At 36.8% G+C, this 135,517-nt stretch overlaps 4 protein-coding genes and 1 non-coding gene across 6 annotated transcripts; 3 read left to right on the plus strand and 2 right to left on the minus strand.

Annotated features, from left to right (window-relative positions):
- Positions 1-8,574: 8,574 nt before the first annotated feature.
- LOC149085734 (uncharacterized) lies at positions 8,575-66,872 on the plus strand. Its single transcript, XM_089232127.1, has 17 exons — positions 8,575-8,983; positions 14,406-14,478; positions 17,591-17,728; positions 24,875-25,043; positions 26,264-26,365; positions 27,589-27,657; positions 33,639-33,811; positions 35,112-35,204; positions 42,236-42,372; positions 44,570-44,628; positions 47,119-47,291; positions 48,523-48,811; positions 49,568-49,673; positions 51,587-51,957; positions 56,971-57,035; positions 60,024-60,135; positions 64,212-66,872. The coding sequence occupies exons 1-17, from the start codon at positions 8,781-8,783 to the stop codon at positions 64,523-64,525; spliced, it is 2,646 nt and encodes an 881-aa protein (XP_089088253.1). The 5' UTR covers positions 8,575-8,780; the 3' UTR covers positions 64,526-66,872.
- A 238-nt stretch (positions 66,873-67,110) lies between these two features.
- On the plus strand, positions 67,111-67,183 carry TRNAA-AGC (transfer RNA alanine (anticodon AGC)). The gene has a single exon. It is a non-coding gene; the product is annotated as a tRNA-Ala (tRNA).
- Positions 67,184-76,534: 9,351 nt separating this feature from the next.
- On the minus strand, positions 76,535-89,335 carry LOC149085736 (sulfotransferase 1B1-like). 2 transcript variants are annotated; one of them, XM_089232128.1, is made up of 7 exons: positions 89,054-89,335; positions 81,156-81,436; positions 79,088-79,305; positions 78,875-79,004; positions 78,010-78,110; positions 77,081-77,264; positions 76,535-76,991 (listed from the first exon to the last, which is right to left on the minus strand). In XM_089232128.1, the coding sequence occupies exons 2-7, from the start codon at positions 81,430-81,432 to the stop codon at positions 76,660-76,662; spliced, it is 1,242 nt and encodes a 413-aa protein (XP_089088254.1). In that variant the 5' UTR covers positions 81,433-81,436; positions 89,054-89,335; the 3' UTR covers positions 76,535-76,659. The 2 variants fall into 2 exon arrangements, with proteins under 2 accessions (XP_089088254.1, XP_089088255.1); XM_089232129.1 differs by having other exon boundaries at positions 81,156-81,432; positions 89,054-89,161.
- Positions 89,336-94,175: 4,840 nt separating this feature from the next.
- On the plus strand, positions 94,176-112,141 carry Gnpnat (glucosamine 6-phosphate N-acetyltransferase). Its single transcript, XM_089232130.1, has 6 exons — positions 94,176-94,392; positions 97,433-97,589; positions 99,255-99,317; positions 103,125-103,255; positions 107,835-107,896; positions 111,835-112,141. The coding sequence occupies exons 1-6, from the start codon at positions 94,366-94,368 to the stop codon at positions 111,986-111,988; spliced, it is 594 nt and encodes a 197-aa protein (XP_089088256.1). The 5' UTR covers positions 94,176-94,365; the 3' UTR covers positions 111,989-112,141.
- Positions 112,142-119,810: 7,669 nt separating this feature from the next.
- Positions 119,811-129,562, minus strand: CIA30 (complex I intermediate-associated protein 30). Its single transcript, XM_089232131.1, has 4 exons — positions 129,023-129,562; positions 124,511-124,693; positions 120,877-121,062; positions 119,811-120,067 (listed from the first exon to the last, which is right to left on the minus strand). The coding sequence occupies exons 1-4, from the start codon at positions 129,362-129,364 to the stop codon at positions 119,846-119,848; spliced, it is 933 nt and encodes a 310-aa protein (XP_089088257.1). The 5' UTR covers positions 129,365-129,562; the 3' UTR covers positions 119,811-119,845.
- Between the last annotated feature and the right edge of the window lie 5,955 nt (positions 129,563-135,517).

Genomic DNA, 135,517 nt, shown 5'->3' on the forward strand with positions numbered 1-135,517 from the left:
TTTGTTCAAACACCATTATTGCGATCAATATTGTTTAAAAACATTGTTGCTCAGATATATTGCTGAAACACCATTACAGTGATAAATATTTTTGAAGCTACATTATTGCGAGAAATGTTATGGAAAACCCAAAACCGCGAGAAATATTATTGTGAGAAATATAGTTGGCACACGTTTATTAGCAGAAATATTGTTCAAACACAGTTGCAGTGAAAAATATTGTTGGAGCACCATTACTACGAAAATATTGTTGAAACACATTAACTGCGTGAAATATCTCTGAAGAATTCATTGTTGAAACATTGAGAAACATATTTGAAATATTCATTATTGTGAGAAATATTATTGAAAAACCATTATATCGCAAAATATTGTTGAAAAACCATTGTATCGCAAAATATTGTTGAAAAACCATTATATCGCAAAATATTGTTGAAAATCCATTAGTAGAAGAAATTTGTTGAAACACCATTATTGCTTGAAATATTGTTGAAAATTTGTTACTGCAAGAAACATTGTTGAAAATTTGTTACTGCAAGAAACATTGTTGCAATTCATTATTTCGATGACTATTGTTGAAAACCATTGTTGCAAGATATATTGTTGAAACATCATTACAGTGATAAATATTGTCGAAACACAATTACAGTGAGAAATATTGTCGAAACAACATTAGAGTGAGAGATGTTTTTTAAACAGTATCACAGTGAGAAATATATATATAGTTGAAACACCTTTGTGTGTTGCAAGAAGTATTGTTGAAACACATTTACTGGGAGAAATATTTCGGAAAAATCTGCTATTGGTGAAACATTTTTGAAAAATCAGTTATTGCGAGAATTATTTTTGGACGATTCATTATAGCGAGAAAATTTGTTGAAAAACAATTATTTTTGTAAATCTTTTATTAGCATTAATATCGTTGAACACCATTATGAGAGGAAATATTGTTAAAACACAATTATTACGAGAAATATTGTTGAAAATCCATTACTACGAGATTGTTGAAATTCATTATTGTGAGATTTTTGTTGAAATTCGTTATTGAGATCAAGATTGTTGAAATTCGTTATTGCAGTCAATACTGTTGAAAACCATTGTTGCAAGAAATATTGTCGAAACACCTGTATAAATACACCATTACAGTGAGTAAATTCAGAGGTATTGTTTAAGTCACTTTCATTTTGCCCTGGGGCCGTGGTGCTTTCTGTTGAGACGCAGTAGGGACAGAGTTTTGGATGAATGTTCAAAAATTTGTTTGAGTTCTGTAGAACCGCCTAATTATCGGCAAGAGTTCCGTGGCACAGCCACGTTAACTAGAGCCCGGATTATATGGAACTAGCGTCCAGAGTCCACGAACGGACTGTGTTCCAATATGCGCATCTTCTCGCTACGCGCGGGGCGTGTTGACGACATCGCGCTCGGGCCCCGCCCACTAGCGAACGCTGCACGCGATTCAATTTGAGCTTAGCCTGTGTGTGTGTGTGTACGCGCGCGGCAGAGGTGAGCAAATGCCCGAAATGGGCGGAAAACTGACGGGAAACAGTGGCTCTTGGGCCTCAACAATGGCTTATGGAATGTTTACTTTGGTTACACACGTGGTTTCCAAACAATCCGTTTCGGATATGTTTACTCCTTCACAAAAGCCTGGGCAGCGCCGGGTATTAGAGCTATCAGTTAATAACATAGGCATAGGTGGAGATGGACGTGAAAGTCTGTGGGGGGGGGGGGGGCACGATAATGATTGCTGGGGGGGGGGGGTATGCATGATGATGATGTCAATTCATATATATGCATATATACATTCGATCAGTAAGCTCCACTTTTGACGCTGGAGGGCAACGTGCCCCCCCCCTCCTGCCACCCCGTATCTTCGCCCATCATGCGTTTATCTTTTCTAAAAGCTCATGTAGTTTTCCTGTTATCTAATCTGTTTCTTTTTTTGTGACGTGTTTTTCCCGTCATTGTCGCAGCCAATGAAAAATGTCTTTTGTGTGTGTGCACGATAGCAGCAGATAACTTTGGTGCCACCGTATCTGACGTAGAGATTTCAGAGTCCATTTTCGAGGCTACGTCACTCTTTAGGGCTTTCACTATTCTTATCATTATATTCCGGGGGAAAAAAAGGAAGTCATTGTTCCAAAAATAAAATTTTTGGTGTTGGAGCATCTTTTGGAAGAAAAAAAAATTTACTTTGTTTGGGGAAAATAATGTGGCACAAAATGTGTTTTATAATCAACTAGCTATAATTACCCGTCTATATCCACGTTAAATAGACAGAAAATCAGTATGACGTCATATATGCACCGCCATTATGTATGACTGCTGTAGAAACACCAGCCATAGCAGATACCTGCTGTAGGTGGTGTTGGCTGGGTAAAGATTATATATTACCGAGAATTTTAAGAAAATATCTGCAAAGAAAAACACCCAAAACATCTGTAACTAGCTCTAAATACCCGGAGCTGCCCTTCAATTACTGAAAAGAATTGAAAAAGAGTGATAAACCATTATAAAATAATAAACTATTATATATAGCCCTATACTCTGGCAACATTAAAGAAGTGACAAACCATTGTAAAGGCATGAATGTCTGAAATGCATTGATAGGGAACCACGGAAACCAAAGTAAACATTCGAAAGAAAGTAAACATTCAACGAAGTGATTGTTGAGGCCCCAGGAAACATTGTTGCCCAACAGTTCTTTGCCTATTTTGGACATTTGCCCTGCTCTGAGAAACTTTTAAAGTAGCCTATCGTTCAATCGTGGCTATGTTTGGTACATATGCAAAATTTGGCGACGATATCAGTCTATAAAATACTAATATTTGTATGTGGAACCTACAGACACACACACACACAGGCAGAAAATAAATTTATTATACAGTGAATCCCACTTATAACGTTTCCCATCAAATCACCATGAAGAAACGTTGTAAGCGGGTAAACGCTTTAAACGGAAAATCTTAATAAGAATTACTTAGAGTTGAGATCCTCCCAAAAAAAAAAAAAAATACGTCACACTAAGCAGAAAAACGTTATAAGTGAGAACGTTATAACCGGGATCGACTGTATTGGGGGGGGGGATTATGAAAGAGTAGTTACTGGAGCGTACGCAGGATCAACCTTTGTGAGGTGGAGAGGTGCTCGTCTGTATCTAAAACGTTCGTAAAGCTTCAGCCGGCGATTCGCGGCTGAGGAAGAATCACTTCGCAGTGTAGTGTTTCATCTACCAATGTCAACATCACGATGAAAACTTTATGTAAGCGTCAATACCAGGAAATGAGCTGTTAATCGTGCCCCCTTCATTTTATAGGACTTCGATTTGAATATTTACGGCGAGTAGGTTTGAATATTACCTTCAGCGTGTGTGCATATTACCTTCGTGCAGCGCCCTCTACCGACGAAAATTTTAACCAATTTTTTTTTCTGTACCAAAAAATCTCCCAATTCCTTCAATTTTTATGAACTTTTAACTACCTACGAACTTATGGGACACCCTGTACATAAAACATTCATATACTAACACGCGTCCCTGATTTGAGTTCAGCTAGCCTAAGCACGTGCCGAACCTTACGTTATGCCACTACTACTATTAAACTGCACACCTATATGTAAATGACCTAAAAAGGGATTAAGTCAGGTCGACGATAAGAGCGACCCGAATAGCGTGCACACATGTTATTGACCTGAAGAGTCAGTAAACACGTGAGCGACCAAAAGAGGGATTAAGTCGGTGAGTGACATCAAGAGTGTGCATGCATTAAACTGCTCAAATAGCCTCGGCTCCCAGCTTTGCTCTCATTTGGAATCTTATGGTGCCCGACCTGTTCACGTCACGGCATCTTTAACAGGTCAGATCTTAGGGTGCGAACATAGTGCACGCGCTGGTTTCTGATTCTGCAAGTCGGCGCCGTTGCGAATTGGGTAAAGAACTTGGAATTCGAGTCTTTAACCAATCCTCAATGATTCCAATTACATAATCGGAAACCAGCGAGCACTATGTTTGTACCCTTACAGTGACTGGGGAGTTTTCCCGCACATCTTCCGCGGAAGTCGTGGAATGCCATTCACCGTCAAATGATTATATCGACTAAATACAGGGTGATTATAATTAAAGTTCCCTTACTCTGACTTACTCTTACCTTCCGAATACAGTTTAATTTCTAGAATGTCTTAATGAGAACATGGGGGGGGGGGGAGGGAACATGGGGATCTATGAAACAAAAAAAGTTCAATTTTCGACCACCAGGTGAAAAAGTGGAGCTTTTTTTATTGCATTTTCCTTTTTCCCCCATGGTCTATATAGCGTATATCAAGTTTCAATGCAATACGTCCTCCAGAACGGGCGCTACATAGGCCTGAGTAGTGTCAGTATATTGACAGAAGCTGCATTCGTCTGCATAGTTTCCCTATGTAACGCCCATTCTGGTAGACGTATTCCATTGAAACTTGGTACATATATACATTATATGGACCATGGGGGAAATGTAAAATGTAATAAAAATCGCCACTTTTTCAACTGGTGGTCGAAAATTGAACTTTTTTTTAATTTCATAAATCTCCTTTCCATGGTCTCATTAATATATTCTAAAAATTTGCCTGTATTCGGAGAGTTTTTAGCAGAGTTTTCGAGAAAAACTACACACAGAGTAAGCGGGAAACTTCAATTATAATCACCCTGTAATTCTAAGTATTCGAATCATCGAACCATGCAGTGATCATTCGATAACAATAAGAGACAAATTCCGTTGTTTTCCCTGATTGGGTTTGTCCGACTTTTGAAGTCACCAAATTAAATCACGAGGAGATCATTGAGATGGACGCGCAGCAGGAAAATCCTCAAGAAAATGAAAAGTAATCAGGGAAAACTCATAATTATGGAAATGAATCATATCTAAACATAGACGCGAAGCGATTATGAAGACGAGACCACGTGACCACAACAACAACCTTCATCACCATCTGTTCTCGTTTTCGGTGATGAAAGGGATGAATCACTTCGTCCTGCGATTATATCAAGTATCTGTTTCTCCTTGTGTTTGTGTGTGTTATGATTCACTCATAATCTCTGGGGGTTTCTAGAAGCAATCATAATCGAGAAATCCCCGAGTATGTACTGGTATAAATACACAAACATTATACGTGATAAAGGGAGAAGGAAAAAACAAAAAACGATCACGCCATGTCGTATGTCGATCGCTTATCCTCAGATTATTGCCTCTTTTTTAGGTTCATGTGTCTGATTGGATGGATTACGAAACTGTGTGTGTGTGTGGCTTTCTCTCTCTTCCACAACACGTGTGTTGATTGGCGCTGATCAAACACGAAGTTGTCGTTGGGACAGCTGCCTTTTTTGCGAGTGTGTATTCGTCTTATGTCTCGACAGGGATGTGATGGTTGGTTCTTGTATTGGGGTGTTGTGAAGTCATCAAATATTTCGTCATGTCTCGTTTTATTTAAGCCTTTTTACGTGTGGTTTAGAAACTCTCTTCTTTGAAAAAAGTCTATTATCATTACGCGGTATTCATACTCGTAGTAGTAGCAGTAATAACCGTTGTGGTGGTCGAGTGGTCGTAGTCACGGACCCGGGTTCGAACCCCAACTGCGCCACAGTGGTGGTCGGCGGAAGTTGGTTTTCCCGAAGTTTGGGCCCCACGAACGTGAAGCGATCTCCCCGTCGAAAAGCTCGCCATGGAGAGCAACGGACAAATATCCAATCGCTAGCTGTGCCACCCGCGCGGTTTCGCTCGCTTCAAATTGGTGATCCGAAAATTCTTGAGCTCCTTTAGGGAGAAATCCCTTCTTAACGAGTCTTTGGATCATAAAATGAAGATATGATCAAATTTATAGTTTTAGCGGTTTTTATTCGGCAGGATTTCTCTACATAGCATTTGGACCCCCGCCTTAAGGATCGAATTTTGAAAACCTTCTTAGAGACAGTCTTTATGTCATGAAATAAAACAACGGACCAAATATCATAAATTTGGTCCGTTCAGTGGTTTTGGCTCGGTGTGATTTCTCTGTATAATCTTTGAACCCTCCTTATGACCCCTTTGGTGATCTGTAACGGCCGTATTCACCAACACAGTTCCAACTGCAGTCGCAGGTTAAACGATCAGCGATCGGCACGGATTGGTTAAAATCCTTCATTTAACCAATCCGTTTTGATCTTCAATCCTTTCACTTGCGATTGCAGTTGAAACTCTGTTGGTGAATACGGCCGTAAATGTTCCGCTGATCCTTCAAGTGATTTGGAAATGTGTTCGGGCCGCTTAAGTGCTCTAAAACTGTGTGACGTGTCACTCAAGGGATCTTTTAATGTGCCACGGTTCGCTTAAGTGTTCTGGAACTGTGTGGCGGGTCAATTAAGTGATCTGTGAATGTGACACGGGCCTACTTGAGTGATCTGAAAATGAGCTACGGGCCGCTTGAAAACTCTGGAATTATGCTACGGGTCACTTAAGCAATCCGTAAATGAGCAGCTTAGTTCATTTTTACAAAATTAGGTTTGAGGTTGTAGGACACATCAGATAACCCCAGCCCACATTTGGTCCGCGGGCAAAGGGTTTACCTATATGGTTTAGACGAGGGTGTGTCGTAATGAATTCCATAAAAAGAAATTTTTAGTTCGTAGCCTTCAAATTAACAGAAATTGATTATTATAACGTGTAAATGTATTTTCTTCCGAAAAATAAATTTTTGATCGTCGGGAGGGGGGGGGGTAGGCAGGCGCGATCCCCTCTAGGCCCTCTCTTTCCATGTATGACTCTGATCCTGAATATACGTTATGGGAGATAGGGGGGCAGAGCTATATAATAATTAATATATTATTATATATTATTACATAATATATTAATTCACGGCCCGGTTGGACCGATGCCAGGGCCGGGAAGCTGGGCCGCATTTTGGCGGTTGAGAAACACTGGTCTATAGGAAGACGGAATACGGCGGTAAAAGGTCGTTTTGGCTGCCACATATTATGTAGACCATAGTTTCCCAACCTTTTTTGTCTCATTGGCCCACTTCTTCAGAAATTTTTTCTCCCACAGCCCCACAACGCAATCTAACCCATAGGATCCTATGTATATCCTACCCATAGCTTCTGCCGCCTCCCTGGAACTTTCCATCACTTCCAAGGGGGACGTTAACGCCCACGTTGGGATGAATCACTGATGTAGACAAACGATCCTAAACCTTTCACAAAGGCATTTCGGGGCCACAAAGTCATATACCGCGGCATTCTCGGTTACTAAGCCGAGTTCTTGCAAATTTGTTGAAAAAACACTTTTATTTTTACTCTGAATTTACTTCTTTCACTAAATTTGGCCTTTTACTCATTTTTAAATAACTTTTCCTTTGTTTATTTTTTAATGAATTACTTCTTTCATTAAATCGAAATTTGCCACGATAACCCTGAAATTATTTCTTCAATGACTTTAAATTTTCTCTCATTAATTATTAAATAATTTCTTTCAAAAATTCTTAATTTTTTCATGAATTATTACTTTTGACAAATCTGAAATTACTCTTGACAGTTCTGGAATTGTTCTTGACAGTTCTGGAATTACTTCCTTCAGTAATTCTGTAAATTAACTATTTTTCATTGATTATAAATTTCCATCAATTATGAAATTATTTTTCCAATAACTCTAAAATTATTTCTTCCATTAAGGTGCTTTTAGCATTGCTGCAAATTTTTAAATTATGTACGTGTATCTTTGGGATGCCGAATTTGGCCTCTGGACATTTGTAGCTTGTATGAAATCATAGGCCTCAAAAACTGTTTTGGCTCGGGAATGTCTTACACGGAAGTACTGGCCCGGTTCGCCCAGGGGTAAAATCCGTCTTTGATCCATTGTAATTTGCAATAGCGCTTCATTTTCCACCATTGACGGTTTTTCAGTGATTTCAGCAATGTTTGACAATTTTGCTCACGGTTGGCGTCATTTCCGGCAGTAATTGGGAATGTTCCTTATTTTCACGTATTTAGAATACCGATTTCCCGTATTTTTCTCGAAGAAATATGGCCAGTCTACGCATGGCCCCACAAAGGCGGGGGCTGACAGGGCTCTAGCCCTGGGGCCCGGGACAGTTCTCATCATTTTTTGATTTTTCACGGTATAAATTAACTACAGAAGGGGCCCCGTTAAAAGTCTGAACAGGCGCATGTGGGGGTCATGAGTCTACGTATTCTCTTCATTCCAACGTCCCATTATTATTTTTTTCAACAAAATATGGTCAACATATATATAGTCATGTGCTCAATTTATATGTCCATTATCCATCCTAATCGGAGCTCGTGCTGCCATCTAGTGATATGATTGTGAAACTCCAGTGTGTGAATCTGCTGCTAGGGGGAAAAGCATTTTCACCCTTTGCAAAGTTTTGATTTTTCATCACTAGAAAGCAGCAGCATCGGATTCAGGATTTTGATCACAGACGACCACTGTGCTATAAGTAAGCTCAGTGCAGACGACAAAAATAAACTTGTGTTTCTATGCGATTTAATTTTCAAAAAAGTTGTGGCAACATACAAACTTTCACGGTTACGGCCGTTCGACCTCGCTTTTTGAACGAAAACAGTTGCGATTGATTTGGTCCCAACGCTACGGGTTGGGAAGGAATTTACAACCAAATTCCTTCGAGATTTTAATAAATTCGAAGCGTTTTCAAATCAATTAAAAAATCAAAGTCTCGATGAAGGAGCTGAGTGTCATTTCAAACTAGTTTTTCTTTGAACTTCGCTTTCGTTTACGTGTGTATATGTTTATATTAGGATGGCGACTGTGAACCCTCTCTGTGTCAAGAACCCTCTATCCATCTCGATGCCTTGCCATTTCGTGCGCGATGCGAAAAGGTTGCTCGAAGAGGCCTCCGAAAAGAAAACTTTCATCAAAGAGGGACTCAATGGCGTTTCGGCTGACCATTCTCGTCGAACGGCCGAGTATTACGACCTCATAGATGCGACCGTTCAAGACCAGTATGTTCATCATTTTTTCGGAAAATTCAGTGGCTAAAGCCGGGTTGGAACAGCTTTGGTACAAGGGGCAACTTGGCTAAATATGTCCGACGACCCGACTAAAAGTAGCAAAGACTTTAGACATTACGGGTGCCGGTAAAAAATAAAGCGCCCACATAGAAAACAATAGTAAAAACCCATTCAAATATGAAAAATATCACGAAACACAAGAGAAATATATAATAGTATAAACATATGAGGCTGTGGGACGCTATTGATTCCCAAGTAAACATAACAATGCTAAAACCAACAAGCGTAATTATAATAATAAAAATATCACTGTCTAAGACTAAACATCAAAGCAACATAAGGTATCCACTCTTTTAAATAAATAACGGTCCCGCATGTTGTATAAGTAAATATATTCTATGTATTAAAAAGAATAAAACCGGGACTCTCTTTCTGGGTATCCAGATTCTTATAAGGGGCCGTTCAAGTATTACAAATACCACGCCACAACAGGCAAATTGCCCAACGAGGTGGCTGACTTAAGAACATCATGGATCCCCGAGCCATTTTTTGGAGGCCCTACCTACTACTGCTACACCACACATGCCCCCCCCCCCCCCGCGGAACCCCCAACGAATTGGTACATGCAGGAATGTGAGTGTACGTGTAGTGAAACCTGACGTGAAGTTTTTTTGTTTCTCTGTAATGCTTGTTATGTGTAGTGCTGCCATCTGCCACCAGTTTTTCTAACTATGAGTGAAGTGTTATGATTGAATGATTTATCGTTGTAGGACTGTTGCTCTCTGTGGCGAGACTTTTTAACGGGGAGATCGGCTCGCATTTGCGCCTTGAAGTTGGGAACCACAGAAAACCAACTTCAGCCGACCACCACTGTGGGGTTCGAACCCGGATCCTCGCATCGCGAGTCCGTCACCATAACCACTCGACCACCACAGCGGAAAAATTTTGCCCCTCTGAATCCTAACTCATATTTTCATAAAGGGTGGTTGATGACGTAAGCATTATCTAAACCCCCCTCCCCCCTTATCAGCAAATCGGAAACCATCCCCCCCCCCATCAATGATGATGTAATACTTGAACGGCCCCTAAATAACATAAGAAAAATAAAAAGAATACAACCTTAATGGCAGAGGAAAATGTAATCCTAATGCTCAGAATGAAAAAGACAAAATTTCTGTTCAAAAGTTTGAAAAACACTCCACAAACAACAACTACCGCCACCATACCATTGGAGAAACATACTGGAAAGACGTCAACCCAGCAGAACAGCCACAAACCTGAGGGCCGCCTTTGGCAACTTATCTCCAAAACAAACCCACCAACTTGCCGTGTTCTTATACTGAAGCTGTTCTGCCAGGTTTCCTATGCGTATTTTTTTTATTTCGCGCCACATTAACCAAATCTGACTATTTTGCGTCAGCAGAAACGTGTTACGTAATCATGCTACTCACTTGTGTTTTCCTCGTGGCGCATCAGCTCAGGGCAGCTATATAGTATATGGTCCTGGCGCCATCAACTATTTTGTTGTCTACATGCTCTGGTTTGAAGAGAAGGGAAAGAAAACAAAGTGGACAGACGATCTACGAAACGTGCGGCACACGATGCATTTGAATCCTCCAGAAACAGTCGGCCAATCATGCCTAATGTAAAGCATTGACGAGGCTTATTGCTCTCTGTAGGAAAACAGTAGTATAATCTTACCCACTAAAGATCCCAGCCTAAGAACAATGCTATAGGCACTCGCAGGCTTGCACTCACTGTAGGTCACTTTTGGTTCTTAACTAACCTAGTCCCTCACTCACCAGGTCACTCTTTTGGTCATTCACATACAGGGTCATTATAATTAAAGTTCCACTTTGAAATGGCCATAAAAGGAAAACTACTGGACAAAATGTTATCAAACTTGGTAATAGTTTACACAAGGTCATGAAATAATCCGTTGTTGAAAAGAAACAAATGCATAACATTTCTTTGGAGAAACAAGGAAAAACACGTACAGTGTGCCTCCGCCATTGCGTTTGTTTTACATTCAACATCTTTACACGTCAGATCAAAACCCTCTAAATACGGAAGAAAAAATATATAAATATTTATGATCGTTATCAAGTTTTATGATTCAGGTTACAAAAATGAAGAGAGGATAGAAAAAGAAACAAGTTTTTTTTATATTGCATTGATGAACAAAATTAAGAACTTTTCTCAACCCATACGTATTTGATTTTAATAGAAGATTGAGTGAATAAAAATGTGTTTCATCTGACGTGTATCATCATGAATAAACACTTCAATGAGCAGAATTTAATGTGCAGTAAGTCTGTTTCAACGAGAACAGCTTATAACGAGAATATTGCTATAAAGATCTATTTCAAGTTGCCAAATGGCTTATGCAAGATTGTGAAGTAGCTAATGTTGAAGATACAACAAATATTGGGTTGTAGCGAGTTGAAAATTAGGAATCATTCGCTATAACATAAAAATAATTCTCAAAAAATAAGAGTTATCCTTCCCTATCTTCAAAAATTGAACATAATGACCCTTTGAAATGGCCATAAAAGGAAAACTACTGGACAAAATGTTATCAAACTTGGTAATGGTTTACACAAGGTCATGGGATTCAATTTTCCGCAAAAAAAAAAAATTAAAAAACTCGCTACCAGTGGGAAATGGCACTGTATGCAGTATTGTTAAACGAAATAAGACCTGAAGACATTGGTTTAAAATGTTTTTAATCATTTATAAAACGAAACAGTTTGTGGGGTTATGCAAAATAAAGAAATGGCTACATGGCTTACAGCATGTCAGTAACATTCCTTCTGATACGCTAAGAGCTACTGTTGGGAACACAGTAATGCAATTTAATTTTCTTTCAAAAAATCACATTCAACATGCTTTGTAACACGTTTTAGAAATGATTAAAAACATTTTAAACTGATGTCTTCATGTTTTATTTTGTTTAACAAAATTACATACATTACCATTCCCTCTGGTGGTGAGTTTTTGAACTTTTTTTTGAGGGAAAAATTAATTCCATGACTTCCTGTGAACTACTACTACCTAGTTTGATAACATTTTGTCCAGTAGTTTTCATTTTGTGGCCATTTCAAAGAGGAACTTTAATTATAAAGACCCTATAGTCCCACACTGTAGGTCACTCTTTTGATCAATCCCATGCTTCCAAACTTACTTGGTCAACTGTTTCGCCACTCACTGACGTAGTCCCTCTATCTTTCTAGACAGAAATGGATTTAAGGTTTTACTGCCTGCGGTCTATACAAATTTACCACCCGCTCCCATGCTACTAATTTTCTTGACCACTCGTTTCTCAAATATGTAGACTTCGCCTAGCCCAGTGGTCTGCAAATCGCGGCTTGCAAGTCACATGTGGCTCTTCCACAAAATCCCATGTGCGGACGCACAAAAATTCCAGATTTTTGCAACATTGTGTTTAGACATGCATTTTGGCCATTTTGTTCTTGCTTCCTTCCCTCCCAATTGAGTCATTTTTTTCACAGGTTTTTGCCGAAAAAAAAGAGTGAAAGCCTGATGCTGCTGTCACGTGACACTTCTGCGACCAATCAAAACTGGATTTTGCGTGGAAACTGGGACATTCAGAAAAAAGTCGAAAACGAGACTTTTTTTCCTCAGATAGAGAGGATGAACGAAAGGGGATAGATGAAACAAGTATACAAGACGAGTGTGGATGGGAGAGTTGGAAAGAGTCTATCTCAGCGAACGTACCTCAATCAGATCGAGAACGTTTTTAGCGAAGTCCAGCTGAGGAGTACCTTAATTAAGTTAATAACAATGTACCTACCTATATAGTTTAAGTTTGAAAAATTTGGCTCTCAATAAATTTCAATCGTTGTACTGTTGATATTTGGCTCTGTTGACTAATGAGTTTGTCGACCACTGGTCTAGCCCATCAGTCCCTTCCCCCCCCCCCCCCCCCGTAAATATGCAACTGCTAAAACAGAACCAAGAAATAGAAGGCTGTTTTCAAACGATGCACAGAAAACAAAGGATGGTTGAGGTTAGTGCACCTATAGTCTGCTTGACCAAAGCTTGATGTCAAAGGAAAACTGATTCGAAAGTTTCAGTTTATGGAAAGAGTATGCAAACTAAGGATGGTTGCATTACTGCACTACCTGTTTCACAGATAGAAGAAAAGAAAGCTCTAGAAAGAAAGAGGAAACGCCAACTCAGCGCCAAGAAGAGGACTGGAGAAAGGAACGCCAACCTTCTATTAAAAAATAGCTCCATTTGTGGATGGAGATATACTATATATAGCCAAGACTGCATTCACAGCTGGTGATGTCTAGCTCCACTTCATTCACAGCCAAAGAGATGCCTGTCTCTGCTTCATTTACCACTGAAGATATCCACCTCTGTTTCATTTGTAGCTGGAGATATTACCTCAGCTTTTTATTTGAACTGATGGCATCTGCTTTGGCTCCATTAGTAGCTGAAAATATCTGTCTAGGATTTATTTGCAGCTGAAGATGTCTGCCTTGGCTCATATGTAGATCCAGAGGAGGCAGTGGGGGCAATCCCCACTCCTAAGAGCCAAAAATGAGGGACAATTTTTTGTCTCGTAAAATGTGGGATGATTCAACAAACCTAAACAGTAAATCACCCCTCCCAACACATCGCCCTAGATCCATGCCTGACCCCGATGTTGCATCGAAGCCACTTATTACCACACAAAAGCTTTAAGTGAACAAATTTTCCATTTCTATGCCTGTCACATGTTAAACCATGATTTAATATAACGCCAAACTTGTCATAGCACCAGAATTCTTCAAAACAAATTGGAGTTCAAGTGTATATATATATATAAAAATACTAAAATACATGCGAATGCACAAATGTATCACAGTGTAATAGTGTGATTTTATTCACTATCGTGTTCATTTATTGTGTCTGACGCATATTTTGTTTTGCATTGGGCTTAAGATTCTTAACGCTTAAGAAGTACTGGACATAAGAATCATCTCTTCTCACTAATTATCCAACAGTAGTCAGCCAGTATCAATGTTGACCATCTTCCCCTCACTCCCACCAATAACACTTGTTAAGCATTATTCAACTATTAATAGGGTGATATCTCAAAAACGAGTGCCAATAAAACTTTTTCATGGGGGGGGGGGGGATATTCGTGTTCAACGGGTCCAAATATTTCAGAATCGTATACTTTTGTGTCTGACACAAAGTTTCATTGCTGTCGAGTGATACTGCTCGTAAAGCACTTTTTTAACATTTAACGTAATATTTTGTAAACAAGAACCAATAAAACTTTTTCCTGGTGATATTTGTGTTAAGCAGATTAAAGGCATTCAGAATTGCATATTTTCATATCAGACGCAATTTCGTTGTTGTCCAGTGTAATTGCTATCGACTTATTTTCTTATTTTAGGGATAAGCTGGACATTCTCCGGTTACGAAGTTTACTAATTGAAAATCTCAAAATTGCAGATGAAGAAGCAAAAGTGAGATTTTTATTTGCTTTTAACGTCAATGAGTATTGAACAGGGCTTGAGAATGAAACAAAAACTTAAGCACTTGTGAAATTTCTTCCGAGTTTGTTTTTATTTTTTGTTTTTTTACTGAGCAAAATTGTCCAAAATAATGTCTGAATTCTTTGAAAAATGAACTTTTTTTGGAACTTGATGGCTGCACTGATGGGTTAATTTTACATAAGCATGAGCAGCGCCAACATGGTGACTTTTTTTTCACGCCAAAATTGGCAACCTTGTTAGCCGATACAGGGTTTGCTAGTTTTAGCAACCCTTTATCAATTAATTAACCGCATATTTCGTTAATTCAATTTTTCGTGTATACCGTATATACTTGTGTATAAGCCGACTCGTATATAAGCTAAACTCTCCACTTCAGGACCACCAAAACCGCAATAAATTGAAAACCCGTGTATAAGCGACCCAATAAAATCCACGAATTTGAGAGAAAAAAATTCTTATATTTTCATGCAAAATGAATAGCTTGCAGAAATTTACAATAGAAAACGATTCAAACTTATTAATCTGTTTCTTCTGAGTCTGCAAGCTCATCGTAATCCATCAGATGATCATAGGGGGTGCAGCATCTTCGTTTTTGTCCTCATCTGGGCTGTCATCGCCACTGTCACTTTCAAAGAGGATATCATCTTCAGTTCCATCCATCACATTGCTGATGCAACACTTTTTGAAGGATCGAATGATAATTTCGGCGGAAACAGAATTCCACGCCTCATGTACCCATTGGCACACTAGGCCAATGTCAGGTTTCTTCAAGGCACCACTTTTTGTTGTTTCTTTATCATCAGAACTCATCCATTTGATCCATAAAATCCTAAAATAGTCTTTGAGAGGCTTGTTGATCTGCAAATCTAAAGGCTGTACAATCGATGTTAGCCCACCTGGTATCAAAGCCAATGATGTTTTCGATTTCTTTGCCTCAGCTTTGACATTATCGGTTCTGTGGGGTTTGAACATATCCCATACCAATAATGCCGGTTTCTCGAATTCTGCTACAAAAATGACTACTGATTTCTGGGGTCAATATTTTTTCATCGAAAACCTGACCCGAGTATAAGCCGACCCCCTCTACTTGAGGAACGAATTTTTCCACAAAAAAACTCAGCTTATACACAAGTATATATGGTAATTTCTTTGTAGTTTTCTGTATTTCTCACTTATCTTGATGCATTATCACACATTACCACATAATAGATTGATTTCATGTACTAAAGTGAATGTTTTGAGCAATTGTATGTGATCTTTGTCAGCCATCTTGAATTGATTGCCTCAATTGCTTGGCACAAGAAAAACGTCACCACACTTATGAAAAACTAACCCACTGATAAAAATTTCTTAAATTTTATTTTTTCCTCTGATGCCAATTTTTTGATCACACATAGAAAATATTTAGCATCAATACCACTTTGTTTTCAACTGCCCTAATATTTAATATACAGTAAACTCTGGATTATATCCAGCCTAATGTGGCAGAAAGGCGGGCCAGATAACAAAAGCTGGGTAGGCCAGAGTTCTATAAACACAGATATCGTTCTATATCATCAAAAACATCTTTTTATACCAAAATCCGCTTTTATTTGTATTTTCTGACCTCGAAATACAGGTGAGTACTTAATAAATATTTGTTAGTACTTAATAAATATTTGTTAGTACTTAATAAATATTTGTTATTCACTTCTGTGCATGTGAAACCGTTCTACTTCAAAAATTTACTATACAGAAAAAGAAAGTCTGAGAATAAAAATATCTCACATATTTCAAGATAAACTTTATAATGTCGAACTTAATTGCAGGAAACATAAAATCATAGACCGCATAGCTGTGTTTTTCAATGGACCCCCCCCCCCCCTGGGTTTGTAGAATCATTTTCATTTACTATTATTACATGAAGGACACATTTAATGTTGTGAAATTGTAATTTGCTACTTTAATTTTTTATGTTGTAGAAATTATAAAAAACAACACATTTTGTATATCATTGGCGGGCAGCATGAAATTGACCTTTGCTACAAGAAGTATGTGGTGCCTTGACCCAGAGGCACTGACATGAAGAAAACATTGAGGGGGCTGAAAGTGGCTGGTCGTCCTGTATATACGGGACTCAAGCATGTATGCAGAAGAAGGAAGGTGCATTGCATTGTTTTTAAGAATTTATTTGGGGGGGGGGCCCCGCAGTGCCCCATTACAAAATTTATTGGGGGCGCGTATGCCTTTTGACCTTTACTAAAGGGAGTCGCTATATCAAAAGGTTAGGTAACATTGCCATACAGCACAAATACACACACTTTCAGAATCAACAAAACGTAAACGTAGAAACATGGGCTAAGTTCTTGCAAAAATTATTTAAGCCTTTTTTTCTGTTCATTGATAAATGTGAAAAGGTAATACTTGTAATTCATTAATGTATCATTGTTCTTAAACCAGGCCGGATAGCACAGGCTGAATTCAGTAGTCTACTGAGAGTCTATTGCAGACATCTTCAACCCATTGCTTGCAAGCACCAAGGTGCTGCCTGAAGTCCCCAGAGTGCTTGATGCTCATGTCAAATTTTGTACTCATGAGCACTTGATCAATGTTCCAATTAAATACTTTGTATAAATTGCATTCAAGGATTGAAATCATCTTGATTTCACGCATTCATATGTCAAGCTTGCTGTGAGAGTGCTCTTCTTTTGATGATAGGTGCAGACAGTGCTTGCGACAGGAAAAAGATTGAAGACCTCTGGTCTACTGTATTAAGTATATTCTCTGGGTTCTTTTTAACCATTTTCATATTTCGGGTTAGCTGCCTTACACCGAATCGATATTACAAAAGCTTGCATGAAGACTACATCATGTCACAGAATTTTGTTACATTCAATTTAAAAAAAGAAAATTATGCTGTCTAACAATAGTGGAGGTAAGCCACTGTGTGTTCATAGCAAAGTTCCATGGTCATAGTGTTTAGCAATCCCTGCCCTCTATCTTGAGGAAATGTGATTGAATGGAGAATGTTTTTAATTTATTTAAATCAAAGACTTATCAACATTGTTTACTAAATTTTCTTTGCTGTATATTCCAAAAAAAGAGTTTTAGGACAGCTATTTCCAAAGAAGATGCAAATGAAGGAGATGATGCGGCTGATAAAATCCTGCCAAATCTGAAGTCTGCGGATGCTGTTTCCAGGGCAAGGAACATTTCCAGGGGTGATGTGAAAGCTAAAAAAGTGAGTTCTTTTTCATTTCTTCGGATGATCCAGATTTTGTTCTTTGCATTAACATGCAAAACAAAATCTGATACAACTACAGCTCACTATTGTGCAAAAAAATTATCATAATGGACTGGAAATCGTTATAAGAAAATTTAGATTTTTTGCTCTGTCAATTGTAAAAAATTCCTAATACAATTTTATCATAAAAAACCTTTTACATCCTGCATTATAAGATTCCCAGTACCATGCACACACAGTGGGAACCTCTTTGCTTCTATTATTTGGTTAAATCAAGGATCCACTATAGGGCCTATAATTGATTCTACCACAAATCAGGCTTGACAAATCCCAAGTGACTAAAATATTAGTATTAGCACCTAAAATTTTCTATATTTGATGGGCGATGACTGAATCAGAGGCTGAAGATGACACGAATTATTCTTACTTCGTAATTATGTCTCTTCCAACATGGAAAGGGGTCATCGAGTCCCATAAAAGATGAAAAACGTTATTTAGGATTATTTTTCTTGGGTTAACCATGTTTGGCTCCTCAGAAAAATTTGACTGCCACCTAATTTTCTTTTCAATTCGTCAAACCCTACCCCAAGTATACTTAACCTTCTATCTTTCATGTGACAACTAACCGGGAAAAAAGGTTTGCTGTCTGAAACTTTTTTTTTCTGAGTTCACCTCGGCACTGATACCCAGAAAAGTCACTTTCGTTAATGTAGTGTGGGTTGGGAAAAATCATCTGTCCTCAGAAGAAATGGTCTAGTAATTGACTGAAATAGGGACCCAAATCTACTTGATCGATTGCGATTGAAAGGCACACTGATGCTAGTGTTGGCCCTAGTTTACAAATGTTCTGCGTTGTATATACATTTTTATTGTTTTAAGTATTTAATATGAATATTTCTTTTCTCAATGCCCAAAAATCTGGTCCATTGTCACTGAGACATTTCAGTGCTTTTACTCCACAAAAAGTGGATCCACATTGGAATATGACTGTATTTACCATCTATTTAACACCAGGAAGACGGGTCAGTTGACTATACCGCAGGGGTCTGCGTGACTCCATAGTCTTTTTAATTTTTGAAAAAATATTCTTGTTTTTGATCATTTAAATAAGCTTATTCTTATAAAGAGGAATTCTCTGGTTGGACAGATGTCACAAGTGGAGTTCCTCAAGGAAGTGTCCTTGGTCCCATACTTTTTTCACTTTTTATTGATAAACTCAATCAGGGTATCGATGGGATTACTAGCAAATTCGCAGATGATGTGAAGCTAATGGGGGTAATCGGGAATGAAAGCGATAGGGAGTTGCTCCAGACCAACCTAAACAGGATTTCAGCATGGGCAAATGAATGGAGCATGACGTTTATCGTTGATAAGTGTATGGTTGCTCATTTTGGTTTGAACAACCCACGGTTCTCTTACGAGTTGAATGGTGTTACTATCCCGGATGCAACTAGGGTCACCAATTTGGGAATTCTCATTGATGAGTGGCTTAGGTTTTCTGAACATTGTTCAGCGGTGGTCAAAAAATCGAATAGAATGCTTGGTCTCATTTTCAAAAAGGTCTCTTCGCGTTCTCGTAAAGTCATTCTTCCGCTTGTTCGAGGCTTAGTTCATCCTGGACTGGAGTATGCTGTAAGGTTTTGGAGACCATACCTACAGAGGGACATAGACTTGGTTGAAGGGGTGCAGAAAAGAGCTGCTACGCGTGTCCTTATTGGCACACGGGGCTTGAGTTATGAAGAGAGACTTCATTTTTTGAATATGTTTACATTGGATGAACGTAGGTGTCGAGGAAATATGATCAAAATGTGTTCAAAATTTTCAATGGGATGGATAGGATGGTCGATGGACCACGAACTTTTAGTACACCACCAATCGACTGCTTTTACAAGGGGACACCAGTATCGATTGGTAAGGGACAATGCAAGGCTATGGTGTCGTGGGGAATTTTTTTCTAATAGGGTTGTTAATAAATGGAACAGCTTACCCCCCGGAGGTAGTAAATTGTAACACAATTGACATGTTTAAAAAGAAATACGATAAACATGTTGCGGTAAATCGAGGAGCTATCCATACTTAGAATAAGACAACCGTAAGTATTCTTTATGGGCATTGTATAATATTTTATCATGTGTATATATTGTTTACAATTTTTGTTAATTGCATTTTTAATTGGGTTGCTCTATTTTTGAAATATATGACATCCATATTTTTATGGGCATCTTTTTCTCAGCCACCTCGTTGGGCGTTTTGCCTATTGTGGCGTTGTATTTGCATTAAAGCATGGTAGAAAATTTTTAAAGACAGAATAGAGTTATAATGCAAAGAATCAAGGGTGAAAAGATTGATCACACAATTTATCTTTTATTATTATTATTTAGTTTTTAAAACATTCTGTGCAAAGGACCTCTCTTGACGTGTGTCAATATGAGGGGACTCTGGACTGGAAAATGTTTATTTCTCCCTGATAGAATTTCAGTGTTACATCTCTTCTAGATTTTGAATCAACGAGTGTAATCTTGCTTTATATTTTTCTCAGTTGGAAGCACCTACTGATGATCTTTCCAAAGAGTTTCAGCCAAGCTTGTCGATTTTGATTTGAAAAAATTCACATAATTCCACTTTCGCAAAATAAGTATCTGCAAGCAATGAGTTTTTCGTAAAATCTTTTGTGATCCTTTGACGTACTATTGATGAAGAAGTACTACCACAAATATTCCAGACACTTCCATCTGCAGCAGTTTCTTCTCAACCAATAGAGAGGACATTATTGAGATCTCCGGTATTTATGGCAATCAGTTGACGTTTGGGTGTGGGTCTAGGCTGTTTTTGTGGTTTTAGTGTGGTTTGCATTTATTGTTTCCAACATCATTTTATTCTGCATAAGCTGAATCCCCGTTGAAGGTATAATTTTATTCCTATTCACACTTCCATCATCAATACTGTTGCTTGCTTCACAAATCTTTTGACTGCGGTAGTTTTCATTCTTCTCTGAATTCTCATCATTACCACTGCTTCTGAGTTTTTCTCACTTTTGCCAACTTCTGAAAAATTTCCTGTTCACTGAATCTGCATCTTCTTACTATTTCTACAGCAATTATAAGTACATAGGTATCTCTACTTTGCGCAACAAACAATTGATCCGAAAAAATTACAAAAGTATCTGCCAACAAAAGCTGAGACACCTGCTGCTTAATATCTGCAGATAAGAATGAATGTAAAAATAGTTTCAGAATGAGGGGATTACACCATATTAGATGAACAAAGAGACTATATTAATAATTTTGACCAAAAAAATCAACTGTGACAATGTTAGTGGTATTATAAGATGAATGTGTTCTAAAATACGTGGGAGGGTCAGTGTGCCCTCCCATCTTTCTAAGTATATTGGTTTGTATCTCCGTTGTAAAAGAAAATAATTGATAAAGCTTTTGGTGTACAATAAGAACATGACAATTCAGGGAAAGTCTAGAAACTTTTAACTGTTTGGTTCATTTGTACTTGAGATATGGGAGCAGAGAAAGAGCGTGGAAGGTCACACATACTCTGTCCACCTTTCCAGGGTGAATTTTTTTTTTTTTTTTTCATTTTCCTGATCCGCATGATAACTGGCATAGTAGAAATCAAAAAAGGAAGGAAAAGGAAAAACATTCTCTCTTTCTTTCTGTTATCAGACTTTTAATAAAAGCTGACTCCACCCATTGGCAGTTTATTGACAAGTTGGGGGATGGAAAACATGTTTGACTGTAAAAACAACTTATACACAGTAGCTGTGCTCGAAATTGCTGAAATATGATTTAAGAACCCAAGATATTTCAAGATTGTCGAAATAAAACAGATCATGCTATACAAGATATCTTGTCATTGTCACTGTAAGAGTTACTTTTTTTCAAAGTTATATTTTAAAATGTTTTTGTTTAGTTTCCTAACCTCCCCAAAGCGGAATATTTTGTATTGTTCGGCAACGAGCCCTCGGCTGACTGGAAATGTTCTGCAGTAAAATACAAATACAATGCCACAACAGGCAAAATGCCCAACGAGGTGGCTGAGAAAAAAATTCCCATAAAAATATGGATGTCAAATATTTAAAAATACAGCAACCCAATTAAAAATACAATTAAAAAAAATTATAAACAATATATGCACATGATAAAATATTATACAATGCCCATAAAGAATACTTATGGTTGTCTTATACCTGCTATTCAACCAACCATAGAGCTCACATGCCATCAAATTCAGATGAAAGAAGAAGAGTATGGCGTGGTTCTAAATTTTTAGACAAAAGAAACCCCCCCCCCCGCACAACTCAAATGTACTAAATGTTCATAAAAACCAGTTTTTTCTGCAACACAACTAGACACAAATGATTTTCATCATCACTGTTCAGATGACTCAGGGACTAATTCTGGTCTGACGTTGTTCAGAAATGTGCCATATATAATAGTGTTTCTTCACTACACTTTCCTTAAGATTGTTCTGCAGTGGCACTGATTGTTCTGCGACGTATGTCACAGATTTCGGCATATTCTGCTTTGGGGCCTAACCTTTTGATGGAAATGCGAATTTATATTCCCAGGGAAAGGGGCAGGAAGGAAAACATTGTTACTGTGTAATAGTATGCTCTACTTTCAAATGAGACAGTACTCGTTTCACATTTTTAGGATTTACAAAGTATTGGAGTAAAATTGACCCCTGGGCAACAAAAATAATCAGATATTCATGGTACAGTCAACATTTACTTTTACAAACACAGACTTGAGAGAGAGAGAGAACAATCAGTTTGGAAATGGGAGAAGACATTGTTTTAATTTGAAAATGACACGTTGTTCAGGACCAGAGGACTAGTTTGTAAAATTGAGTGGAGACTGTGTAGTTATTGGGGTTTGGTGAATCCAAACGCCAGGTCACCATGGAAATTTGAAAATTTACATTGATGCCCAAAATTTTGTGTATGTAATTGTTAAATTGGAGTCTAAAGCCCAGTTTATGTGGGAAATAACCAAAGCTGGTACCAGGCAATTTTACCAGCCAATAGAGGAAAAATTGCAGAGGATCAGAAGATTATGTGGGAAGGTTAGCATGAAAATAGAGATGGGATGAATATTCTACTGCTATTTGGTATTCAGCCCGAATTTTTGTTGAATATTCAGCTCGGCTGAATAATGCTTAGGTATTCGGCCGAATATCCTTGTAAATCTAAGAACAAAAAACTAATTTTAAAAATTATATTAATTGAAATTTTTTGCATAAATTTATACTGATTATATTTTATTGTGCAATTTATATCTATCCTTTTCTGTGAAAGAGGTTAGGGGCCATTCAAGTATTACTTAAGCAGATTTTTAGCCATTTTTGACCCCCCCCCCCCCCTTGTCAGCAAAATTTCGTCAGCAGCTTAAAATATTTCATATCTTCAAAAAGGGTGGTTGATGACGTAAGCAACCTTCAAACCCCCCCCCCCTCGATGCTGATGTAATACTTGAATGATCCCTTATGTCAGGGTGAATTTCTAGGATAAGGAAAACATGAAACTGAAAATAGAATTTTACTGCAATAATGTGGAAGTGAGCATGAATTACGCAAGTTCACTAACTGTAGGATGTATCTAGACAAGAAACGTATTGGTCTACTCAAAGGGGACAAAGAACATCTAGAGCGAAAAAATAAGTCATAAATTTTTAAGATGCAATTATACTTTAGAGTAAATAATGATTGACATTTTTTTAATCAGATGTAAAATTGCAACAAGTGTTTGAAAAAAAGATTCTGTAAGAAGGAGTGACACCTCCATCAAGAGATTCTGTAAGCTGAAGATATTGCAGCTTAAGAATTTTTCGGCTAACGAAGATTTTTTCATGATTTTTAAGCTTTGGCTAATGAATATGGATTTGGCTAATGAACATTTTCAATGATATTAATGCATGCAATTACATAATATAGAATCGTCATGTGCTGAATTTTCGCACCAATCAGCATTAGTGTCAATAGAGCTCGGTTAACCAATATCCACCTCGGAAACTTTTTTCAAATGTACCTACACTTCTCTTCCTGAAATTCTTTGAACCATTTCATTTAAAATGAAAGATTTAGCTAATAGAAAATGTATTGTAAGAAAAGTAGCCTATGTTTTCAGAGCATGCGTTCTTTCAATACAAGACTCTTATTATCTTTTTACATTATCTTTTCCATCCGCATATATTAGACACAGAAATCAGCTGATCAAATCACAAATGTATTGGGACACTTATGAACTAGATTGGGTTGTGTTAACACAAGCTTTATAGTAGACTAAAGCTGGTATTGGTTGTGTACATAGTGAAAAATAAAAATATTTTCAGTATATATCTCTCATATTCCTGTAGACTTAAGATAGTAGATAGTCCAATTTTGAAGTGGTTCATTTTAACCGTTAGTCAGTTTTTGTCTTTTTATTTATATCATTCCATGGTGTTTTAAAAAACGTATCTTTACATTTTGGGCAGAAGCTGGAACGAATCAAACAATTTTCCATAGAAACCTATGGGAAATTTCGGCTAACAAATATGATTCAGGAGTGAATCTTCACTAGCCGAGGTATCATTGTAATATTAAAATACAACATATCGTAATATTAAATTGTCAGTATCATGGCAATAAAAATCTTTCAGTTACCAGTTTTTCAATATTTATTCAAATAGTAAATTGCATTATTAAAATTCAATATCAATCATTTAAAAAATTGCCAATAATTTTATTTTCAATTAAAAACACCAATTTTAATTATAATTGTGATCAATGAAAATTGATATTCGGCTGCTGAATATTTGGTATTCGGCTAAATCACTATTCGTCCCTTCCCTACAGGAATCCATCAAAGAGGTGAACCAATCTTTACATCACCTTTTTTTAACCTTTATGAGTTGATAAACTTGCCAATCAGGTTTATATTCATCGAAGAAACCGGCATTCAACTCAATCTTGCCTATTTAAACGGGGCTTTTAATGACAAAATTTTCTGGTTTCACGAGGGATCATGACAACAGAGTATCAATATGCTATACCTGACACATTCTCATTCCATTCTTTATTCACATATTTGCTATAAATAGACCTATATGTATTCTTCAGCAAACTTTACTGTGTTTTCAATTTTCAAAATAGAATGTTGGAAACAGCACAACTAATAAGAGTTCAGTTTTCACAAGATTATCTGCAGCAAAAAATCGAGCCATGGCCATGAAGAATAGTTCATCTCAAACAAGTCCAAAGGGAGTTCTGCCTGACAAGCAAGTGCAGGCATGTGACACCCAGAAAGATGATCCATTATCAGGTATTTTCTGCAATAATTACAGTTACAGAACAGTATGAAACAGAGCTAGAACTAGAGGTGGGGGGGGGGGCGCAACTGCTACTGTGGCAAATTTTAGGAGAAAACGAAAATTTTCATATAAAACCATTGAACATTAAATTGGGGGAGTGACCAAATCATTTTTGCCCCCCCCCCCACATACACACACAAATCCTAGTTATGGCTCTAGTATGACATAAAAAAAGTTAGTGGAATGCAGCGACATAGGCCAATTGATTCCCCAGCTTCTAGGTGCGAATACGAGGCGATCTCCCTGTTAAAAAGTCTTGCCACAGAAAGCAACAGGCCTACAATGATACAATTACTCAATCATTATGCTTTACTCACAGTTCCAAAAATTGATGTCAGCATTACACAACAAACTTTACTTTAGGTTCACAACACATACATGTACCAATTCGTTAGAAATTCCGCAGAGGAATACGGGCGAGGTGCATATGTGGTTTAGTAGTGGCATAATTGAACTAATTGAACATTTTACAACCAGTTTTAAAAATGTTACAAAAATTTTCAAACTGTCATTTCCCACATGAAACAGGGTATATGGTTATGTTCTCTTCCTGGGTTTGTTTGTTTATAGTTATCAATTGTTTATTGTTATGAACCCTCCCTCGAGTCCGATCAGTGTTATTCAAACATATAATTTTGAAGAGTAACTTCGTTCTTCTCCAAAATTTTAAGGAGTATTTTTGTTCAGAAAAAAAAAAGTATTTTTTTTATCAGTGAGAAATACCTATTAAAAAATTACAAAAAAATTTTAAGGAGTATTTTCACTCCTCAACAAAATTTGGAAGAGTAAAATTGAATTTTTATGTGTATTGGCAAACACTGGTCGCGATGCGGCATGTATTGCATTTTCAATGTTTTGGCTTTCTACTTCTTTTTTCTGGTAGCATATTAATTAAAGAAAATAAATAAAACCCAGTGCGATTTTATTTTCTACTTGGCTGTAAATGAAAAAAAAAAGTAATCATAATCTCATCTGGGGATAAGGAAGCTTTTACACCAGTGCAAATAAGAAATTTGACACCTAATGTAATTTGTTTAGTCATCACGGGGATCAGAATTTTCCTGTCCCTAGCCCCTTGAGCATAAGCGATTTAGAATGTCATTCATTTTTTATCAACATTTTAAAATTTCATTTAATTAGTTGTTTTTTTTTATGTTTATTTTTTGTGCAGGTTCGATCGTTTTCAGTAAGGAATTCATTAAAAGAACGGAAGAAATGTGTCCTCCCATTTCTTCAAAAATGCAACAGGCCTATCATGAGAAATTATTCAGTGGTATGAATAAGTAGTTTTGTTCACTTTCCCATACATTTTTGCCATTATATTATGTATTGTAATCCAGGGAGGAGGGCTATCATCTCCTGATTATTATAAAGAATAATCTGAGAGACACAAAAATCCATGCTTTACAAGGAGAAAAGGGAAATTTTTGTATCGGCTCAAAGCTTGATGCTTGAACAAGTATTTTTTATGCTCTGTGTGACAAGGAGTGGGGAGAACCACTCACTGAGATTTGTATTACAATATTATACATTCACGATGGCATTGTGCTTGTGAGAAATAAATTTTTTTATATTTATTTTTGAAAAATAATCGGAGTACAATCCCAAAAACACGTTTTGGCTTGCCAAATAAGGAACTCATTCAGCATTTCACGATTGATCAAACTCCATTTTAAATTAGCATATTGAAATGCATTCACATGAAATAAGTTTTAAATTTGTTACAGATGGTTGTGTGTAATACAGGTGTTACATCAGAAGGAAAATGTGAATGTGATGAGGTGCAATTTGTTCTCAAAATCAATTGATTTGTTCTTGTTCAATCACAGTTGGTGATTGAGCAACATCGTTCCCGAAAACAGAACAATTTTAACTGACCACTGCAAAAATTATATGTATATGGGGATAATCAAAGCCATAGGGAAATAAACATAATTTAAATTATCCCACACTTTTAAAGGAATCAAGGTATGTTTACGTACTTTCATTGCTGAAATATCAGGAATGATAAAATTTGTGATTAAATATACACATTTAACTACAAAATTTATGTAAAAATAAACCCTTGCTCGTTTACATGCGTAAACTTTATCCCACTCAAGTACATTACGACAAATAATAGTAATAAAAACAAGGAAAATGATGCCATCACCACCAAGAAGAAGAAAAAAATCTTAAATTCTGGTATATCTGTGACTGGTCAAGTGAAATTTTTTCCTTGATGTCACGTGATCTTAATCATTTCTCAAAGATTGGTGCAGGGTTCCCTTTTCAGCAAAATATGTTGAACAATTGTTGAGAACCGATCTGTATCTCTCTGAGTTTTTTTTATAAGCATTAAAAAATGGGAGGCCTCCAGTTTCTTTCAATGTCATACTTTTGTTTTCACTTCTTATAGCAAGTGTCATTTTCATTGTATGAAGTGTAATATGTTATATCAGGCTTTGAACTATTCGTTTATTGATGCTGTCTCATTTCAATTTTCATTCTCCATAGGCGTATTGAATACAAAAAGGCAAAAAGTTGAGTGTCTCAACGCAGCTGATGAATTTTGTGAACCTAGAGGTAAATATTGCAAATCAGGTGAATTTTGAATTACCTTTATTGTGTACACCAATTGTTGTCAAACCATGAGGTGTGTCTTCCTGGGAAATCTCTTAATCACACAAGGGACCCAAGAAGTTTTGCAGTCTTTTAAACTATTCAGAAATATATTTTTTTTAATTTTAAAAGCACTATCATGATAGGCATAGAAAGGTACATGTATTTCGGAATTCCTGACACGCAAAAGGACAGTATGTGATGCTTCATATTCATTTCACAAACATTTGCAAAAGATAGAGCATATCCAGACAAATTTGTGCATCAACCCAAATCACCACCGTACAATGAGGGTTCACAACCAGGGCCACAACTAGGGGGAAGCAAGTGGGTCTTGTGTCAGACCAGACGGGGGGGTTACAAATTTTGCCCTTCAACCTCAAGCGGCTGTTCAAGCGAAAATGTGCGATAGCCCCGGCATGTAGTTGCGGCTCTGCTCACAAGTAGCATCTTTCTCAAGTGTTGTCATCTGGGGTTTATTTGCTGAAGTTAAAAAGAAGCTGCAATGTCTTCACTCAGCGCATCTTGCTACTATACATGTTTATTCGATAAAGAGAAGTGTGTCTCCTGTGTATAGGTAGTGCACTTGCCTGATATATAAGACAACCTCACACACACATACACACACACTCAAAGAACACATTTCGGCATGTACCAATTTGTTGGAAATTCCTTAGAAGAATGTGTGCAAGGTGCATGTTTGGTTAAGTAAGTAATAGTATGTACACTACCCAGTTGGATCCCCATCCGTTTGTGATTTGGTCAGCTCATTTCTGTGTGCATGCAGATGTAAAATATAAGCTCTTGGAACCGGGTTGAACAAGTGTCAGGTTGCCATGGTTACTAGAAAATCTGTATTGGTGCCTAAAATTTTATGTTCATAATTGCTCGACTGAAGTGTAAGTATGTGTGGTGACAGCATTCACCGCCAGATGGCGCTGTCTGCATAATAGGAAGCACGTGCACGATGGAGGAACTTGACTTGAGGTTTTGAATGAAGCAGTTAAAGGCAACACGTCCTTTGAAATTTTAAGATAATTAAACATTGATTATACAACTAATGTGACCGAATCTGCAAGAACATATCGATACAAACGGACCGCGTCACTGTCTGGTTTGAACGGCAAAGCATCAGTCAAGTTTCTCCATCATGCAGGCGCGCTCTTTTCCTATTATGTGGACAGCGCCATCCAGTGGTGGACGCTGTCCCCACATGTTACACAATTTTTTTTATCATAATAATGTGTCTTCCAACTTAAGAAGGGCTAATAAAATCCTAGAAAAGTAAAAAAAAATATTCAGGACTGTTTTTCTTGGGGAGAAAATATGCTTGGCTCGTTGAAGAAATTTGGCTGGCATGTAAATTTTTTTTTTTTTTTTTATCCAGCTCTGTCCTAGAAATTCCAGACCATTTGGTTTGATGGTGAGAGTCTTGCATTAAAAACATTCGAGTCTAGGCTCTTTTGTTTTTTCCAATACATTTTCTCTTAGCTTAATCTCTTATTTTATATGAAATGGTTCCAAAACTTTCTGAAAAATAAGTGCCAATACATCTGGAAAGTAACCTTAAGGGGTCATAAATTAATGAGGACATTACTAATCCAACCAGTAACAGTAATTCTGATGATGAGATTAGCATAAAAATTCAACTCACAATTTGGTTGTGTTTGGTTAGCTTATGCATACATATCAAAGAAGAAGTTTGTTAACCTAATCTACACTGCTCAAAACAATTAGGGGAGCAAGCAAAAAAGTAAAGAAAGCCGTGCGAGACAGCCACGTATTGGCATACAATGGATAGTACATGCGTATCAATGCGCAATACAGAAAAAAGACGTAAAAAAATTTGGAATTAAGCTTTAATTCTTTGAAAATATGGAAAAAACATGAAAAGATGATTTAGGGCAACAATTTGGTTACATGTAAACGATAAAAAAAAGTACTGTTTAGACATGATTCATGAGTTTTAATAGGGCGTGTGGTCTCCTCGAACAGCTAAGACTGCTGCACACCTGTTTGCCATGGATGCGATGAGGTTATCGATCAGACTTTGGGGAATTCTGTTCCACTCCTCAAGAAGTGCAATCTCATAGCTGCCAAGTCTCCCGAATTTTTCGGGAATCTCCCGAATTTTTACGAAAATAACAAAAATCCCTAATTGTCCCTAAAAATTCCCTACTTCATTAAAAAAAATCCCCGCTTATGAAAACAATCCCTAAGGAATTTCTTGTGGGGCATGAAGCCTCTTTTTTTTCCCTTTCGAAGTGACGTCACACGTCGTAAATGGGGAAATTCCCTTTTTAAGGAAGTTTTACAAACCCTCTGATGGTAACAAGAAAGTTGTTTGTCTTATCGTGCAGGGAAATGGCTTAGCAACCAATAGTCCTGGATAATAATTGAAGATTCTAGTGACGCGCATATGGTCAAAATTTCTTTTGTTGAAGTTACGTACGTGTAGGGTGACCATACATCCCGTATTTCCCGGGACCGTGCCGGTATTTCCTGTTTTTTTGGCCGTCCCGACTTTTTGGCAAAAGTGTCCCGGTTTTTCCCGTATTTTACACGAAGCCTACTTGAATTTTTATTCTTTATTGAAGTCAAAGATTGACATTATTTTTCAACTCATAAATTATTTTATGATAATTACAACTATATATGAGAATATTAATCTCCCACATTTGCCTTGGTGAAAGTTTTTTTTTTCGTGGAATACATTTTGATCCACTGCAATTCACAGTAATGCATCATTTCCCGTAATTTTCGCAATTTTTGGCAACTTTGTTTGATTTTGGCGTCGTGTTTGGCGATAATTGGCAATGTCCCGTATTTTCCCGTATTTGGAATCCCAATGTCCCGTATTTATCTCGAAGAAATATGGTCAGCCTACGTACGTGCGATATAGCTAAGCATGAATAATGATAAGCAAAAACACATTTAATAAATTTTAAAGATACTTATTCCGATGAATTTCCTTTCATCAACGTTCCAGAAGAGGGCCGACTTTTCCTTTTTGTACAAGTTGTGTTACGGACATAAACATCGGTCATGGAAAGACTGCCATCATCACTCGTGAAATGAAAAAAAAAATCAAGCAAGTGTCACAAAAAGTCAGTGTTCTTCAAAAATTGACTGTGTTTTCCTTCATCTTCCGATGATTTTGGGGTCATTCGCGCCGAATGTTTGTTCGCAGTGTTTCTGATTGAACACAATATTTATTTTTACATCATTGAAGTTTTGGCCTCCAATTTCACTTGTTTTTTGCGTAGGAATTTTATTCCCAAGGGTTTAACTTCCATGTGTGTAAAATCCCTATTTTAATTTGACTTCAGTAGGGATTTTATTCCCTACACTTTAACTTTTATGTTTGGAAAATCCCTATTTTATTTGGAAAAATCCCTATTGTATTTATTAGGGAGTGGTTTTAGCATAAAATAAGGGTTTGCGCGAAAATCTCCCGAATTTTCATTTTCAAAAGTTGGCAGCTATGCAATCTGCAAGTCTCGGACAGTAACAGGCGGTCTTGGTCGCGCAGCAATGCGTCGTCCGAGCATGTCCCAAACATGCTCGATTGGATTCAGGTCAGGAGAGCACGCTGGCCATTCCATACGCTGTATTGTTTCAGCTTCAAGCATGTTCTCCACCAGACGAGCTCTATGCGGTCGGGCATTATCAGTCTGGAAAACAAAGGAATCTCCAATGGCTCCAGCGTAAGGGATGACATGAGGTTGCAGTATCTCGTCTGCATACCTTCGGGCCGTCAAAGTGCCATTCCGAATGATATGCAGGTCCGTACGTCCGCCTATGCTGATTCCACCCCATACCATCCAACCAGCTCATCTGTATTGTGACCTTTCACGAACGAATGCGGGGCTATTTCGAGTGCCCCTGTCCCTCCATACCAGAACACATCGGGTGTCACACTCCAGACTGAATCGGGACTCGTCTGTAAACAGCACTTGGCTCAATCATGTTGCTCCCAATCTCGATGTTCAGCAGCCCATCTTCTTCGGGCCGCACGGTGGCATGGGGTCAACGGAATGCAGACCATTGGTCTACGTGCATAGAGCCCTCCCTCATGAAGCCGATTACGTACTGTTTGGCTGGACACCCTTCATCCTGTTGCCAAGAGCAACCGTCTTTGCAGCTGCGTAGCATTCTCTGTTCTGTTTCGACGGGCTGTTAACCGTATATACTGGTCATCAGTTGCTATAGTGGCGCGTGGCCGACCTTGCCCTGGTCGACGTCTAACATTTCCTGTTTCTTGGAATCGATTCCACAGCCTTGCAACAACACTTCTGGCGACTCCAACAGCGTCCACGACACTACGTTGTGTTTGCCCGGATTCCAGTCTGCCTATAACACGCCATGCCATGGATTCCAATAAATCACATTGTTGAGACATCCTCAAGTCTCCTTGTCTCAAAAAAAATTACTGCGCAATCGAATTTCACAGTTACGGCAGTAAAACAGACGTTTCTGCAACATCCCGATTTCTGCCCTTATCTCCTTTTTCTGGTTTTTGACGTCATGAACTTTGATTTGCATATGAAGTTTTCTTCTTCCGTTTCCTGCTAGGCTTTAAATTATGGATGATTCATTTTATGTTACTTATCGGTATACATCTTTGCGTAATTTTGTTAAAACCATGTGCTCCCCTAATTGTTTTGAGCAGTGGATATTTGTTAGATGAGGCTAAAAGTTTTTGTTAGTTGAAAAAATCTTAAGCCCAGTTATCATGGTACAAATAAAAACTCAAAGGTCATAAAAAGCAAATTATTCAACAAGGTAGCGAAAAATAATAATAATGCTCATGAGGTATAATTATTGAGTATCATTTTCTAATAAAAGAGTGTGGGTAACTTTCTATTTCCTTCCTGAGTATCTTATGAGTACAGGAAGTTCTGGCAAAATGTCATAAAGGCCTTTTTTTGAACTTTTTGTAAAAATTTTTTTAATTTTTTTTCCCGTAAATGCCTATTTTGACATCATTGTTTTATGTTTGACCTTGAATCTTAATGGCTATATTCTGTAAAACTCGAATATTTTAGGTTTCAAGAGCCTCAAAGAAATTTTTGTGGAAAAAATTCGGTTTTTACTATCAATTTTCATACGAGGCCCCAGTCCAATTTAAACACAAATAGAAGTTAATGTCTGAGAGAATGTTAAGGCATCTGACTAAACTTAGTATTGCCAGGCATAAAATAGACGAAGACATTTCATCTCTGCTATACATAGTTTTCAGATAGATAGAAATCAACATTGTATCAAATTCACATCAAGATTGTAAGAACAGATTTCTATTAAAACATAATATAATTATTGAATAATTATTGTTAGTTAATTTTTTAGCTAATATTATTTTGCATGTAAGCTAATTATGTATCTATTTGAATACAATTGCCTCTGACCTATGCTTGAAGGATCACAATAACTTCTTTTTTCCATGATAATATGAATTTCGTTAGGCTAATAATGCAGTTAATATAAACTAATATGTGTGGAAACACAGGCAGAATAAATTTTTCAGCCATTTTATTCATTTTTTGAACCCTTAATATCTTAATTTTTACTTTTCTTTTTTTTTACATCAATTATGAATGCCTTTTTTTTAGTGCCTTTTTTTACAATTTTTAGTACCTAAACTTCTGGTCTCTACTTATAAGGTTTAATTTTTGGATAAATGAAATTCTAATGTTTATAAAGCTAAATTTCATGAAACAGACGTTAGCGTGAAAAATACCAGAATGTTTTTTCCTCCTTCAACCTTACCATTAAAATGTGTACTTCTCAGTCTTGGTGTAATCGCATAATTCATTTCCTTTTTCTCTGCCTAAAAGAGAGGTTTCATGTATATATAGTTAAAAGAAATATTCCTTTTTTTTCAAATCTCATATTAAAATAATGAAAAATTTTCATTATTTCTAACTTTGATAAAATACTTTTAGCTATTCCATTAGCTCCACCAAACAGGCAAAAATGGGCAGAGCCTGATTCTGAAATGGTCAACAACAGAACCACCTTTGTTCTGCAAACCAACCCCGATGTGATGACTCATCAAAATGTGGTGCTCATTGAAACATGCCAAGAACGGAAAACACCAAAGAAACTTGTGATTCAGGTAAACAGCATATAAATATTTATTGTAAATAATTCTGTTGCACAAAATTCCTGATTGTGTTGGCAAAGACTGAAAAAAGGCAATGAAAATAAACAAATAATAAGTTTAAAAATACATGTTCCAGCACGCATGGGTACCATTTTCAAAGTGAAAGCAAAAAGCTTTTGTACTTAGCAAAAAAAAAACCACTGAAATAGGAAATGGTAAAAAAATGGTTAAAATGAGTGTCTAGGGTCAGAGTTGTTTGCTTCAGTTCAGTATTTTATTGTAATTTGGGACGTCAGAGTTGCTGCTATCTGTTGTTAGTGATGTCATGTGATTAACTTATCTCCGAAGAATATCATTCTAGTATTTCTTCAAAATAAAATTGTGTTAAGACAATGGAATGGAAGATATTAATTTGGTGTCATGTGTCCACCCTTCACAAAGACTTGGCTATCAAAGATAAAGCCGTCATACGTTTTGACCCATTTTTCTCTATGAAACTAAAACATATTTCCCCTCATTTTCAAATCCATGTCATCGACTTACTTCCCGATAACTTTCCACCAAGTGTCCCAAAGAATGCCATCTAACTAAGCAGTGGGCCTAAGTTGGTATTCCCAAACTTTTTAACCCACTGCGCCCCTTTTCTCTATTCAATGCTTATCTGCCAGCTCCGTGGGCTCCCCAGAGCTGTTTAACAAAGGCTATTTTCAAAGAACTTTTGTCAGGGGTGCCATGGAGCGGTGGCCCTGAAAATATAGTAGGCACAGAAGAGCACCATGACCCATAGTTTGAGAACCCCTGGTTTAAGCTATATTGTTTGTCTAGATTGTCACCAAAACTAGTTCAGTTAAACCAAATGAGATCTGAAATGTAGACCAAGTGAACACCAAAGGTATGTTCAAAATCAGGAGTTCTATAACTCCACAATAGCTTTACATTGCTGGAGTTAAGACCACAAAATAAATTTTTCAGAGACGAGACTAAGGTGAGTGAAAACGTTTGATCCCCATTTCTTTGACGTCACCTATATGAAGGCTTTTCAACAATATTTAGTAAATGGCGCTAAATCAATGCCCTCCATTCAATGTGCTGTATCATGATCCTGTTTACATTGTCATATTCTTCAGCTTGGATTGTCAAAACTGTTGGTATGGATAGAGTGATTATTTAAGAGGGTGATGGTATAAAGAAGTTGCATACTACATTTGTGTAAAATATATGTAAAAATTATTCATTACTAATACATGAGGTTTGACTTTCTTTAAAAAATATATCTTTTTCGTATTCATGCAACATTTTTTCTGTATTGTAGAAGTTGCCCTGCATCAATATTATGCCCTCGGTTATGAGAATTAATAACAACAAGATGATGACATACAAGGTGTCTTCATTGTTGAAGGAAGAGGTAATCATTTGCTGTATATAATGAAATTTTTTTATTATAAATTGTAAGAAATTTTTACTTCTTATTTAGTTTTATTTTTTCCAATGACAGGATTCTGATATTGGAATAATTTTGCTCTTGGTATCTTCCCTAATGAGCGTGAGGCGATCACCGATAGATGGCACCTTCATTTCCAGCCCAACTTGTTGATGGCAGTAAATTTTGATATAGCGATAAGGCGTAGTTGGTGTAGTAGTAGAACTCTCGGTTTTATCCAATATACCATTGAGACTGAGCTTAATAAGTAAATCAAAGTTTGCACATAATCAACTATGAATTTGTTTCAAGGGCCAGTATCATTTGCACTTATTACACTTGAATGTACATTATAGCAGATATATAGAAAATTTGGCATTTCTTTGCTTAGCTCAGTGATTCGTAACCTTTTTTTTGCCATGCCCCACCTAAGTATCTTATAAAACCCTGATGCCACCCTTTTAGAAGACAACTGGGGAAGGAGATATGAGGTCCATGCAGCTCCTTCCCCAAGATGTTTGGAAATTATGTAAAATTTGCAAAAAAATTAAAATATATTGAAAAAAAAACTTAAATGTTTTTTCCATCACTTTCTGTGAATTTAAACTGCTTTTTGAAGGTCAAAAGAAATTTTCTGGTATACCAGGAGCCTCAAGCTACAGATTCTGGAAAATTCTTAACCATTTGGACTATGAGAATTGATTGAATTGGCTGATTTGAATCTTGTCTGTTCTCTGCATTTCAGAATTCTTTCTGTTTTTCGAACTATGTTGGAGATAGCTTGCATTTCACATTTGCTTTTGTTATCAGTTCTTAGTTTATTGCAAATGTTGGATACTAAGTATATTTGTTTTTGTACATTAGATGAGCTAACTGGAATGGGATGGCAACACGCCGTCAATGTTTACAAACAGATAGTTACCGAGCTCCGAAAAATACATATAAATTAAGTGTTTTATCAGTAGATTAAGCGAAAACAACAGCACTGGAAGCTGCAGGACTGTGGGAACGGTAATTATGTTCAAATAATATAACAATATGATACTTAAAAAGTAATGAAAATAAATGAACAAAGTACAGCGACATAACTAGACAACAAAGAAATAAGGAATCGGAGTCGCCATCTATGAAAACAATTTTAAACTAAGAAGTTAGAATATACGATTTCTTCATTGGGGAAAACAATCAGAGATGGATGGATCACGATGTAAGAAGTGTAACGATAAAGTGATAGACGCGAACGAATTTTTCTTGTGTACAGTGTGTAAACAATATATACATCCCGTTTGTGCTGGATACAACGAATCTGCATTTAGAAGGATGGCAAAAGACAAAAGAAGCAAATTCACATGTAAAATCTGTGAAAATGAACAAGATGAAGGAGCCACAGCGGTGAATGATACACAGCAAGACAATTTTGACAGGATAGAAAAAATCATAGGTGATTTCAAACTGGAAGTAAAGGAAACCATCCAACAAGTCACAGAAAAAATCATACATAAACAAGAAGCAATGGAAAATGAAATGAAGGAGGTTATAAAGTCTATAGAATACAACTCAAAATGCATGGAAGATTTTTCAAAGCAGGTAGAAAACTTGAAAGAAATGGTTCAACAAATAAGTAGAGAAAATCAAGAACTCAAGATGGAAAATAAAAACATGAAAGCAGAAATAGGAAATTTGAAATATCATATGAATGAGTTAGAAACCAAAATGAGACGAAATAACATTGAGATAAATGGAATACCAGAAAGCCCAAATGAGAATATACAAGAAATAATTCAAGCAGTAAAAACACAACTACAAATACCTGAAAAAACTAAAATTGAATGTGCTCACAGAGTCCCAACAAGAAATGAGAATATACCCAAACCAATCATAGTAAGATTCAATAGTGAAACATCAAAAAACATCTGGATTCAAAAGGCTAAGCGACAAAATACCCTTACAGCAGATAAAATAAACCCGATCTTTCAAGATGTCCGAATATATGTGAACGAACATCTAACAATTGAAAACAAGAAGTTATTTCACCTGGCTAGACAAACGAAAAACAAACTGGATTTCAAGTTCGCGTGGGCGAAAGAAGGGAAAATATTTCTCCGGAGGGATGAAACTTCAAGAGTAATCAGAATAACAAACCAAGAACATTTGCAAAAGTTAGAATCAAGCCACAGTACAAATGATCACAGAGAACTTTCTCGAAATGCAGGACCAACGACCTCTGGAGGACATTAGTGAAGCAAAAAAATTTATGAACTGCCCCAGTGAACCAAACTCAACATTGACGTTTCTTACATTGAATATCCAAAGTATAAGAGCAAATTTTGACAGTCTGGTGGTATTTCTTAGAACTTTAAATGAATTAATAGATATTATATGCCTAAGTGAAATATGGATTGAAAGTGAAGAATTATTTAATTACTATATTGACAATCTTGAGGGAATAATAGATTACTATTGCTATATAAACAGTAGAACATACAATAGAGCCGGGGGAGTAATAATGTATATAAATAAAAATATTAAATCAATACAAAAGAAAAATGTTAAATTTTTAACTGCTGAAGAATTATGTATATACCTCCCTGATTATGACATTGATTTATTACTCTTATACCGTTCGCATTCTTTCTCCATCTCACAATTTAATGATGAATTAGAACAAAATTTACAGAAATTGAAGCAAAATACTTTAATAGTGGGTGATATTAATATAAATTTACATGGAGATGATAACGAAACTTCTCAATATCTTAACATAATGGCAATAAATGGACTGGTCCCCCTTCACAAAAATATAACAAGAGAAACAAATAATAATAAAACATGTTTAGACCATGTATTCTATAGATCAAAAATAAATTCAATAGAAAAATTCACAGTGTATAAAACTCAGATAACAGATCACTATCCAGTATTAGGATACATAAACTTTTTACAAAAGAAAATAGAAGAAAATGAAAAAAACAAACATATAAAAATAATAAATTATGATAAATTTGAAAAATTCATTGAAAATATAAATTTCGTTAGTGTCATAGAAGAAAGATGCATACAAAATAAATACAAACGATTCGTGGATATCATACAATCAAACTCTAATTTATGGACGAAACAAGTCAAGATGAAACCCAAAAAAAGTAAAAAAAACTGGATCACAAAAGAAATAGTAAATAAAATAAATTATAAGGAAAAATTATACAAAAAATACAAAAAGTACCCAAATATTATGTCATACGAGCAAGACTACAAAGAATACAATAAGGAACTGAAAAAGTATATTAGAAAAATAAAACAGGAATATATCAGAGATACTTTTACGAAATGCGAGAATAACAAAAAAATGCAATGGAAATGTATAAATCAGAATATACTTAATAAAAGTGCAAAGCAAAATATACTCCCAATCTGTGATAACCATAACATTTTAGCGAAGAAATTTAACGAAGACTTTGTTACAAGAAACTTGGAAGAAATAGAAATAAACACAGTCTGTAATTGTGAAGATGACCAAACAATGACTAATTCTAACAATTCTATGTACTTCTTTGAAATTAACGATTATGATATTGATAAGGTTATGTCAGAATTGAAGACTAATAAAGCAAGTGGAATTGACCAAATTACCCCTAAGATGATGAAAATAATTGCCCATTATCACGTGGATGTAATAAAAAACCTAATTAACTCATCTATAACGGAAGGAGTCTTTTATAGTGATTTAAAGTATGGCATAGTACACCCCATTTATAAATCAGGAGAGACAAATAACTTACTGAACTATAGACCCATATCAATTCTTCCAATATTTTCAAAAGTAATAGAAAAGTGCATAAAAAAACAGCTCGTGGATTTTCTTAATTATCAGCATTATTTAGCTCCTAACCAATACGGGTTTCAGAAAAGTAAGAATACAGAAATGGCCATCTTAGAGCTGTGCAATTATTTAAATACCGGGTTCAACTGCAATAAATTTTCTATAACGATATTTCTGGATTTAAAAAGAGCCTTTGACTACGTAGATTTAGAGATACTGACAGGAAAATTGTCAACAGCTGGTATACGTGGAAACATATTGAGCTGGTTTAAATCATACTATTCTAATAGGAAACAATCAGTTAAAATAGGTGAAGAAATGAGTACATTCATAGAAGTAAAAAAAGGAGTCCCCCAGGGATCTGTGCTTGGCCCGATATTGTTTCTCATTTACATAAATGATATATTCAAACTCAACATAAATGGTAAATTAATCTCATTCGCGGACGATACAGTACTGTATGTTGAAGACACTGAAATTACAAATTTAATAAAAAAAGTTGAAGAGGACCTATTTAAAATCAGTAACTGGCTGAAGAAAAATAAACTAAAACTAAACATACAGAAAACTAAATACATATGCTTAAAAACAAGAAACATAAATAGTTTGGCAAATTTAAGTATAAAAATTCATGATCATTGTCCGTGTCAACATATATTACAATGTAACTGTCAAGAAATTGAAAGAGTACATGAATACAACTACCTAGGGATAATAATACAAGATGATTTAAAATGGAAATCACAGTGTGAAAAAATAATAAAAAAATTAAGAATATATGCAGCAATTCTTTATAGACTAAGAGACACAATAGACAATAACTTTCTAAAAGATTTATTTTATGCTTGGATATATTCAACAGTAATATATGGAATTACTGCTTGGGGAGGTGCATATCAAACAGATATACAAAAACTAGATAATATATATAACAAGATAAGATCCCAAATAACAAGCACCACAATAAACACCAACAAAACAGAATGCCATAAGCTAACTATAAGACAAAACTATGTTTATAGACTAATAAAATTTTCATTCTTAAATAATAATTGGTTAGAAATGAAACAAAATAGAACGTCGTCTAGATTAAATAACATATATAAAGTGCCAAAAACAAATAAAACGTTATTTCAAAAGAGTTATAGATACACCGCTCCAAAAATAATGAATCTATACCATACAATCAATCATACAAATAATTACATAAGATCTAATAACAATATATTCACGTTTTCTATGAATACCAGTCTAGAATCTATATTACAACAATAATACAACCACATGATACAATCCATCTGTATGTAAAATTTCTTTGTAACATAAATACAAAAAAAAAAAACAAAAAAAAAACTGTATATTGAACAATTATAAACCGACCTAAACCATAATAGGCTGTTGCTAAGAAAAATAATCTACGGAGAAACCCTGTAGACCTACTGGAAGGACAAGCATGTCCCTTGAGGTCAAAAGTGTATGTTTAATGTGTTTTTGTATATGCTTGTATATATGTTTGTATGTTATTAAAAAAAAAAAAAAAAAAAAAATTAGTAAACCTGAATTATTTTTTTGATATTATGCCGAGGTGAACTCGGAAAGAAAAGTTATCTAGTCTCCACAGGACTCTAACCCAGACCCTTGTGCAAACTAGGCAAGTATGCTACCATCTACACCACTGGAGACACAACCCTGCCTTCCTTATTTCATGCACTGTGGCTTGAGGTGCTGAAGTAGAGGCATCAGTAACCTCTCTTAACTTAAGCAAATGGTTCCCAGGTGGGACGATAGAGAGATATATATATGGCTTTTTTCTCAGCTCACAATATCAAGGAAACAGATATTTTCTGTATATTACAATATAATAACTGTCTCACCTGGATATTACATAATATAATATAATAACCTTCCCACCTGGATATTATGTCATAATATTACATTATAATATCTAGAAAATATTTATTTCCTTGATATCTTGAGCTGAGAAATAAGCCGTCTATGTCTCTATTTTCATATTATTTGATCAAGTCTTTATGATTAGAATAAACAAAGCAAAAAAAAGTTAAGAATTTATTGAATTAATTGCTCTGCAAAATGTAATGTTCTAATAGAAAAGCGACATCATATTTCTTCATTCTCTGAACATGCAGAAAAAAAAACATGCAAAACACAGTATCTATTTTTTACAAGGCTGGCAGTAATCAGGTTAAAGCAAAAGTAAAAGCTTAATTTTCAGTATTGTTATCAAATTTCTAAGCAAAACACATTTGCTTCAGTGAAAACTATCACTTTATTCCAATTCGTGCGTGTTTACCATTTTCAGATTCAATATCGATTGATATCAGTTTTTTCTGAATGCCGCTGTGGTGGTCGAGTGGTTGTAGTGACGGACTCGCGATGCGAGGATCCGGGTTCGAACCCCACAGTGGTGGTCGGCTGAAGTTGATTTACTGTGGTTCCCAACTTCAAAGCGCAAATGCGAGCCGATCTCCCCGTTAAAAAGTCTCGCCACAGAGAGCAACAGTCCTACAACGATAAATTATTCAATCATAACACTTCACTCATAGTTAGAAAAAACTGGTGGCAGATGGCAGCACTACACATAACAAGCATTACAGAGAAACAAAAAAAACTTCACGTCAGGTTTCACTACACGTACACGCACATTCCCGCATGTACCGATTCGTTGGGGGTTCCACGGGGGGGGGGGGCGGTTGTGTGGGCGGGGTGCATGTGTGGTGTAGCAGTAGTAGGTAGGGCCTCCAAAAAATGGCTCGGGGATCCATGATGTTCTTAAGTCAGCCACCTCGTTGAGCAATTTGCCTGTTGTGGCGTTGTATTTGTATTTGTATCAAGTGATTTTTATTGAACCTAACTTTTCCCAACATGCCAGGAATGGACCAGACTCCCACATTTGTGTCCCCTGATTTTTACTAAAGCATGCTTTCTAATGCAGGGGAATACAGAGCATCTTTTTTTTACTTACTTTATGTCTTAAAAAGAATTACCGACATAAGTTGATATATCACTGTATTCCTGATTTTTTTTTCTAATACTTTGAAATACTAAAATAAATGATGTATCACATGGCATGATATTTGATGTTAGGCAATTTCAGAGCACTGCATTCTCTACTGTGTAATGTATAGCATATGTATCAATACTGGATGTTTTACGTCTCTCTGTGTGTTGTGTGTAGATTCCTTTGCAAAAAACTAATGAGAAGCTGCATTTTGGTATAGACATGGTGTCGCCTCCTTTGTCACAGTCATCATTGCCATCAGCTGATAACAACAATAGTGATACACAAAATGAACAGATTGAAGTGGATGCCAGGTAAATAGAAACAAATATTCAAAAAAGTTATTAATTTTAACTATTAACTATGGATCCTGCAAAGAAGTTAAATAGCCTTGTGAACACAATCTCATATTCTATGGTTGCATCCTATCGGCAGCAATGATTGACTGGCCAGGTCAGGATTGTGCTCCCCGGTAAATGGATATAGAGCTGCTTTAAGCCTTAGGTCCTAGTCTGGTATATGTTGGAATGCATAAAATGACTGCAGTGCTACAAAATTATTAAGCCGGTTTTAATTCTGAGAAAAATATGAATGAATTTTATTTGGTATCTGCCTTCCCCCCCCCCCAATTTTGACAAAGTAAAAAAAACTGTATTGCTATTGTCAATGGTGGAATTTAAATCTTAACCTTAAATTTTTGCAGGATTTTCTAATTTCTTATGAAAACATTCAATCAAAACAAGTTGTTTTATTGTAATAAACAAAATACAGTCAAACTTAGTTATAAAAACATCCATGATTCTTTGAAATTTTGCCATTACAACTGAGGTTGACATTTTCCAAGACATCTTAAGTGTGAAAAATATATGCAATATGCAATCAAAAATGAAGTTATTTTTCTCAATGATCATATTTTATTGAGAAAAACACGAGAAATCAAGATCTTAAACACATAGGACATTAAATTTTCTTGCCAACTGTCAGCAAAATTGTCAATTATTGTCTATAAATAACTCCTGCCTGGAAATAAAATGCTAAAGCAAATGTGCAAAGAATTAAAAATTTCTGGGGAAAAAAAGTTATATATGGCATATATACGAAATTATTTTGAGACGTAATTCATTTTTCTTTTAACAGTTTAGTACTTCTAGATTGCATTTCTGGACTTAAGTCAGAATTGTTGAAAATTGACTGACACCACTATGACTTTATTACACACCTCAATTAATACTGTAAGTTTTTGCTGAATGAGATTATCTATGGCCTTGCATGAAAAATTTGAAAGAGGTGACCAAAATCAGTAAGTTTTGGGTATGTAACACATCTGTATTCAAGAAAGTTGAATTTTTGTAAAAGATGTCCCATCTTTCTGAAAGGAGCTATACTAGTGGAAACGTTTAACTGCATATGGCCCTGGTTCTGATTCAAAGAATCGGCACAAAAGTACACAGTAAGAGAGAAATAAATTCCATAGAGATTTTAAGTTTAACAAAATTAGTTTATTAACAATTTTAAACAAATTATTGAGATAACAATTAAAAAAATAACGTAAAAATCAAAAAGGCTTCTCATACTGACTGCAACAGTCCACTTGTTAGTCTTGATGGTCATTATTACACACTGGCTTAGCAATAGTTGAAGAATGACTATACTTGGATCACATGAGGTGTGATGTCATCAACTGGATGAGAGCGAGCAAAAGCCACACGATCTCACAACGTGGCTCAGCATGACAGGTGGCTGTGGCAAAACAGGAAACCAGTAGGCCTGACAGCAGGAGCCGGGATGATGATCAGCAACAAGTAGGTCAGTGGGTGATTAGAACCATGGCATGAAGAGTATGAGAAGACATGACGATTCGGAACCAGCCACCGATGTGTGCCTAGTACAAGTGAAGATTGGTTGTTTACTTTTTAATCTGCATTTTACCAGGCATGAAGCTTTCCAAAAGCCGATCAGCAAATCATGTTAGTAGTAGAGGACGAATGAATGCAGGTATTTATACCTGAAATAACAAGTACAGCACAATCCATTTCTAGGGACCGACGATCTTAGAAAAAGCATATTAAAATATGACTGATAGGAAACCAGTAAAACTAATTTGCATTTTCAAACAATTATATTGAGTTTTATTGAAATTTCACAAAACTAAAATAACAACAACAACAATCAAAATGGTGACGTGATCAAGATCCCATACTGCTAATTTTCACTCTATACGTAGTGAGATTATAACTGCTTGCAACAGTGCGTGCGGTGTAATAAAAGGTAAGAGGACATATATGACAAATTCTATTATGAAAATACACAAATGCAAATACATAATATGTTCAAAAAATTAAAGGATAGGGGGATTTGACAAATTCCACAGAGGTTCCCAAGTATTGTTACATAGTACCGATACTATGGCTCACAATCTTTTCTTTTAAAACTTTTGTGTGATTTTTTTTTATAAATCTGTACACTCATGTTTGTTAGATGAATGGTTTTTGATTCTGATACATATTTCAGTACAAAGACATTGCTATCTCGTCTTGCAGTTGCATTGAAAAAATGCAAAGAAAAACTGGGTGAGTTTATTTGAATGATTTAAAGTGTTTCTCTCATGTACGTGAACAAAGAAAATTAATATAATTCTCTTGAGTTATATTAAGCCATAATTCAAGACTTGGAATGAAACCAGATGTTTTGCCTGTGATAGATAGTATAGTAAAACCAAATTTTAGTAAAACCAATTTAAAAGTTTCTTTACGGTCACCTCTCAGATGTGGTGAACCACTTTTTTAGGCCAAATAAAAGTCTCGGCAAAATGCCTATTTAAATAACATATTTTGAACCCCCTGTGAACAAAGAAAATTAATATAATTCTCTTGAGTTATATTAAGCCATAATTCAAGACTTGGAATGAAACCAGATGTTTTGCCTGTGATAGATAGTATAGTAAAACCAAATTTTAGTAAAACCAATTTAAAAGTTTCTTTACGGTCACCTCTCAGATGTGGTGAACCACTTTTTTAGGCCAAATAAAAGTCTCGGCAAAATGCCTATTTAAATAACATATTTTGAACCCCCTGTTTAACAGTCACCCTCAGATACGGTGACACACACCATTTTCATCATTCGTTGCATTAGACAAAGACCCCTGTACGAACACTGATAGTTGAAATTTTGTTTCGAATTATGCTCACTAGATGGCAGCAAAAGTTTAATTACTTGATCAACTTTTTTATATTTGACTACTTTTGAATGAAATTTTGGCTGGAAGTTTGTTAATGTTTGTCACCTGTGATATCTGTTTAGAATCTGAAATCATGTGTTGCTGATTGTTCTTCTATATTTTACATTATTCCCCGCTGTTTAATATGACCAGCTCTAGTATACTCTCTATCACTAAGTGAAAAAAAATGATGTCTCAAATACAGTGAAAAACGTAAAATTGAGTTTGTGCTCTTGCAAATGAATTCAATGCATTGATTAAATACATTTTCCTGTAAACGTAATGACGGGAAGGCATTGGATTTGGTCTTTCAACTTAACATACATTTTTAGTGTTGAAATACTCAGCAAAACCCACCACAATGTGATTGATCAGTTTTTCTAAAAGATGTTAATTCATTTTGTAAACTTTGTATAATATTTCTTTTGTAATTTTAATTTCGTATCTATGCAATAATTGTGTATATTCATGACTTTAAACGCATCTCATATTGTCAGAATTTCATTCATATTCAAATAAAGAACCATGTCAGTTATTGCTAATACTAAAAAATACAATTAATACAGGACCCTTCCCCCCTCTGATATGGTCACCCCTCTTTTACGGCCGAATTTTTCTGTCCTGCGAGTGTCCGCAAAAGAGGGGTTTTACTGTAGTAAATCAGCAAAGGTAAGAAAGGAATTTTTTTCTTTCAATTGGAGTTTTGGTGTTTCTCTCTTTGAACTTATGCAATGTAAGAATGACTGCACGGAAATAAAAAAGACAGTCATCTTATCTTAAAAGAAAAGCAAATCACATGTTTCATAACAGTATAAGCTTCAAAAAATAAGTCAGCCAAATGCACCAAGACTATTGAACATTCTACAGCCATCTACTACTACTAAACCAGACATGCACCTCGTCCATATTCCTCTGCGGAACCTCTAACGAATTGGTACATGTTGGAATGTGGGTGTATGTATAGTGAACCTTCCGTGAAGTTTGTTTCTATGTAATGCTTGTTATGTGTAGTGCTGCCATCTGCAATTTTTTTTAAACTATGAGTTTTTTTCCTCAACTCATAGAGCGTGAAGTGTAATGAATGAATAATTATAACATTATAGGCCTGTTGCTCTCTGCGGCGAGACTTTTTAACGGGGAGATCGGCTCACATTTGCACCCCAAAGTTGGGAACCGCAGAAAACCAATTTTAGCCGATCACCACTGCGACGGTGGGGTTCCTGTCACTTCAGATGCAAGTCTGTCACTATGACCACTCAACCACCACAGCGGCTTCTACAGCCATCTGGAATTAATGGAATAATTTTCAGAATTATATGAAATTATTCATTTTTCCTTATTGTTCGTAAAAGTATCAATTTATCTGTGGCATAGGCGGAGATAGACTTGGAAGTCTTGGGGGGGGCACGGTCATTATTGCTGGGGGGGCAAGATGATGACGATGTCATGCCCCCCTCCCCGGTATCTACGCCCATGATCTGTGGTGTTTCAGATCAATGGGACATTCAAAATTTTCAGAAGAAATCCATGCCTTTTAGTTTATTTTGCATATGAAAAATGGAGCTGCCTATTTTTCATATAAATGGGGCATATGGTCATCTTAATAGCATCTGCAATTTTTTTTACTTATCAGTTGGCTTATCAGAATCCCTGGGTCCCGATGATTAAAACGTGTGCACTACATCTTAAAATCTTTGAGTTTTTTTATTAGCTTAAGTGAAAATGTTCAAAACTTTCTATGGAAATTAATATAAACTTTATTTGATTGGAAATGAATAATTAACTTGTAATGTCATCAGTGCATAGTCTATACAATGTCCACTTTCATGTCTTGGCATTTTAGGTGGAGATGTGTCTTCTGAATCTTCTAGAAAGTCTTTCGTATTTTCACCTGTTCAAGAATGTTCTGCTGATGTTCATGATACCAATTGGAATGAAAGTATCTACAAAGAACAACCAGAAAAACTCCATGAAAACGAAGCAAAATTGACTGCTGCTGCTGCTCCTGTAGAAAAGGTAAGGATTTCATAAGGTTACATTTACTGTATTATATTGCATGCTAATGATGAAGCCAGAAATTATTCTATTACAGTAGACTCTTGATAATCTGGCCCATCCAGTATTTTTAGGCGGGTTTTCTTTAAGCTTAGAAGAGGAAAACATGTTACTTCATGACTGTACGCAGAAGTTTATGTTCTTTAAGTGGTCTTTTTCAATTAATTTCCGCTAATCCAACAATTTCGCTAATCCAGCACACCCGGGTCTGCTATGTGCCAGATTAGCTAGAGTCTACTGTATTACACATAGAAAATACTGTAGCATGTATATTTTGTTGTTGTACAGTGGTTAATCTGGTATTAGAACAAAATGTAATTTGTATGTGTTAATCGATGACTCCAAAATACCCTTTTTAATGCTTCTGAAAGGCAAAAGGGAATCTCTCAAGCGTTAAATTATTACAGCTAATGAAAAGTTGAATGCAAACTAATATTATTTGTTTGTAATTTGAGTAATTCAAACTTGTTTTGAGTAGACAGCAGTTGTCTCCAATAGCTAAAAAGAATGAGGCCAAAAAAAAAAAACAAGAAACAATGATTGTTTGTAGGAAGCATAAATTTTGTTGCATTACTTGTAGTCAAGACCTCTATTGAAGAGGACTTGGAATTCCCTCCATCACCCACCTATATAATGTTGAAGGATAAGTTCTCTGCCCTTCACTCTGGTCCTATGCTTGGAACACCGAATCTGCCTGCTTACCACCTCCTCTTCCTAGTTGTGGGCCTTTACTCTGTAAACCAGTTTGTCATGACACACTGGTGGTTTTACTGTCCCTAATTTTTTAAATGATTTGTAAAAAGTGAATACTTTGGATCACCTGAAGCTCAGTTAATCGAGGCTCGGATAATCAGGGCCCTACTGTAAATCTATATCTTTTTATAAATTCATTCATTTTTTATTTTGAATGATGTACAGTAAAACCTCTTTTGCGAACACCGGTGGGACAAAAAAACCATCTGTAAAAGAGGGGTGACCATTAATCAGAGGGTTGAAAAGCATACTTTTATCATACAAGGGAAAATTATTATTTGACCATAAAAGAGGGGGTGGCACATCTGAGGGGTGTCTATTAAGTTATAATGATGGCTCAGTTCATGTGACTAGAGAAGCGCTGAACTTCTTACATTTTTCTGATTTGCATGGTACTTTCTCGGCTGTTTAAAAAAACTGAATAATTTTCATTTCATAGGTAGATGCTATGATCCAAGTCCAAGAAGAAACTTTAAACAAAGAAATGCAAGATGTAGGTGTATCTGTCAAGTTATGTGACACAGGTGCGACTGCAAATACTCATGAAGCAAGTCTGTCATTAAATTATGCTGATATGTCTGTTCAGACAGATTTGATGGGATTGTTGTCTTGTGATATTGTGGTCAGAGAATCTTCTTTGCATTCACCAAATTGTTCTTGCGCTCATTGTTTGCCACCTTCTGGAATTCGAAGTTCGACTCCATTTGATGCTGTCAGAGCTGAAGAAGGTGATAACCTTGTTTTTATCTTTCTTTCTATTAGCATTATTTTTGTAAACCTTAGATGACACTTTTAAAATAGTTTCTGTAATTTTGATGTTTTTTATCATTATTATTGGCAGGGTCTGAGCTATGAATAAAATCCATAATTACATCTTATAATAAAATCTATGCAAAAAGGGGCAAATTGCTTCATACTGCATGATTGAATGTACCTTACTGTGTGATCCGGATTTGAATTCTTTCTTGAAAATATATTTCTTTGGGTGAAAACATCCAGCATGGGGTTGAAAAAATGCATGCCTAGTCAAAATTTTTACATGCCTTTGGCTTGTTGGGCAATAGATTTCTCTAGCCCTGGTGAAAAGAGACATTCAACTTTTTCTTTATAATGTAAACAGACTTTTCTTTCTGAATTTGCTTTGGCATGATGTTCAAAAAAAAAAGTATTTTCTTTATACATTGGTCTTATAAAAAATTAAAATCGTGTCACACTCCCGCTACTGCCGCTACCTGGAGGCCATTTGCTGAAGTTAGGGGAGGCTATTGAATATCTACTTTATTGTGCCATGGCGCAGTGTGTAAATAAGGAAGAAATGGTCGTGTCTTGTGTGGTGTATGCGGATGGCACACTAGCCCAGTTTGCGAGGTTCAATTTCCTGTAGACTTTTCTGTCCAAGTTCCCCGTGGCATGATGTCTAGAGAAAAGCCTTCCTTCATAAACAGTATAATAGCTTTCTAAAATTATGTTTTTCTTATATTTAGATCATGAGAAAATTGCAGAATTTACTGTCGAGAGGAATGTGGACTATATCCACAAAGTTGATGTTAGTGTGGAAACAGTTGGCTGCAATATGGCTGATTTACAAGGGTAATTACTTTCTACAAATGTGATAATTATTTTCATGAACACAAAAAAAAATATACAGATCTGTTTGCTTAGCATATTATTTATACAAGAATACATTCAGTTTTTTGAACTTCTTTTCAATATCCTTCCTCAAGACTAGAACAGGGGTTCTTAACCTTTTTCAGCTGCAAACCAAAATCACCAACATTACCAACTTTGCGACCTATGGCTCTATTTTGGATATAAAAATTCTTGATAAACATTACTTATTAATTTATTTCTTTTAAACAAAATGTTTGGTTTGATATAAGACCCATCTCCGAAGCCCTTTGTACCCAAGTAGTTACAACCCATAGGTTAAGAACCTCTGGATTAGAGAAACATATTGTTATAGATTGAATATACATGGTGTTCTGCTAATGAACCGACAAACTCAGAGGGTTGTTAGTAGACGTCAAGAGAAACAAAAATTGCAATGGAACGTGGTGTTGCAAACCACATTGAGAGGGTGAAAATAGCAAAGAACACATACAGGCTCTGAATCCAGAGGAGACGAAAGGTGGACGTCAGTTGATCACTGAATGTATGGGTTTACTCGCCATATCTGACGTAAACAGCATCATGAAACTCATGCACTGGGGTAGGATCATAGGCTGCAGACGACGAAACGGTCATCCAAAACATACCTGGTATCTTCTAGCACGTCCGGAAATCATTTTTACGTCATTGCACAGTCTTCAATGTGATCATTTATTACAAAATGAGCAGAGTAAGAAATTGAGCATGTCATGCTATCAGATATTTTTCAACATGATCAGTCATTTACTTGGAGAATTGAGAGAGAGAGTTTTTCACATGAAACCACTAATCGTTTTCTTTACTATAGTTTGTCATCAGAAATTGTTTGTGAATCTTGTCACAACTTTATCTCTCAAAATGCTCTATCTCTTTGAAATTTCAGGAATCGTGAATTTAAACTGTCACTTTTTTGTGGAAATTTTCCACCATATGGTTTAGTAAAGACCTTGCTCCAGCTGTATGTGTGTGTGTATATATATTATATATATATACACATATATATATATATATATATTTTTTTTTTTTTTTTTTTTTTTGTTTTGGGTCTCTTATTCGTGTTGTAAAGCATATAAATTCTTTACATTCATTTTTTTAGTCAACTACAGTAACACTCAAATGCTGCATTAGCATTTCTATGGATGTAAAGGTTTGTATTTTTTTCCATCTGCCTTGTATTCATTTTTTTTCAAATGCAGTAATTTTCCTTGATTATACAAGGTGCTTTTCATAAATTGATTTCCAAAATTATTAGCAGTAAAATGATGTGAAACAATTTTCATTGCAACAAACTGGTTCGCAGAATACTTACACTAGCATTTCAAAAATAGTTGGTATTATGCCTCAGGGAAACTTACTGGTGGTAGCTACAGATATGGCATAATATCCTATGGGTTGACTTGTTGTTAGAAGAAGGAGGAGAAATCAGGCAAATATGTTTAAATTTGTATGAGACAATATTGAACCAGTTACTCACAAGCATCACAGTGCTCCCCTGAAGCATTTAAGAGCGCTGGATGACGGAAGACACTGAAAGCCTATTTTTAAAAGCACTGTTAATCAATCTAATCCATAATAAATCTCCATTCTAATCTCCTTACATTAACAATAAATTGTATAGTAAGACTTTGTTATAATGTTCATCACATTTAACATCTTTATCCCGACAATGTCAGTTTTTAAAAGTCCTTTCTAGCATAATTAACAAGTTGCACACTTACTCGTTATTAAATCACCTTGCTTATAAAGTCATTTTTATTCTTTCCTCATGGGTGGCATATCGAGGTCTGACTGTAATACAGTATTAATTTTAATGCATATTTTTGGTGCATTCATTGAAATATGTACATATTCATCAGGTTTGTTTGTGAAATAGCTGATAAAGGGACTCAAGTAGATCCACAAATTCTCCAGCCAGAGCTCCAAAGTATTTCAAATGAAAAAGAAGAAAATATTAAGACTTCCCGTTCTACAATGACAGTGGCTGCTCAAAAGTGTGAAATTGGTGTACAGAGTGAGCTTATAATATGTGTTGAAACAGAGGAACATATTAATAAATCACATGAAAAAATGGATGTTGGGATTCAGTCTGATCCTGTCAAAGCAAGCACAAGCAGCATCAACACAAGCTTAAGCCAATCAAGTAAAATCATCGAGAAAGAGTTTCCTGAATGTATGTCTGATGGAGAAATCAATTTGCCCTTGAACTTGAAGCTTTTGTTTTTGATTGGTATGTATGTCCCCTATTAATACTGAGAAAAAGAAAAATGTTTTGTTCAGAAAATATAGACATTTGTTTTATACTTTCAAGTTCTTCAGTTTACCTTTAGATGGACAGAGCCTGGGTTTCTCACGGTTTCTCCAGTTTACCTTTAGATGAACTTCTTTGCCTGACTGTAAAGCAATTTTCTGGTCCATGGAGCAAGGTTAGAATACTAGGGTATTTGGCCTCAAAACTGCATTCAAAATCCATCTGTAAACTATAAGTTTTACTCTCTTTAATTAGCCTTTGTATGCATGGAATGGACAAAGTGAAGTGAAATAAGATGAAACTTAATAAGGATAATTAGTGAATGGTTTGACATGCACACTCTCCAATCTAATCTTCAAAAAAACCTAAAACAAATTGGCTTTTGGTTATCTAAGAAGTACACTATCTACCAATAAGTATTTGGACACCTGTGATAGAAAAGAAAAACTAACTTTATTCAAAATCAATAGTTGGTAGAGCCAAGGGCGTAGCGAGGGGGGGGGGGGATTTGGGGGTATGGTCCCCCACCCCCCTCGAAATGTGAGAAAATGACAGAAAAAAGGGAAAAAGATGGCCAAATCCATTGTTCTGTCACTTTGGTCCCCCCCCCCCCCCCGAACGAAATTTCTGGCTACGCCCCTGGGTAGAGCCTCCACAAGAGGCAATTACAGCGTGAACCCTCCGGGGCATACTTTCCACAAGTCCTTGTGTGATGGCTAGTGGTATTTTCTTCCACTCGGCTTGGAGAAGACATGTCAGTTCCTTCACCGATTTTGGACGGGTAGGGCACCCCTTAATTCGGCGATCTAACTCGTCCCAGAGGTTCTCGATAGGGTTCAGGTCTGGGCTCTGGGCAGGCCAGTCCATTCGATGAACCCGATTGGCACCATACCAAGCCTTGGTTAACCTCGCAGTATGGCAGCTGGCATTGTCGTCCTGGAAGTAACAGGGGTCCACCCCGTAAAACTGCCACAACGTAGGAAGCTCATTGTCATCCAAAATAGTGCAGTAGGAATCGGCATTGATCTTACCATGAATGGGGACCAAGGGTCCCAGTCCATACCAGGAGAAACACCCCCAGACCATAATTCCACCTCCGCCGAACTTGACTGTTGGCACAATGCATTCTGGCAGGAGACGTTCTCCAGGCAGATGCCAGACCCTGCCATCCGAACGGTAGAGGGTGAACCTTGATTCGTCGCTCCAAAGAACCCTTTTCCACTGATCTACGGTCCAATTTCGATGTGCTTTGCACCACATTAACCGAGCAATGCGGTTGGACTTTGTGATCAAAGGCTTATGGGCAGCAGCACGACCATGAAAACCAATCAGATGTGCTTCCTTACGGATGGTATTCATTGAAACAATACTCCCGGATACCTGTTGAAACTCCTCGCGGATGAGGGCCATCGGTTGGGTGCGGCTCTTCCGAATTTCTCTGGACAGCACCCGTCGGTCTCTATCTCCCAGTTTCGTTGGTCTGCCGACTCGGGGCAAATTCCGACAATCACAGCTCACCTTCCACTTCATAATCACATAGGCCACTGTCGATTTTGGGTACTTCAGCTCGCTAGATATGTCCCTTAAGGATCGGTCATTTTTGTGATACCTGATAATTATACCTTTCTCGAAATCAGAGAGCTACAAACTACGCGGCATCTTGCATGCGACTAATGCCGATGTTGTTTCCTACACTATATATACCGGCGGAGGGCGTGACGTATCTCAGGACCACAGATATCGTCATTTGCATAGGTGTCCAAATACTTACTGGTAGATAGTGTAAACGTTGTTTTGCAAATATGTGCGATAAATATTCATATTACAGTGAAACCTTTCTGCAATGATAAATCCCTCTACAACAAAATTTTTCGAGATTTTGAAACTGCTGCAATGATATTTTTGCTCAAAATCATCTTCAATATATTTTCAGATTGCTTACCTTTATTTTCCCCCCACCTTCTTTTTGTTCTTTCGAGGATGATTGATAACATGGGCATTTTGCACAATCTACCCTCCGAAAGTATTAATGAAGTTGCTGTGAAGCTGTTTTCTGTGTAGTACACAAACCTGTTGCGTGGTAAACTACTTTATTGGGTGAAACAACTAAATTTTATTAATCAACAAATCAATTGCAATTTTTTGCTGCGAATAAACATTCACAAATGCATTTTATAGTGGTGTTAGCAATGCCAATTCAGAAGAGTTGCCACCAACAGCATAAATTCTGTAGCGCCTGATGAGATAATGCTAACTTGATATAACTCCTCTACAACAATATTTTTTCTGCGTCCTCAGAGTATAGTTATATGAAGGTTTCACTGTAACTATAATCTTAGTTATCATGAGTTACAAAAATAATCTTAATCCCTGATTTCAGTGAAGAATGAAACTAAATAGGCTTCATTCAAAATATGTACGGGAAAAAACAAAACATTTTTATACAAAAAGTCAGGATGGCCAAAATTAGGGGGGAAGACTGGAATGTCCCATTAATTATGGATCCAGTACACGACCTATACGTACTGGTTTCTGGACCACAAAAGGTAGCAGTATCACATATCTGGTCTGTGGACTGAAAAGGTTGTGCACCCCTGGTGTAAGACTTTTGCTTGTGTCATGTGGTTAAACTTACCATTACAGTGTATTTTACCCCCCCCCCCCACGTAGTCTAATCTGTACCCCTCCCCAAAAAGGTTTGATCTATATTAAGTTAGTATGCTGAGATAAGTTTGTGAACCTGACTTCCATGGATGATGTTTAGTGGACGAGAAAAAAAATATGTGAGACCAGGAGTAATAGTGTATAAAGGAATTTCTATTGGTAGACAAAAATGATCATAGTTGGTGAAAGTTTTCTATTAAAATTAGAAAAAAAATTGTGAAAAATGAATAAATTTTCAATTGTAGTGTAACGCTACAAACCCGTGGGTGGCTGGTGGAGAGGGACCAGCCCATTTAAATAAGTGCTTTAAAGTAAATTTTAATTATTAATTGAATACTCACCTAGTAAATATCAGAAGTCAGGTCATTTGGTGCTGGTCTAAGGTTATTGGATGTCGCTGTGCACGTCAATTCAGTGCTGTCTGTAAACACTCCCAAGACACTCAGCTGACCGTATGTGATGAAATGACGCCATCCCCCACTCAGAGGCGCCGACATGAAGAAAACATTTGGGGGTTTGAAAGTTGCTGGCTGCCCCATGTATATGGGACTCAAACACATACGCAGGAAAGAGAAGGTGTGCATTGCATTGTTATTTCAGACATTATTGGAGGGGGGGGGCTCAAATGATCTCAGCGCCCTAGGTTATGACGCCTATGTCCCCGTTGCTATTTCATCACGATTCCACAGCGATGAAAGAAATCTGGAATATATGCAAATCAGTAATGCAAGCGATGGTGATTGATCACCTCTTCAGTGTAAAAAACAGCGATAATGTTGTCTCTTCGCACTCTCTTGTAATTCACAAATTTTTGTGACGTTTACCACTTGTCGCAACTGGATCAAAAATAAGCATCACCAGCTAACACAACAAGAGTCGAAAATTAGAGCTCATAATAATTTAGATTTAATTTACATAAAAATTTTATTTAGTAATTTTACAAATTAAAAAAAAACCTTGATATTACCAAGTCGTTGGTCCATATATATTCAATGGGAGTCAGAGTTTAGCTGGATATTGAAATCAACTCGTCAGGAGCATGGAGGACTCCAGAGACATTCCAAACTATGACATCCTAACTCCCCAGGTGGAATTAACCAGTGAGTGGTGAAGTATGGCTGAATAAAAGTGCAAAGAGAAAGTGTTGTCGCTGTCTTTTTTACTGAAGAAGTAACCAATTTCGACCACCATCGATCACATCACTGATTTGCATATATTCCAGATTTCTTTCATCACCATGGAATTTCAATGTGGCAGCAGGGGGGCCCCGAGTGGCGCCATGGTAAGATGCTTGATTTCCACTATGAAGATTACCATCAAGGTCCATGGGTTCGAATCTGGGCATAGAATGTTAGAAGCAAGTTCTTTGCCTACTGAGCCTGGAGCGACCACCGATGGATGGAGCCTTGGTGTGCGGTAAAGTAGTGGGGATGACGTCATTTCACCTTAAACAGTCCATTGAGTATCTCGGGAGTGATGTTTACAGCTGCACCTTATCAATGTGTACCAACAACCTTAGGTTTACACCAAATGACCTGACTTGTGATATTTAGGTGAGAATTATTCAATTAATAACAAAAACTTATTTTAAAGCACTTATTGATAATGATGATGAGAATAATGATCAAGATGATGATGGTAATAAAGGAAATGAGGAACGTCTTGTGCAGGCAGATTATTGGGTTGGTCAAGATATTGAAAAAATACTAAATGCCGGGCCGCTGTGGTGGTCGAGTGGTTATAGTGACGGACTCGCGATGCGAGGATCCGGGTTCGAACCCCACAGTGGTGGTCGGCTGAAGTTGGTTTTCTGTGGTTCCCAACTTCAAGGCGCAAATGCGAGCCGATCTCCCCGTTAAAAAGTCTCGCCACAGAGAGCAACAGTCCTACAACGAAAAATCATTCAATCATAACACTTCACTCATAGTTTGAAAAACTGGTGGCAGATGGCAGCACTACACATAACAAGCATTACAGAGAAACAAAAAAAACTTCACGTCAGGTTTCACTACACGTACACGCACATTCCCGCATGTACCGATTCGTTGGGGGTTCCGCGGGGGGTTGTGGGCGGGGTGGATGTGTGGTGTAGCAGTAGTAGGTAGGGGAAAAAAGGGTTCGGGGATCCATGATGTTCTCAAGTCAGCCACCTCGTTGGGCAATTTGCCTGTTGTGGCGTTGTATTTGTATTTGTATTATTTAATTGCGCTTAACCTTCCACAAGTTTGTACCATTACAGAAGACAATAATAACATTGGTCATATTTGAAAAGACATTTTGCTTTATAGTTTGATTGAATTGAGCTTTTAAATTTTGTTGCATTTGCAGAAAATCATCTTCGTACTCGTGGCACTACATCGTCATCATCTGATTCTAATGAGAATATTGAAAGTGTAAGTTTTTTTTTTTTTTTTTTTTTTGTTCACTATTAGAGTCTTTATTGTAAAATACTGAAAAATACAGCAAAATCTCTTTATACTCTCATTCTTAGGGGGACCTTGAAAACTTAACAGTGTAAGTGGAGTGATGGTAAATGAATAAAGACTAATGCAGAAATCGCGAAAATCAGAAAAAAAAATATTGTTGTTTAAGGATGAAAAAAATTCAACAATTTTTGAGGCGATTTCTCCCAAGGTATTTTTTGGAAAGTAGCATATTTTGAGTCCTCACGAGTTTCAGCGAAATAAAAAGAGTTTTTTCTACCTGCTCACGTGATGAAGCTATTTTCTTTTTTCCACTTCCGATGCGTGACGGAGCATTTTGATGATCTAGTGAAGTGATGAGCAAACTATGGCCTGCCGGTTAGATGCAGCCCACTTAGAGGTTCTATCTGTCAGACAGACATGATCCAGGCTCTGTCCCTTCCGAGATATAAAGAGGTTCTATCTGGCCCACTGCAGATATAAAAAAAAAAGGGGGGGTAATTCATTTTTTGCAGATGGAAAATATAGTTGGGAAAATTTTTTAAATAGAAACTGAATTAAAAACTGTTGCATAAATTTAAATATGTCCTAATAAATATGCATAAAATTATTAAAATGTACTCAGGGCTCCCACTCGTCCTACTTTTTCTACTTTTTGGTAAAATGTCCTACTTTTGTTCTACTTTCTCGGTTTTGTCCTACTTTTTTACCAAATCCTATCGACAAAATTTGTGTAATTGATTTTAATTGAGCAGGAAACTATTTAGGACCCTTTCACACGGAGCGGATGCGGGTCCGGAAGAAGTTTTAACAATTGGAATATACTGCGCCTTTCAGACGAGCCGAAAAATCTCTGCGCCTAGGAAATGTTCATGCGGGTCCGGACGTCGTCCGCATGTGTCAAAACCTAAGTGCGGGCTCCGCATCCGCACATAGAAGTTTTGACAATAGGTTTATTCGGAGCTATTCACACGATGCGGATGCGGAGCGAATTCGTCCGCATCTTTGGCTACTTTTTGAAGGTGATTTTTCACAGAATTTTTTTAATTATTTGCCATAAATACCCTTAAAAACACCATATGATGGTTCCTGCTCATTAATACAATGTACCTACATACGTGTATCCCTTCGTTTCCTTCTGAGATTGAGATATAGCAACTTTAACTGCCTTTTGTCCATATTTCACAATTTTATATAATAAAACCTGCCAACAACGGCCACTGACGGGACCAAAATTATAAGCCGTTCTGTTCATTACGAATATTTAATTGACTACATACTTTAATAACTTTTAAATTTAATTTAAAAATTTCAATTTTTTTCTTTTTAAATTTTTAAAATTGTTTAAAAATATGAATATCTGAAATATTATTTTAAATATTTGTTATTTTTTTAAATTTTTAATCTGTTAATTTTTTTAAACTTTAAAAAAAATACTTTTATTAAACAACGTTATCCACGTACGGTGTTAACTCAGGGCCGGATTAAGACGTTTGAAGACTCTAGCGCTTGAATATTATTGGTGGTTCCCCGATACCTACAAGTTTATTTTACTCGATATTCAGTCTATAAACTTAAAAAAATTAAATTTTATATTTCAGAAGTGACTACCAACCCCTCCCTTTTTTTATACTTGCAAATTCTTTGATATTTGCTGAATTTTTTTTTTTTTTTTTTGGAACATCGAATGTTTTGGATGTTTTTGGATTGGATTTTTCGAACATTGGATGTGTTTTTGGAATTTTCTTTCATATTTTTCCGAAAAGACATATTTTTTCAAAATTTTTTGAAAATATTTCAAGATATTTTCTCCCATCGACTACTTGTGAGGATCAGAATGGAGGCATCTTTAGGCTCAATGATAAAAACCACCAAAGAATGCCTCTAGGCTGCCTATGGCCACTGAATCAGGGGTGAAGGAGAAAAATAATTACAAAAATTGCGAAAAAACAGTTTTTATGCACGAATTTTGAACTAAAGATGCGGGCGATTCGTCCGCATCTTCAGTGCTCGTTTGAAAGGGTATGCGGACCCGCATCCGCTCCGTGTGAAAGGGGCCTTATATATTGCCAAATATTACAAATGTTGGAGAATGCAATTAATAATTCTGCCAAAGCAGAAATTGTATCATTTTTAAGGTAATTTGGAGGGGGGGGGGGTGTATGTGGACCATTTGATTGATTAATATTTCATTTGCTTAGTTTGAGGGTTCAACAGTTCAACAAGTAGAGAAGTAATTAAACACTTTTACCTGGTTGAAAAATAATAATTTTGTATTTGCTACATCATAGTCTTGGACAGTAACTAACATTCATCACTCAAAATTATGGTGCACATTTTCTGTATAGGTCAAACAACAGTTTGCATAACAAAGCAGTTGGGTACATAGGCCTATTCTAGGTTTTGTGACTCTGATGAGACCCAATAGCATTCAATTGTATTTTTAGGGCATGCAGAGGCATAAACATTATTTACAATGCTCAGCAAAGAGCTAGAAATGAAAGTGCTTCATTTTCAAAAATGATTACACTGGCATTGAACACTAAAATTTGAACAAATCCTTTTAAAAAAGGGATGGACAACACACTAAAAGCATCTGGTCCACCTTAAGTTATTTATATCAGACCTTGTAATTTACAAATTTTGCACTGTACTTTTGGAAGTTGTCTCGAAAGAGTATGATTCTAAAAAAACATGTATCTTTATAATTCGCTGTGTGCATTGTCAAAGAGATTTGAATTCTCATCCAAAAATTTGTTATGTAGAAACAACTTTCAATATGTAGAGCAGAAGAGAAAAAAAGGAAGCTTTTTCTGAAGAATATTTTTTGCACTTCCCACTTTCTAAAATTATTATATATATTTCTCTGTGAGAAATGCAATTTATGGTACCAAGTAATATGTGTATGAGTGATGTAAATTTTCACGAAACTGTAATTTTCTAAAATTATTTACACAGGGAAATGAGAATATGCTGAGCGAAGGAGAAATTCCACCTTCATCGATACAGACTACAGAGATGGTGATGGTTAATCGCCCGCCAATCAATGAATTCTTTGTGCATGCGACTGGTCAGTAGAATACTTCACCAGCATATTATTTGGAATGATAATATTATTTTATTGTTGAATCTTAAATATGTCTTCGATAGTTTCCAGCCATCATTGTATTTTATATTGTTTTGAAATCTTATAGAAGGATAAATCAGATCAACCAGATAGATGACTACTAAAAAAAATAACCCGGTTTTTATCAGCTTCCTTCACTTTTCCATCCTTCCTGCAATTAAAAAAGGGCAGTCAGGTCTGAAATGTGCTATCATACTCTCTGCTTATTTAAAGGATCTTGTATGCAGAGGAAATCTTCTGATAAAATTTCAATCTCATTCAGAAATTAAATTTAAGTTCTATTTACACAAGGCATTTGCTGTCAAACTCTGTTATAACATCATGACATCAAAACTTTTTGTGGTGTTCAGAGGCTCGTTCTAAGTCAAGTTTGTTTGTAGTTGCCTGTAACAGTTATGATGACATATTACTTCATTGCTACATTATTGAGATGGGTTATCCTTCACCACTCTTCTGTTTTATGGATTGAATATTCAACTAATTAATTCAGTTTCATTGAATTTCTTGTCAACTATCTTCTAGTGCCACAACTAGGGAGTAGCAGGCATATCTAGTGCCTTGGGCGCCGGGCGCAAATTTCACCCTCTAATGCAGGGGTGTCAAAGAGGACCCATCATTTCAACTTTTTCCAGGGGGAGCAAAGAGCATATACTTAGTGTGTGTATACATATAGTAGGAACAAAAATCAAGAGATATGAAGATAAAGAATGAAAAAAAAAAAATAGCAGGGCGCGGTAGCCCGGTCGATAAGATTCTCGCCTAAAGTACCAAAGGATGTTTAGAGGTGTCGCGAGTTCGATACCCAGTTCGTCCTTGTCAGAAAACTTTCCTGACACAGGGGTACAACAAAAAACGGCGACTTGACCGCAGCAAAAATTGCTACCGCAGGGAGTCCCCCATCGAGGGGTTAGCGCACCAACCCCTCGACGAGTATAAAAAACAAGCCTGCCGTTCGAAATCGGCAATAAATTGTAGGTCCCGGTCTAATTAGCCCTCGTGTGCAGAAAATGACCGTGGTGTGACAAAAATGATCAAATGAAAAAAATAGCAAAACTATCTTTTCGAATGACAAAAGCACTAGTGCTGCTCACTTGTTCATTCGAAAATATATACTAAAAAGAGGTAATTATTTGAAAAAAATAAATGCAAGATGGAATTTTATGAGAGTGAAATAGAACCTATGCAATGGGTCATCATCAGGGGGAACCCCACGCAAGGTTTGAAAAGAGTAGGCGTTTCTGAAGGGTGGCTATGACTGATTGCATTAAAAATGCCAACCCTTGTTGCAATCAGGAATAGCCACCCTTCAGAAATGTCTATTATTTTCAAACCTTGCATGGGGTCCCCCCTGATGATGACCCATTGCATAGGTTCTATTTCACTCTCATAAAATTCTATCTTGCATTCATTTTTTTTCAAATAATTACCTTTTTAGTATATATTTTTGAATGAACAAGTGAGCAGTAATAGTGCTTTTGTCATTCGAAAAGATAGTTTTGCTATTTTTTCATTCTATAGCTTCATATCTCTTTATTTTTGTTCCTACTATATATATACATGCACTAAGTATATGTTCTTTGCTCTCCTCCCCCCCCCCCCTTAAAAAGTTGAGAAGTCACTCAAGGAAGTGTTCTTGGACCCATACTCTTTTAAATTTTTATCGATAAACTAGGTCAAGGCATTGTTAGTGAATTTGCGGATGACGTTAAATTCACGGGTGTGGTTGGGAATCAAAGTGATAGGGAGCTGCTCCAGGTCCACTTAAATAGGATTGCAACATGGGCAAATGAATGGATCATGACTTTCAGCATTGACAAGTGCATGATCGCTCATTTTGGTTTGAACAATTCACATTTCACTTACGGGCTAAATGGGAAACTATTTCGGATGCAACTAAGCTCACTGATTCAGTAATTCTCATTGATGAAGGGCTTAGGTTTTCTGAACATTGTTCCATGATGGTTAAAAAAAAAGCAAATAGAATGCTTGGTTTGATTCTTAAAAAGGTCTCTTCACATTCTCCCAAAGTCATTCGTCCACTTTTCCGAGACTTAGTTTGTTCTGGCTTGTAGTGTGCCATACGATTTTGGAGACCTTCCATTCAAAAAGATATACACTTGGTTGAAGGGGTGCATGAAAGAAGCCACTGGAGCACTTGCAGGTATGCAAGGCTTGAGGTATGAAGAAAGACTAGATTCATTGAATATGTTTTCTTTGGAACAACGTAGGTGTTGTGGAGATATGATTGAAGTATTTAAGATTTTCAAGGGGATCGATATGATTTATCATGAAATATTGTAAGCCGGTAGGGGGAAGGACATATGAAAATGAAAGAACTTTTTCCTGTCCCACATAACTGGTGCCATGTTCAATTGTTCCATTTTTTAAAATTATTTTAAAATGGGACTTCTTTTTTTCTCTTTAAGCTAAAATCCTGCTTTTCTTTACATTCAACCATTGTGAGGTGTTAGAATGAAACTCTCTCTCATGTGCATTACGCGAATTATGATCCTTTTCTAAATGGCAATACATTTCATATATCTTTGAGAAAGTTCCAAATGGTGCTCAACCTGGGAATTACCCCTCAATTTCTCAAAAACTGTTTTTATGAAAATTACCCGTAAAAGAATCCCCCATGACTTCCCCTATTCTATAAACGACTCTTTGATTTCTGAAGTTTCCCATTACAAATACCTGGGCATTATAATCTCTTCCGATCTCCGCTGGAACCTTCACATTGATTATATCTTTAATAAATGTCTCCAAAAACTCTTTTTTCCTTCACCGTAACCTAAAATACTCCACCCGTCATGTTCTTTACTTGTGCTACCAAACATATATTCTCCCTGCCCTCTCCTATGCCTGTGAAGCCTGGGATCTCCACACCCAAACCAACATAGACAAATTAGAATCTATCCTAAATAAGTCCACTCTTTTCATTTCTAACTGTTGGTGGTCTTCTGTCTCCATAACAGAACTCAAGCGACATCCAACCGCAATATCCAACCGCTCTCCTCTCTTCGACTTATCTCTCATTTAACTTTTCTTTACAAAATCCTCCATGGGTTTTTTAATATTGACACCTCCAATATTCTAATCAAACCTTCACATTTCTCTGTTAGACTCAATCATTCCCAAAAATTACAGCCCATCTTTGCCTCTTCAGATTGTCACAAATTTAGCTTCTTCCCAAGAACTATTATCGACTGGAACAACCTACCATTAAATATTGTAGATTGCACCACGATTTCCGAATTTTCTTTCGTACCATCAATCATCACTTTCGCCGTATATAAATTCTGCATCCTCTTGTATAGGCCTCTGCCAATCAATATTGAATAAATAAATAAATAAGTCTTTCAGAAAAGGAAATTTGAATGTAGTCAATTGAAAGAAACTGATCAAGAAAGTATTTTTTTGTCATACATTTGCCTTCATTACAGGAAAAGCTAGAGCAACTCCACATGTACATGGATCACAGCGAATACCACGGCTTTCCGATTATGACATAAAGTATGGAAAGGTTTGTCAACAACGGAGGAGGGAGGGGAGAACACCTTCTACCCTCCCACAGGGTCTTGCAGCCTGATAACAATAACTTAAAGGGAGAAAAATAAGTTTGGTTAGACCTAAACTTCAAAATGTGAAGAAAAAACTGTGGAAGGAAAAAAATTATAACATTACTGACGTAAACCAAAGCCCAGATAATTATAAACAAATTTTTTCTCATGTTATGATATCAGTCTATTCTGTTCTTTGTGAAAGTGATAGCGGTACTCGAATGATAACATTATCCATGATTGTAATGAGCGGCATATATTGTGCATGGATATAAAATGTAGCTAAATGAAACTATGCTGCCACTGTATTAACAGTCATTCAAACACTGCACAGATATAAAATTTGAATTTGGGACTATATATTAATGAAATAATACGTGGTCCCAAATTCAAATGAAATTCTGCATTTGGTATCTTGAACTTTTGTTTTTTTATCATGATTCTTATTTCTTCATTCAGATTCGTCGCTTGATTTCATTCCTGAGAAGCTCTCGTCTGATTCGTCATCTCCCGGTGCAGTTTTTGGAAGGACTGTTGCCTCTCCCATTATCAACCCTTCAATTTTAAAATCAAGCAGCGAGTTGTCTTCTTCCAGTTTCAGTGGTGGACAGATGTTGTCAGAAGGTGAGGTTGTCATCCCTTCTGGTGTGAGCAGCTCATCGATACAAAGTATCCATCAGCCACAGTCCACACTCAACTTGGAAAACTTTCATTGTAGCGAAGAGAATGTCATAAAAACTGCTCACTCCATGGAGGAAATCCAGGATTTGTAATACTGATGTGTCATTTGGCAATCATGTGACATATTGTGTGTGTGTGTGTGTGTGTGTGTATATGGTACAAAGTTTGTAATTGCCGGGAAATTTTACAGCTGCTTTTTGTTACTTGAGTTATAAATTACATTACCGCTTTGATTCAGATGCCAAGCTGAGTAATTTGGCAATTATCTCATCCGAAATAATAAACTACTATTGTGATATCACCTACAAAATTATAAACTACTGATTTATCATAATAAGTTTTATTATGGTGTGTATTATTATTGTAATATAAGAGTATTAGCCAAGCATGTGTGTAAATATTATAACTATCATGTTACAGTGAAACCTGCCTATAACGATATTGTAGGGACCTAGAAAAAATTGTTATACACAGGTTGTTGCAGACATTTTGCACATCCAGTGTTTATGTACGTATAATGTACGCATATTCTATGTAATAATATTTAGTACCAACTCATTTTATTGCTGTTATTGATTCATCTTACAAATACTTGCTTATATAAAAAAAATATTTAATAAAAAATAACTTGAAATTACTTAAATTTTTTTTAAGAGTTTCAAAATGAAAATTTGAGTTAAAATTTTGAAATTATTTTTAGCTTTTCTTCAAATGCCAATGTTTTCCGCTGTGTCATCATAGATTCAATTCTTGAACACATGAAAAATAAACTAAAAAGAAATGATATAAAGATACAAAAACAAATTAATTTAGCTCTTAAAACATCCTTTTTGATAAATTAAGAATCTGATAAAATGTAAGATGAAATGAGAAGACAAAAAACCATCAACAGCAAAACTCACGTGACTGGCAAGAGTAAAAAAAGGTAATTGCAGAAGCCACAAAAAAAATGTTGACAATTGTAGTTCTAACCCCCCTACCGCTTCAGCCATTTTGGCATGCAAGTTTACAACCAGTTTCCTCCATAGACAGTGACAATGCTTTACCTTTCAACCAGCTTTGGGTTTGACAGTGCCAACACCGCCTATAGATAGATATCTTATCTATAGAAGGTGTTGACTGACAGTGCCCATTCAAAGACAGAAGGCAAACCACCACCCCCTCCCCCACTTCCCCGATCCCTCTACAATCATTTCTTATTATTCATGTGCTGCAATTTATGTTATCTCACATTCTGGACTATGGGGTGTCGTTTTCCAAGATTTATAAAAAAGGGGGGGATATAATGTACTACCAGCTTTCTGAAGAGGTAAAATTATCGTTGTAGACAGGTACACATCTAAAAAGTAATCACCGCTATAGACAGGTTCAAAACACATTGAGTTAATAGGAATTCCACCAACACCAAAGAAAATACAGACAGTATCATTATACACAGGTTTCCACTGTAGTTATCAAAGTTATCTAAGAAGATAATCATATATTTTTATTCCCAACAAAAGTTTCCTAAAATAGCAAACTTTTTATGGTTGTTTTATTAAAGTTTTATTTTTCAAGAGCCTAACAGTATCAAATACAGTCATTTTTGATAAGCTTGTTGAAGTCCATAAAATTGTTTAAATTACACTCTCTTAGAACGTCCTCACACAGGGATACTGAAGTCTGACGACTGATAGAAAATTGTATCTAGGCGATCCAACTTGCTTATGTCTATGGTGCTCCTCACACGAGGATATTGGCGATGATATATCCTATGTGATTGAATCACTGATGACTTGCCATACTAATCACCCGCCACATCAGTAGCGCAGTCGACTAGCATGGCAAGTACTAATGGGAATTAGTTCTACATATTTTTATCTGTCGAGGTTGAGCAGTGAACATTTTCTTTAGAAATGCTCCCTTATGCACCCTCCATAAAATCTCTTGTGACTGGAATGCACATAATGTAAGTATAGGTCACGTGTGTGGGAGTGTATATGGGGAAAATAAACCACACTCTTCCAAGATAAACACGGTTTATTTTCATGTCTCGAACTGTGATAATAACAGCTCTGATCTGCCCAATTCCTCTAAATGATGGGTGACTACATGAATTTTTCTTACCTCAAGGTTATTTATAGTTACTCATAAAGGCTCAAACATTCTCTCATTACAGTGTCTCTATAATGTATGTTATTATTAATTCCATGTAATTCTGTTCTCATTCGGCATCAAGAATCAACTAATAGCTCGTGAATGACAAAGGCCAACCAGATGGCCATATGCATATAGAAACGTCCTCTCCACTTTTATGAATCTTGTATTGAGAAGTGGAGAGTACCGTACATGGTGGTGCATATGCATGGCCAACCAGATGGCCATATGCATATAGAAACGTCCTCTCCAGTTGTATGAATCTTGTATTGAGAAGTGGGGAAGGCACCGTACATGGACGGCGTCAACAATCAACTAATAGCTCATGAATGACAAAGGCCAACCATATGGCCATATGCATATAGAAACGCCCTCTCCACTTGTATGAATCTTGTATTGAGAAGTGGGGAGGACGTTTCTATATGCATATGGCCATCTGGTTGGCCTTTGTCATTCACGAGCTATTAGTTGATTGTTGACGCCGTCCATGTACGGTGCCTTTCAACATATATATACGCTCCAAGGTTGAAATATTCTATCTGCTTCCATAGCTTAGATGGTAGAGCACTCGTCCAGCAAGCGAGAGACCGGGGTTCGAGTCCCCGTGGGGGGCAGTCAAATTTTCTTCCTTGTAATCTTCATCTCCACAAATAACCAGTCTTTCGATGAATCTTGTATTGACAAGTGGAGAGGCTTTCTATATGTATAATATAAGATAATTTATAATATAATATAAGATAATTTATAATATAATATAAGATAATTTATAATATAATATAAGATAATTTATAATATAATATAAGATAATTTATAATATAATATAAGATAATTTATAATATAATATAAGATAATAATTTATAATATAATATAAGATAATAATTTATAGTATAATAAAATATATTCTCTCATTGGTGTCAGAATCGCTGAACATTTTATTTATTTTTATCCTGATTCATGAGCATGGCCCTTAGACTGGGATCTTTGACGGACCCCCGAACCAAATTTTTCATGGGCCCTTCTATAGTGAATTTATAGCATGAAAAATAAAAAAAAATGATGGTAATTGTACCGGGCCCTGTCAGCCATGTTCATAAGGTGTAGGAAGATAAGGAAATAACTAAAGACTGTGTCGCTTTTACTTAGTTTCCCAGGCTTTGAGTTTTTTTTAGTCACATCTTGTGAGGAAGAACAAGCAACTCAACTTGATCTAATCAACTCGACTCTCAAGTTGAGGTTACTCAAGATTTATTTGAGTATCTTCATGTGAGGAGGGCCTTATGTTTGTGAGAAACACCATCTGAATTATAGTGAATATTGAAAAATTATGTATCTAAAAGTGTTTCTTCATTTTGCTTACATGATGCTAATGTAAATTGTGTGTTAAATGCTAATTTTGTTTTGCAAAAATTTGAATTGTTAATGTAAAAAAATGATTGCATTTATTGCGTTCCTGTTTAAAATTCTGCTTGGTATGTTATAGTATTCTGCTATGTGAGCCAAGTAAGTTTGATAAAATTTGATGTTACTATTATTTCAAAGGAATCTACTGTTCAAAAAGATGTGTTTATCTAAGTGGTCATTGAAATATTTAATATTTTTCCTACACAGGATTTACATGTATTCTGCATATCATGTTGGTTGTATACATAGCTGATGATTGAGATGCATATCATTTTCCCATGATAACATTTGGTACATAAGTTGATGTATTTTCGCACAATAAAACTGCAGTATTATTTAGTATATAGTTGTGTACACTGTATTTTACGATATGATATTGTTTTAATTGTTTAGAATCGAGTGTATTAGTTTCTACTGGTGGGGGGGGGGGGGGATCTAGTTGAGTTATACCGATTCAGAACCCTCTAGAGAGAGAACCAATGGAAGCACCAAACTTGGGTGGTATAAGTGTTATCCGAAAAATAATTATGATGGGTAGTTTCGCACTCCTTTCCAAAATTTTAAGGGTAGTTTTGTAAAAAGAGGTATATTTTTTTATGAATAATAGAAACATTTCTCTATTAAAAATATTACCTAAAATTTGGTGAAGTATTTTCACTCCTCAATGAAATTCGGGGGGGGGGGAGTAAATTTGAATTTTGATGCCTGAATCAAGCATCTAGATGCACATTGACGAACACTGGGTGAAATGCAATTTAGACCATGAGAATTTTTAAATTTTAAAAAACTTACTTCCAAAAATGACTGATTGGCATGATCGTGGATCTGCATATGTAAATTTAGTGCATAAACTAGTCGTTCTGCCACCCTCAGCTCCCTTGTCATAATAATTTTTTTATCTGCAGCTCCCCAGAATAATCTCAAGACATCAACACGTTTACAGCTTAGCGTTCCATGGCACCCTTAGAAACTACGTGCACTTTTAGGAAATACCACTATTACTGTTTTATTATATATGCACTCCATACACATTCTTTTTCGGAATTTCCAATGAATCGGTAAAATGTGTGTTCTGAGTGTATGTGTGGCTCTTAATGTATTTATATTTGTCCGAGTTGTGCTTGATTTGTGTTCTTGCTGTAGCTGTTATCCGTCTCCCATACTTTGGACTCAAGATGGTTAATGCTTGAATTTCCATGTTAGGTAAGTATCCCTTTAAGAAACACTGGCATATACAGATGAAATCCATATGAATTTGAAGTTGAAAATTCTCAACATAAAAGCCATCAGAAAATGGTTAAATTGCAAGAAAGATGAAAACTTGTTTTCATTTCCAGATTGCAATAAGGAAATTTGCATTCCGTCGTTCATGATTAATATTTCATCGCCATTTGTTATGTACCATTTTGAAACTATACTTTTTGCTTTGCTATATTAGCCATCATCTGTCGCATTTTGCACCAAATTTGTCTTTGCAAAAATTGTTTTCTTACTATCAGAAATGCATTTTACTTGTGTTCAGTGTTTCTCATTCACTGGCTCCTCTCACCAAAGGGCTTTGTTTAAGGATACTTTAAATATTACAACCCATTACAATTAATATTTACCATATTAAATAAAAATTTAAAGTTTTCGAGATTTCTGGCTGACGTGATATAAAGCTTTGTCTTTCGACGTTTCATTTGCATGGGTGGTGAATATTTTCAAGAATTACGTAACAGCGAGCAAAAGGCTACTACTTATGCCTTTTCCTTGCTTTGTTAGGATTGGTCCGTTGAGCCAGAATTTCCCCATTGGAGAAAGTTTTGCGAATAAATGAATTTTTATTTTTTCCAGTGATAAATAAGAATTTTCTGAAAGATGCAGATCACACCCATTGCTGTCTGACTTTCAGTAAACAGTTTTGCTTGAGAAGTCATCGAAACAATGTGATTATGCTGTAAAGCAAAATTACCGCAGTTCTTTTAAGGTTTCGACAGCGCATCTCTGTATAAAACTTTTTTTTTTTTTTTCATTTTATTTTAATTAAATAACAGTTACATTCTCAAAAAAATTACACTACCCAAGAGGCAAGTGGCTGCCAATACTGGGGCTATAATCATGAAAAAAAAAATCAAAAACTGATACAAACTTTTCATGGGAAAAAAAATATATATATAAATTCAAACGCACAAATAATCATGAATACAAAACAAGTCAATTAGTAGTACAAGTATCCTGAAATTAAATAGTAAATCATTATGTTAAAATAAAAAGGAGGGAGGGGGGAGAAATGTATATACATGTACATATTGTGGCTGGCTTTCGGAGTGCTACTTCTATTAGACATTAAAAGTTAGATTAATAAAAAAAGTTTTGCAGTTACTGGACTATGTGAAAATAAATTTCAATATCATTTATTGAGTGAACATATTCTTTAAGCTTTTTTTTGAAATGAGACAGATTAGTAATTGTTTGCATTTCATATGGTATTGAATTGAAAAACCTTGGCGCTATGAAAATCAAGTGTTTTTGCAAAATATCTTTGTGTGCATGTGGTGTAGAAAAAATACTATTTGGTCTGCGTGGATTTACTGTAGTGCGCATGGGCAAATGGTATTGTTTTTTGTACTGAGTAATTGCAACTTTAAGTAAGTACAACTGGCGAACAGTTAAAACATTAGCATTACGTAAAAGAATATTAGACTGGGTGTTATAATCATTATATATTAGTTGAATTACTTTCTTTTGTAGATTAATTATAAGACGAATATTACTATTTTAATCTCCACCATATATAAAAAGACTGTAATATATGTGTGACTGAAACCATGAAAAATACAAATTTCTGATGAATACTTTGTTAACATGACTTTTGAGATGAAACAATTTTAAAGTCATGTACCTCAATTTATTACGCAGAAAGTTTACGTGTGATTTCCATTTTAAATTATTATCGAAATAGGGACCAAGATATTTAATACTTTTGACAGCTTCAAGAAAATTACATGAACATGAAGTGAGATTAGTATGGTATATCAATTGAATAGGGTCAGGAGGATTATCTCTTAAGGAAAATTTCATGTATTTGCTCTTTTCGATGTTAATTTCCAGATTATTAATAAGAAACCAATTCCAAATTTTTAAAAGATCATCATTTATTTTTTGTTGTTTAAAAGTTATTGTTGTTGTTCAAAGTTGTTTTTAAATGCTGTGGATAATTCTTAGGTTTCAATCTCATCTTTTTTAAGACGGGAAACCAAGTACTGTTGATTTTCATCCTCTCTTCCTTTCTGTTGAAGCATTTCTTGTCTTGTGCTTTTGAATCTCAATTGCTTCTCTAAAAATGCATGGAAAGTATCTGATGTCTTTGGATAGTACTTGGGTATTTGCAAAGAGAATTGTATAATCGTTGGTAAGGCAGTAATAGCCTTTTGACCACGTTACGTAATTCTTGAAAATGTTTGTCACCCATGCGAAGGAAATGTCGAAAGACCGAAACTTCTCATCACGTCGGCCAAAAATCCTGAAAACTTTTAATTTACATGATGGCCATGAAAGCCTGTTTTGTTTCATTTACCATATTACCTTGGATAAGTGCCACAGTTAGAAAATATATATATATAAATAATATTTGTGAGCTTAAAAGCAAAAGCTGAAATGGAATTTGAGATGCAGTCACTTATGTTACAAGGATGACGTCACTCTCTCCTACCACATGAAGGTTTTTTCAACAACTGACTGTTGCGAAGATATATTTTGGAAAGAGAGAAAATTCAACTGCCCCTGTGCGGGGAATCGAACCCACGTCCTTTCACTTTCCGGGTGAACGCCCTAGACTTCAGAGGCACAGAATCTCTCAATCTTTCCTTGGGGCTCGTGTACACTGAAAGGGATTTCTAGATCTTCAAGTTCAGTTTTTTAAATGTTACTTCAGGTAAACAATCTTCTGATTAGGGGCATTCAAGTATCACGTCAGCAGATTTTTAGTCATTTTTGCCCCCCGATGCTGACGTAATATTCGAATAACCCCTTAGCAAAAATATCTGTGGGAATTAATTGATTTTTAAAGTCTAGAAAAACTGCCTAAAATTTTTCTATGCTGTTTTGACTGCCAACATAATTTGTGAATTATTTTCGGCAAAAAAAAAGGTAATTCTATATATTGTAATTGATCCTCATTAGGCCTAAATTTGTGCCATCTCAATAACATCATCCAGTATACGACTGAATTAATTGGTTTTTCTAGTTTTCTCTCTTTTGATGTAAATAATTTTTTTGATTGTATTAATTTTACTTTCTTATTTCTGACTTAAATGAACCTAAAATTATTTCTTCTCAGATTAAAGACATTGTATAATGCACCACTAATTTCTATGTTTTATATGTAATACTTTCTAAGTTATATTATTAAGCATTATTGCAATGGTATCATTGATTTTTACCATTCTTTCACATAATTATAGGAGGAGGAGGTCTTTTCCAGAGTTAAAATACTTTGTGTGGAATTGAGAAATGTGGAAACAATTTTTGTTCCTCCTGGTAAGTTCATGTATGCGTTTCGAAATACTTCATTGTAGTGGGGTACTTCACAATTCGGCACTAAACCTGTCCCTAAAACTGATGTTGGATTATGATATGGTATTTTCCATGTTTTTCTATGGAATAAGTTGATTCATTGTTAGGCACCTCTATATCATTACCTTTAACAGAGAAAAGAGAGAGATTTACCATAACTTAGTGGAATTTCCCCTTAATCGTTACCTTCCCTTTTTTGTAGTCAAATAAAATTTGAATGACTTCAGTTTCTTTTTTGACTTTTCCTCACAAAGTCAAAGAATTTTCAATAGAGATTAATATCTAGTATACAGTAAACTGTTTTTGATTTATGTTTGGTTGAATTCACTTCGCCATTTTAAATTCTTGCTTGATTAAGATTTGATTTGTTAAAACCTCATTTTCAAAAAAGTAAGTGTAACATCTGATGATATGGTGATATTGAAAAGACTGGAGAATGTATTGTAGATATATATTGATACAGTTGTTGCTCGTTATAACCCCCCCCCCCCCACACACACACACACACACATTGTTCCATCAAAAATTAACGTTACATTGGATGGTCGTTGTATCAAAAGGAAAAACAAATAAATTATTTGTTATATAAAAACATTTGGGACTGATCTTACCAGTCATTGTAACATAAGGTCGCTATATGAGCTTCGACTGTATTATGAAAATGCATCAGGGACCAGAGAATAATGTTGTTATAGAGTATATCAGTGTGTAAGATTTTCAATGTAGTAGAGAATGTTGCAAAAAAAATGTCAATACCAAGAATCCTTTCATGGAAAGAGCTTTTATTTATAAACATGATATAAAATATAAAGTTTATAAAATGCACATACAAAAATTGGTCTTGCCAAGTGAATTTCACATAGTCATTACCCAACACTAGTACAATATTACAAATAACTGAGCAAATAAAAGATGTTATAAATTTAATAACATTTTAAAACAAAGGTAGACTAATAAAAAAAACCTTACAAAAATTTTTATCGGTTTTAATATATGACTATTTACATTAAACTCAGATATATATCCTAGTTTTCTTAAGCTGTTTGAATTTAGTGAGTCTTTTCATAGAATACACTAAGGCTAATTATAAACTGTGTCCAAACGCTTTGAACTACTGTGTAAGAACTTCCTACTGTGGCAGTTTGCTACATGACAGTCTTCGTGCCATCTATCTCTCTTCCACAAGAACTATTTTTGTCCCCCATATTCAATGTAAGCCAAAATAATAGGAAAACTTTGTGATTCTACGCAGATTACATTAAAACATAACACACTCTTAAAATGAATTTCAAGAAATAAGTGAAAATGCTATGTTCTTTAGTGCTATAGCCAACAAAAATGTCAAATAAATGTTTAAAATCCGGTTATGTACATTTCTGTGCAAAATAGGTATTGCCAAAGGAAGGAATGCATTATTAACAGTAATTCAAGTCTATTATGATATAGAATCCTCTGGCCTTGGTGGCAAAAAAGATGATTGTATAGATTGGTGGCTCAAATAAGCTTCAAACTCACAAGACCTCTGAACAATTTTTGGAGCAGAAGGCAAATGCCTTGTTAATCTGGGCTATCACGACTCAACATCAGACATTGATTCTTCATAGTATCAAACATAGCTTATTAGTGGTAAACTGAGTTATTGAATATAGAATTATCGAACTTGACATTTGTCTTCTGAATTAATCAATTTTTTTCCTTTTTTAAAATTTATGTCAGATTTAGTCTTATCATTTCGACTTTAGTGTCCGATTTGATGCTGTCATTCTGTCTGGTGGAACAACCTCTGACGAAGTATTAGGCTATAGGGTTCCAGAGGATTCCATGTCATAATGTTGATTGTTAATAATCTATTCCTTCCTTTGGCAATACCTATTTTGCATGGGCAAGGCCGCCATTACCAGACATGCGGCTAGATGCATCTCAACAATTTTGGGAGGCCCAACTAATATTATACACCACTTTATGGGATTTCTTTTGCTCCAATTTCATATATTTTTTGAGGAGGGGAATCAGCATGTATTATTTCGGAATATAGAGGAATGCTGAGAAATGCCTATACAAAAGCATTTTTAACATACAATTAATTGTAAATTAACAGAAAAATAGATGAAAATTCAAAACTGAAGAAATTTTAAACAGAGGAACAGTTTCTGACACAAATGAAAATTTTGGACTTGAATTAAAAATACAGTAAAACCTGTCTTCAACGTAACCCATATTAAGCGGAAACCTGCCTTTAATGGAAAAAAGTCATGGTCCCATGATTTAAATGCCAAAATACACGTTGAAAAACCTGAATTAAATGGAACCTGTCTAATGCGGAAATGGAAAGAAAAATTTGACCCTTTAATGGAAAATTCCACACAAACACTTTGACGGTTTTCAACCCAATTGACCAAAGGATTATACAAAATATTAGTGCATTAAAAATTTTGATAGAAAAACTGACTTCTTGCCAATGCGAGTACTTTACCCACCCTTAGATTTGTAAAAACTGTTACTGTATTTGATGCTGTGGTTTGAAAAGCCACTTGTAGTGAAACAGTTGCTTTCAGAAATTGTAACAAAATTTTTCACTAAAGTAGGCTTTTCTATGGGAGAAATCGGTGTAATGGTTAGATTTCCAAATGATATACAATGGCTTTCAAAATTGTATGCAAGCTGCTTTCCATGATCACAAGTGTTGAGCAGGGTTGGAATTAGAGTGAAGCAATGGGGGAAGGGCAATTGCTTGGGCGGCAAAATTTAGGAGGTGGTAAATTTTTTTGTAGGAAAATCACAGAATTTTATAGTGGTCGGGGCAATGAAATCATGTTCCCCATGAAAATCCTAGTTGCGGGCCCTGGTGCACATAAATATAGAGGATAATGTACAATCTGAGCCTGACACGACAGATATCGACACCCTCATTGAAAATTTCACGTAGAAAGTATAAAAAGAAACTTAAATGTAGTCATTTTTCAAATGAAGAACAGTGTGTGGTGAAGTTTCATACAGATGCTGTGCAAACCTAAATATTTAGTAATTATAGAGTATATAAATTTATATGTAACATGATCATGTATTGCCAAGAGATCTTTGCGATCTGTTCAAAGAATTCGTTAGTGTGTTAGTACACATCCATGTCCGAACCGGGATTCGAACCCACACCCGCACAGTCAGAAGCTAGCTCCCTAACCACTGGACTGCCAGTAAGTAATGTACATTGCTTTATTTTATGTATATTTAAATTAATTAGTTTATTTTTGAGTGATTTATTTTTATTATGCTGTACTTCAATTACATATGAGATCGTTACATAATTTTACACATAATGTTAATTAAACCTTTATTAAGCAGAAACTTGCGTTCAACAGGATTGCCATTCCGTTGAAGACAGGTTTTACTGTAATTAAAAGAAATAATTCCAGCATCAATGAAAATTCTGGCTTAATAGAAGAAGTAATTCCGGAATTGATGTAAATAACAGAATTAATGGTATAAAAAAATTCAAGAATTGATGAAAATTCAGAATCAATGCAAGAAATAATTTCAGAATTTGCAAAAGACACTTATAATTAAACGGTAAGTGTGGGGTCCGTTGCGACTGCACCTATTGCACACTCCTAAGGGCGACTCTGTGTGTAGGAACGTATGTAACAGGATTTTAAACTTCTATTTCCCATTTCTGTTTGTTATAGCACTAAAGAACATGGAATTTTTTTCTCTCTTGAAGCTCATTTTAAGAGTGCAGGGACAGTGCAGTCTGTCCAGACATTTTTTGTAGGGTTCTGTTTGTGTGAAAATTTTCCAATGTTTTGTGGAAAGTAAATAATTTTGTGGAGAGCAAAATAGTAAGTTTAATTTATCAGAAAAGAAATGAAATGCCAGATTTACGGTTTTGTTAATTTTTACTTTTTGAAAGGTCGATTTTTTAGACCGAATTTCGGCTGGGCAGACCCCTGGAGTGTGTTCTGTTTTTATGTAATCCGTATAAAATGACAAATTTTTCTATCATGAAAGGCGGGAGAGACATAATAAAGAGCACACCTAATTCAAACTGTTTAAGATGAAATATTCATTAAAACTATTTACAAAGATTGCTTTGTTGATAACCAATATTCAAATATGCAAAAAAGTCTTTCAGAAGGTTTCAGTACACAAAGTCAAATAACAAATGATCAGGTGTAATATTAACATGTGTAGGCGGTTTTGCATACAGCCAAGCAGTTAAACTGTTCTCTTCTGCAGCGTCTTCATCCTTGGAAACTTTGGACTTTTTCAAGATTTCAGTACATATCTCGTCTTTCATTGTTGGCATTGGATGGTTGTATATGATTCGACCGAACGAGCTCATTCTCTCATAAGCTTCTTCTGGTTCAAACGGAACATGCAGAGTACTTTGTGCCATTTTCGATTTGTAATGCATGTCAAAAGCTTGGGATTGCTCTTGGGTAAAATAGTTTTTCCAATCTCCTATAATTCCTGTAAAAGCAAAAGGAAAATTATCAAAAGGAAATTGTAGCGTGTAAAAAGAACTGTTAATTTATGTAGTTAATACCCATCGCACCTACCTTTCCTCATAAATTTCGATTTTGACATGTCAAACAAATCTGGTATCGGAAGTTTCTCTCTGTTCACCATCTGGTTTGTCTTCATTTCTTCAAAACTGCAATGCTTGGAAATTGTCTCTAATGACTTCTCTGACAAGGGTCGCTCCAAGAATTTGCTCATGGCTTGCACCATATTTTTCAGATCCTTGGGAGGAAAGTGTTTATTCATTTCTTAATTATGCATTTTTATATGTGTCTGTAATACATAGTTATGTGTGAAATGTGTAATAAAAAATATAAGGATTTTCTATAAGGAATTAGGGTGTCTATAAGTTCTGAGCAGCCTATGGCTTTAACTGCCCATCTGACAGTTACAAAATTTTGGGAATATCTTACCGAAAGAATGGGAAAAAAATTGAGAGCAAAACAAAAAAAAATCAGTTTTGAATTCACCACCAGAGGACGTTTTAATTCTTGTACACATGCTAATTTTTTGCAAACACATGACTAAACTGCTCGAACTTAATGGCAGGGAACAGGATGTGACATCAAGGCCGTCTTAAGACTCTCATGGGCCCCCTGGGCCAATTGATTTTTCTGAGGCCCTACCAAACAAATTCTGGAAAATTTCAACCAGATCTTATTTTTGTGAGGCCCCTCTTTGCTTGAGGTCCCCGGGCCGTGCCCGGGTGGGCCCATGCCTTAAGACGGCACTGTGTGATATTCATCCTTTAACTGCTTCTACATGCAAGGAGCGCCAAAATTCCAGCTTGCCCCGGGTGAAAAAGCATCTAGTTGTCTACTTGCCTTGGATGGATATGGTACATTGACATTCTGATCACAGATAAAAAGTCCACATTTATGAAATAAAAACTGAGGGGAAAGGTGGTCACAGGGCAATTATTTTCTTTGCATCTTGTGTCTTTTTTGACATTTTCATTTTTACTCACCAGTTTGAGCTCTTCATATGAGATAAAAAACACTTTTTCGGGATGTTCGTGACAAAACTGCCAGTATCCAAGAACATGATCAAACCAAGAGCCGTACACTACTGAAATATACAAATAAAGGTAGGATCTTACAATCATGATTTTATCAGTAGAAAATTCAGTGAAACTAACTCTAAATTAAGCAAATAACTTCTTTTTTCCAGGTTATTTCCTAGAAAGTAGAAGGGGAAAAATGCCACTCTCCACATTTAGCACGGTATAAGGAGGCCAAAATCTGTCTGAAATACAGTCTGAAAAACCCCGGTTTTGAGGACACTGGTGGGATAAAAAAATTTCTTCTGTAAAAGAGGGGATGACTATAAATAAAGGATTTGCGAGGCATACTTTTATTATGCAAGGAAAATTATCATTTGGCTGTTTATGACCACATCTGAAGAGTTTTACTGTATATATCTGTCTCACTCATTTGAGACGGCCCGTTCATTACATGAAGAGTTGTCGATACCTTACCTATTCTTTTACCTAATACTTTTAAGCATTGTTTTGAATGTATAAGTCGGCTTCAAAATTTAGGGCATGGATTTAGGTGATGGATAGGCCTAGATTAATATGAATGCCTCTGATATTGAAGTGGGTCTTGATAGAAAGACTGTCAACATGAATTTTTTTTGTGTGAGGAGCAACTGGTTTCTTTGTGCTATTTCTTCAAGAGTTCAACATCATCTCTAATATTATTTTCCATTTACAGAAAGTATTTTTTTTTTCAGAGAACATTGTGCAAATATATTTAATCTCATCGTTTAAAAAATTATCATAAGATTATTTATATCACTTCTACATAATGTGTAATGAACTAAAATTTTACCATGTCCTGCCATGAAGTGAGCAAGAAATTCTTCCCATGTTCCTGAATAGTTCCCGAGAAACTTGCTCATTTTATGATGATGATAATATGATACAGCTGTGTCTTTAGGATTTCTTATGACATAAATCACCTTTAAGAGATTGGGGGAAAAATTAATAATCGAGAAAACTTTTAATACATTTCAAAAAATATATAAGCAAATTCCAGACCTACCTTACACTTAGCTTCCCTGAGCTGTTTTGGTATGATGGGATATGGTAGGTGGGTCGCCATCAGCCTGGGAGACTTCAGACCCCTTAGGAACCTCAAATGTCCTAGGGGTCTCCCTACTTCTAGGTGCAGCACTCGATCTATGAGAAGCTTGTTCTGGACTCTGCTCTCGTCGCCTCCACTGTAGATCATGGAAACTATCTCTTCAGTCCAAGTGGTACCTAAGTATGATTGGAAATATTGTATGTCATTATAGCCAAATGTGATCATAGTTCAAACGGTTCAGGAATCTCTGAATGATATAATTTCTGTTAAAATTGAACCCCTGGGTTCAAGGAGGTGATTTATGGGTAAAGAAGGAAAATATATCAAGTGATCCGAGACCCTTGGAAGTCAATTCTCTTGACATACCTTCAATAACTAGACACAAGCAAAATGTAATCTTCCTTCAAGATAACGTGTAACGCAAGTCAAGCAAATAACCCTGTTCCTTTTTTCCTATCAAAAAGAATTCCTATGGAATTCTTCTGAAAAAGAATTCTTTACAATGGTAAGGCCCGGTGAAAAGGGGTGATAAAAAATTCTGACAGCTATTTTTTTTCTTCAGATGACGAATGCAACGAGCAATGATATCTTGAAAATTTTCTATACTTGTTAAATTACAAAAAATCTTAGGTGAAAATTTGCAATACTTTTTCAGTAATTTTTTTTTTCTAGTTATTGTTGTAATGCAGATGGAAAAACTATAGGCCACTCTCATTTTTTCGTGTCACTAGCCTTATTTTCATATCTTTATAACTAGGCATCATTTCTGCATTTCTGAAAGCTTCTCGAACTGCTATGATAGCGTGTTTCGTAAAGATGTCAATTGAGAGAGGTCAAAATCCTCTAAGTGGGGTTTGATGCCCAACCACAGAGCTCTTCACCTTACATCCCTAACAGGATGATCCTAGCCTTGCCTAATTTTATAGAGGAAGCTTCTCAAATGATTCATAGCCTTGCTTGATTCCTAAAAATTGGAAAAGGCAAAAGGCCATCTCCTACAGAAAAGGGTAGGATCCTAGTTTTAAAAAAGTGTAGATTAATTTCTCGAGATTTTGTATGTAATGTTAATATGTCTAAGACACTGGTTAACAATTTCTTGAAGGCCAGACCATATTATCCTGAGTATAAAGGTATGGTTATGTCGTCTTCTTCAACAGGTCAGCAGAGGATAATAGCAATAATTCGAGATGTGAACAAAAAAAAAGTATCCAGAGAAAATTACGAGCTATTTGAAGAACTCTTATACCTGCAGAATTGTCCCGAAAATGAGATTAGGGGGTCTGCATACAGTGTGTTCGAAAGTAAAGGCTACCCTGATCACTCTTTACGAACATACACAGTGATGAGATTGGAGTTTGCTAAAAAGTACTTAATTGTAAAAGGGATGAACGGTAAAATGTAACCTTTTCAAATTATAATTCATTTAAAGACTGAATTTTCATACGTTTATCCCATTGCTGCTATTCCCCATTGTATTCAAAGTCCACATAACAAGCATTCCTTGGAAACAAACTTCACTGTAGGTACAGAACACAAAAACGGCACATTCAGATATGCTCCAATGTGTTAAGTGTTCCTCAGAGGAATATTTACGAGGTGTATGTGAGGTTTAGTATTTGTAGTCCACCTTCATAAACCGCACGCTAACGATCTTCATCGATGACCAATGCTTCAGCTGTCAACATTCAAGCCATTGTAAGACATTTCAACGTGTTATTGAGAACAAACATCTTTAAATATTGACCGCGATGTTGATAATGCTTTTTCCGTGTTCCCAGGAAACAACGTCTTCTTGCCAAATTCCGTAAGGATATGCACTGGACCAGTTATACTTTACTCTCTGGATTTTGCATCATCAGAAAAGTCTTGGACGCCAAGACAGATTCTGTTAAGGAGTCCGAATTGGGTGCTGACCATCAAACTATAGACTCTCATTGATAGAGTGCGATGGCGATTTAAACCAAATTCCCATCGAAGACAACGTTAATCCCTTTGAAATTAGACGCGTTTCAAACTGGATACGTACCTGATTTAGGGTAGGTGATGATGAAGACGTCGTCGGGCCTGATTTCCATTTCTTCCAATCCAGAAAGGATGTCCGGTGGCACGAGGTAGCCCTGGAGCAGGACTCCTTTGAAGATCTGCGCCTGCGGTATGGACAGGACGTAACTGGCTCGGAAAGGGTCATTCTCCAAGGTCTTGTCCTCCTCTGCGGACACGACGAGGTTCCCGACGCTTTTCCTTATTAGTTTCGTGATGAAATGTCCCAGAGGACTCTCGTGAAGAATCCTCACGGACAACATCTTCCTTACGAACAGAGAATTCTCATATTAAAACATAAAGACAAAAACTAAACACCATTATTTTGAGAATGAACAATTCAACTTCGAGTTATTACGTTAATTGTAAGTTTTTCCGAAACTGAAGAATAATTTGGAAAAATTATTGTTGGTCATGCTTTATTTGGCAATTTTAAAACCGCAACTAGATAATTGGGCACGCATGCATTTTGGCGCCTTCTAGTAATGTTGAAGGAGAGGTTAAAGGTTGAAATTTGTGGCCTCTTTGGTCCGGAGCACCAGACCCGCTTGTATTCCCCCGATTTTCAGTCTCTAAGTTCTTGTCATTATTATTTATGAAATCTCTTTTCTGATGTTTTCGTTCCTACTTAATTAGGTGCATCAATTTATGATGTATGAGTTATCTATAAAGCAAGTCGATATGAAAAGGACAGTTTCTTTTGAACTACTCTAGAACAAACGAAACTGTCCTTTTCATTAGATTAGAAGATTATATCATTCGTAGAAAGATTAAAATTGGGACCCTCAAAGCCTCAATAAAGACACGGTACTTCTTGTTTATACGTACATACCGTATTCCCTGCCTTAGATGGCATGCCGGGAACAGCGAGGGAGACGAGAATGCCGGGGAATACGTTAACAAAAAACTATGATTAATTAGATACGCATTTACAGTGACCCAGCCCTAGGGCCGCAAATTTCAGTAATTGGTGGTCAATAACATCTAATTAGAATGGGAGAAGGGCGACAAAACAATTTTATCTTTAAATGCATGATTTTTTTTTTTCATGACACGTATAGAAAGCCGATGTACAAAGCCTCAGAAACATCGCATATAAAATAAATGCATTCAAGTAATATTACTTTCAAAGTATGTTTATAGCTGCTGCCTTTGTGATTCAAATTGTACTTAGTAAGAAAAGCAATTCGGGTTGCAAATTTCAAGGTAAAAAAAGAAATAAAAAAACATTTTATGACATGAATGTCGTTCTCCACTAGTTCATACAAGATATACGGAAGACTGGATGTTGTGAAGATATTTATTATTTGAGATGTTAATTTTTTTTTAAGGAAGAAAAAACTCATCTCTGCCTCTATCGGGGGAGTCGAACCCGGGTCCCTCGATTGCCGGACGAGTGCTCTGACCACTAAGCTACAGAGGAGATAGAGATTTTCTTTCGCTAGAGCGTATATATGTGCCGAACGGAACCGTGCAATGGACGGTGAACCGATCAGCCAATAGCTCATGGACGACGAGCCACAGATGGCTATATATATGACATGAATGTCGCTCTCCACTTGTTATTGCACGGTTCCGTTCGGCACATATATACGCTCTAGCGAAGGAAAATCTCTATCTCCTCTGTAGCTTAGTAGTCAGAGCACTCGTCCGGCAATCGAGGGACCCGGGTTCGACTCCCGGTAGAGGCAGAAATGAGTTTTTTCTTCCTTAAAAAAAAATTAACATCTCAAATAATAAATATCTTCGCAACATCCAGTCTTCCGTATATCTTGCAAAACATTTTAACAAATTAGATAAATCACAGCCACACATACTCTGCAATAAACAAAGAGTTGTCATCAATTAAAACATACTTCAAATTCAAACTATACTTTTCACCTTATGCAAAGACGATTCTGAATTTTTATCTTCAAAGTGGCCACAGTAATGAACGTTTAAAGTACTCATTGCATGTAAGCAAAGCTATGTATTTAAGAGTGAATCCGCCTCTGTTTCCATCCAGTTACGGGGGGTGGGGGGGAGAGAATAGTAACAGGCGGGTGTCATGCCCCGGGTGCCAAACGAATGGGGCACCGAGTTGCTTCCCTTTGACCACTCGTGCAACATGCTGTCCCGTGTCTAGTTGCGGTATTAGCAGTATGCGTGGGCCCACCTGAGCATGGCTCCGGGCCCTGGAGTGCATATAGGGTCTCATTGTAATGAGATCTGGTATGTACTTTGATTTTCGAAAGTATGTAAATTGGTAGGCAAGTACTTCCAGTCAGAGGCGTACGCAGGGAAGAGGGGCACAGGGAGCCCGTGCCCCAAAAATTATAAAAAAATAATATTTCGGTAAAAAATTAATGTATCGAAATAAAATACCTCTTTGACAGAAAATACTATTTTAACCAATTTCTATCAATTTGAATGCTTTTTGAAAGGTAACAACTCAAAATTTCTCTGGAAGAAAATTGTTGTACCCCCTCCAAAGATCGATCCTGCGTGTCCTCGCTTCCAATTATTTAGGGAGTGGGGGGCGTGCCTTGTTTTCAATCAGTTTCCATTTTGTAATCAATATCTTTCGAGGCAGTTCATCTCCTTCAAAAGGGGCTAGAGCTTACATTGCTCATAAGTGATGTCGACTAGAAATGCTCTCGGTACGTGAGGGTCCAAGTGACAAAAACTTGATTAAATCGAAATATTTGAACATTCGACTTGACAAACGATTTTTACGTATTCGTCCCTCATATCAACACGTGGATATATTTTGCACACTTTCCTTTGGGTGCAGATATTGCCACATTTATCTGTTTTACATGTTTGAGTAGGCTTTTAATCATCGCGTGAGTGAGACAGCAGTTCTTTATCCCACGCCCCTTGAAATGATACAATTCCTGCAAATGTAATTGTTTTATTCTCGCGAATAATTCCTCTCTCTCTTATCATTTACGTAATGTTTTACTTCAGTAACAGAAGGTAATGTTGTGATTCGCATTAGCGAATCGTCGACGATTTGTCCTTAACTCTATTACGTTCTCTAATCGGGCATGATTCACTCTCCTCCTTTGAATGATTGGACGTTTATTGCGAAAATGTGCCGATATTTTTTTTCAGTGCAACGATACCTTTTCCTTTTTTCCCCTTGAAGTTTTTGCGTGTGTCATTATTGTTGTTGACCCACGTGTGTGTGAATTATTAGTCTCATTTTATCATGGTGATGAGAAACGTCCAACTGTCAGGACACGTGGAGATATGAAGTCGGGAAAAATTAAATGAACGCAGTTCAGATGACAGTAGGCTGTTCCTAAAAACCATCATAAACGAAATAATGAAAAAGTTATTCAGGAGATAACTGATGTTTTTGCAAAAAAAAGTTTTTGTTACATCTATTGGCAGCAAAGTAATTATGCCATTGCTGGTAGAATTTTTTTTTTTTTTCTTTGCCAGTCTTTGTGTTTGAGGAGAGCAGGAGTGTAATTTTTTCCACATTAAATTGTACCCTGTACGTAGAAGTAATGTGATGAACACGCAAATGTGCCCAATAAATCTCAACGGTTACTGTCCACATTTATTTGCTGAAAATGGCAATTCCATAATCAATCTTCCTTCCGTGGTTTTTTTTTTTACGTGCATGGTACGACAATACATGCAAGGAGTTGCTACCTTTTTCTAACATTTACACCAATAGTTGTACTTAAAAATCTTGTGGGCACTATACCACTTTTGAAAGAACATTGTTCGCGTTGTTAAAACATGACAATTAGATGTGAAGGGAACTTTTTTTCTGGATGTTTTTTTTTTCTGAGTTCATCTCGGTCTACTGGTCCCCGCCGGGAATCAAACCGCGGTCCTCTTGTAATCCCGGGAAGTGCCTTTAGGGGTCATTCAAGTATTACGTCAGCATCGGGGGGGGGGGTTTCGGATTTGATGACGGGGGTTTGAAGGTTGCTTACGTCATCAACCACCCCTTTTTGACGACATGAAATATTCGGGGGGGGGGGGCTCAGTGTTTTGCTGACAAGGGGGAGGGAGGGGGTCAGAAATGGCTGAAAATCTGCTTACGTAATACTTGAATGACCCCTTATCTGTATACACCACGGGGAGACACGACCTTGCTTTCCTTATTTCGCGCGTGCCCGGAGTGCAAAAAGACCGGGCTGCTTATAAACAATCCTTACATTTCTAGCTACATTGTAGAAATTAGGCGCATCGTGATTAGCCGAAATGAGTGATGAACCATTACGTCACTCATGGTGAAATTTTTACTAATAGATACATATAATTGTTCTTGAATCCGACATCCACCGTTGGAGTAATAGTTACAGTACGAGACTCGCGTACCAAAGGTTGTGTGTTCGATTCGGTCTGAAACTCATCCAAATTCTTTTCCCCCCATCTTTCCATCTTTGATGTCATTTACTGATTTACTAAAAAATGTTTCCATTTTGTTTCTGATTTAATCAAATGGGGTTCACGTGCATCGAGAAGACAATAATAAATGTTCGCGATCGACATCCACGATCGCCCAGCTATCATTTGCTGATTCAATAAAAAATGCTTTCATTTTTCGTTAATGAACTTTGAAATTCAGTTTCACCGCCGAAAACTCCGCCTCTCGTGACGTTTTGCTAGCTTTTTTTTTTTTTTTTTTTTTTTTTTTTGCTCGCAGTAACCAATCACCGGCGTGCTAATGCTTCCTATGTTACTAAGAAAGTAGGGATTGCAATTACGCGATCGGGCTTCGATTCCCGGCGGGGGACCAGATGACTTTTCTTTTCGAGATCACCTCGGAATAATACTGTATCTTGGTAAAGTCTCTATTCTTCATGTAATTTGACTGAGAAAACTATCTCGTTGTAACAATTTGATGTTTTTTCTGGACCGCCAGGAGTGTGACCCGAGACCGCAACTACATACAAAAACCAACTTAGTCGCCCGGAAGTGGATATCCATTTTGGCGCCCTGTGTGATCCAGGGTCCGGAGCACCAGACCCCACTCCCACCCTTCCCTAGTTGCGGCCCTCGGTATTCCGTTGGCACCGGATCTGAAGCTAGAACAATTGATGTAAAAAAAATTTCTCTCATTGACAACATTTTCCAACATTTTTCAATATTTTTCTGAATTTCCGTCAATTCTGAAATTATTTCTTTCATTCATTCTGAGTTTTTATCAATTTGTTCCGGAGTTATTTCTTTAATTTATTCCAAAATTATTTCTTTAATTTATTCTAGAATTATTTTTTCATCAACTCCGAAATTATTTCTTTCATATTTTTATATTTTTTATATTATTTCTTCCATATTTTTATGGGCATCTTTTTATCAGCTACCTCGTTGGGCATTTTGCCTGTTGTGGCGTTGTATTTGTATTTACTCTAAAATTAATCGTTTTTCAATATTTTTGAAAATGATCGGTGGGCCAAACGTGACCCGCGGGGCCGTTCGTTGAAGACCCCCCCCCCCCCCCTGCCAGGGCCGCAACTAGATGCTTGGTCACCCGGGGCAAGCGCGCATTTTGACGCCCCTTTGTAATGTTGAAGGAGAGGTTTCAGAATGAAATTTGCGCCTCCTTGGGTCTGGCGCCCGGGGCACAAGATCCGCCTGCCCCCCCCCCCAGTTGCGGCCCTGCCTCCTGCTGTAGGATATATCCATAGGATATTGTACCTGCAGGTAGCTTTTCTCTTACCCTCCCAAAGGAGGATGGGGGGAAACGTTAAGTGTAAAGTAACACCGGTCTCCTAGGGAACCCTTGAAACAACATAAAGGACTGAATCTGAAACTAAATAAATGTGCTACTTGGCCGTTTCAAAAGCATCATGGGGCCCCAGGGCAAATTGATTTTTCCCCAGCCTTCGTTCTTCCGCCATGAACTTGACGGATACTAAGATCATAATTTTTTTTTGTTTAGTGCTGCAGTCGTCCATCGCGTTATCGTTGTCGAATATTCATTGATGCATTGCACTGTAACCGAAGTCAATGTCTCCGTTAAGTCATTCGATTAGTCTCATCCGAATGACCATCGCGGTTGATCACTAATCGTTGTGGATCAATATAATCCAAATTTTTAAAAAAACAACTTATTCTTTTTTTTACAACTGGAACATCCAGAGGTGCTATTTATAATTCATTGGAAATGTCGTGACAGAAAAAAAAAACTGACGTCTGCATTATTTGCTTACCATTATTACGAAATTATGCGTTAGTATTTTAATGATTATTCAGGCATTATTATGATCACACATCTAGATCGAGCTCAGATATATCCGAGGGGCATTATGCCACAGTAGGAAATATCCTACTGTGGCATAATGTATGCTTGCCCGGCTGAAAGAGTATCTAGTTGAGGCCCTGGGTAAATGATCGCTTCTCTAGCCCTGGAAATCCCCCAACCTTTAAATGCCTGGGGGTACTCTTGCAGTTTTTTCGACTGGATACTCCAGAGCCATACCAGCTTCTCTTTTGTGAGAACCTTATGACTGATTTAATGGTCATCGTTTACATCTGTAACAATTTCAATACTGACTCTCGTCATCTACAGCAGTGGTTTTCAGCCTGTGCTCCATGACCCTGTGGGATCATTTTTTAAAATTTACTACATTGCATGAATGACACATTTTGTGCTGCGAAATTGTAATGTATTCAATTTTTTATGATTTGTAAATTATATAAAACAATATATTTTGGATTTTATGGGAGGGGGGGGGTGTCCGCGGATCATTGATCGACACCACACGGAGTCCGTTGGTGCATTATTGACCTTCACTTGACGGAGGTTCGAGCGATGCCGTCTTAAATGCATGGGCCCACCCGGGCACCTCACAAAAAATGAGATTTAGTTCAGATTCAAGAGTATGCATGTAAATTTGTCTGGAAGGGCCTGAGAAAAATCATTTGACCTGGGGGAGGGGAAACGCTCTTAAGACGGCCCTGGGACCAAGACAGGTCTACAGGGAGTGAAGAGGATTTTTAGTTTGATATTTATATTAGTACAACCTTGCCATGAAAAAAAAATTCCCTACGGATAATCTGCACAAGAGAATTTTGCTACGTTTGGGAAAAATGCCTAAAAATCCACTTATGCGAATTTTATTCACTAATTCTTAGACAGCAAGGGACCAGATCAGTGAACGTCCAAAAGAGTGATCTAAAATGTGTGCAAGGATGTGAATGACGAGAAGAGTGTGGAATCATATCAGTGAATGACTTAGAGAGCGAGAACTGGGTCAGTGAGTGAAGGAAAGAGTAACTTTAAGTGAGCGACGAAAATAGTGAGCTGGGATAATATAAAATAGAATAATGAAAATATATATAGAGAGCGCTGGGGACAGATCAATGAGTTACCTAAAAAGCAAGGGACCGGGTCAGTGAGTGACCTAGAGCTTGTGCGATCATGTAAGTGACAAAAAACTGTATGCAACGATATAAATTACTAAAAAGTGACCTAGAGAATGAGAACCGGATCAGTGTGTGACGAGAAGAGTGACCTAGAGAATGGGTGACCAGATAAATGTGCGACCAAACGAGTGACCTAGATAACCAGATCAATGAGTGACTTAGAGGCAGAAGCGTATTCATAAAGGCGGGGGCTGAGCGGGCTATAGCCCAGGGCGGAAAATTTGAGGAATGAGTAGTCAAAAAAATTAAACCTGAATGCGACAAAACTAATATAAATCCGGCTTTGTGTCCGCCTAGTATATATGTCGAATGATGCCGAAAGTGTTGGGGGCACACCGGGTGGGAATCTGTTTTCTATTTCTCAAATGATTCCTTTCGAGAGCTTAGCAGTTTAACAAAAAAAAAAAATCCAATTCAACGTTTTGACTCATCTTTGAAACTAGCCTTAATGGAAATCTTTTTCTGGTTCGCAGATGATAATAATAAGAGTGTCGAGACACCACTTACTTGTATCAGCTGTTGTCGCTTCTCGATCGGTTGTCGCCTTGTCTTTTGAGCATTTGAGTGAAGAGAAAATAGATGATAAGCTGTGGAAAAATCTCGGTCAGCAGCAGAAATGAGTGCTCATCTCGAATATGTAATATGGATTCAATTCCCCCCTTTTTTTTTCAAGATTTCTCTGAAAGAAAAAATGCTACGCACGAACGGTTCATTCCAAGATTTTGTGTTATTGCCGTTTTTGAACGCATGACTAAATAAAAAAGGTGCTCTTATGGATGGGGTATGATCAGAACGTCACGCCTTGTAATAACGTTTTTTATCAGTTTTTTTTTTCTTCTTCTTTTTGCTTGTTATTGATAAGAGACGCGTATTTACCTTTCTCGTTTTTGTTGTTGTTAGTGTGATTGTGTTCAACGCGTTCATTAGAGGGGTCGGATGATGTAATGAGTTCGAAAAGAAAAACTAATAACGTGTGTCATCCGGATTTGTGCGAAACATTCCCTGCGACTCTCGACCCCGAAAAAGAACGGCGCACAATGGTCGGAATCTCGAAATTAACTGGAAAAAAAAAATAATTTCGTTTCGGGGGAAGGGAGAAACCATATGTCTGGTGCATCTTCAAATGTTATTTATTTCGTAAAATTTGTTTACATCGGGAAGTGTCGGTCAGAAGGGACAAAGTAGGGCGATGACTCAGTCAAACGGGACTTTCGCAGAAATGTGATGTAAAAATTTGTTACCTTAGTGCGTTTGAGTGAAACGATCGAGCTACTGGGGAAAATATACCTGGAAGGAGCATGACGCCAGTGGTCTCCGCAGCGCTAAGAATGGTGTCCTAAACATCATTCGACGGCAGATCACGTGCAGTATTTAATGTATGTGCAATCTCCATTATTTTTTTATGGCATCCATAGCAGTTCTTAAAGAAGTTTAAAACAATAAGTAAAAGGAACAATTTCAGCATCGGTGAGATAACTGCAGAATTAATCTGTAAGGTTCAGGAGAAAAGAAGTGGAGGAAGGCTGAGGGGAAAAAAGAAAAAGAAAGATCGATAGATGAGGAGGCATTCAGAAAAAGGGAGGGGTTTTATTCTGAACTTTGAACCTGAAGAAACTTTGGTATTTCGAGAATAAAATGAAGTGTTTGTGTTCTTGAAGCCGCGAACCTAGTTATTTCGCCCTGAAATCGCATTTAGTATAACAGAGGACCTACATTCGATGAGAAGGGGAAAGTTTTACTGACTCAGTCCGCAGAGTAGAGTCTTCAACGACACACGACGAGTTGAATTAGAAGAGCGTCCTAGACACGGTGGAACCACCTCGGTTCATATGGAAGGATAATAGCAACGTCGAACTTCCACTTTTTTTTTTGTGAAGTCAACCCGACTCCAATGTGAAGAGAAGCAAGAAATCGTGCGGCGGTGTCAACCTAATAACAAAGACGGCATATTCTGCGAAAGGGAACAAGGCAGACCTGTAAACAATGGCCGGCAACTTGGGGGTAGCAATTCGACCAGAGTTCAATGTAATGCAACTAGTGAATGTGCCATACAGAAAAGCGAAATATACAACGAAGCGACATGCGGAGATATGCTGAAAAAGATCATAAGCAATAGGAGAGAAAGAAGAGACCGAGGACGACGTAGAGAAAGAGAAATGGAGCATGAACTAGAAAGACAGAATCGAGACAGGAGATAGAAGAGACGAGTATAATCAGGCAGGGTGCGTGAGCCATAGCCGGGACTTCCAGAACATAATTCAAAAATTTGCGATGGAAGGAGACATAAGTTTATACCTGGCATTACGTACGCTAAAGGAGGGTTTTTGGGATTCTAACCCCCCCCCCCCCCCAAGCCGAGATTATAGTGTTATTTTGCAGGAAAAAACGTAAAAACCCCTCCTTGAGAAGAAAAAAAAATTTGAAACCTTCCCCCCCCCCCCCAGAAAAATTCTGCGTATGCCTATGATACCTGGTGCTGTTCGAGCGACAAGTTTGTTGCATAGCCCTGGCACGGAAAGACTGGTTGACTGAGCGTTTGGGGCTTCTTCCCTATGATAAGTACCAATTAATTGCCCACCAAGTCGGAAGAGAAAGTACAGGACTATAATCAAATTAAGGGATTATTATTGAGAAAATTGAAGCTTCCCCCCCCCCCCCCCCATAGAAGTAGTTTCGGTAGATGTTTTCTGCGTATTACAAAAATCAAGAGGTCACCTGGAGAGACTTTTATCACGACTTGAGTATCTATTTCCGTGGGTGGACGGCGGCTTTGGGGGTCACGACGTTTGAGCAACTGAGAGACTTAATCGTCGCTGATCAAATGAAAAAACGCGTCCCAGCAGATTTTAAGGAACACTATACAGATGCAACGCCACAACAGGCAAAATGTCCAGCGAGGTGGCTGAGAAAAAGATGCCCATAAAAATATGGATGTCATATATTTAAAAAAAAACAGCAACCCAATTAAAAATGCAATTAACAAAAATTGTAAACAATATATACACATGATAAAATATTATGCAATGCCCATAATGAATATTATGGTTGCCTTATTCTAAGTATGGACAGAGCTTCTCGATTTACCCCAACATGTTTATCGTATTTCTTTTTAAACGTGTCAATTGTGTTACAATTTACTACCTCCGGGGGTAAGCTATTCCATTTATTAACAACCCTATCAGAGAAAAATTCCCTGCGACACCATAACCTTGCATTGTCACTCACCAATCGATACTGGTGTCCCCTTGTAAAAGCAGTCGATTGGCGGTGTACTAAAAGTTCATGGTCCATCCTATCCTTCCCGTTGAAAATTTTGAACACTTTGATCATATCTCCTCGACACCTGCGTTCATCCAATGTAAACATATTCAAAAAATGAAGTCTCAAGCCCTGTGTGCCAATAAGGACACGCATAGCTCTTCTCTGCACCCCTTCAACCAAGTCTATGTCCCTCTGTAGGTATGGTCTCCAAAACCTTACAGCATACTCCAGTCCAGGACGAACTAAGCCTCGAAAAAGCGGAAGAATGACTTTAGGAGATTCTGGACGAATGGTGTGATATTGGTTTCCCTAAGTGAGCTATCGGAAAAACTAGATAGGTTGTTCGACGATGTAAAGAGGACTGTGGAAGCACCCTTCCATAGTGACATAACGAGAACCCCAATACCTGTTCTTCAAAGTCTGAGATGAAAAACCAGTGGAAACCGGAGACTTCAGGGTGAAACCTACCCGCCTAAGGCGACAAGGGATTCAAATACCAGTGAGGGGGGGGGGCGCTGTCACTTGTTCTGCGTGTGGAGTAAAAGGTTCACATAGCAAGACTGACATCAAAACGCCAGCAACTTGAATTATTTTGCTACTATCATATGTTTATGCCCTTTTTATGAATTTATAAGTCTTTATCGAGTATTGTTTAGAATTATTAGTGAAATATACAAGGGATGGCCTTTTAGTTGCGTAAAGCCTTGTATAAACTAAAAAGAAGACAGTAGCTTGAAGGATTACTACTACTAAACCACACATGTACCTCGTCTATATTCCTCTGAGGAACTTCTAACGAATTGGTACATGTTGGGATGCGCATGTCTGTGTTGTGAAGCTTGTTTCTGTGTAATGCTTGTTATAGTGCTGCCATCTACCTCATGTTTTTTGAACTATGAGTGACGTGTAATGTTTGAAAATTTTATCGTTGTAGGCCTGTTGCTCTCTGCGGCGAGACTTTTTAAGTGGCTTGAAGACCAAAAATCCTGAACATCGTCTTTTTAGCACAACATGAGCGAGTTTTGCTATGCAGTACAATCTAATTTCAGATCATCAGGTTAACGTACGATGATAAATTTTAAAAGCAGAAAATCGTTGCTGGCGGATTTTTTTTTGCAAATTTTAAAATTTTCAGTAAAATTTACAAAAAGCAAATTAATTAGAAGAATCAAATAGTGTGTATATTTTTCAGGTGTTTAAAGCATGGGGGGGGGGGGCGGTATACATTTGCATTTTTTAAATCGGTTTTTTCCTTTTTTTTCGAAATATATTGAGCACATTTCCTTTATCACCGCTGCCCGCCCCAGGGATAAAGTTGAAATGACGGACCCAGGGGCTCTGCCACCGGACTTATCCCGTTGCCGAGATCTCTTCCAGCCCAGCTTCGTGGCAGAGTCTGGAACAAAGTGATTGCACCTAACAGTCTGAGTGTGTAGCTAGTGTTGTGCTTGATATTTCAGTGCTGCCATCTATACTTCAATTTGTAAATGAAGTGTAATGATTGAATATTTGTTACGTTAACGTAACCATTGTAGGCCTGTTGCTCTCTGTGGCGAGACTTTTTAACGGGGAGATCGGCTCGCATCCGCGCCTTGAAGTTGGAAACCACAGAAAACCAACTTCAACCGACCGCCGATGTGGTTCGAACCCGGATCCTCGCGATGCGAGTCCGTCACTATGACCACTCGACCACCACAGCGGTCGGGCCCATTGGCTGCATTTTGTTTTTACCAAAGGGCTTTTACAAAACTTTTATAGTGTAATCCCGGCCGTGGACAAGCACACTTTTTCAGGACATCTGAATTTGGGAGCACATTTCTGATGGCGATAGGCGGGCATGGTAGCCCAGGTGTGGAAAATACTCGCCTAAAGTACCGAAGGATGTTTAGAGGTGTCGCGAGTTCGATACCCGGTTCGTCCTTGTCAGAAAAATTTCCTGACACAGGGGGATACAACAAAAAACGACGACCACAGGAAAAAATTGCTACCGCAGGGAGTCCCACATCAAGGAGTTAGACCACCAACCCTTCGATGAGTATAAAAAACAAGCCTGCCGTTCGGAATCGGCAATACATTGTAGGTAGGTCCCGGTCTAATTAGCCCTCGTGTGCGGAGAATGACAGTGGTGCGACAAAAACGATCAAAATGATGGCGATAGGCCGAAATTTCACTCAGTTTGAAGGGGGGGGGGAAAGAAAGATCGTACCTCACTTCTCTGTATGTAAAAATCGAAACATTTTAACCTATGAATTCTTTATCCGAAAGGAAAAACTATTCGTTTCATTATGACTTCTGCCACTAGATGTCACTCAAATACTACCGCATTTCTCTGGGCATTAGCTGTCGTTCCTTCTTTCTGCCGCTAACCGAGCTGGCCGTGAACAGCTGATCCGGCGACAGCTCCACACATGATCTGGTTTTTTTTTTCCTCCTTCCATCTGCTCTGCACTCACCTGGAGCTATGTTACCGTAATTTATTTATCAAGCTGAAATAGGTCAAGGAAAACAAAAGTCTCAAGCTCTTGGGTGGAGCATTTCGAAGAAGAAATCGGCGAACAATGGACAACAAAAACGGACATGTTCTTGTGAGTAATCTATTTAAAACCCAACCTCTATGTAAACAACCCACCGCAAGAGATTAGCCGCTGTCAGACTTTAATACCCATTTGTATTATAAGAACCCTAACTTTAATTATTATGTTTACGGTAAAATGAAGTACACTTTGTTAATATGTCCATATGTTTATGATGACTTCGAATGTACCGACCGTGAAATCTCAGCATTAGCTTAACTAGGACCGATGCTTTGAGATTGCACGTGACATGGACCCCAGAAGGATGGGGGAAGGGGGTTGACAGGGTACCAGCCCCGGGACGATTTTTGTTTTTTTGTTGCTCTATAAATTCACTACTAAACCATACATGCACCTCGTCCATATTCCTCTGCAGTTCTAATGAATGGGTACTGTGTGTTGTGAAGCTTGTTTCTGTGTAATGTTTGTTGTAGTGCTGCCATCTGCGTCCGATTTTTTTAACTATGAAGTGTAATGATTGAAGATTTTACTGTTGTAGAGCTGTTGCTATAAATTCACTATAGAGCAGGGGTACACACCACAAGTAGATTTATAGTTTTTGCTTGCTGTGAGCAACACAAATTTGGCAACCTTCCAGGCCCATTTGGGGTCATTCGAGTATTACATCAGCATCGGGGGGGGGGGGGGTTTGTTTCAGATTTGCTCACTTTTGATGACGAGGGGGGGAGGGGGGTTTGAAGGTTGCTTATGTCATCAACCACCCATTTTTGAAGATATTAAATATTCTAAGCTGCTGACGGGGGTCAATGTTTTGCTGACTTTTGCTCACAAGGGAGAGGGGGGGGGGCAAAAATGGCTGAAAATCTGCTTACGTAATATTTGAATGGCCCCTTTGCACACTCTAAGTGATTGAGCGGTTGACTAAAATTTTAAGTTGTCAAGTACTTTAAAATGTATGCAGATGATGAGGGCCGTTTACATGTGTCACGTTAGTAAGTGACACACTCAAGAGAAGGGTCTATTAAGTAATTTAGTGAAATAAAGATACTATTTTTTCTATTGAGTATACCTATGCACTAGTGGGCATGGCCTGCCACTCTTAGAGGGATCTTTTCGCTCTCTCGGAAGGTGGGGGGGGGGTTATTTTGATCCTAAGCGTGAACCTGTTTTTGGTCCATTGTCTCATTCGGTTTAGCTAGAATTCTTTTCAAATATGGGATGAGAAAGTGGCAGGACGCAACCTTCAAGTTTGTGTAAGACTATACCATGAATGTTTGTTGACCTACAGAAAAAACTACCTTAAAAAACGAGCTGAGAATCAATCGATGTTGGAAATAGTGGAAGCTATGAAGTATTTCATTGACGTGCTCCCAGGAGTTGAAAAAAAATTGAAAATTCAAAAATATTGGGCTCTAGTGTGGCGAATTCATTATATGTGTATTTAAAATTACACGGGTTTGGAATTTGTCCCTCATCCAAAACTAATTTGCTGCCATCTATTGGTAAAATTATGTAATCAAGTATATTTAACGTTATGAAAAACATTTAAATTAAATTTATAAGTTAAAATTTCAAATTTTTGTTTAATGAACCCTTAGAATTTCCTACAAACGCCAAGAACTTTCCCACGTTGACTGATTTTTCCCACGAATGTGTGAAATTTTCATGAATTAGCTACATTACTGGTAGATCAACTACCCTTCTCTTTGAGCATGCTTTATGCTCATGTGCCAGTTGCTCTTGGCCTCCATAAAAATTATCCAATGGGCATTTACTTAGGCCCGTTTACACGCGTTAAGGGATTTTCTCCTATTGTAGCCTGGCCTGATTGTCTTCTCTGTAGTTTTGAAATTAGTTATGTTTGTTACTAGCACTTGAAGAATTGGGGAAAACAAATAGGCAGCAGCCAAATTTCCTAGGAGCGTAGCCTATTTTTTCCTTAAGAAAAATAGCTAAAATTTTTTTTTTTCTGAACCGTAGGATTTGCAAAACTCTATTGATTTTCTCCATTTCTGGCTTCTTATCCAATGTCCCTTTCTTTCACACTCGGCACAACTCCAGTACTATCACCATGGGTAATTTACTACTGGGTGAGTAGTGCTAGAAGTGTCTGTGCCTAATAGTCTTAGCAAGCATGGATCGAGGGGAGCGATGGTAAAGAGGCGAATATTTTTGGGATTAATTTGTCTGTTCCGTAAAATACAGAATGATCCCATGCACCTACACTATAAGTCGTTCTTTTGCCACATCAACCTGGATCTGCCTGCTGTCGCTCCATTTACAGCTGAAGATGTGTGTCTGCTTCATTCGCAGCTGAAGATATTTGCCTTCTGGTTCAAGTGCGGATCCATTGAGAGGAAAGGATAGGAACAACCGGCCCTCCAAGGAACTGAATAATATGGGAAATTTTGTGTCCCCCATAAATTATGGGATGATTCAAAATGCTTACACAATTTGCCCCTCCCGAACGCATTGTCCTGGATTCGAGTCTGATTGCGTATTGAGTGTTGTCAGATTTTTTAGTGCTGCCATCTAAAGTGTAATGATTAAATATATTTGTACTATTGTAGGTCTGTTGCTGTCTGTGGCAAGACTTTTTTTAATAAAGAGATCGGCTCGCATTCGCATCTGGAAGTTGAGAACTACAGAAAACCAACTTCAACCAATTATCACTGTGGCATTGGTGAGATTTGAACCTGTCACTATCACCACAGTAGCTATCTAATGTCTTTGCAGAGGTTTAACTCATTTAAATACTATGATAAACTCATTATTATAGCATTAACTCATTTTTATTTTTTGGACTGTGTGCTGTGATCGGTTCCCATATAATAATGTTTTGAGCACATCACAAACTTTTGAGATAGAACTAAGCTCGTTGAGGTTATGTAAGAGCCAATAGTGAGTCTTTTCCACAGGCTCCACTAGGACATCCGCTTTGCACTCCTTAAAAAAAATCTTTGTTTTTAGCATTATTTTTTTCTCATAAATTAATAATTGAATTCTGTATTTTTATTATAATATGTAACGAGAACCATGAAGATTTCTATACATCATATTTCCAATGTTTTTTTCACAATACTTTCCACAGACGCAGGGAGAAGAGGATGAGTATCTTTATCCGGAGGAGATTTTGTCCAAGCTGAATTTCAAGAAGTGTCATCTGAATTTTGATCCACCTGTTTCGATTGATAATCCTGGTGATAACCTATTGGTTCGTCCATTGAGGATATCGGATTACCATAGAGGTATTTTTTTTTAAATTTTCAAATAAGAGTCATCAAAGGCACGTTTATGGTTTTGCCGCCTGTGGGGGCTACACAAATTCTTCAGTGTTTCTCCCATTCTTGATTAATTTTCTTGACCCTGCAAGTACACCGGTCTCTCTAAAGTTACTCTTTTAGTCATTCACATGCTTGCACACTGTTTTGGTCACTCCCATGCTCATAGTTTAAAAATTGATGGCAGGACTATAACAAGCATTACACAGAAACAAGTTTCACGTTAGGTTCACAACACATACACACATTTCTAAACATGACCCAAGTCTTCAACCACCAGCTAAAATCTCTTCATTGAGAGATAGTGGCCAGCTATGATCTGATTAGGAGGAGGATGTCGCTCACATGCTTGTTCACTGTTTTGTTACTTGCATGCCTACACACTTTTTTGGTCACTCGTATGCCTGCACACTGTTTCGGTCATTCACATGCTTGCACACTGTTTTGGTTATATAAATTTTGCCTCCTTTTTCCCATTCTACTAATTTTCTTGGTCACTCACATGATTGCACACTATTTTGGGTACTCCCATGCATGCACACACTTTAGCTCACTCACTGACCTGATCCCTCGCTCTGTTGGTCACTTGTTTGGTCATTCGCACGCTTGCTCATGCTTTAAGTCATTCTTTTGTTCACTAAAGGCTTGTAAACTCTCTAGGTTGCTCACTTAAATAGTCCTTGCTGTCTGGGCAGAGGCGGAATTATTGAGGGTTATACAAATTTTGCCACAGTTTCCATTCTATTAATTTTCTTGGTCACTCATACCTCAAATTTGCTACCCTTGGCTATAGCCCGCCACTAAGCCTTCCTCTAAATACACCACTCTGCATCATCCAGTTTCTCATGAATCTGATATTATGGATGTGTCTTTCAATAAATCTACCATATCCCCTCTGTGCAGATCTCAGTATGCAATACGTCACAGGTGGTGTAGTGTTTTACTGCCTGATTATTTTTTTAAATAGTCACAGTATAATTAATCTTTATCACATAGAGTAGACATTTTACTGTAATATAACTTTTTTTACAATTTTAGAATTAAAATTGAAAGATATAAATTATTTTCAGCTGAGCTGCAGAAAAATTTGATTCCTCAGCCCTCGTCAATTCAGCTTTTCTACATCTGAAATTAATGAAATTACCTGTATCTGCTTTGACTCTGTGTCCCGTTTCGAGCTTGATATGGAGATTTTTTTTTGCTGGCAAGGTTTGATTTGGGAGTAATGACAGGTAATTTAACCTACTGGTTGGCAATGATTTGTGACTTGGCAATAATCTGTGATGATGTGACACAATGCCATGTTTTTCCAAAGGGGAAAAATCTCTACAATATTACTTTTCTTCATGAAAAATTTCTATATTGTTTTTCAAAGATCCCTTTTATATACATTTTTGTATGGAAATTTTGATCCACATGAAAACCTCCCTAATTCTCATTTTCGAAAGTTGGCAGCTGTGTGATAGTGATGTTTATTCTGTCACACAGTTTATTCGAGTAGAAAAATTTGTCAATTATAAATCATTAGACAACAAACTCTAATGGAATCATTCAACTAATTTCATTTTTTTGATATGCTCAGTGTATGTATCATGTTCTATACCGTTTTTATATCTTGTTTTCTCCCTTTAGGCTATTTAGAACTCTTATCTCAACTTACAAAAGTAGGCGAAGTTTCAGAGGAAAAATTTAAAGGTAAGAGACTGAAAAATTTTATTTTCAAAACTACATTTTAATGATACACTGAAATCCTGATAAAATGATATGCTGTGGACCAATAGAAAATATTGTTGTTATACAGCAGCGTTTCTCAACCTTTCTGACCAGTCCAAGGACTAGCCAAAAAGTCGGGAATACATTGATGGAACACTCATGTCCCGTATTACGAGACATCCCTTTAATTTTGTTTGCTCCAATTTCTTTGTACATCCGTCCCATATTTCCAGTTTATTTAAATTTTTAATGTTTACTAAAGGTGTGAGTACAATGCGTTTTCATAATATATAAATTATATTATGATGGTTATATTATAAGTTTTTATCATAAATTATGAATAAATAAATTATATTATGGCAAAAAATATCTGATATTAGTCAAATTAAAAAATTTTTCAGTAATTTAATAACAATTGGTGGTTGTGCCTACTTCTGGCATGGGATTGTGCCAATTTCTACAACTTCTGACCGACCTACTTTGATTACAATTAACGATGTCCTGTATTTTACCCTAGTAAAAGATCCTATTTTATCGTATTTTTCTTAACAAAATATAATACAAATACAAAGCCACAACAGGCAAAATGCCCAACGAGGTGGCTGAGAACTGGTGGTGGTAATAATCAGATCATTTGAATGTTTTCATCAAATGCATTTTTTTTTACTACAATTTGTTGTACTTCATTTCCCCCACCCTCCAGAAATTTTAGCAATAGTAATTAGAGAATCACATTTAAGTCAATAAATTGCATTTTTTGGCAAAATTTAGTGATATCCTGTATTTGAGATCACATTTTCCTTAATTCGGTATGAAGATGTAATATTTTTTTAGGCCATACTGTTATCGCTAATAAGTTATACAGTGGTTGAATAATTTCCTCATCCAGTTAGAATTAAATTATCAAGTCTGCCTGCAGACCACCTCTGCCATCGTCACAGACCATAGATTAAAAAATGCTGTTACAGAGGGATTATCATATCAGGAGGACTCATTATTATCACCCACCAAATTTATGCTGTTGAAATCTCTTATGAATATGTTTTGTCAGTGCTTCTACATGACGCGCATGTCACCCAAGTCAAAGGATTGGTGGACAGATTAATACAGAATAACACTACCAGACAATGAGTGAGTCAACTCTCAAATTTTCCTGCGATCATGGGATTAAACACACATGTTTTCTACTGTAGTTATATTTGAGCCCAGCCTTGGGCTTCGAAGCAGTGATCCTTAAATTTTATCAGACTGCATTCCCGAATGAAATTTCATTTACATTCTCACACCCCCACCCCCCAGTGAACTTAGAATTACATTCTCACAACTCTTCAAATAACCACATTATGGAAAAATTTGCTTGGGGGCTCATGACAATCTTAAGACAGCCCTGCCGGTACCCCCTCAATTGAGAACTGCTACTTTAACTACTTTATGATCAAGGACGTAACATTGAGTCCAAACGCCAGTTCTGTTTTCTTTCCTCTCTCCTCATCATTAGGAAGCTTTGTTGCAACTCTATGAAAAAAGTTCTTTTTACTTCCGTGATGTATCCTACTATATACAAAAAAGAACAGGTAGGTAAACAAAAAAAAACAAGTACAAAATCTACTTTGTACCTACTCTATTATCTGTAATTATTTCAAATAAGGGAGTATAGCATAATAAGTATATATCTTTTATACTTATCTAAAGTATTATACACTGTTTTATTTTCATGTTTTTTTCTTTTCTACTTTTTTCCTTCTAACATACGGTTAGTTTACAACAAGGTTAGCATATTTATCGCAGATTCGTCAGAGATCATCTTAATTTCTTGCTAACTGCTTATAAGCAAAGCAGTTAAAGTAAGATGCCTGAAGTGCACCTACACTCCAAAACTAAATACAGTTGACTCTCGATAATCTGGCATTTTCTTGCTGGTTCATTTGTTCTCTTGCCAAACCACTTATAGGAAAAAACATGCATATAGACATGTTCCACAAATACGTGGACATGATAAAAACATCTTATCTATTAAAGGTGCTATAGCCCCTTGTGAATGTGATGAAATGGAAAATGTCACCACATGTCGCTCCATGTGTCTGCTGCTTAGAGAAAAACAATACCAGTCTTATGTATTGTAACCACCCATCATGTCATTCCGATCTTAGCTTTCATTTGATTCTCAGTCTCTTTCATTTGTGACAGTGTCTTGTATGTATCTCTGTTGTTTCTCTTGTGTGTGCAATGTCATTTGCAATCAAAACATAAATTCTTGTTCATAAAGGACCTTACAGTCCCTTGGGGTTACATAAAAAGATGTATAAGGTGTAAATAATATTATTATATAGTAGGGCTGATCCCAATTGATTGGATCAGTTAATCGATCAATTGTTAATCACAGTTGAAAATTTTAGTTGAATGAATCAACTCATCTGATAAAAGTTGTGATTGAAATTTGAGTAAAAAGTTAGTAATTTGACTTGATTTATTTAATGAAATCGATTAAATGTCTTAAATTATTGTACCAATGTACCAATAACATTTTCGATAAGTGGCGATATTTAAAAACATTTAAATCAATATTTTGATCAAAGTTCAATTCAAGATTCAAAGTCCATTCAATGAACCATTGTGATCATTTCAGTTTCACATTGGGTTTGATGGGAGTTCTGGAAGGTAAGACCAAAATTTATTGACTCCACCATAAACAGTATTTGTTCATATTCTTGGAAGTATCAGTTCCTCTCGTCACAACCACCATTTGGGAGGAGTTTTAAGGAAAACAAGTAACAGTATGATCAAAAGTAGTTTCGACAATAGTGAAGAACTTGAAATAATCAATTAAAAAAAAAAGTTCTAACAAAATATGTTCAGCATACAAGTATTAAATTGCTTCAAGTGGCAGCCTTAATTTCTTCCTATACCTGTTTACATCTAGTGAATAGGTGCGTGAAATGAAAAAAATTATATTTTTATATCATCAATTAATATTATATATTTACAAAAAATATTCAATTAATTGGTCGATCAATCAAAATTTTTTGATTAACCAGTTAAAATTTTTTATCATTCCTAACCCTAATTGTTAGTATTAAAATATATGTATGATAATTTTAATTATAATCTGAATTATAATAAATTTTAATTCAAAAGATAGAAGGTAGATGGCTGCATCAGTATCCCGGCACTATTGCAGCCAGAGGAAGCATGATAAACTGCATAACAACCATCCTCTTTCTCCTTCCCCCATCCTGGTTCTTATTACCAAAGCTACCTTGTGAAGGCACGGGATGAACTGCACCAAAGCAATGCCATCTGTAGCTAGATCTCTGCTATATAAAAGGTGCTAGCCAAAGAACCATGTGGGTTGTATGACCAGAGTATTTTATATATATATTTTTTAATCAGGACTTATATGAAAATAATTCTTTTCTGATTTCATTAAATTCATTTAAAATTAATTCAATGGTATTACATTGGAATCAAATCCATTTGGATTAATAATAACTAAAATTTCTACGGAGGCGCGTGCACACGTTCACGCCTCCTTCAGGAGCCACCCTTGCATTGGAGGAAATTATGTATTATGTATAAAAAAAGAACTTGAGCCACTTAAAGGTATTAGCACTAGAGTATGGTAGAATCTGGCACTATCTCCAGAATGGCATAAGTCAGTTAATGTGCTATTTCAAAGCTTTGGCCCATAGGTATGTAGAATGAGATTTCTACCATGTAAGTAAAAGCCCTAATAGCCGAAGTAGTCTGTTAAATTCTAATTTGAGTGACTCTTTGTTGATATATTTTCAGAAACATTCCATGCGATGAAGAGCTGTAAAAATTGCTACTATATAACTGTCATAGAAGATACCGTAACGAATCAGTTGATAGGATCTGCAACGCTGGCTATCGAGAGGAAATTTATTCACTCTGCTGGTTTAGTATGTATGTTTTGTGATGAATCGACCACAAATTATTTATATATATATGTATATACAGGGTGCATATCAATTAGTTGGACGAAAAGAATGGTTTATTACGCATAGTTATGTAACCAAACATGAGAGTGCACATGATTATCAGATAGCAAAATACAGGATGACAGGACATTAATTTGTTTTCCATAAATGTTCGATGTGACTTCCCTTGGATACTCCGCAAATGTTCCATCAGTGAATCAGTTTTTGTTGTATATTTGTGAGCCTACTCATGCTACCCACATACTGAACTGTAGGGGATAAAATGTCTGTTGATCGTTGTGGCTATGGAATTATTCCAGGTGGGGCTTAAAAAAATCAGGGTTTCAGTCCGCTACGTCCGACATCTATTCTTGAATTGAAATCGCAAATCTTTGCTACACTGGGTTTGATCTTCGTGAACATGCTCACAAATATACAAGAGCCAATTTATTGATAAGATATTTGCAGAGTAACAAAGGGCAACCACAATATGTGAAAAAAATTTCAGTGTTCCACTATTTAATATTAAGGTGTTTTCTTACGTTTGGTTGTATAGTTATGCGTCTGTATATTTATATACACACATACACACACATATGGGAAAAACTGGAATTTTTGAAATACAATTGTGTGGCACACATTAATTCAGTACGAGGTTCAAAAAATATCAGACTATGATTTTTCGTGCGTAAACCAATGAATCTAAAGAGGCGTGATTTGATGCACGTTTGTGTAGGCAATATTAGTGCAGATGCTTACCTGCAGAAGCTGTCAGTCGCTGGCAGACCGCCTATGAGCAAGAAAGTGTGAAGAGGTGCTGCCACATTTTCAGTTTTCGATAAAATGGCAGAACAATTCAAACAATGCTACTGTATTAATCATGATGGAGCTGCCGATTGCGACAAAGACACTGTTGGTAATGCTTCTAATGTTGCATGCTTTAACACGTCCCATGTGATCTCCAAATTGAAGTTGCTTCTGCTTGATCCTTAGCATAGGCATATGCAGAATTTTCGCAAGGGGGGGGGGGCGCGTTTAACCCCCCTCAAGCCAAGATTATAGTGTTATTTTGTAGGAAAAAATGTAAATGCCCCCCCCCCCCCGCCTTGCGTATGCCACTGATCCTTAGAAGCTTTGGAACGAACTTTGTTGAGTGAGATTTTCCTGAACCTCAAATAGTCTGTCCAAATGAAATAAATTGATTCAATGCTGATTACTCTCCTTATTTGCATGTTCTCTGATTGTGATTCTGCATCTCTCGGGTCCTCACTTGGTAAATGACGATCTCATTTCTGGATGTTGACGGCCTACCAGAACGTGCTTCACTTTCTGATTTGCTGCCATCTTTGAAGCAGTTGTACCACTCCTTTATTTGTGTGCTGGCCATTGTTTGGTCTCTGGAGGCCTGTTGAATGTTGTGTATTGTTGCCACTCAGGAATGACCATACAAAATTTATTGCAGTAGCATTGTTAAAATTTTTCTGTGACTTTATCAAAAACCGAAAAATGTGACGATGCTCTCTTATACTTACTCATCAGCTGTCTGCACATGACAGGTAGTTTCTGCAGATAGGAAGAAATTCAAGCATGCACACTAGGATTGACAACATATGTGCACCAAACCTTGTCTCCATAGCTTCATTGATTTATGCACGAAAAATTATAGTCAGATACTTTTTGAACAAACCTTGTATAAGTTTCATAATGAAAGCTCACAATCACTTGAGAAATTGCTGTAACATTTTTTATCTACATTACAATCATTTTTTAGATCATTTCGTTCTAATATTACCAAATGAACAGTACTCTAGTTCCGGAATCAATTTTTAGTCTCATAGTAGGCGATTCTCTAAGATCTTCTTGCATAAAATTTTGTATTCTCAAAACGATTTAGTGAACTGAAACCAAACAATTGACATTCTCACTTCTCAATTCCGTGGCTTTATGGACTCAACATTTTTCTGCTAATCAAAGTTTTTTTAATGTGATTTGTTCCGTTATTTGGAGAAGGTTTTAAACATCAAGTTCCTGTCAGGTAAGCCATAGCAGTGACCGTGGTCTCTTGGTTACTGGGTGAGACAAAAGTCAAATAAAATCATCATGTATCCTCCTCTTGACCAGATTATGGCACGCTGCTCTGTCTCGATGAAGAGATATAAGCGGGTGTTGTGAAAAAGACCTGGGCCATGCTAGAAGCTGTGTGTGTTTGTGTTGTAAACCTAACATGAAGTTTATTTACAATAAACCCAGAAGGCATGAAATGCACTTACACTGGAAAAGTAATAATAAGTAATAAAATAATAAATAAATAATAAAAATAATAATATAAGGGAAAGCACTTCATATACAGAATTAAGTCAAAATCCTCATAGCAGAAGCAAATTGCTGAGGAGATGCATACGAGTTCTGATAGCAGACACTTCCATATTCTCACCACACTGCATCTGAATCTGGGGGAAAAGCAATCTCTTCTTGCCATTAGTATTATTTGGAAATGATGCCTTCGTATGTTAACTTGTCTGTGATCTCGAAGAAAAGTTCTCCCAATGGAGGATAAACCATTTGGTGGAGTAGTTTGTAGCACATCTGCAGTGATTCTACACCATTCCAGTGAATGTAAACCCAGAAATTGAAGCCTCTCACAATAAGACCAGCCACTCACGCTGACTGTTTGTTTGGTAAAGGACCTCTGTGGCTTTTCAAGGAGCTTTATGTCCTTAATTTTTTAAGGGGGCGCAATACTTGCGAACAGAACTGTAGAGTCAGGCAAACATACACACAGAAAGCATATGGCAACGTATACTCATCACACTTGTGGTATGCTGTGCATATCATGTATGATGTATGAAATTGTTAGCTTTGCAGACTATGCCATGATAATGATCAGCAAAATCCAGGATGCAGCTCATTGCAATGCCTAAATCCAGGCATGTATCTAATTGCTGTAACGTTTCTTTACCTAGTTGATAATATCCAGGATCGGTGTGCCTGCCTAAATGCATTGATCCACTTTCTTTTAAAATAGGAAGTTTATACTGACAACTCCACTGGAAAAGTTGTTGGCATGTAATTCTTAGACCCCTATTGTTTTCTTCTGGAGATAATAACTTTCCATCATCGGTGAATTGCAATAGAGGGATGGGTGACACAGCCTGAGTGATATCGTAAGTGTACAAAGTAAATAAGATCGGGCCTAACACCGACTCCTGGATGACTCCACTTGGCACCTGACATTCTTGGGACATGATGCTGGCTATCCGAACCCTAATGAACCCTGTCTGATAGCAGTAATTGAATTGACTTTACAATTTTATCAGGAACACCTATGCCAGCTAGCTTCCTCAGTAGTAGCAATCTTTCTACTTTGTTTCTGTGTAATGCTTGTTATAGTGCTGTCATCTATGTTTCGAACTATGAGTGCAGTAATGATTGAATATTTTGTACCGTTGTATGCCTGTTGCTCTGTTTAGACTTTAATAGGGAGATTGCTCACAGTCGTGCTTCCAAGTTGGGAACTACAGAAAACCAATTTCTGCTGACCACCACTGTGGCGCTAGTAGGATTTGAACCTAGGTCCTTGTGGTACTAGTCCGTCACTGTGACCACTCGACCACTGCAGCGGCAAATCGTCACGTACCCCATGTGTAGAGGGGAAAGGCTAAGAGAAAAAGAAGGTTGAAAAATTACATTTTGCCAAGTCCATTCTTTGTTAAAAATACATGCAAAACCTTTTTAATTTCCAACTCGCTATAACTCAATAATTTTGGTATCTATAACATTAGATATTTGACATTTACACTTGTTATAGTGAGATTCTAGTTATAAGCTGTACTCATTATATCAGACTTTTACTGTACTTCTTGTGAATAAGCTCATTGGCAGTGATATAAAAACAAAACCATACGTTGAACTGAAATTTATAGCTAATTCGCTTATGGTCACCTTTCTAGTGATGAGCTGCTGTGCAGTTGTGTGGATATCATGGCAAAATAATAGTAGTGATTGTACACAAATATGGCTATACACGCTTGACCAGAAATTTAAAATTTTACTGTTAATTTTTATTCTGCTTCATGATCCAATTTTTCAAGTAACTTTTCTTAGCAATGCCAGTTTCATTCATCATAGTTTTCATAATTTAATCAAACACACACATCTATATATAAAATTGATTTTCTGTGTGTGTTCTCGATACAAATCTACAATTTTAGATCAATCATCGCCAACGTAACGGTTGTTAATAAATAAAATAGCTTACCCATGGAGGTAGTAAATTCTAACACAATTGACATGTTTAAAAAGAAATACAATAAACATGTTGGGGTAAATCAAGAAGCTATCCATATATAGAAGTAGACAACCATAAGTATTCTTATGGGCATTGTATAGTATTTATCATGTATATATGTTGTTTGTAATTGCTTTTTTAATTGGGTTGCTGTATTTTTGAAATATATGACATCCATATTTGTTATGGGCATCTTTTTCTCAGCCACCTCGTTGGGCATTTTGCCTGTTGTGGCGTTGTATTTGTATAAAGGTGTCTTTTTCTTTATTTCAGAGAGGAAGACTAGAAGATGTGGTAGTTAACAACGATTACAGGGGTAGGCAGCTGGGAAAACTGTAAGAATATTTTTGTTTTTGCTCAAACAACAGATTATTTAAAAACTTGTTTATCATTATTGTATGCAGCAGTGGTTCTCAAACTCACAATGACAGTGTTCCCAGCAATATGCAAAGTCGAGGAGAGTCGGAGAAATTAAAAATGACTACTGAAAAAAACCCAGACTTTTGATAAATGCTACATTTATCAAAAGTCAGGGAAATATGTAAATATCTGATAAGTCAGGAAAAATTTGTGTGGGGGAGGGGGGAAGAAACTAAAAAAAAAAACCCCAGAAATTTGAAATGTTAAGATTTTGAATTATATTTCTTCCGTAGTTTTGGTCAGAGAAATGATCGAGCAAATTTTGCTGGGAATCCTGAATGAGCTGTTGATATTGATGTGCGCATGTTCAGTGCTTTGAAGTGGCTGTCTATTCTAGGGAGACACTAATAAATCAGGGTTGGGTTTTTGACATGAGAAGCATCAAAAACTGTCGAAAACCAAAAACCTAAATGAATGATTTTGGATAATATTTTGAGCACAATAGGTATATAACACGAGAAACTTTTTTTTTTGTATATTGCAATATTTTATTTTTGAACATTAATTTATTGTAATTGAAACAAAATATTAATTATAATTTGCTATTTTAAATTTTTCAACATACAAAGGGCCTGGAACAGATAATATATAATTTTATGGTTCATTTTATCTAAACTACTGTAATTACCTGTGTTCAATTTACTAAGCGAAATAGAGCTGTTTATTCTAAATGCGTGCGATACAGAATCTGGGTTAGGTTTTTGACCTCAGAAATTATATCAGTATTTAAACAGTCAAAAACTTATTGTCAATGTTAAATAGTTTTTTTAACCTGATAGATATGTTAAATAACAAAATACTTACTTTTATGTACGTTAACATGTTTTTATATTTTAAATTGTAACTACTCAGAAAAATTACCTTTTTTGATATTTTAAATTTCCTGATCAGTCTAAAACTTCACTACAAATAAATTTTTTTTGTTAATATACACCAAACTCATTTATTCTCACTTCAAAAATTTTGTGGCATAAGGTGTATAAATCAAAGCAGAGATAGCGAAGCATTGTTGTATACATCTAGATAGTTTCAATTGGAAAAACCATTGTATTATGAATGCTAGTAAATATACTGTACTATATCATAGTCAAACGTAGCTATTCTTACTTTTGCACTAAGAATAAATTATAGGAGTTTGGTAAGCATCATATACAAGCCAGCACTGCCAAATTAAAGGACATTTTAGTCCTACAATTTAGTATTTTAATTGCTAGATATATTCTAATGTTAACCACAATACGGGTATTGTTTTAAGAATCAGTGATTATCTAGATAATTTAATAACAGAAATCAGCATTACATATATATGGTTTAATATGACATCCATATTTGTTATGGGCATCTTTTTCCTCAGCCACCTCGTTGGGTATTTTGCTTGTTGTGGCATTGTATTTGTATAAAAGATATTTTTAAACACCTGTCTGTTATAAAAAAGTGAACAGCAGATGTTTATATCGATACACATATATAAGCAGTTAAAGAAATTTTGGAAGGTCAAGAATCGTCTTGAATTGAAGAACATCAAATCCTTCAATAGTTTTTTCTTCAGCTTTTATGCTATGCTTTATTCAAATTGTATATTTTATAAGAAAAAAGAACATTATTTATATTGTTGTAAATAATTTCCTGTAGAGAGTAGAAAATTATTTTACAATCATATTAACTAATTTATTCTTTGTATAGCATAGTCACTTAAACATTAAATGCAATTAATGTGTATATTTCCAATGGGAATTTTTACATGGAAAAGCAATATTTGAGGTTTTTGACAGTTTTGGACAAAGGTTTTTGATGTGTCAAAAACTGCAGTGCATCAAAAAGCTGCCAACCCTGAGATAAATGTCTACTAGTCAAAGTCACCTGTGGCAGAAGTTTGAGAACCACTTTTGAATGGCAATATTTATCTAAGAAAGTTAAAAGTTATCCGCACCTTTTGCTGAAAGTTTGTCATACTGGTTTCTGGGCATGCATGCTGTGTGTTGATATAAGTCCATATTTTAAAGTTTGACCTTCGTTGAATCATTTTTCTGTTTGAATTTAAACATTACTGTTCTCATAGGTATGAAATTGTATTTGACTCGCAGGTCAGAGTCCCTCAATATGTGCTACCCGTTTCTATAACATCTATTGAAAAATGGATCAAATGGAAAAGTCAAAGCCTTGAGCTCTTCCCTTAATATTTTCAATATCTTTGCATGTATGACTGCTTTGCTAGCAGCATGCACTAAAGAGCAGTAATATTCCATCTGCTGGAAGGTAGGACTATGACTGAGAAATCTACCAGCTTTTTAACTCGATACAGGGATGTTGCTCTATGAGGAAGTTTTATGTTTGTTATGAAGTTCGAAATTGTACCACACAAAAAGGGAAGAGGGTGCTATCAACCTCCACTACTGACAAGAAGATTCAGCAATCTAGAGAAGTGTAAATCTGTGAGTTACCATAGACAATGTGGCACGCAGATTCCCAGCAGCAGTAGTTGATTTTTCCTCTTCTGAATTCATCTTAGCATAAAGCCAGTTGTCAAAGCCTTCGTATGAATTTTGGAAAGGCTACTAATGTCTTTACTTCAGCACCTCATGCCACAGTGCATGAAATAAGGAAGGCAGGATCATGTCTCCAGTGGTGTAGATGGTAGCATGCTTGCCCAGTATGTAAGAAAGCCTGGGTTAGAGTCCTGGCAGAGACCAGATGACCTTTCTAAGTTCACCTCAGTATAAAATCCATAAAGTATGTTTTCTTTATATATTGGACTGAGAAAAAGCAGCTTATCTCTATTTCTTGTTTCAGGAATCAAACAAAAGACTGTGGCACACATTTTTGTCGTGGAGTTAATATTACAATAGGTGCATTATACATGCCTTGTAAAGTCTAATTACTGATTGGTACAATATTAAAATTGATTTTTAAAAGGGGTTTACTTATAATGGGCACTTTGGAAATAGTAGGATGCAATTTAAGGAAAATTGTTTGATTTTTCCCAAATAAAATTTATAAAAAATTTGAGTAAAATATATTATAAATTTGGGGCTCTAGACAAATGCCCATGTTGCTCATGGAGAAATCGGGCCCTGAATGGGAAGATGAATTTTGGAGAGAGAATTCAACTCCCTCTGAAGGGAGTTCAATTCAAACAACCAACCTCTTGGGAGAGTGTGCTAGACCACTACTCTTCCTGTCCTAATAACATATACCTCGAACCAGGATCATACAATGGATGGGTCCGACCTAACTTAGCTAATAGCTCATGAATATTGGCATGGGCTACCAGATGGCAATGTCCACAGACATGATGTCACTCTATACTATTTATACAAGGATTTAGATAATGTGAGGTTGGATTTTGGAAAGAAATTCATAGGTGATTCCCCACAGAATATCAATTTTCTTTCTGAAATTCATATCTTTGGAGTATACCGTTGTTTAAACAAGAGCTTCACAAGTTGAAGAAGAAAGATAGGCGCCAGCCAAATTTCTGAGGAACCAAGCATGGCTCTCCCCCCCCCCCAAGCAAAACAGTCCTAAATATTGTTTTTTTACACTTTTCCTAGATTTGATGACACCTTCCGATGTTGAAAGATTGAACACATGATTATGGAAATCAAAAACTCTTGTGTCATCATTAGACTCTGATTTAGCCATCACATGTGAAAAACTTTAGACACTAATACCGATTTTCTAGTTGCCATGGTGGCCAGAGATTTTTCAAGCCCTGGTCTAAACCCTTGTATGAATAGCGAAGAGTTACATCTCTATAGGCATTTTATACCACTTACGGGAGTACAATGGTCACTAATGGTACTTACTTTATAGTTGAAAAATTGTGATGACTCTTCTTTATTTTTCTTTCCAGCATAGTTGTTACAATTAAACTGCTTGCAGAACATATAGGATGCTACAAAATAACGCTAGACTGCAAAGACAAGATGGTGCAATTTTACAACCAGTTTGGGTTCGTATGCGAAACTGGGAACAACAACATGATGACCATACGGTTTAAGGATTAATCCCACTTAGTTGTATGTCTACCTATTTACCTCGTTTCAAAGAATCTCTAATAATATATGAAATAACGCACACACAGGCATGTATATATTTGTTATAGGAATGTGGTATATATTTTATTGGTGCTCAAAAAAATAAAACTATATTTCAGAAGGCTTTCTGTCATATTAATATTGTCTTACATATTCTAATTTATATGTCAATGATGTCTATAATTAAAATTCCCTTGTTTTGTGCTGCCTACAGCTGTAGGTATTGATTAGAAAACTTAAAAAAAGAGGAGGAAGACGTGCAAGTGGTAACGTGCTCAACTAATATTGTGAATTGGGGTCCGAAAATTTAGCCTCCAACATTTCTTTTGTCCCTAACACGTTTAATCCCTGACATTTCACCTGCCCTGACTGTTTGGGTGACTGAGCGAGTAATTGACTTATTGTGCAAGTGACTATATAGCTGACCGTGTAAGTAGATGGGTAACCATTAATAGTGACTGTATGAGTGGCCAAGTGACTGCATGTTGAGTGATCGTATGAGTGAGTGTGAGTGACTTTATGGATGAGTGAATGATCATATGAGTGATCAAATGAGTGAGGGGGTGAATGACCGTATGAGTGGCCAAGTGTGTCATTTACACAAGGGGGAAAAGTTGAAGCTGAAATGTCCTGGGCAAATGGACACTCGTATAGTCACTCATATGGTTACTCGTTTGCTCACCACTCACTTGGTCATTCATATGGTCACTCATACAGTCACTCACCCACTTATTCACTCATACGATTTGTCACTCATACAGTCACTAATGCATTCACTTGGTCATTCATACAGTCACTCACATGGTCAGATGAAGTGTACCAGGGATGAAATTTCCATAAACCACTGTGAATACAAACACCAGGTTCGCTTCTAGAGATTGGCTGACAAAATTTTCCCCCTCAAAGCCTGAGGTGACCACCAACAGATAGCGACTTCGCAGTGATGAGTGATGAGTCCTCTTTGTCCCCCAAAAAAGGATGGAACACAATACAACATGTGAACCATGTGTTACCCCATCCAGAATTGAGAGGGTAAAACTACTAATATGTACTACGTAAAACATCCCTCTAAAAAACTTCTAACGAATTGATGCAGCTGTTTAGTTTAGTTTTTAGCAGCTGATTAGTTTTACACTCAAAAGAACAGTGTTTCCCAAAGTGAGCAGTATCACCCCCTGAAGGGCGATGGGATTATCCAAGGGAATACCAAGGGGTGGTAGAAGCAACAGATACAACACAGGATCCTATGATTTGGTTTGAGTTAGGAAATGATGAGAAAAAAGAATTTCTGAAGAAAGCAGCAACGGAGCTAACAAGTTTGGGAAACCCTGCTCTAGAAGTACTTTCTCTCTCTTGAGAGAATACCGACCCAATTCAATAGATAATAAATTTCCCTATGGTGATATGACTAAAGTTGGTGTGTGGAAAAGAAAAAAAACATGGAGTAAATACAAAGAAAAAAATATTTTAGACTCTCCTTAATAGAGGGCACTTTCCTATGAAAATGATAGCGTTTGTATTAATTTTTGTAACCATGTGACCCACCCATCTATTCAACTTCATTCATGGCGGGTATTTAAACATCTTTTACAGTTGAACCCTTCTCATTCCTTCACTAATGAATGTGATGCTGAGCTTATTAAAACATTCATGTATGAAATATGTATATGATACATTATTTCCCCCAGAGTAAGCAAAGATTACTATGTGACCAGAGCTGGTTTCATTCAGATCAAACATGTATATTGTGTGTGTGTAGTTTGTGATTTCAAGGCAATGAGGCTTTCATCGCAAGAAAAAAATGTGGAATTTTAAACATTATTCAACTATCAAATTTTGCTCCCTGTTGGAGAAAAATCTTTCAGAGATTTATCAAATACTCAAGTGGGTGTTCAGTGATGAGAAATCAATGAGTCAAGCTAGAATTTATAAATGACAGTGGTGATTCAAAATAGCTGTTATAATATTGTCACCAATTCTATCACTGGAGTAAAAGATGTCACCTACTCTATTGATGAATTCAAGGAGAATGTCTCCATCCTCAGCGTAGGAAAAAGATGGAACAAATAGTTGATGCAGTGAAGAAGAAACTCTCCAAAGGGATGAACTCCATCACAGGACAGATGAATGCAGTTGACAAGAAGATCTCCAAGAGGATGCCAGAGCTAGAAAAGACAATTCAAGAGCCTATGTTTTTCCATTTACTGTCGCAGCATCCTGCCTGCTGTAGCTGATACCAACCAGTCAAACATCAAGCAGGGATGGATGCATCTATAAATCAAAATTTTATAAAACAACGACCATAATCACATCAAAATTTGGTAAATCAAAGATGACAAGTAATGAACAATGATATTGCAGATAAATTTCGTGAGCTCACATTTGATGATATAATCTTAAATCTGTTTTTCGCATCTAGGACATTGAATACCTCTATGGGTATTAATCGAAACAGCGACTCGATCAGAGGTTGTAATAGCACGTGTCGAGTGGTCCTGAATCTCTCACTGGTAAATAGTCAGGGTCTTGTAATGTGGATCGCAGTAAGCTTGGCCATTACCTTCTCTTATTTTTGAAGATGTTTTTTCCACGAAGTGGATAATGTGACCAGGTCGCCTATAGTTCATTAATCACCTTACAATCAAGAAATATTTCCACACACACACTGTTCACGTTTGATGTCATTATAACTGATTTGATAGGCTGGTCACATGATATGCTTTGCTTACTCCAGCCAAGAATGGTATAATTCACTCTCGTTTGGTAGATATCTAAAAAAGTTCAGGAGCTTTTTAAATGTCTTTCGTTTTTGAATGTACTGGTTATATGATGGTAGACTGATTCTCCCAAATCAAGAGAATTTTAATTACAGATGCCCTCTACAGACTGTTCATAAACGGTTTAAAAAAATTAAAGGGCTGATAGCATCCACCCAGATGAGCAATATTTACAATGGAACCTATTGTCATAATCTACTCAGTGTCAATTGTCCAAAGTGAAGTTTCAACAGTGAAAAGACAATGAAATTATAAGTAGCGCAATCCGGTGTAGATCAGCAAAAGACTTGATGGAGATGTTTAAAAGTGATGTCCAAGGGTGTCGTTGCATACTTCGCATTGTCTTTGACGTCTTGCGCTTCAACCTTGATCAGCGAATCCAGCTGCAACTGTTGATGCTATTGTTATGTTCTCGAGAAATGCCACTTTTCCGCCAGAGCTGAAATGATGCCAGAAGTGAACTTGTTTTCCTAAGTTTTGCTTTTCTGGCACTCTGAGTGGATCACAATCATAGGTTCCATTGTAAATATTGATAGTCTTGATGAGTACTATCACTTCTTTCATTTTTTCTAAGCAGTTTATGAATATGACGAAAGACGTCATCCTCCCTTGTTGATATGACAGGTACGGAAAACAGGCTGAGTGAGGAGATATTGATGTTTCAGGAAAAGAAAATTCATATCTGCCCTCACTGGGACTAGAACCCCAATGAGTCTTTTTTTCCGTATCCAAAAGAATCCATCCGAAAGACCCCAGTCTTTCTTTCCGTATCTGTCCCATTAACAAGGAAGAGACATCTATGGCCCTGATGTCATCTGTGAGCTATTATCAGAATGTTGCCACTGTCCATTGCACAGTCATTAAACATATACATACGCTCCAAGGAGGGAAAATTCTACGAGTCTTCGTAGCTTAGTTGGTAGAGCACTCATCCGGCAAACGAGAGACTGGGTTCGAGTCCCAATGAGGGAAGAGATGAGTTTTCCTTTCCTGAAACATCGATATCTCCTCACTCAGCCAGTTTTCCGTATCTGTCGAGTTTATGAATACCCTGTTCATTTGTCTTCATATGAAACATAGACGGAGGCACAGAATTTTCATGTAACAACAATCAGTGATCAATGTTCCCAAATGAGTACAATATGGTATGATTCAATTTTCATGTAAAAGCAGCTTTCCATTCAGTTCAATGAAAACAGTTTACACTGACATGTATGATTGTGACCAGCGACAGAACCTGGTACTACAGTATCGAACTATGACCGAAAAGAGGTGGTAGATCAAGATGTCTTCATCTAAGAACAAACCGAGGACAAAGAAGGCAAGCTGATCTGCTTTAGTTGGTGACATCATGTTAACAGTCCTCTTTAATTATCACTATATCTGTGTGTGTGTGTGTTCACCTCCCAACTTGGTACACATTGGGAATGCAGTGCTTAATTTTAAACATGTTACCATGCACAAATTGCATTCGATTTCCTCTGGTTTCTCTCGCTGATTTACCTTATTTGCATAAAAACCTGAATTGTGTTATGTGTTGTATGTACTTAGATGCATCCATCACATAAACTGCTATTGCTCAAACCTTTAACCAGCACAGTAGAAATCAATAGTCCCCCCCCCCCCCCACACATAAAATGCCTTGATCAAATGCTGCAATCTTTGTTCAAAAAGAAGTAGCCTGTCTTCCAATTTTACTAGTACAATTTATGTTTGAGGTTCTAATTCTCAAGATTTCCCGTTTAAAGTGTTCCCCCCCCCCACTTATAACGTTTTTCATGACAGTTTTTTGAAAATGTTTTACGTGGGATCCACTGTATCTAGGTGTGTCATTGCTAGAATGAAAGGCTTTCAAGGAGGCGAGATATCTTGGCAATGTGTGTGCCTGTGAGAGGGTTGAATGCTCTTCTCTATTCAGCCGATGCTCATCCCAGACTGACTAGGTCAGGGCTTGACAAATCGAGAAAAACTCTAGGCACCACCCAAGTATTTTAAGAGCCAAGTGTATGTATTTTGCCAAAGCTAGTTATCACACACAGAAAATTTTAGGTGCCAATATCAAGTTTTATGGTGTAGGTTCTGTTGCTAGGTTATTACAAACCATAAACTGAATCATGCAGTGCTGCCACCTCTTTGTTACATCACCAAGTCAAGTATGAGAGTTTCATTTGAATAGAGGGCATACATATATTTTTCAGTGTAATATTCATGGCTTCACTTAGGCGTTTTCAATTGCACAAGAGGTGGCAAAATTTGTCTCCTGTAACTGGAACCTCCTTAAGGAAGGTCCTACCTTTTAACAAGGAGAAAAACTCTAGTTAAAACATCAATGTAACCATACAATATTAAAATTAAAATGAAGAAAACTGTTAATTTCATAAAATGAACTAAAATATTGAAATTTCATTGACTCATTCTTATTTAAATTTTCAAAATTCAAAAAAAATACAGGGTGTTTCAAAAAGAATCATCCAATTTAAAAACATTTTTATTAACAAAAAGCCTTTAATCTGTTTTTATCAAATAACGTGTAGGTAGAAAGAGGGAAATCTTGAGTTTCACGCAGTTATCGATAGGTAGCACTAACATTCTTCCTTCAGCTGCCACTTCAGTGTTTGTCAAGATTGGCTTTTCCTACAGTTAGAAACCAATTCGAATGACTTCATTTTCCAATAGGACAGCACCACCACACTGGAGCTTGGGCATTCGAGAATTTTTGAACATTTGCATTCCTAAACGATGGATTGGCTGTACGGGACCTGATGATTCAGTTAAACATCACTTGCCAAGATTCCCGGAGCTCACTGTCTGATTTTTTTTTGTGGGGGTTTATAAAACACTACGTATATGTGTCTTACCTTTCAGCTGCATTAGCCAAACTGAAGATAAGCATAACAGCAGCCATGGATGCAAACATGCTCATAAAAGTTTGGGACGAATTTGACTACCTTATATACAGACATATGCTGTACATCCCAAGGTGGACATATTGAGTACCTTTAATTTGGTTTGTAAAAAAACTTCACAAGTGTCTATGACGTAATAGATGCATTTCAAATTGGGTGATTCTTTTTTTGAAACACCCTGTATATATTTCTTTATAAATCGAATATTTATGAATTGATCTGAAATCTTCTAGTTCATTTTATGAAATGAGCCATTTTCTTCATTTTAATTTCAATATTGTATTGTTACATTGATGTCATGTCATCTTTATCATGCGTGCAAGCTGTTTTTAATGTATCTTTTTGAAATATTTTTAAAAATTAAGTATTCAAGATATGCTATCCTATGCTGGTATAAAATTTTACATATTTAATCAAAAATATGAGAAAAAAATTTCTAATGAATCAATGGTTTAATAGTATTTTTAATGATATTTTAACTAGAGCATAGTTTTTCTCCATGTTAAAAGGTATCTGACTCCCTTAACCCTTTTATAGTCTGCATGCACAAATTCAGTTGCTTTGTCTCACTGTAGAATTTTTTCTTTTGACCTCAGGGAGTTGAGCCCATGACTTAAAAGATTGTGTAAGTTTTGAAATATGGTGAATAGTAGCTTTCGAGCCTTTCATCAGAGGGCAACACTTAAAGTTTAACTTTTGTTGGGGAGGGGGGAGGTTAAGATGGCTTCCATGAGAAAGTGTCTCTGGGAAAAGTGTGATTTATTACATGTAATTTACCAATAAAATCCTAGAAGAAATTGAATGTGAAGATGATTATACTCTGCATTATCTTGGTTCGAAAAAGTAGTGAATGAAGTGAATTACAATCAATTAATTCATGATAGCTCGAATATCTGTTTGACAGCCGTATTCACCAACTAAGTTTAAACTGCAATCACGGGTGAAAGGATTGAAGATCAAAACGAATTGGTTAAATTGAGGATTTTAACCAATCCGTGTCGATCGCTAAACTGTGTTGGTGAATACGGTCATAAGTCGAAGTTTTCATTCAGCCCCAGAACTTTTTCTGTATTTTAGTGTTAAAATTTTCTTTTAACTCAAAGTTTTTGGGAATGAGAGAAATTTCAAAAATAGCATTCAGCAATAGAGTTTAGCAGATTAGTTTAGCGGATTCCTTTGTTTACTTGCAAAATGTGAATGACTTTCTCACATTTATATGTGAATGCAGCAAAAATAGTAGTTTTTGACTGAAAATAATCTTGTGTGCACTTTATTTATATACTTCATCTATACGAGTATTATGTATACACCCGATTTATATACTTCATCTATACGAGTATTATGTATACACCCGTTTCCATAATACAGTATGCACATCTAGTTCATTTCTAAATGGCCTCATTCAATAACTAAACATGATTAAATTAGAACTTGTCTTTCCCAATTCCTTTATCACCAGTAATTTGACATATTTTTACGAATATCATATTAGTAAAAAATTGCACTATTTTAACTATAGACTTTCTTTTTTTTCTACTCTTAAAACCGAATTTCCAATAAGTGGAACTAACGATAACTCAAAGTTTTTTGTTGATTGCTGCACATTCAACTTATTGAGATTTGACTATTTCTTCGCACAAAAAACTAAAAATAAAAAATTGCTGCCATTTATGTTTTTAATGTAATTTTTGAGTGTTGAAAAAAATTCCAAAAATTAATGATTGTATGTTAAAGGGTTAATATCAGGTTGAGTAGGGCAGAGCCATCTTAAGAGCCCTATCTGGCAAATTTTTGACAGTTTCAACCATATCTCATTTTTGTTCTCATAAGTCCCCCCCCCCCCCATTGCTGTGCCTGGGTGGGCCCATGTATGGCATAAAATACAGGCAATACTGGCCTGTCGATATTGAATAACTATATCAACAGTATGGATTATAATCATGTACATGTATCTCGAGCATTTCAATGAACAGTTGAACTTCTATAACTTGGTCTGTTTGATAACTGAAAGCAAAATTGCTAGGTGCACTTCCAGATATTAGAGTTCGACTGTACTTTTAGCCAACTCTAAAACGAAAAAAGAAATCAGGAATGAAAACAAAACTGGTATTTAACGATTCAAAATAAAATTTAATAACGTCAATTCAGGTAGAAACCATATACTTTGGAATACAATACAATTCGTATGCAAAACTCTCGGTTTCAACGAGATCTCGATGCACGCCTATATAATCTATCTCTAACCTGAACGGTCCTGGAGTTTTAGCGACAGTGAAACCAACAGAGTTTATTTTCATCTTCGACAGCGGAAACTGCTTGTCTTGGATCCTGCCTTTTGACGACAAGTAGAATTTCGAAAAAGGGATCTGGAAATATCGATATATTATACACAAGTAAGTAAAATTGAAGTCATTAGAAAAATTTATTGCTTTTAACCCTTTGCAGTCCAGAGATTTTTTCGGTACTTTTTTGGTACAGTTCGTATCTCTAGAATTTTGTCTGTGATGGGAAAAAATTATTTTATCTCTAGAATTTTGTCTGTGATGGGAAAAAATTATTTCCCAAGAATTTACTCAAAAAAAAAACTGCCTCATAAGCATTGTATAAATTGTTGCCATTTCCTCAAATCACAAAAAATATTTCATTTTTAGGGAGAAAACACCAAATTCACCAATCAGCAAGTGTCAATGAGTCAATCCGACCTTTTAAAATCCAAAAGTGGCACGATCGAGTTTGTCTTCTCCACGTGTCCCGTTTCAGGCCCGATGGTGATTTTTTGGTTTGTGAGATATGATTTTTGAGAGGAATTAACCTACTGGTTGACCATGATTAGCGATGGCCTGCACAGTGTTACGGTTTTTGCAACTGGAAATATCCCTAAAATTTCCTTTTCACTAATAAAAATCCCTTAAATGTTTGAAAAGATCCCTTTTACATTTATTTTAGTACGGAATTCGGATCCACAAGGAAACCTTCCCAAATTCTCATTCTCCAAAGTTGGCAGTTACGTTATAACAATGAAGTACTGGTTTTTCCTCATGTCTACTTTACCTTGACATAGGACTGTAAAAGGTTAATGAAAGGATCAAATTACTGTACATAAAAATATTTGATTACTCAACGATGGTGTTCCAGAAATTGAATCTATGAGAAGATACCGAGATGATTTACTTACTCTTACAGTCTGCCAGTATGGACCTCCGTGAGTGTAGAGACCGTACGTGTATATATCGAGCCATTGAACATCATAATAGTTATTCATTCCAAGCAATATGTTGTAAGCGCGTCCATCTCCTTTCACACGCATTTCCAGGTGACTGAACGGTTGCCATTTATAAGCATCTCGACGCTTGAATGATTTCTACATAATATCAAAAATATAAAAAAAACAATGCGTAGGTCTGTTTTATGTATTTTCATCACGAAATGTATAAGATACTGTAATTTTCTGTATATAACCCCCCATGTGTGAAAAATTCAGACATAGTGGATGAGCTGGTCAGTGGGCAAATGAATGATTGAGCAAATGAGTGAGTCACTAACTCACCCATTTGCTCGATCACTCTAATATGGTTACTAACCTACTCATACGATCACTTACTCAGTAACTTACCCATTCGTTTGATCATTAATGTGGTTACTCACCCGCTCACTTATTCAATTGGGGGGGGGGCGCTCAACAAGAGCCGATTGGGGTCTTCAGGTGCCCTCAAGAGAGGACACCCAAGACCACTTTCTCTCCCTCTCATGGGCAGGGCTCGAAGGCAGCCGAAGATTTGGGTGCAGGGCACCCCCACCCCATCCCACTCGATGGGCCAGGGCTGACCCTTGTTGTCTGTGAATTTTCCTACTAGTGATTTTCCTGTCGATTAATTGTTTCTGAACTTTCATTTCAGTAGATTGTGTGGTGGTGAATTTTTCCTAAATCATACAACCCGCAAGTTATGTATAAGAAGAGGGTTGTTTTTTTTTCGTTCCATGAGCGCAACACAATTTCTTTTTTATTTCCATAACAAGAAAATTTTCAATATGAAAATGCAAGTTCTTGACCAGGGGTCAACGACCCCCCCCCCCACCCTCTTTGGGAAGCCTTTACACGCGAGGGTTAACAAGTTTGGATGAGAAAACAAGTGACATTTTTGTACTATGTACTGAATTTATTTCTGAAAAAGGATCCATGGCCTTAGTTTTATTTATATAAGGGGTCTTTCGCCTTTATTTCATTAGTAAAAGGAGTCTGTGGCCTTCGTTTTATTGGTACAAAGGGTCCAGGTCATTCATTTTATTAGTACGGGGAGGGGGGGGGGGTCTGGACGCTTCAATTTATTGGCACAAGGAGTCTGTGGCCTTTATTTTATTGATACAAGGGGGGTCAATGGTCTTTGTTTTATTGGTACAAAGGATCCTGGTCGTTCATTTTACTCGTGCCCCCAAGCCAACCAGGAAAATTATGGGGATAAGATATTTTGGTGAAAACATTAAAATATATCGGAAGAGAATACTCTTTATATGCTACATTAACCAATTTCCATTAATTTAAATATTTCTTGGGCTGGTAACTCAAAATTTCCTCAGGAAGATTTTTGTGTCTCCCCAAACCTCTAGCGCCCCTTCCAAAGATCAATCCTGCATACGCTCCTGCTACTGGCTCTTTTAGCATAACTTATGTGGTGGGAGGAATGGAAATAGTTTTTGCCCTGCAGATATTTAGTTCCATTATTGCTCAACCATCCACCCCTCACCTTGTGCCAAGAGAAGAATGTATAAAACTCACAAATGTGAGCTATAACCACTGTAATTAATGTTTTTGATCTGGCAGGTTATACAAAGTAAATTGTGGTATTCATGGAAAATAGATCCCCCCCTCCAATTTGAAATAACTAGGATAACGGTAATTTATTGCATACCTCCAAGATACTTAAAATTTGCAAACTCTCAGTAGCCAATTTATAATAAATAATCAACCAACAGTTTTGAGCAAGTTAGCTATGCCGTCATACTGTTGCTGCTGGAGAGAAGTTGAATAACTCATGGGGGTGAGATGCTTGGAAGACAAAGTATATCTGTGTAGTAGTCTTGATAATTCGAAGTAAATGGGACTGAGGCTACCCTAGATTATCCAGAAAAAATAGAAATCCGATTTTAGGAAGGCTTAAGCTTACATATGTATACTTTTTACTGTCACCTATTTTGGTTTTAATTCTCAATGGCTTAGTTCATTGGTTCTCAATCTTTTTCCACTCGTAGCTCCTTTGACCTTATCATTTATCTGCGGCTTTCCAGAATAATCTAGAAAATAATCACTTCATAGCAATGAATTGCACTCCTCACAAAGTACCTGACAGAAGTTAGTGACACTCACTTTGAGAACCACTGGTTTAGTTCAATGGGATCTACAAAAGACCAATGGCTTAGGAGTTCTCATATCTCCGGGACCTGATATGAATGTTGTTTTTTTGTATTATAAATTCACTATAGTTCTGTCAACAATTCTGGCCTGGGTGGGGGGGGGGAGATTCCACCAAAGAGCCCAGCCTGAGGGTCAAGATCCCTTAAAAGTTGAATTACTTGCATTCATTAGAAGAATCAAACAAACGAAATACATGAAGGTGCTTTTTGAGAAGGAATTCCTCAGATTATCTGGAACCCTGAAGTTTTGTGACTTTGCTGTATTGTGTTATTTGTTTGTCCCTCGGCCCATACTTTTTCACTTTTTATCGATAAACTTGATCAGGGTACTGATAGTATTGTTAGCAAATTTGCAGATGACGTGAAGATAATAGGTGTAGTTGGGAATCAAAGAAATAGGCTCCAGACGAACTTGAATATGATTGCAGCGTCGGCTAATGAATGATGAATGAAGCAAGACCTTTAGTGTTGATGAGTACATGGTCGCTCATTTTGGTTTGAACAACCCACATTTCTCTTACGAGTTGAATGGTACTACTATCCTGGATGAAACTATGGTCACTGATTTGGGAATTCTCATTAACGAGCAGCTTAGGTTTTCTGAACATTACTCAGTAGTGGTAAACAAAAAGCGAATACAATTCTCAGTTTCATTCTTAAAAAAGTTTCTTAATTTTTTCCTAAAGTCATTCTTCCATTTTTCCGAGGCTTAGTCTTGGACTGGAGTATGCTGTAAGGTTTTGGAGACCATACCTATGGAGGGACAGACTTAGTTGAAGGGATGCAGAGAAGAGCTACGCGTGTCCTTGTTGGCACACGAGGCTTGAGTTATGAAGAGAGACTTCATTTGTTTGATGTTTGCATTGAATGAATGTGGGTGTCTGGGAGGTATGATTGAGTGTTCAAAATTTTCAACGGGATGGATCATGAGTTATTAATACACCATCAATCAACTGCCTTGACAAGGGGACATAAGTATCATTTAGTAAGGGACAATTGCAGGTTGTGTTCTAATATAGTTGATAATAAATGGAATAGGTCATCTCCGGGGGTCACGAATTCCAACCAATTGGCACATGTAAGAAGTATGATAAACATGGGGGGGGGGGGATAAATTGACAAGCTATCGTGCTATATCCCATACTTAGTTAGATAAGACAACCATAATATTTTTTATGGGCAGTGTATTGTATATTATTATTTTGTGATATATGCTACCATATTGGGTTGCTGTATTTTGGATATATTTGACATCCATATTTTTTACGGGCATATTTTTTCAGCCATCTCGTTGGGATATTTGCCTGTTGTGGCCTTTGTATCTAAAAGTTACAAATCAAGACTAGATATAGACAGACTGGTATTCATTCAACAGATAGAGTGGGATAATTTTTACTTACCATAAGATTTCTGGATCGCATCGTACAATAACCAGCTCGTTTTCCTTTTCCATCTCTTGGTGGCGAAACATCAATAATTCCAGAAAACACACCTTTCCCATAATTATTAACTTCTAATTTACATTCGCTTTTGCCTTCCCTGTATGAACTATCGGCAGCTGTTTTCCATTGCTTCAGGCAATCCTAATCAATACAATATGCAAATGCGATATATATTTTTACCCGAATAAAGACAAAGAAAAGCCTCAAATAAATGAATTTTTCCTAAATTTATCTCTTTTTGCTGAAAGTTGCTTTGAGAGACAAAATATTGTTCGTTGTTTAATTTCTTGTCTTTTTCTTAATTCTTCCAGATTGTTCTGCAGTAGTGCCGATTGTTTTGCGACATACATTACAGATTTTGGCATATTCTGCTTTGGGGAAGAGGACATTATCATTATTTGAAGAGATGGGATTTTTTTGGCCCGAAATATACTGAGAAATTGAATTTTCTGGATGATATGCCGAAAATGAATGTTTGGGACGAAAAATGATTTGTCTCCTCTGGGAATCAAACCTGAGTGCCCATGCATACCGGGCAAGTGCGCTAACCAATACACCAGAGAGACACTTTTCAATTCCTTATTTTGATCATTTTTGTTGCGCCACAGTTATTTTCTACACACAAGGGTTAATTAGACCTACAATTTATTGCCGATTCTGAATGGCAGTCTTTTTTACATCCACCGAGAGGTGGTGCGCTAACCCCTCCATATAGGACTCCTTGCAGTTCAATTTCTTATTATACGTATTGAATTTTATGTTAATAAAATAATATGTTAATAAACTTAAATATGTTTAGGCATAACATCCAGAAAATTCAGTTTCTCAGTATATTTCGGGCTGAAAAAATCCCATCTCTTAATACAAAAAGCCACCTGGGGAAAAATTTGCTGTGGTTAAGACAAGGTAGCAATGTCTCCACTCAGCATTTCATGCTAATAATGCATGTTATAAGGAATTAAAAAGTGTTTCTCTCGTGTATTGGTAGCACACTTGCCCGGTATGCAAGGGTACCCAAGTTTGATTCCAGGAGGAGACAAATAATTTTTCTTTCCAAAAATTCATTTCGGCATAACATGCAGAAAATTCAGTTTCTCAGTATATTTCGGGCTGAAAAAATCCCATCTCTTAATACAAAAAGCCACCTGGGGAAAAATTTGCTGTGGTTAAGACAAGGTAGCAATGTCTCCACTCAGCATTTCATGCTAATAATGCATGTTATAAGGAATTAAAAAGTGTTTCTCTCGTGTATTGGTAGCACACTTGCCCGGTATGCAAGGGTACCCAAGTTTGATTCCAGGAGGAGACAAATAATTTTTCTTTCCAAAAATTCATTTCGGCATAACATGCAGAAAATTCAGTTTCTCAGTATATTTCGGGCTGAAAAAATCCCATCTCTTAATACAAAAAGCCACCTGGGGAAAAATTTGCTGTGGTTAAGACAAGGTAGCAATGTCTCCACTCAGCATTTCATGCTAATAATGCATGTTATAAGGAATTAAAAAGTGTTTCTCTCGTGTATTGGTAGCACACTTGCCCGGTATGCAAGGGTACCCAAGTTTGATTCCAGGAGGAGACAAATAATTTTTCTTTCCAAAAATTCATTTCGGCATAACATGCAGAAAATTCAATTTCCCATCATCATTTCCTTTTGGCTTCTAGGTTGCCGCTGTGGTGGTCGAGTGGTTATAGTGACGGACTCGCGATGTGAGGATCCGTGTTCGAACCCCACAGTGGTGGTCGGCTGAAGTTGGTTTTCTGTGGTTCCCAACTTCAAGGTGCGAATGCGAGCCGATCTCCCCGTTAAAAAGTTTCGCCACAGCGAGCAACAGGCCTACAACGTTACAAATATTCAATCATTACACTTCACTCACAATTTAAAGTATAGATGGCAGCACTCAAATATCATACACAACACTAGCTACACACTCAGACTGTTAGGTGCACTCACTTTGTTCCAGACCCTGCCACGAAGCTGGGCTGGAAGAGATCTCGGCAATGGGATAAGTCCGGTGGCAGAGACCCTGGTGTTCATTCATTCATTGGCTTCTAGGTTGCCATTTTTTATTTATTTTTTACTGTTGATCATCGTCTGTAGGTGAAATCACCTCTAAAAGTCTCTAGCACCAATAGGTTTTTGTGTCGGAATGCTGCATTTTTAAATAAACGTTAGTGTTTATTTTATTTTTGTTCATCCCGTTGTACCCTATATATACCATTTTTCCAGTATGTTAGCTTGATGCCAGAGTGGCAAGATATTTGTCTTCTGAAAGCATGACTCTGTTTCACTCTTGATGACTTCTCACAGTGCTTTAGGATGTTTTTCTCACTAACACATTAACATAAAGGGATTAATTAATACCATGCATGCTTAACACGTGACCTTAGTGCCCAGTGCTCTGGAAATGTGCCGAGAAAACTTAAGTGATCTGAAAATATGCCATGGACCATTTAAGTGATGTGGAGATAAACCACAGGTCATTTATGATCCAAATTAAATTTCATGCGGGTCACTTGATTGGAGTAAAAATGTGTCAGTCCACTTAAGTGATCTGGGAATGTTCTGTTTAATTCACTTTTACAAATGTAAGTTTGAGGTCACTGGCCTCATCAGATGACTCTGAGAGCCACATTTGGTCCGCAAACCATGAGTTGGGCATAGGAATATTTTTATATTTACCCTAAAGGATACGTAAGTCGAAGAATATCCTAATCTTCCATTTATTAACAATAGAGATTTATTAACATAGAGATAACCGACGCCATTCCGATGCTCATGTAGACTGTCCACGTAACAGTTTTCTTCTTTTGTCTCTCCTCTGCACTTTTTCTTTTCTTACACGCATTTTGCACCCAACAGACCAGACACGACCCAGGCTCTGTCCCTCCCGGGATATAGCATTTTGCACCCGACGCATTTTTAGTCATTAATCAGTGGGCCGCTGCACCCCCAACATAGAAAATATTTTTTTCTTTTTCCATCTTCCAAGCCAACTAGGATATAGTCATTTACTTTTAATTTGCTCTTATCAAGTCTTTCATTCCGAAGCAATCTTTATCTCTTGAAGACGAGCTGTTAGCTTCAAACTCTTTTGAACTAGAGGAACGATTGTGATCAATGATTGTCTTTTTATTTTTCCTCACGTTAATGTTCCTGTTGTTTTTAAAAATCGCAGCTTCTTAAATTTATTTCTTGTGTGTTTGTTTTGCTGCAGCTGTTCTTTGTATGGAGTGTTTGCTAGCCGCATAGCATCTCTATTATTTGTGACTTCGAAAAAGAGCCTAAGGTAATAGTGAAACAATTTGAAGTGATTCCACAAGTTTCCTGGGCTTCTGTTCTTATCCTGTTATACAATTGTGGTATTCACACCCCATGCTCCACCGGTGGCTGAGCCAATCTGGTATTTCCTCGTTTGTGCTCATTATTGTCTGAGATTCCTTTTGGACCATGGTGTAGCCATTCTTATTAACGTTAAATACTCATGAATAGTTTAGCACATGTTTGTTCACTAAGTTTTTTAAAAGATCAAGGAATCGTGCCACACTTTCTTCATTGAAACCTCTCATTCACACCAGAATATAATAGTATGTATAGTCCTCCTACCATGAGATGAGATTTAGCTACGGCACGTCATGTCAAAAGATTCTATTTTATCCTAGAAAGACATGCCAATCATGAAAGCTGTCACTGATGAACTTTTCTCGATATGCAATCGTTTTACCAAAAAAAAATTGAATAAAATCATGTGACGTGACATGACGCAGTGAAAATTCATCTCGTGGTCGGCGGACTATATTAAAATCAGATGACAGCTTTGTTTAGATCCCTAAATTGGACTGGTCAAAATAGGGTAACATGGACTACTACTACTAACCAGACACGACCCAGGCTCGGGGTAACATGGACTGGTTCTCAATTTAGGAGACATTGCCATTTTGCAAATAGCAGGTCATTGCAAATGCCCGTAAAGATATATTTCAATTGCTTATCGCTATTCAATCAAAGGGTTAGGAAATATACAGTAAATAACGGAACAGCATTTTTCTTTCAACCAAGTTTTTTAAGCCTTAAGAAAAGGTGATGAAAAATAGCAACAAATGCCTGTAATAAAGACAATGTGTAAAACAAAATGCAACTGGAAATATCAAAAATGTTCTATGCACACTTCAGTTGCCCTGCCCTCTGGTATCAAGCAAATGTACTTTCTGATCAATTCCTATTTCTGAGAACAAGAGGTGGTCTAAATTAGGCTACTTTCCCTATATGGTGTACACCAAAACTTTTCCCATGCACTGTAAAAAAAAAAAATTAGAAATACAAATCGTTATATCGAGGGTTTTAAATAGGGGGGGGGGGGTGGTTCGACCTTCATTTTTGCCGTTATTTCAGAAAAAAAACCGTTAAATCTGGTTCCGACCGTATTTTTATTATTAAAAATTCGAACTGTGTTAAATAACTCGGCATTTTACCTCAGAGTCGAACCTGAAGTAGACTTCGGTGTCACCATGTTTGTACATTTTAGGATCCATCTTTAGGTCTTCTTTGACCTCATTTATCCACATTTTAGTTTCGTCGACCAATAACTTCATGGAGCGAAGAGTCAACTCCGTCAGGGAATAAGGGAGAGGCTCTCGGGTATAAGTCCTGCCTCTACGGTCCTTTTCGAAGAAAGAGTGCCGGATAGTGTCGTTGTTGACTCGGCATAGCTCGAGTCGTTTCCCGAGGATGTTGTTGTTGACGATGCGCGACAGAGTGTTGCTGTTCCTCGACGACGCCAACATTGGTCGAGCGATTGAGGTCGAAGGAAACATCTTTTCATTCACTAAAACTGAATGTGATTTAACGCCCGAATCGAGTTGTAATGGCCATCAAAACTTTCTTTGGAAGATCCCTTCGAGGATAATTCGAGCTTTACAGCAACGAGACCGGACTTTCCACGTGCTTTCGATGATTGGGAAAGAGACTAATCAACATCAGCTGGCTGAACCAACATTTATTTTTGTTGACATACGAAGACTGACGGCCTTGACTACGTAAGTAAGGAAACAATTTCTTTTTTCTGACCATATCACCACCCGAGCGTAATCGTGACCATAACGTTTCTCGTATTTTCCAGGACATTACTGTGTTTTTCGTAACTTTAGCCATCCCGACTTTTTTTCGAAAATGTTTCGTTTTTTTTCACGTATTTTCAAGGAAGCCGATACACTTCTCATTGCATATTACAACAGGATTAGATTGCCGATCAACACTAAACTATCACAATGCAGATTATCCAAGATTATCAGCTATTGTAAAAGATCTGCAGAACCAAGTACTGGCTGGAACTATCTCAGCTGCGGATGCTTTGCCAGCTCTATTTCTGCGGTCTCGTGAACATGTTCCCCGTCAAATGAGATTTAGAAAAAAAGATAAGGTTTTACGAATGCTAAACAATAGAAAATTGCATGCTTGGCGTCAATATAGATCAATACCTAGTCAAACCACTAAAGAACAATACAAGGTCATGGCTAGGAACTATGCAAATTACGTCCAAGAGAAAGAGAGTTTACATCTCCTCAACCTCTGTAAAAATCGTGATCGGAACTTTTTCCACCGAGATGTCCGCAGTAGACTTCGTGTATCCCGGGACATACCAACGCTAACTGTGAATGGCACCACGATAACGGAAGATTATGAGAAAGCAAACGTTTTTGCGGACATATTTTCTGGTTCATATAATTTCAGTTGTTCCGGTTACGACTATCGTTATCAAGGCCTTATGAATGATCATCCCTTCTTTCGTGACATGTTCAGCACTCAGACGATAAAAGCCATTATTGCTTCTCTTCCTGGTCGATCATCTCCGGGTCCTGACGGAATACCCAGTTGTTTCTACAAACGTCTTTCAGACCCGATATCTTCTCTGCTTAGCTCCATCTTCACATCCTTCTATGACTACGGGTCTATCCCATGCTCTTGGAAATCTGCAGTTATTAGTCCAATTTATACGCATAAAGGCTCCAGGGCAGATCCGAATAATTATCGCCCGATATCGTTAACCGATATATCCTGCAAAATTTTCGAGAGATGCATCGTCAATCAGTTACTTCCATTTGCCGACGATATGGGCTTAATCCCCTCAGTTCAGTTTGGCTTCATTCCTGGCCGCTCCTTACCAGTGCAGCAGTTGATTTGTCATGATATATGGGAGAGTGCTATAGACTCTGGACAAGAGATTGATGTAATTTACGTCGATTTCCAAAAGGCATTTGATAAAGTAGACAGATTGCTACTACTGAGGAAGCTAGCTTGCATGGGGGTTCCGGATAAAGTTGTGAGGATAATTCAAGAACTGCTGTCAGACAGAGTTCATCAGGTTCGCGTAGCCAGCGTCATGTCTAGAGAATGTCAGGTGCCAAGCGTTACAGGGATCGGTGTTAGGCCCGATCTTATTTACTTTGTACACTTACGATATTACTCAGGCTGTGTCACCCATCTCTCTATTGCAATTCGCTGATGACGTGAAGTTATTCTCTCCAGTGGAAAACACTAGGGGCTTAAGAATTGCATGCCAACAACTTTTCCAGTGGAGTTGTCAGTATAAGCTACCTATTTCATCATCAAAAAGTGGATCAATGCATTTAGGTAGACGCACCGATCCTGAATATTACCAACTAGGTAATGAAACGTTACAGCAATTGGATACATGCGTGGATTTAGGTATTGCAATGAGCCGCATTCTGGATTTCACTGATCATTATCATGGCATAGTCTGCAAAGCTAATAGAATTTCATATATGTTACGTACGGCATACCGTAAGTGTGATGCGCATACGTTGTCATATGCTTTCTGTGTGTACGTTCGCCCGACCCTGGAGTTCTGTTCGCAAGTATGGAGCCCTTACAAAATCAAGGACATACAGCTCCTCGAAAAGCCACAGAGGTCGTTTACTAAACGAATACCTGGCATGAGCGGTCTATCTTATTGCCAGAGACTTCAATTTCTGGGTTTACACTCACTGGAATGGCGTAGAATCGCTGCAGATCTGAAGATGTGCTACAAACTAGTCCACCAAAATGTTTATCTACCATCGAGAGAGCCTTTCTTTGAGATCATAGACAGGCGAGTTAACCTACGTAGGCATCGCTTCCAAATAAGAATACCAACGGCTAGAAGGGATTGCTTTTTCCACGGATATAGATGCCGTGTGGCAAGAATATGGAACAGTCTTCCATCAGAACTTGTATGTGCCTCCTACGCAAGATTTGCTTCCACTATTGGGGATTTCGACCTGGCTCCGTATGCGAAGTGCTTCCCGTACTGACTATTATTATTTATTTATTTTTTTTTCCTTCCAGTATAAGTGCATTTCATGCCTTCTGGGGTTATTGTAAATAAATAAATAAAAGCTAACTTGCCTTTTTTCTAGGCTGACCATATTTCCACATGGAAAATACGTGCCAAAATCACAAAAGTCGCCAATCGCGGGAAATGAAGCGCTTCGGCAAGTTGCTGTGAAAAAACGTAAAAATAAAACGAGATACGTATTTAAGATCAAATATTCATATTTGAAGTCGTGATTGTCGTAATGTAGTTTCTGAGTTGGGAAGATAATTTTAATAGCTGGTTTGAAGAATAAAATGAAGAAAAAAATAAAATCAAGTTGGCTTCGTTGAAAATACGTGAAAACCGGGACTGTCCCGGGATGTATGGTCACCCTACTTTTATCATTCATTGAAGTCAGCGATAGAAATTATTAAGCTCATAAATTACATTATGATAATCAAGACTGAATTTTTCAGAGGATTTATTTCGTAACATTCATTTTAATTCGGTGCAATTTGCAATGGTGCTTCATTACCCGCCATTGGTTACTTTTCTGTGATCTTGTAATCTCGTCCAGTGAAATGTCTCTTTGGATTAATTTTTTCTCACACATTCCGAAAAATGTGCTGTCATCCACAAGCGTCGCAGCCGGGGGTGCTGTGGGTGCTCGAACACACAAGGAAATTTATGTCACAGGTCTTACAGCGACCCCCAAAACTGATTCAGAAATCGAAACTTTCTTTTTTAGACGAGCACTCGCATGCCCAAAACATTTTCAGAGATCCCCTAAGATAATGTGCGTTTGCATGTGAATGAGCTTCAGCCTCTACAATAATTTGTGTAACTCTACGATATCTTCATTTTCGTATCTGATCGCGGAACAGTGGTGCAAACAAGGTAGACATTTCCACTGATGTTCCGCGAGGCATTTCAAATATGCAATCGCGCAATTTTCAATGTTATAAAAACGATTTCACTTTTTAAACCCACAAATTTATGCATTGAAAGCAAACTTAAATATTCAAACGGTTAAAGGAGGATAACGACTTCAAATTTCTCAAAATGTGATAGAAAATCCTAGTAAATTTTAGTAAAAAATTTCTCCAATTTATCAATGCATTTTTCGATAGCAAATCGACTAAAAATAAACCGATAAATTATAGTACGAAAAAATATATCGTGCATGTTAATAATCACAAACAACTATGAAATATTTAAACATCTATTTAAATATCAGAACTTCAGAAGAATAAAGATATGTTAAAAGGAATTACATTTTTTAGAGCATTATTATTGGTCTTGATAATTTTTTCTACATATTTTTTTTCTATAATATTTAATTGATTTATTATATACCAAAGTTTTAAGATTCGGCAAAATATAAATACATTATAAATTCGGTACAAACTGAAATATTCAAATAGCTAAAGGGGCGGATCACGAAAATCTTTTCAAATTTTAGTAAAATATTTCTCTAATTTATCAATGCATTTTTCGATAGCAAATCGACTAAAAATAAACAGAAAAGTTATTGTATAAAAAAAAAAATATATATATATTATGCACGGTTAATTAGTCGTAAACTAATAATAAAACTTAAATAAAATATTTAAAAATCGGAACTTAGGAAAAGAAAAGACACTAAAAGACAACTACGTTTTTTATAACATTATTGGCCTTAATTTCTTCTGCATGCTTTTGTTATAATATTTAACTGATTTACAGTACTTGTATTTTAAGAGTCCGCAAAATATATTGTAAAATGTATTGCATCAGCAAAAAGAATTGAAATGTTTAAATCATTTTCCGACGAGGAAATAAAAAAAAGTGGGCACTTTCGCGAACAAAACTTTCTTCAACTTTTTTTTGCCCCACCCAGATTTTAAACCCGCAGACCCCACCGCTGAAAAACACATCAAAATTACCTCATAAAGGATAAAAACTTTAATTTGGAACAACCTTGGCATGAGTTCGTAATTAATAATCAGGAAACACCGGTCTCGTCTTTCACTAATACTCATTAATATTTTTCGTTTAATGCGTTTTTTCGTTTGAAACTTTTTTTTAAAAAAAACGTTATAAACGGGGTAAACTGTACCTACCCATTTATTCACACTTCAAAGATTTCAAATGATATTCAAGGCTTCACACTTCAAGGCTTCAAATTATTGGATAGGGCAGAAGCCTATATTTTCATATATATTATAGAGGCTATGTTGATATGCCCACCTTTTCTGCAACAGAGCTCAGCTAGGATATTTTGTGGGGTGTTAGGACAGATTTTTCACGGGCGCCACACTATAGTGAATTTATAGAGTGAAAACAAAAAAAAATTAAAAGATAGAATCGTCCTGAGCCCTGTTAGCCTCACCCTGTGGAGGTCATGCCAATGTGTCGATATCAGTGAATCCGAAAACGAATGCAATTTCATTCTGTGGGAAAACCCAGTTGTGCTATTTAAGTTGTAGAAATTATTTCCCTCACCCAACTATTTTAAGACTTTAAAAATTTTTACTTAACGAAAATTACTTTTCTCTCGAAGATGCTGCCATTTTTTGGTTCACCTCAAGCTTGCATTTTTAGGACTGTGAATCCCCCCCCCCCCAAAAAAGAAAGAAGAAAGAATGGCTAGAGAAAACAATCATTCATCTTATTCGATGCCTTGTGTTTTAAGAAAACTGAAGGGTGTGCGTTTGCGCAAGGCCGCAACTAGATGCTTGGTCAGCCGGGGCAAGCACGCATTTTGGCATCCCCTCACCATGTCGAAGAAGTTGAAGAGTGAAATTTGCGCCCCCTCTATTCCGGGGCACCAGACCCACCTGCACCCCTGTAGTTGCGGCCCTGCGTTTGTGTCCCACACTAAAAATTACACAATTGCCTTTAGGCGCTAGAGGTATGTATGCGTTATAGTTGCATCAGAAAGCCAGCGTGATTGTGGAATCGCACAAAATCGCTACAGAAATCCAGGCTATCTTTGACGAGAATACAACTGACCCTCCTGGGGCTATGGATTCTGTATTCTTTTTTTTTTACCTTCCACCAAAAAAAACCCAAGGTCCCACTTCCTGGAGTGCATAAAATTTAGCAAAAGGATTATTTGAGAAAAAATAATAAATGGAAAAAGTTAAGAACTAATAAAAACATTAGGTAATATCGGGAATATTAATTAAAGTAGGAATTATGTTTTCCTGAAGGCTCTTGGGAGGGACGATCGCCCACCTCGCCACTGACTGACGTTGCAACCATCTTAGATGTTTTGGCCACTCACATGCTCATTTACACTTACAATCTAGGTCACTCCCATCCCACCATGATCAGAAGAGCTATATTCTCCAATGTCACACTTTTGATCACTCACTGAGTTGACCTCTCACCCCATAGAGGAGAGTATGACTATTTCTCCCCAAGTCTCATCGTCTAGGCCAGTGGCGTCGGGATTGGGGGGGGGGGGGGGTGCTCGAGCATCCACGGAACTTTGTAGAATGGGTCCGAGCAACCTTAGAATTGATTCGGAAGTCAAAATTTCCAGCATTAAACTCGAAAGCAGCACCCACAGGATCGAAACACGTCCGACGTCTCTGCTGTCATCTACCGGAAAAAATACGTAGCCAAGTACAGTCAAACCTCGTTAGTGCGTCACCCGGTTAACACGTCA

The sequence above is a fragment of the Pholcus phalangioides genome, unplaced genomic scaffold (genome assembly GCF_987345545.1).
Source record: "Pholcus phalangioides strain wild (caught in Gottingen) unplaced genomic scaffold, Ppha-v1.0 ptg000005l_1, whole genome shotgun sequence".
Taxonomy (NCBI): Eukaryota; Metazoa; Arthropoda; class Arachnida; order Araneae; family Pholcidae; genus Pholcus; species Pholcus phalangioides.

Coding starts and splice junctions, on each gene's coding strand:
- CIA30 (XM_089232131.1), bottom strand. CDS start 129,364: ATGTTTCCTTCGACCTCAATCGCTCGACCAATGTTGGCGTCGTCGAGG. Junction 124,694..129,022: donor ACTTCAGGTTCGACTCTGAG/GTAAAATGCCGA, acceptor TGTATTGATTAG/GATTGCCTGAAGCAATGGAA. Junction 120,068..120,876: donor CATACTGGCAGACTGTAAGA/GTAAGTAAATCA, acceptor CGATATTTCCAG/ATCCCTTTTTCGAAATTCTA.
- LOC149085734 (XM_089232127.1), top strand. CDS start 8,781: ATGGCGACTGTGAACCCTCTCTGTGTCAAGAACCCTCTATCCATCTCG. Junction 8,984..14,405: donor GATGCGACCGTTCAAGACCA/GTATGTTCATCA, acceptor TTCTTATTTTAG/GGATAAGCTGGACATTCTCC. Junction 35,205..42,235: donor CTTCATTGTTGAAGGAAGAG/GTAATCATTTGC, acceptor TGTTGTGTGTAG/ATTCCTTTGCAAAAAACTAA.
- Gnpnat (XM_089232130.1), top strand. CDS start 94,366: ATGGACAACAAAAACGGACATGTTCTT. Junction 97,590..99,254: donor GATATCGGATTACCATAGAG/GTATTTTTTTTT, acceptor TTCTCCCTTTAG/GCTATTTAGAACTCTTATCT. Junction 99,318..103,124: donor TTCAGAGGAAAAATTTAAAG/GTAAGAGACTGA, acceptor ATATATTTTCAG/AAACATTCCATGCGATGAAG.
- LOC149085736 (XM_089232128.1), bottom strand. CDS start 81,432: ATGTTGTCCGTGAGGATTCTTCACGAGAGTCCTCTGGGACATTTCATC. Junction 79,306..81,155: donor CATCACCTACCCTAAATCAG/GTACGTATCCAG, acceptor AATCATACTTAG/GTACCACTTGGACTGAAGAG. Junction 76,992..77,080: donor ATCGAAATTTATGAGGAAAG/GTAGGTGCGATG, acceptor TTGCTTTTACAG/GAATTATAGGAGATTGGAAA.